The sequence below is a fragment of the Chionomys nivalis genome, chromosome 17, assembly GCF_950005125.1.
Source record: "Chionomys nivalis chromosome 17, mChiNiv1.1, whole genome shotgun sequence".
Taxonomy (NCBI): Eukaryota; Metazoa; Chordata; class Mammalia; order Rodentia; family Cricetidae; genus Chionomys; species Chionomys nivalis.
Window position 1 is genome coordinate 33,579,370 of NC_080102.1, and position 140,757 is coordinate 33,720,126.

Genomic DNA, 140,757 nt, shown 5'->3' on the forward strand with positions numbered 1-140,757 from the left:
CAGAGTAAGAAGCCATTGTCCAGGTGAGAGGCATCTCAGAGGCAGGGATACATGGCCCCAGGGAGTAGTGGAAGATGGAAGGCTGCTTCCCAGCACTGGAGGAAGGAGAGATCACAGGACAAGGTTTGGGAGAGTCAGGGATGATGGAGCTGCACCCTGAGGCCACGGTGAAGCTGAAAAGCATCAAGGACAAAAGGGAAATTGTGTGGGCATGGATGGCAAGGGAAGAAAGCCAGGGCAGGCTCCGTGGAGGGTTTCATAGCAGCGGCACTGAGCATGAGAGACAATAGAGTGTTGTTCTGAGGCACAGACAGGAAAGAACTCCAGCCTTTGCTGTCTGTACACAGCCATTCAGACATCATTCAATGCAATGTCAGGATAATGACAATACCCCCAGACTCCAAGTCCTCCGAGGGCGAGAGCATTGTGGAGGTGACAAGAGGAGAAAAGGGCAGACATGAGAGACTGGGGGTGGATCCCTGTAAGACTGGGGGGAAAGCAGACAGAACAACTGAACAGCAGAGATGAGTGTGCACACAGACTAGCCTTGGAAGAGCCTTGGGTTTGGTGGCCATCTTCCTCTTAAGGGGAACATGAGGTGTTAACACAGGTGAAAAAATGAAGACGGAGAAACAGACAAGAACATGAATGAGCCTTACGGGTAGCCAAGCTACAAACAGAAGGCTATACATTACTAAACTCCCAAGAGAAAACATGATAAACCCACAGGGAAGGAAAGAGGGGAGGAAGTAAAATCACACAGCAGGATTGCAAAGTCGAGTCCCACAGCAGACTCACAGGGAAGTGGACTAACTTCACCCAAGGAAAATGACTTATAATATCCAGCAACGTGTGGTCTACTTGTATTTATTTGTTTATTTTGAGACGGTGTCCCTTGTAGCCCAGGCCGGCTTCAAGAATAACCTTAACTTTTATTCTGTTTCCCAAGTTCTGTGTGTGTGTGTGTAAAGATGTGCAGCTATGTACCTGTGACAGCCCACATATGGAGGTCAGAAGACAACCTCAAGTGTTTCTCCTCACCCTCAACCTTATCTGACTCGGGGCCTTTGCTGTTTTGCATACACCAGGCCAGCTGGCCCCAAACTTCCTCCTGCCGCTGCTTCCCATCCTGCTGGAGGACCACTGGGATTATAGAGAAATCTACAGCAGCCTGCTTCGTGTTGGGTCTGGGGTGTGAACCCAGGTGTGTGAGGCAGGCGCTTTACCCTTGTTCCCACCTCCCTCCTGCTTTCTATGGTGCTGGGAACCAAACTCAGGGCCTGCGCACAGTAAACAAACACTCTTCCAACGAAGCCACATCTCCAGCCCTGAGAACACTTTTAAAATGGAACAGAAAGGAAATGGCCTTACATCTTTTTAAATTATTTTTAAAGATTTAGCTATTGGTTTTTAGAGACAGGGTTTTATTGTATAAGAGCCTTTACTGTCATAAAACTTGCTCTGTAGTCCAGGCTGGCCTTAGACTCACAGAGATCTGCCTGCCTCTGCCTCCCAAGTATTGGGATTAAAGGTGTGCACCACCACCATCCAGTGATTTATTTATTTTGTATGTATGAGTGTTTTGTTCACATGTATATATGTGTACCGTGTGCATGCCTGGTGCATATGGAGGTCAGAAGAGGGGCTCATGCCCCCTTGAGCTGGAGTGTGGGTGCCAGGAACTAAACCCAGGACCTCGGGAAGAGCAGCAGTGCTTTTTACTGGTGAGCCATCTCTCCAGCCCCCTTAGTTAATTCTGATCAATTAGATTAGAGAGTTGTTGGAGTCCGACTTAGAAAATGGCCATGGTGGCTCACATATTTAATCACAGCACTCGAGAGGCAGAGGCAGATGGATCTCTGTGTGAGTTCTGGGCCAGCTTGATCTATATAATGAGTTCTAGGTCAGCCAGAGTTACATAATGAGACTCTGACTCAAAAGAAATAAATAAAAAGGTAAACAAAGAAAAGTAATAAGGTTGGAGAGATGGAACGCTCAATCAAATCACCTGCATTGTGAGCGTGAGCTGGGATCCTCAGCACCCATAGAGAAAGCCAGGTGTGGTACTGTGCAGCTATGATTCCAGCTCTGGAAGGCAGGGACAGAAGGATCCTAGGATGGGAGAAGGGCTTGCTGGGCAATCAGAGAAAGACAGGGGTTGGGGGCAACAGGGGTGGAGAGAGAGAGAGAACAGATATCCAAGGAAGCCTGAAGTTGACCTCTGACCTTCAAGGGTACCTATACATCCCTGTTCACCCAGACACATCACACATGCATAAGAGAGAGGGGGAGAGAGAGAAAGAGGGGAGGCTCATACTTTGGCTACAGGCAAGAAAGGCTATCACAGACTCTGGGTCCCGACACACCCATGCTCTGCAGAGAGCACAGATTGAAACCCCAAGGAATTCCAGCCAGGCAGCTCCCTGGAGACAGCTCCCAGCAACAGGCTGACAGTGATGAGTGGCCATGGGGTCCTGCGATGAACTAAGGAGCTTTGTTTCAAAGCCGTGACTTTAAAAGAGCTCCTTGCCCCAGCCTCCTCCTCTGCTCTGGGAGCCTTCATGGTGCTCATCCTGAGGGTACAGGATGCCCTCCTAACCAACCTCATCTTCTTCAGGGACTGTTTTGTGGTTAAGTAGTTAAGTAGTTAAGGGGTCATAAAGGGAAGGAGAGGTGTCCTACTGCTGATAAAAGAGAGTACTCAGCTCCGCCCTCTCCTTCCCAGTCTCTGGGAAAAGCAAAAGGCTACAACTCAGCTGCAAAGTAGAGCCACGCTCATCACCTGAGCTTTGGGGAAATCACATGACTTCCCAGATACTGATGGACCAACACGTGCCACAGGCACAGCACACAGGCTGCTGCCTCTGCGCATTTATCAGGGCCACAAGGACATTCAGTCACAACAGGTCAATACCAACTAGGGGAGGGGCACACATTTAATCCTAGCAGATTTCTGTGAGTTTGAGGCCAGTCTGCTTTACATGGTGTGTTCCTAGGCCAGGCACAACTGCATAGGGAGGCCCTCACACACACAGACACAGATTCACCCACCCACCCACCCACACACACACACAACAGTACCATTAACTGACCTCCAACAAAAGGCAACAGCCGAGTTACATTAATATTTCCAACCTCTACCAAGGAAAGCTGCAGAGCAATGGCTGTTGCTGTGTTCACACATCCTGTCTTCCCTCATCAGCAGGAATGCCAGCCTGAGTGTGGGCACACACTTCCCATGGTAAGCTGAAGAAATACAACTAGGTGTGAGTCAAAGCGTTGCTTGCTGCCCACTACCCTCAGACTCCTTCTGGCCAGCCCATTAGCTAAGCCACGAGCCCAGCAGCGGCCAGCGCTTTAACTGTGGCAGGAGGAGAGCAACTCAGTGAGGGAGAGAACAACAGAACAGAAGCCCAGCTTCTGGGGCACTCCAGGGGCAGCCCCACTTCCTTGCACACCTGCTTTGGAGGCTTGACTTCCTTCTATTTAAGCTCTAACGCTGAGGGGTCTCTTGGTAGCATCAATTTAGCCAAGGCCCCACTTGACATATCACACACTAGACACCATCAGGGCAGTGGTGGTGCACGCTTTTAATCCCAGCATTTAGGAGGCAGAGGCAGATAGACGAATCTCTGTGAGTTCAAGGCCAGCCTGATCTATACAGTAAGTTCTAGTTTTTAGCCAGGGCTACATAGCGAGATCCTGTTTCCATTAAAAAAAAAAAAAGTAACTAGACACCATCTTACAAATAACTCTTGCATTATCACGGGAATTATAAAGCAAACTTTTTATTTATTTTTGAGAGTCTCAATAAAGAAAATTTTTAAATAATGAGGATCAAATAATGAAAATATCACATATATTTTGCGAGGTGCAGGTAAAGTCTTTTGAATTAAGGTGGTGATTTAGAAACACATTATCGGGAAACAAGAGAAATGTTAAGTAATTAGAGCGATGTTAAGAACTGATAACTGACAAAAGTGGCACAGAGAAACCAAAGAAATGAGATGTAGAATCCAGAGATGAAGGACTGGAGGGATGAATCAGAGGAGCAAAGCACACACTGCTCTTGCAGGTGACCTGAGTTCTTCTACGTGAAGCAACTCTCAATCACTCTAGACCCAGGGGAACCGAGACCTCGGGCCTCTGCAGGCCCTGCCATCATGTGCACATCACACACCCATGAGAAGACACACACACATACACACTCACACACACACAATTAAAAAATAAGATAAATCTTATAAGGAAACATGAAGGTGCCTGGAGGGATGGCTCAGACATGAAGAGCACTGGCTGCCCTTGCACAGGACCTGGGCTCAATTCCTAGCACCCACATGGTGGCTAAAACTCTATAACTCCAGTCCCAGAGGATCCAATACCCTCTTCTGGCCTCTATGGGTACCAGGCACACAAATGACACACAGACATATATGCAGGTAGAATAACCATACACGGAAACTTAACACAGAGAGACGGATCCATGTGTGGTTTTTGCTGAGAAAAAGAGAAACACAAGCAATGGAGAGCTAAGACGTAGATGGCATATAGTACTACACCCTCTTGTCTATACAACACAAGGATGGGGAGCTAAGACGTAGACGGCATATAGTACTACACCCTATGTCTATACAACACACGTGATGGAGAGCTATGACCTAGACGGCATATAGTACTACACCCTCTTGTCCATACAACACACGTGATGGAGAGCTATGACCTAGACAGCATATAGTACTATACCCTCTTGTCTATACCAACACAAGGATGGGGAGCTATGACCTAGACGGCATATAGTACTATACCCTCTTGACATACAGAAAAGAGAGGGAGAGTAGTGCGCTCAGGGCTTATAAAAACGGCTCTCTGCTAAGTCAACAAATCTGCCATCCTAGGCCGATGCCAGGCTTTGCAAGCTTTTAACCCAGACTGCTTCAATGTCACTTCTTTGAGCCTCCAGTGAGAACTCGTGACCCAGACGGGATAGGGTATGACTGTATGAGATTTCAACCTGCTATTCAGAACATTGTTCAATTTCAAACCTATAAGATTTTTGTTTCTGGAATGTTCCACTTAATATTTTCAGTCTACAGTAGAATATAAGCGACCAAAACTCTGTATTCATTTCTTCAATTTTTATTTATTTGTTTTTATTTTAGTTGTATGAGTGTTTTGCTTGCATGTAAGTGCTCCGCATGCATTCGACGCCCAGGAGGCCAGAAGAACAAGTTGGATCTCCTGGAACTGTAGCTACAGGTCTTGGGAACCACCACGTGAGTCCCGGGAACTGAACTCTGGTCCCCTGGAAGCAGAGCCAGTGCTCTTAACTGCTGAGCCGTCTCTCCAGCCCCTATAGTTTTTGGTTCTGTATGCGGTTCAGTTTTCCCCTAGAAAACCTTCAAAGAAATAACAAAATACTCGGCCTCTTATCCATCTGTTCCAACAGAGCTCAGCGTGCCAACAGCAGCTATGCCTCCACTCTTTTTTTCAGAGAGAATTTACAGATTTGGTCTTAGCACGTTCGCGGCTCTTTTTCTTGACCTAATCCTAAGTACTTCAGTCACTTGGGGACCTTCAGTCTCCTTTCCATGAGCCATTTTGGTTCTTGGAAGGATTAACCAGGTGCCTCCCTAATCCACCAGAGAAAGCCTGCAGAGACTTAGCCATGGGTGTGCTTGCCGCCTGCTCTGGTTTGATCTTGATTCAGGGCTAGGATACAACAGGCCGCTGTCACTCAACACATTTGGGCCTGGGAATGAGACACGGCTTTCTCTTCCAAGTTTATGCCACTGACGTTATATACTGACGCCCTTCTGGTTTCAGCACCCAACCAGCCCATTCTCGCCCGAGGGCCCTTGCTCTTTCTCGTTCTCCTTCCCCCGCTCCTGCTCTCCATACATCATGCAAGTCATCCTTTTACAGTGTACCGCTCCATGGTTTTTGTACAATCACAAGGTTGTGCAATGATACCACTATCTAATTTCAAAACATTTCCATTGCCCAAAAAGAAACCCTATACCTTTGTTTTTTAAAATGGGTCTTGCTGAGCTGCCCTGGCCGGCTTCACCTGAGCCTCCTACTTCAGTCACCAGAGGCTATAAATGGGGCCACTGTGCCCAACACCTGCATACCTTTGAACAGTAATTCTCTACCCCCCAAAACCAGAGATCTATGTCCTGTCCTCACAGCTCAGCTCTGCCTTCTCTGAACATTCCATATTAATGGCATCATATACACACAGCTGTTTATGTTTGGTTTCTGTTTGGTTGGTTGGTTGGATGGGTGGGTGGCTAGTTTTTTGAAGCAGGGTCTCATGTAACCCAGGCCGGCCTCAAACTCATTATATAGTCAAGAATAACCCTGGACTCTTTATCTTCCTGCCTCCACCTCCAAGTGCTGGGATCACAGGCATGTTCCACCAAGCTTAGCACTCTTGAGTGTGTGTGCGTGTGCGTGTGTGCATGTGTGCATGTGTGTGTGGTGCTGGAGGATGAACCCCAGGGCTTTTCATAGTCTAGGTAAGTGCTCTAACATCAAGCTACATCCCAGCCCTCCTTTTTTACGAGTTATTTTCTTATTAGTTGCCATGGGATTTACAATTAGCATTTTAACTGATAACAATTTACTTCAGATTATTATTTGAGTGCACTTAAACCACATACAGAATTTCACTCATATGCAGCTGATGTTTCCACCTCTTTGGTGTTATTAGTGTCACGAATCCTACGCACCTTGTATTGCCATCAATATAGCTTTATAATTACTGTTTATGCAATTGCCTTTTAAATGAAATAGGCAGTAGACACCTTGACCCCGGCTAGGCAGAACATCATGTTTATGCAAAGATATGATTCTGAAGATAAAGAGTCAGAGCTTCCAGGCATGGTGGCTTATTCCTGTAAGCCCGGCACTCGGGAGATAGGGGCATGACAAGCAGAAAGAAGTCCAAGATCATCTTGGCCTACATACCAGTTTTTGCATCCAACCTAGGATGCATGGGAGTTCATTTTAGAACACCAAGCATTTACCACAAGTCTGAGGACATGAGTTCAATCACCAGAACCCACACAAAAGCAGAAGTGAGGACCCAGCTCCACAAAGCTGAACTCTGACCTCACACACATGGAATGGTTCATGTGTACCTCCCCCCAATAATAACTAACGTTCTTTGTTTGGTTCAGTTTTTTATTTGTTTTGTTTTGGGGTTTTGGAGAAAGGGTTTTTCTGTGTAGCTTTGGAGCTTGTCCTGGAACTTGCTCTGTAGACCAGGCTGGCCTCGAATTCACAGAGATCCGCCTGCCTCTGCCTCCTGAGTGCTGGGATGAAAGGCCAGCGTAGCCAGCCACGGCCACCACTACCGCTATTGCCACCCAGCTATAATGAGCATTTTTAAATAGCAAAAGCAAACAGAAAAGAATGAACTATTTTATTTATGTCTTTGCTTGCTTTGCTTTGTTTATTTTGTATTTTGCTTGCTTTGTTTCTAAGATAAGGTCTCACCTGGCCACTCAGGCTGACCTGACCTGGATGAAACTCACTCTGTCCACCAGGCTGGCCTGGAACTCACAAAGCTCTGCTTACCTCTGCCTCCCCAGTACTGGGATTAAAGATGTGTGCCACACGTCCAACCTGTTTTCTTAAATCAAGTAGGGAAACGGGGGTTATAATAAAAAAGAAAAGCCTCACACGTTTTGGTGTCTTTTTTAAGATTTATTTTTCATTTGTATGGGTGGGTGGGTGGGTGCACACCCATGTACTTCTGTGAACACCATGCGTGCGTAGGTGCCTTCAGGGGCCAGAAGAGTGAAAAGCAGATGTTGGATTCCTTGGAGCTGGAGTTACAGGTGGGACACCAGGCATGGATGCTGGGAACCAAACCCAGGTCTTCCAGTAGAGCAGCAAGTACTCTTAGCCATTGGACTCTGGCCCTACCCGAGATATTTACTTAAATACTTTACTGGGAAGTGTGTAAGTCAACATAAAAGACAGCTCTCTATTGCTTCAAGTGGATTTGAATGATTTTCTAATATCCTTCCACTTCAGCCTGAAAGATTCCTTTCAGCATCTCTTACAGCTCAGACACAAACCCTGAAGAGCTGCTCTAGTCAGGGCAGCATTGCTGTGAAGAAACACAACACAGCCTCGCTGGGGAGGGAAGGGTTTGTTTGGCTTACACGTCCATGCCATAGTCTCTCATCAAAGGAAGACAGGGCAGAAACTCAAATAGGGCTGGAACCTGGAGACAGGAGCTGATGCAGAGACCGTGGAAGAGAGCTGCGTACTGGTGTGTTCCCCCCCCCCCCCCGACTTGCTCAGCCTGCTTTCCCATAGAAACCAGGACCCGCCGGCCCAGGGATGGCACCACCCACAATGGGCTGGGCCTCCTTCCCCCATCAGTAACTAATTAAGAAAATGCCCTACAGGCTTGCCTACAGCCCAATCGTACAAAGCAGTGGTCCTCAACCTGTGGGTCCAGACCCCTTTCAGGGTCAAATGACCCTTTCACAAGGCTCACAGAAGACCATCAAAAAAAACAAAAACAAAACAAAAAAAAACCCCTGATATTTGCATTATGATTCAGAACAGTAGCAAAATTACAGTTTTGAGAAGCACTGGAAATAATTTTACAGTTGAGGGTCACCACAGCATGGGGAACTCTAGTAAAGGTCACAGCATTAGGAAGGCTGAGAACCGCTGATATAGGGGTATTTTTCTCACCTGATGCCCCCTCCTTTCAGATGACCCAGCTTGTGTCAAATTGACATAAAACTAGCCAGCATGTATATCGTCAAGCAACTCTTCATTTTTGTTGTCTAAGAATCACTGAAATTTTTCTTTGTTTCTTGAAAGATAGCTTTTGCTGGGGACAGAATTCTTGGCTGCCTTTTGTTGTTGTTGTTGTTTATTTTTCCTTCCCATATTTTGAGAATGTTACCTCATGCTGCCTCTCTGGCCAGTCTGGTGTCTGATGGGAAACCAGCTGCTCACCTCACGATGCTCCCCGCATTGGAATTGTTTCCAGCTGGCTGCCTTCAAGACCGAGAATCTCATCTTCATCCACGTGATTAAGATGTATTGCTGACGATTATCTTGGTTGCCACGGTCTTTGAATGTATCCTATTTGGAGTCAGTGTTCTCAGATGTGTGGATTAACACCGTCTATCAGATGTGAGGCTTTTCTGTCTGTTGCTTTGTCCGGTGCCCTTCCCATCACTGTCCTCCTGCGGCCCCCACTGTGAACACGGTGTGTGTACAGGTGTAGCACAGGTCTGGGAGGCTCCGTTCACTCACATTGTTTTCTTTTCCCTCATACAGAGTATTTCAGTATTTTTCCTGCCAATTCCACACTACAAGTTTTCCTAAAGGGTGGAGCAGGGGATCCCCATAACTGAGGGCCCCCAATCAACCTAAAATGGGACTCAAAGGGAACGTCATTAAACGACCATTAGGTTATGGGCCCAAGCATACAGCAGAGGCGCTCCCACAGCTCAGCAGCTTGCCTTTGTAATGAGAACATAAGGAAATGATCTCCTACCAGGTATGCTCGCAGCAAGGGATGGGGCAGGGGATGGCATTTATATGAAGGTTTAAGAACCCAACTCGGGACAGGGCTGATTCTTTCACTGCCCTGGACCATGGCTTGGATAATTTTGTTAGTGCCTAGGAATGTTCAAGGCCCAGGCTTGACCCCAAATCTGCAAAAAAAAAAAAAAAAAAAAACCCACCACCACCACCAAAAGCCTGCAGCTGCCCTTTCCTGGAAGGTTCAAGACACTGTGATTTTCAGTCAGGACACAAAGAGGTGGAAGGTGGGGACAGGGACAAGGGAAAGGGTTTATTTCGCCTTTATTTCCACAACACAGTTCATCATCAGAGAAAATCAGGGCAGGAATTTAAGTAGGCTGGGAATCTGGAGTCAGGAACTGATACAGAGGCCATGGAGGAGTGTTGTTTAGGCTTACCCCTCATGCTCAGCCTGATCCTAATAACACCCAGGACCATCAGCCAATTGGTGGCACCACCTACAATGGGCTGGGCCCTCCCACATCAATCGTCAATCAAGAAAATGCCCTACAGGCTTACCTACAAGTCAGTTCTATGGAGGCATTTTTCTCATTCAAGAGTCCTTCTACCCATATGATCCTAGCTTATGTCAAGCTGACATAAAAACTGGCCAGAACACTAAGTAATTACATAGTAAGACCATGTCCCAAAATGTGCATGTTTGCGGTGTGCACAGATGTGTGTATGTGTGTTCCCACGTATGTGGGTACATGTGCACGTGTGGAGGCCAGACACTGACGGCGGGTATCTTCCTCACTGTCTACCTTATATACCTGATACACTTACATCTCTCCCCAGAACTCACAGATATGGCTAGTCAATCTAGACGGCTTCTTCTGAGCATGCCCATGTCTATCTCCCAGGCAACTAGGATTACAGGTGAGTGGATACACCGTCCTGGTGTTTAGACAGGTGCTGGGAGTCCAAACGCAAGGCACAATGCTCATGCAGCAAGTGCTTTGCCATCTTTTGGGCCATCTCCCCAGGCCCCAAACTCGATATTTAAGATAATAGGGTGCAGTGGTTTTAACCATGAGACTATGCTGACCAAAGGCTTCTCACGGCTGGCACTTGCTATAGTTGAGCACGGCCTCTTTGCAAGTGCCTAGCAAATCAACACAGACTCTCTTTGTGCCCTCCTTCCTGGGCCATAAGGTCAGGCGATATCCGGCCTGCTTCCTTGCTATCTTACCAATAGTTTTGCATAACATGGATCCCCTCCCTCTAACCGCTGAAGACAGGCGCCTGACAATGAGCCCTGGTGTTTGACATCGGCGGCGTTGGTTGTTGAAGAGCCACATGTGTGGCACCGATCTCTACCATACTGGCACAGGCTTGGCTGCGCCACACTTGCCAACAACCCCAGTAATGTCGTTTCCTTTCTGTCGCGGTTATAAAATACTCTGACAAAAAGCATCCTAGGAGAGGGCAGCTTTATTTTTAGTTCATGGTTCCAGGTCACAATCCATTACCCTGAGCAAGTCAAGATGGAGGAGCTGGAAGCAGGTAGCCCCCTTATATTCACAGCCAAAAGCAGAGAGAAATGAACACGTGTGTGCTTGTTAGCGCTCATACCCCTATACTTTGTATAGTTCAGGATCCCCTGCCTAAGGAATAGTGCCGCTCACAGTGGGCTGCGCCTTCCCACACCAAGTATGAATCTAGACAACTGTGCATAGACATATTCACAGGCCAACCAGATAGAGACAACCCCTCATTGAGCCTTTCTTCCCCAGTGAGTCCATACTGTGTCAAGTTCACAGACCTAACCATCACGCCGGCATCCCGGAGACTGAAGAGTTACCTTCTCACTCATGCTGCCTGCAGGGGTTGGCTGAGGCTCAGCTCTGCCATCTTTACCCCAGGACCTAGCCAACCATCTAGAACATCGTGGTTCTTCCTGGCTGAATGTGGGGTGGGGGGACTTAAGCCATGACATATTCTGGCACTAAACGCCACTTCCTTTGTATCTCACTGGCTAATACTGGTTACACAGCCTAGTGGACCACAAGACAGCAAGGCAATGGTCCCTCTGCTATGGGTCTGGAAATGCAGGGGCATTGTTGAGCAGTTCCCTCACCTCATGCCAAGTCAACGGTCAATTATTGGTCTGGTGAAGTGTGCTTAAGTAGGAGGGATAAGACGTGGTGTGGACAATGGTTCTGCTTACGTGACACGGTACCATGTTGTTGAATTCTACCATATTTCTGCCAAGTGAAAAGTACTCTCTCTACACCACAAGTTTGGTTGTTTGGGTGGTCTTTTGAGTTCCGAATATCAGGCCCCAGCCAGAGTCCCTTCAAGAGAGTTCTCCTCACTGGAATGTCAGTAAAACGTGTGCATCTCTCCGTACACGTCTTAGCAGAATTTCCATAGCGACATTTTATTTCTATATTTCCACAGATCGATAAAATAATTTTAATAACACCATGTGGGAAAAGCCCTCTGTTTCCTTCCAAAAACAATGAATGCATTGTCAGAATAGCACAGGGCAGCTTTGCATAGCCAGAGGGCAAGAAAGGAGCGCTTGGTGAGCAGGGCAGAGGCTGAGGCTAGGCGCTCAGAGGCAGCACAGGCAATTCTACGGTTCACGTTCAAGCGTTTTCCTGGGCTAAGCCACATGAATTCCCTCATCTGAAATATTCTCAACAGATGACGGCAGAGGGCAGCGGTTCTCAGCATGTGGGACGGCCCTTTCACAGGGGTCCCCTAAGACCATCAGAAAACACAGGGATTTACATTACAATTCATAACAGTAACAAAATTGTAGCTATAAAGTAGCAACGACATAATTTTAGGGTTGGGGGGGTCACCACACGATACGAAAGGGTTGCGGCGTTAAGGAAGGCTGAGAGCCAATGGCCTAGGGAAATGTCTGACCCTCAAGAGGCAGGGTCTGACGCTAGAATTCAGGCGTGAGAAGAATGTTGAGCAGCAAGGCACCAGCCCTGCTTTGAGTGTGGTCTACACTGCAGGCTGCCATCTCTCGCCGCCGGTGTTCTCCCACTTCCTGTTCAGTCTTGCTACGACATGTGAATCTGGCCTGCAGGTTCACGGGCTGAGACTTGGAGGCACCCACGGATGGGCTGAGACTTGGAGGCTCCCACGATGCTGCCGGGATTTGGTTTTCGCCCATCTTCTCTCTCCATCTGGTCCCCACCCCCACCGTGTCCAAAGAGACTGGAACCAAAACAAAATAAATAATCCTTTCTTTTATATGTTTTATAAAGTAGCCAGGATCTACTTTTAAAAAAAAAATCTCCAGTGTGGGAGAGAAAGCTCAGTGATTAAGGGCACTGACTGCTCCCCCAAAGGACCTGGGCTTGATCCTCAGCATCCAGACAGAGGCTCACCCACTGTAACTGTTATAGGACTCAACAACCCTCCTCCTGTCGCCACAGGCGCCAGAGGCACATGGATGCACAGACGTACGTTCAAGCAAAACACTCAGACACACAAAATAAAAATAAATCTAAAAAAATCATTTTAAAAGAGGTGTCTTTGTGGCAGTGGGGCACTGTGGCACATGCCTTTAATTCCAGCATTAGGGAAGCAGAGGCAGGTGAGTTCAAGACCAGTCTTGCCTCCATAGTGAGATCCTGTCTTAAAAAAGAAAAATCTTCAATTTGAAGAACTCATATTCAGTGAGTTTCCTAAATCTTTTCTGCTCTTGGCCACAGCTTTGGAGAGCGTGAATCTATATCTGAGGCGGGTAAGTTTCTGTTTGCTGTCCCCAGACAGCGATGTCTCTTCAGAGGCCCTGGTCAGCTGTGTGCTCAAATGTCAGGGGCATGGGTTGTTTGAGATGATGTCAGTCTGCCCAGGCCTTTGGTCTGGTAGGGGCTGAGGTGGCTGCTCTCAGATCCCCCACAATACCCTCTTTCTTCTACTGCAACAGGAATAAACGCTGATTTTGTTGAAACAAGGCCCTTTGCTGCCATCTGCTGGAAGAATCTCAAAACAGCCTATTGCTGCTTTGTTAAAACACACACATGAACTTAATGAACTAAGTGAACCGACAGCGCCTCTTAGAAGTGGCTCTGCAGCCCAGTGCTCCTTGCTGGAGTGGAGTGGCCTTGAAAGTAAGATCGCGGTGAAATTTGAAGGGCCCTAACATAGTTCCTGATCTGCCCCACGCAGTCCAGTCCTCAAGAAGGGCCAGGCCGTGCCTCAGCTGGGGAAAATGAGGGTAAAGCCAGGGGCACAGACTGCAGCCCTGGTCATCCACTGTCCCTCACGGTCCTACAGCCCAGCATCTTCTGCCCAAGTCTGTAAGAGCAGCCCAGAGAGGGGAAGAAGGGCCTAGGGTCTTTAATTACTCCCGTCTATCATTATTCTTTGACTATATCTGGCTCTGGCTCATAGCCCTTTAAACGGGGGCCCCATTACCATCCCTACAGCAAATACCCACTCTTGATGGTGTGCCACCCTCCTGGACATCCTACTGACTTTTGTCGTGGTGGGACAGGGTTCAGACTTTCCCTGACAGCCTTTGGAATGTGTGAGAATCAGGGCTGGTGAATTCAGCAGGCAGGGTTCCTACAGCAGCAGGGATCATCCATTGTGTCTGAAATATATGGCTGATATTTCCTATCTGTCCCCTTCTCCCAGAGAGAAATATCCAGTCAGAGCACTTGGCTCCCTAGAGGCCCAGTTCGTGAAGGGAAAATGGAGTATGAACCAGGCACGAGGGCACGTGCCTATAATCCCAGCATCTGGAAAGTTGCTGTCGCAGAAGGATCAAGTTCAAGGTCAGCCTGGGCTACACGGTGAGTCCGAGTCTAGCTCGTACGCACTAAAACCCTTCTCAGAGAGAAAGAAGAAAATAAAAGGCGGATAAATGATTCATTCTCTTCCTGTCTGTCAGCCTGTAGATTCAGGTTGGCTTCCAAGAGCGCCTGAAGATGAGCGCTTGTCTTTGTACCTCAGAGATTTAAGCAGTCAGCTTGAGGAGTGTTCAAGTCCCATCTTGCAGATGCCTTCCACACTGTAAAGCTTCCATTCTGAGAGACGACAGGAATAAGCAACCCCATCCTCCTGAGGAGAGGGCCATGAAAACTAGGCCTTTAATTCCAGAACTCCAGATGCAGAGGCAGGCAGATCTCTGTAAGTTCAAAGTCAGCCTGGTCTACATAGTGAGTTCCAGGACAGTCAGGGCTATAAGGGGAGAGAGACCCTGACTCAAAAAAAAAAAAAAGGTAGAAACTAGCTGTTAATTGACACTCCAATGAGGCCCTAGACATAGAATTAGGGAGCTCCCTGAGTCACACTGGGTCCTTTCCCCTCCAAGAGATGGGGGATGACACATGGAGGCTGAGAGGCCTTGCTACCTCAGAAACTTCCCTAGTGGGCAGCCTGACACCTCCCATCCTACCCTGGCTGGCCAGCCTCTGCCCACTCTTCTTCATCCATCTGGGGCCTACAAATGCGGATGTCTGTGGAGAAACATGGTTCCGGTAAGGCTTCCAGAGCCGTGGGATGGCCGGCCAGGGTTCAACAAGGCACCATCAAAGTCAGGCCATCCATGAGGAGCCTGAGGAGGGACTGTGAGCTTGCTTGACTGCATGTGAACAAGCAGGGCTGTAGCGACATGCTAGGCCAATCCTCCAAGGGCAGGGCGGGTGCTGAGCAGGCATTAGAAGCTTCCTTCTACCCACAGGAGACATGGAGGGTAATAGGCCTCAGAGCAGGACAGAAGGCTCAGTCGTACACCAGCAGACTGTCCCTGAACCATGGTCACTTGCCTAGCCCGGAGCACAGTACATCTATCTGCAGCACTAAATGTCACCTCCTTCACAGCCCAGCAGAAGCCCTGGAGCCACAGCCTGAGGAAGACAGGCCTCCCGAACTTCAGGCACCATGCTCCCAGGTTGGGGCTAGTCGTTTGGGCGATCAAGTTTGAAATATTAAGTTGTCACCCGAGGCCTTTATATAACCAGGAAAATAAAGAGCAGATAAAACACCCTTGGAAAGAGAGAAAAGAGAAAGGTGCCCCACCCTGGCAGGGATGGGCATTTCCCACTCCGTTTGCCTGATGTAACAATTGCAAGTGCTGGCAGGTCTGGGACGCCACCCGCCCCAGCGCCTGCCTTCCCTGCCCACGGCTTTATAATGCCGCCTTTGTTTGGGCTCCGCGAGCGGCTTCCTGGCCCGACAGGCATATTGTCCTTTCGCTCCCATCAAGGTTACTTTCATATTTCTCGCAGGAACATTTGACAAAGTCCAGAGTCAAACAGAAACTTTCTGTCCCTGAAAAATAAGTGCACAAACCTTCGAGTGCTCACCCCAGATCCCGGCTTCTGATCAGAGGTTCGGCTCTACGCTGTCTCTCATCAGAATGGCTGCCTAGCCCTGTGGGAACAGCTCTCCTGCTGGAAGCCACCGGGCTGCGGGCTGCGGGCTGTAGGCTGCAGGCTGCACAGGCAATAGAAGCCGTTCCAGCTTTACTCCACATCCCAGGAATGCGGCAAGTGCGGGCACATCTCACGTACGTCTGTAAGGCTTCTTGAGAGGAGATACGGCTGTGCCAAACCCAGCTCCCACGGGCTGTTTTAAAATACGGGTTTGTTGTGGGTTTTCCTCAGTAAGTTTTGTCTCAACAAAACTTGCAACAAATGAATATCAAATAGTATAAGCCATACTTAGTAAAGATCAAATACACATTTTCTCGGTGTTAGCCACAGGAACAATGACATTTACAGAAGCGTTTCCATCCTGCCCACCTTCCACCTTAAAAAAAAAGCCAACCTTTTAGTCTCTACAGTTTTTAGCACTAGATTCTCAAAATACGTATGTAATCTAATGCAATCTATATCAAAATGTATAAATATGTATAAAATTCTTTGTCCCATTAAAATAAGGTATATTTAATGTATAAATTAATATGCAATGATCATGTCACATGTTTTCCTTTCTCTTTTAAAAATTTTAAAAGAATTTATTTTTATTCTGCACACAGCATTCTGTCTGCATGGATGCCTGCAGGTCTGAAGAGGGCGCCAGATCTCATTCAAGATGGCTGTGAGCCACCAGGCGGTTGCTGGGCATTGAACTCAGGACCTCTGGAAGAGGACCAGTACGCTTAACCTCTGAACCATTTCTCCAGTCCCCTTTTTAATTTCTTTAAATTTATTTATTTATATTAATTATTTATTTATTTTGGGGTTTTTCGAGACAGGGTTTCTCTGTGGCTTTGGAGCCTGTCCTGGAACTAGCTCTTGTAGACCAGGCTGGTCTCGAACTCACAGAGATCCACCTGCCTCTGCCTCCCAAGTGCTGGGATTAAAGGCGTGCGCCACCATTGCCCGGCAAATTTATTTATTTTTTTATTTTTATTTTGGTTGCTGCTGTTGCTATTATTTTCAAAGTTTCATGTGTCTTAGGCTGGTCTCAAACTCCTTGTGTAGCTGAGGATGACCTTGAATGTCCTTTTCTATTTCTGATTCCACCTTCAAGTGTTAGGACTACGGGAGTCTTCCACCACGCTTGCTTTGTACCTTGCAAACCCTACATGTTAGGCAAGTCCTCTACCAACTGAGCTACACCTCCAGAATGGTGAATTTTCTTTTTCTTTTTTGGGGGGTTGGTGGGGAGGTTCAAGACAGGGTCTCACTATGTACCTTTGACTCTCCTGGAACTCACTATGTAAACCAAGCTGGTTTCAAATCAAAGAGTTCTGCCAGCTTTGGCCTCCCAGGTGGTGGCATTAAAGGCATGTGCCACCATGCCCCGCACCCATGAGCTCTCTTAAAAGACAACAAAACTCTAATATCTTGACGATGTCGCAGAAGAGACTCACGTAAAGATATCGGCGACCAAACTCGGCTAATTTACATCTACTTGTTTCGCAACAGTGATGTTTGAGCAACGGTGACAATTCGAATACATTTGTTTTACTAAAATTAAGCTCCAGGGGATGCCTAAGAGCTTTGCAAATATTCTTTCCTGCGCTAGAGAGCGAGCCCAGGGCTTTGCACACGTCAGGTAATCTCTTGACCACTGAGCCACATCCCTAATCTTTCTTTCATTTTTAGGGGACAGAAGGATATTGGTCTTGAACTTGAGATCTTTTTGCCTCGACCTCTCAAGTAACTGAGATTATAGGCCTGTGCCACCAGTTCTCAATTAAATATTCTTTTCCTTCATATTTATTTATGGGTGTACCTATGGATGAGCGCACACAGGCCACACCTGCAAACAGATCCATATCTCTCGCCCTGCATAAAACTCAAGTCCAAGTGGATCAAAAACCTCAACATAAATCCAGTTACACTGAATCTGATAGAAGAGAAAGTGGGAAACAGCCTTGAAGGCACTGGCACAGAAAACAACCTCCTGAATAAAACACCAGTATTACAGACACGGAGATGGAAAATTACCAAAGGAGACCTCATGAAACTGAAAAGCTTCTGTAAGGCAAAGGGCACCGTAAATAAGACAAAATGGCAGCCTACAGAATGGGAAAAGTTTTTCACCAACCCCACATCTGACAGAGGGCTGATCTCCAAAATATAAAAAGAACTCAAGTAACTAGACATCAAAATACCAAATAATCCAATTTAAAAATGGGGGCATGTATCTATACAGAGAATTCTCAACAAAAGATTCTGCAGTAACCAAGATATTCAACATCCTTAGCCATCAGGGAAATGCAAATCAAAACAACTCTGAGATTCTGTCTTATACCAATCAGACTGGCTAAAATAAAAAACACTAACGACAGCTCATGCTGGCAAGGATGTGAAGCAAGGGGAACACTCCTCCACTGCTGGTGGAGTGCAAACTTTTACAGCCACTTTGGAAATCAGTATGGCGGTTTCTCAGAAAATTGGGAATCAATCTACCTCAAGACCCAGGTAGCCACTCTTGGGCGTATACCCAAAGGATGCTCAATCCTACCACAAGGACACTTGCTCAGCTATGTTCATAGCAGCTTTATTTGTAATAGCCAGAACCTGGAAACAGCTAGATGCCTCTCAACCAAAGAATGAATAAAGAAAATGTGGTACATTTACACAACAGAGTACTACTCAGCTTTAAAAAACAATGACATCAGTGAGTTTGGAAGCAAATGAAAAAAACATCCTGAGTGAGGTAATCCAGACACAGAAAGATAAATTTGGCATGGACTCACTCATAAGTGGATATTAGCTGTAAAGTAAAGGATAGCCATGCTATAATCCACAGCCCCAGAGGGATTGGATTACAAGGAGGCCCAAAACAGGAACGCATGGATTTCCCTGGTAAGGGGAAATAGAAAAGATCCCCTGGGTAGACTGGGGCAGGTGGGGACGGGAACACAAGGGATCAGGTTGAAGGGTAGATGAAGAGGGAGAATAATGAAAGAGACATCTTGATAGGGGGATTTCAGAATCAGGTAGAAAGCTAATCTAAGGGAAACTGTGATGAATCAACAAGGATGAGCGCAGCCAAGACTCCTAGCAATTGTGGATCAGCAGCCTGGACTGGTCATCTGTAGTCAGACTGGTAACTACCCCGACTGTCATCAGAGAGTCTTTCTCCAGTAACTAATGGAAACAGATTTAGAGATCCAGAGCCAAGCACTGGGCAGAGTCCGGGGAATTCTGTTGCGGAGGGGGAGGAAGGATTGTTATGAGCCAGGGCAGTCAGGATCATCACCAGGGAACCCACAGAAGCAACTGGCCTGCTCACGGGAGCTCACAGACTATGGACCCATGACTAGCCTGCATGGGACAGGCCTAGGCCTTCTGCGCATGTGAGTTGTGTAGCTTGGTCTGCTTGTGGGACTCCTGGCAGCGGGAATGGGGCCTGTCCCTAACACTTTGGTTGGCTTTTCAGAGCCTGTTCCAAATGTTGGGTTGTTTGTCCAGCCTTAATATAAGAAGAGGAGCTTAGTCCTACCTCAAATTGATAAGCCATGCTTTGTTGGCACCCAACGGAGGCCTGCCACTTTCTGAACAGAGGTGGAGAGGGGGTGGATTGAGGAGGGCGACAGAGGGGAGGTGGGGGAGGAAATGGGAGGAGGAGGAGAGGAAGCTGTGGTCGGAATATAAAGTAAATGAAAATTTAATTAATAAAAAAATAAAATTTAGGGGTTGGAGAGATGGCTCAGCGGTTAAGAGCATTGCTTGCTCTGCCAAAGGTCCTGAGTTCAATTCCCAGCAACCACATGGTGGCTCACAGCCATCTGTAATGAGGTCTGGTGCCCTCTTCTGGCCTTCAGGCATACACACAGACAGAATATTGTATACATAATAAATAAATATTAAAAAAAAATAAAAAAAAATAAAATTTAAAAATTTATTTCAAGCAATTCCTAAATAGTGTTTTGTCACATCTTATAAAGACTATTTGCTTTTGTTTGTTTGCTTGTTTTTTTGAGACAGCGTTTCTCTGCAGCTTTGGTGCCTGTTCTGGAACTAGCTCTTGTAGACCAGGCTGGCCTCGAACTCAGAGATCTGCCTGCCTCTGCCTCCCGAGTGCTGGGATTAAAGGTGTGCGCCACCACTACCCAGCTTAAAGGCTATTTGCAGACACACTAAGTGTTTACAGAATCATCACCAAAATCACCAAGTGGATTTGAAGCTTCCATTTTTGTGTTTTCTGACTACCTAGTAGGTCGTCAAGTATGGAGCTAAAAGAGCACAAGGACAACGCGCAGCATCTGGGGGAATGAACTGTGCAAAGAACGTGAGGTCTCTAAAACACAGGGTGGTTTTTTGTTTGGTCGGTTTTGTTCTGTTTTGTTGTTAGCTGTTGTTTTGGATCTAAAAGTTTCCTTAAATTTCAAAGCCAATTTAAAACTAAGGAGTAAGTAAGTTTTTAAGATTCTGTGAGCAAAGATGGTTAAACTGCAGAGTAGTTTCCTAAACGAGAGGTCATCAAGCTGCCTCAAGTGAAAAGCCAGTGACCCAACAGTTTGGGCCTCCAGAAGATCACGCAGTGGAAGGCAACGTCCCTCCAAGTCCCAGTTGTGGGGTCTCACTCTGTGATCATTTAAAATCCAAATTCCACTCTAAAAACCATGAACCTGGAGTGTGGGTTGAGGCTGAGTGAACCCCACTCTCAGTGGTGGCATTTGTTGGTATTTTTTTTAAATAGTTTTTGAGAAGGGGACAGTGTCACCCTGTAGCCCAGGCTGGCCCCACACCAGTGGGCAGAGATCCTTCTACATTACCTTCCCAAGGGGTGGGGTTACAAGAGTGAGCCACCATTCCCACCCTTAAGTCTGCAGAAAGCCTATACACAAAGTCCATTCTCATAGTAGAAACGCCACCTGCAAGCAGCGGGGCACAGCCGAGTCCCACAGCCAGGCAGCATATCACACACCACCCTGCAGGTGTCCCCTGAGCACCCAACCATCTCCAGTCTTCCTTCTTTGGAGGCTCCCCTGTTGTCTCTTTGGGTTCCTTGAAACACGACGGCGGCACGTGCTGAATTAACAGTTTTGCTCTCCAGATGCAAAGTCTACTCACAGGCCCTCCTTGGTCTCGTAGCACGGCCTTGAGCCATTCATTCTGGTCCCACAGCCACACAGCGTATCACACACCACCCATTCTTGAGAAAGCATGAAGGCGTGGCTCATTTTCATACTCATATTTGAAGCCTTGTAAGTTCGTTCTCCAAGAGAGCTTTGACAACTTCAACCCACCTCCCAGCTTTCTGCTTCTCTGTATCCCCCCCGAAAGGGAGAGATTCTTGGGTATCATCTCTTGAGTTTCTGTGCTGCCTCCCCTGCCTCACTTCACCCAGGCTGCCTGGCACATTCCTGATAGTACCAAACTCATTTCCAAAGTTACAGTCAAATGTTATCTCCAAACGTATTCCAGGGAGAAGGGTCCTGGGGTTCACTGGCTAACTACAGATCTGATGACTCTGTGACTTTTGGCCACTGCCCATTTCAAGAGCCAGAAGGAAGCATCTTCGTGGCTGCTTCAGGCCAAACAAGAGAATGAAGAAATGGTGGTAGCCACGGGTTCCTGGGCCTCCCTAGGGTCCTTAAACATGCCGTGACACACACAGATCAAAAGCTATGCTCAAAGTGCCTCTAAACCTTCTGTTTCCCTTCAATAACTACCGACTGGCCCCCAGGGCCTATCATAGACTTGTTCACTTTTTCCATAATCTCAATATAAATGGAACCAAGCAGAACTTATGCTGTCTATGTGTGTACATGTGTGAGGACGCATGTTTGTGTCTGTGTTTTTTGTTTTTTTGTGTTTTTTACTTTAGATGGGGTTCTCCTTGTCCTGGAGCTTGCTGGATTGGTCTAGATCGGCTGGTTAGTGAGCCCTGGGATGTCTGTCTCCATCTCCCCAGGCTGGGATTAGAAGAGAACACTACCATGCCCTTCTCTGATGCTGGTCCTCATGCCTTCTCAGCAGACATGGTGCCAACAGAGCCATCACTCCAGCCCATTCTGTCCCTGTCTGGCTAGTAGACTGGTAGTAGACTGGTTACAGGATGCAGTCTGGGTGGAACAGCAATGGCTGTCAATCCAAATGTGTTGTCTCACTGAATGTCGACTTCTGTTGGATTTAGCTACACGTTTTATATTCACGGAAGGACTTAAAAGTACGTCCCCAATCTGTGGCTTCTTTTTATTTTTCTTGGCATACATTTTTTTTTTACTTTTTAAAAAAAAAGAAAACAAACTATCTTTTTTCATTTTTCATACCAATCCCAGTTCCCCCTCCCTCCCCTCCTCCCATCCTCTCCATCTGTCCCCCACCCCCATCCAGTCCTCAGAGAGGGTAAGGCACATTGCTTTGGGGAAGGTCCATGGCCCTCCCTACTATATCTAGGTTGAGCAAGATATCCATCCAAAGAGTATAGGTTCCAGAAAAAGCCAGTAATGCAGTAGGGATAAATCCTGGTGCCACTGCCAGTGGCCCCGTAGTCCGCCCCATCCATACAACTGTCACCTACATTCAGGGGGACTAGTTTGTTTCTATGCTAGTTCCTTCCCTGTCTGGCTGAAGTTGGTGAGGTAAACTGTTTTAGTGTGTGCACCCATCATGGTCTTGACCTCTTTGCTCATATTCTCACTCCTCCCACTCTTCAACTAAACTTTGGGAGCTGGTAAAGAACATTAAGTGTCTAATTTTGATGAAGTTTGATTTAGCAGGATTTCCTCCCCCGGTGGACTACTTACTCCCTCAATGTCACATCTCAAGAATCTTTGCCTAGCTCAAAAGCAGAGATCTTCTGTCTTCCTTCACATGCTTTGGTCTTAGGTTATGATTATGATCCAGTCCGAGATCCTCTGTGTGTTGCACAAAACTTATTTTTTTTTTTTGCATCTACATAGCCAGCCACCACAGCATCGTCTGTTGAAACGGCCACTGTCACTCCTTTGTAGCTTTATTCAGAAGGTAACAGAAGTGACGCAGTCTGTCCCGTCTGCCTCATGTGAGAGCCGGCCCGTCTATCTCCATTGCTATAGATTTATATGACTCTTCAGTTCAGGTACAAGGCCTCTAAGTTTATTTTCTTCAAGGTTTCTTTGGGTTTTTTTAATCCATTTGATTTTAAAATCAGCTTTTAAATTTTAAATTTAAAATCTATCCACTCCCCTTCCTTTAAAACAATCAAATGTTCAAGGATTCGGACTGGTTTGCATGGAACTAAAAGCTCAATTTGAACGAAATACCTTTTTAAAGGATATAAAGATGTGATTGTGTGTGCGAGCAATTGGTGTGCACACAATCTGACAGTAACTTTTGGGGCCGGTTCTCTTCTCCCACCTCGTTTTTGAGACTGTGGTCATCCATTCCAGTTGTTTCTCCATTTATTTTAGTATATTCTGTACATTACTCTCTAAGTACTATGTTAACCACATCTAACTTTTGATTTATTTTTATTGTAATTCAGTGTGAAATACTCTTCAGTTTCCCTTTTGATTTCTTCTTTGGCCCAAGAGTGACACAGAAACATGATATTTAGCTTCTGAATACGTGAAGATTTTCCAGATATTTTCTAGTCATCTCTAATTTAATTTATTATTTGTTTGTTGTTTTGTTTTGCTCCTTTTGAGACAGGGTCTCACAATGCAGCTCTGGCTGTCCTGGAACTCACTACATAGACCAAACTGGCCAGAAACTCAGAGATCTACGTGCCTCTGCTTCTGGCTTCTAAGTGCTGTATTAAAGGCATGAGCCATCACACCTGGAAATTTATTGGTTTTTGAGACAGGGTCTCACTATGTAGCTCTGGTGGTCCTGGAACTCACGATGTAGACTAAGCTAGTCTCAGAGCTCATAGAGATCTGTGCGAGCCTCTGCCTGAGCTGGGATTAAAGGCGTTTGCCACTACACCCGGCCACTCATTTCTAATTTAATTGCAATGTATCAAATAACATTATTTCTTCTTCATTTTTATGTGTGTATGTGGGGGGTATGTGTATGTATATATGTGTGTATGTGTGTGGACACACACGTGTATGGGGTGCACATGTGTGCACATGTGAGGAGGCTTCGAGTTGACATCTGGAACCGTTCTCCACTGCTCTTCCACTTTACACGCTGAGACAGCATTTCTCTGTCAAAGTTAGAGCTCGCCAGTATAGCTAGTCTTGCAAGCCAGTTTGCTCTGGGGATCTCCTGTCTCCAGCTTTCAAGGTTAGAATTTACGATGGGCCACTACAACAATCTGGTATTTACATTTGTTCTCGTGATCCAAACTCAGGTTTTCAAGCTTGCAGAGCAAGCTCTTTAATTCAACAATCCATCTCCCTGGCATCAACAAGACATATTTTTGTGGCCTGCATCTTTTAAAGTTGCTGAGCCTTATTTTATAGCTTGGACTCTGGCCTGGCTTAGGAGGTGTTCTGTGAGCTTTCAGGTAGTCTATTCTGCAGTCACTATAAACCCAGAACAAGAATCCACAGCAAGCCGGGCGGTGGTGGTGCACGCCTTTCATCCCAGCACTTGGGAGGCACAGACATGTGGATCTCTGTGAGTTCCAGACCAGCCAGGTCTGTTACAACAGAGAAACCCTGCCTCGGGAAAAAGAAGGAAAAAAAAATCCACAGCAAACACTGAAGACTTTGACATCCCTCCTGGGTTTTGGCTTTTAAGATAGGGTTGCACTATTAGGAACTCTCTATGGAGACCCACTGCCTTTGACTCCCAAGTGCTGGGATTAAAGAGATACACTTATAACTCTGTGTATCGGTAATTGAAGGGTGTGGAAACCTTCCACTGAGCTGTGTTCTATTTCCTCTTACAGTTATATTGCTTTTGGCTTATGTCTGGCTTCCTGAAGCATTGTTTTAAATGAAAAAAAAAAAAGGTTTCATTTGGTTTCCTGGCTGATGATTAAGCTCCAAGCGATCCACCTGCCTCCACTTCTCGATGATAGGTGACACACTTAACCACACCTGTTTATGTGGGCGCCAGAGATTTGAGCCTGGATTCTCTTGCTTTCCTAGGAAGTGCTCTTACCCCTGTACCATCTTCCCATCTCCCCTAGCATTTTATATTTGGTTGGTTTTTGAGACAGGTGTTCTATGTGCTTTCTGCAGTCACTATAAACCCAGAGCGAGAACCCTGCAGCTCAGGCTGACCTCACTCTGTGGTGGTTTGGTTCTGAGTGCCTGATCCTCCTGCCGCTACTTCCCAGGTACTGCGATTGCAGATGTGGGCTACAGTAGCCGGTGTGCTTATATTTACTGTAACATCCACTGTCTGTGTGACGTCGATCCTACCATACCAGGAGTGAGCTGATTCATAGGATGAATGCCAGGGGCAGAAGGAGGCGTAGGGGAGGAGAGGGCAGAAGGACACTAGGGTTGGTATCTTAGACACTCTGCAACAGGACAAGGGAATCCCTCTGGAGAGAAAGCTCAATTCTCCTGGAGCAGTAGAGCCAGGGGCTAGAAAATAAAATCCAGGCTGATAAAAGGGTAAGCAGAATTTTATACACACATATATGTGTTGTGTGTGTAAATTTATTTTATACACACACACACATATATATATATTCATATTTACTAATACACTATAAGTATATACATATAGCGTATTAGTAAATATGAAGCTCACTCTGCCCACCTTGCTTCAAGGCAGGGTCTCTCCTGTGTCTGCAGCTGTGATGTGTTATCACCATTAGCTTCAGGCTGATTCACGTCTCCACCTCTGATCTCCCTGTAGGAGTGCTGTGATTAGATGCACACCGGGGCATTGGGGTTTTTATGGGTGTGGGGAATCGAATTCAGGCCATCAGACTCACACACATGGCCTCTCCCCAGGTCCTACTGCTTCTTAAACCCTTGGTTTCTGCTTCTGCTTTTCCGACTTGTTCTCAATGTGTGCTTTCATGTGTGTGATCGTCCTGGATTCAGGGATTGTACTAGAACGCCTGGGTTTTATCTGAGAAGCCTGTGAAGCCTGAGTTGGGAGACCTCCAGATCACGTGACACAGACTTACGCTGAGTACTGCACCAAAACCAGTACAGGACTGTGGGGATTAACCTCTCCGAATGGGGTGTTCCAGACTGTCACAGGGTGGGCCAAGTGACAGGTCATCACCCGGATGAGATGAGCCACTATGCCTTCCGTACACGGCAGCCTAGCTACCACGTGGGTTTTCCTGGCTGTGAGGTCAGGCCTCAGCCTCATGTCTCTATTCTGACCAGGACACATTTGCTGGGCTCAGAGCCTGGGAACACAGCCTCCACCCTCCCACGGATACACAGATGGTCTAGGACCAAAGGACAAGGCGAGACCCAAAGGAAGGTTGGAATTGCTTTTATTGAGGGGCGGACACCGCAGGGCCCCGCCCATGGTCAGGTTAGTGTTCTGCCTGGCATCTCCACCTGCCACCAGCTCAAGGTTAGTGAAACATGCAAAAGCTCACTCAGAGGGTGGAGGCAGGGGCAGGCGCCACCAAGGCCAGGGGCTGGCTGGACAGGAAGAGAGGGCGGCATTGGCCAGGTGCTTACAGCACAGATGGGCCAGCCGGTGTCTCTGGGCCATGGAGGGGCCAGGACTCCCTGGGACAGAGGTGGGCAGCAGCACCCAGAGAAGGTTTCCACAGGTTGAGGAATCACTGGACCTCTGGGGTAGGAGAACCCTTCAGCCTGCCCAGCCAGAAAGTCTGTCTCCTACCCTGTGTCTGGGTCTTTAGGGCCTGGGTACAAGAAGGACACAGAAGGCACTTACAAGGGGAGCTGAGGCCGGGAGGCTGAAGCAGAGGCTCAGGTCTCGGGGTGGGGGATAAGTATGGGTGGGTGAGCTACAAAGCATAGTAGCTCCAATGGCAGCTGCAGGAGCCAGGCGGGAGGCTGGGGCCACGTCCAGGCCTTATCTTCCCATGGGGAAGGGGCTTCTCTGGGCAGGCTGGAAGAGATGGCTGACCTGTGACCTCTCCTTCGCCAGCAAGACCCACTGAATAGGCAGGTAATTCAGACACACACTGGGGAGAGGCAGCTGGCTCGGGACAGAGGCCTCAAGAGGCCTGAGAACTGTCTGCTCATAGGATCGTCCCCGGCTTCCCCAGCAGCTAGGACCAGCAGGTGGACATCCAGTGGGGTGGGCTTAGAGGTCTAGGGGCCTTTCCCAGATAGAATCCTCCCAGGAGAGACAGGAGTGGTAGGCTGAGTGTCCAGCTCTGGATTCTCCAAGGCACCTAGCTGTGGTGAGTGGCAGGTAGAAAGGATTAGAGAGACCCAAAGAGAGTGAAGTGGTCACTGGGCCTGGGCCAGTCCCATTTCCCGAGACACAGGCTGTCTGGACATCAGATATATATACATATATATTAATGTGTTAGTCTGGTCTTTTTGGTTAAACTTTAGGCACCGCTTGGGAGGAAGACACCTTTACATGTTAAAGACCCCAGCACCTCCACAGGGAGCCTGGTCACATGCAGAGCTGGAGGGCAGGGTGCAGGCAAGGGGTCAGGCCACGGCAGACTCAGGACCCCCTAGAGAGGCTGAAGGCCCTGATGCATAGCGGCGGCCATAACTGGAGGAAGAGTAAGAGGAAGAAGAGAAGGTCATGGAGAAACCGGAGCCAGTGGCATCAAAGCTGCCGCGGCGGGAACCGGCCCGGGAGCCGGTGCGGGAACCAGTGCGTGAGCCCGTGGTGGAGCCAGAGCCGCTGACGCTGTAGGGGCTATAGTAGCCCTTGCTGGACTGTGCCGCAGCTTCCAGCAGCCTCAGCCCTGTGCCCTCCTCCACCATGCTGCGGTCCAGAGCATCCTTGTAGGAGATCTTGAGCTTAGTCTTGGGGCACGTGAGGTACTTGGAGTAGGCACTGACATCACGCAGCTTCTGGGCAGTGCGGGCATCCACCGTGCCACGTTGCAGGGCCTCATCGAGGGGCACGCGGCCAGGGGTGTCAGGCTCAATCAGACCACCTGTTAGGTACTGCACTTCCAGGAAGCGCTGGCCAGCCTCGTAGTACAGCCAGCCCTTCTTCAGGGCCTGGGCAGCTGACATCTTGGTCTTGGTGCGTGGGTCCTCAAACCCACAGAAGGCCTTCTGGGCCAGATTGATGCGGTCTACCATGATCTTGTCCACAAGGCCCTTGTTGACAGCCTCGGTGACTGGGAAGCGCTCACCAGTGCTGGGGTCAATGATGCCCCCAGTGCAGGCCTGTGCCTCCAGCAGCCGCTGACCGGTGATGTTGTCGACCAGGTTGCGGTGCATGGCCTCCGTGATGGACACCTTCTCCAGAGTCTCTGTGTCCAGGATGCCGGCCACTGGGCCAGTCTCCTCGGTAGGATCAGACCAGGAGGCTAACTGGGTCCTAGAGACAGCAGGGCTGATGGGATAGGAGGAAGATGAGCCCACAGATGAGGAGCGGGAGCGGAAGCCACCAGCATTGCCGGAGAGCATGTCAGCAAACTCAGTGATGGAAAGTGTACCAGCACGGTACTGGTCCAGTGCTGAGCGGTCAATGAAGTTCTTGGTGATGGCATCATCGATGTCATACTGTCGGCCCGAGCGTCGGTCAATGATCATAGATTTGACCACGCCGTCTGAGGAGGAAATGGTGATTTCTTCCCATTCGCATTCCTGCTCTGAGAGTTCCAGGTATGTCTGGTGGTCAATGAGGCCTTTGCGATAGGCCTCATACACTGACATCTCCTTGCCTGTCTCAGGGTCCACGATCACCACACGGCGCTTGCGCACTGAAGACTTGGAGGACGTCTTCCGCTCGCGCTTCTTCTCCTTCAGTGGCAGGAGACACAGGCCAGTCTGGGGGTCAGTGATACAGCGCTCCATCAGCTGCAGGTAGGTGAGGTTCTCCTCCGTGTTGGGGTCAAAGAAACCCTTGGTGTCATCTGAGGGATCGGTCAGGATCTCATTCATCTCCTCATCGAAGAGGCCACGCTTATAGGCCACCTCCACAGGTAGCCGGTGGCTCTCCTCGGGGTCAATGATGCCACCGGTGGCAATCTGAGCCTCTAGCAGACGGATGCCATGGTCCTTCAGGATGAGGCCCTTCTTCATGGCCTGGAAGAGGGAGATAAGTTTTCCAGAGTAGGGATCCTTGTAGCCAGTGACAGCACGCTCAGCTGACAGCAGCTTGTCTTTGAACTCGGGACCCACAATGCCCATACGCACAGCCTCCTCCACGGTCAACTTGAGTCCCTTGATAGGGTCAATGACATAGCCAGTGGCTGCCTGTGCTTCCAGGAGCTCAAAGGCTGTACCCGGGCGAATAATGCCCTTCTTCATGGCCTGGTACACTGAGAGCCGCTCCTTGGTAGCATCAACAAAGACTCCAGCAATGCAGCTGGTACCCTCAAGGAACTTCTGCAGGTTCTTGGTGACCTCCTCAATGGAGGTCAGGCCTTCTTGCAGCTGTAGCGCTGTGGCCTCGTCCATGACCTGGGACCGCACCAGCTCCTCCACGGTGATCTGCTTGCGCAGGCCACGGAAGGTCAGCTTGCGGGCATCAGAGAGTGGCAGGAGCATCTGGCCACTGCTGTCATCACGGCGGCACCGCTTGAGCAGCTGTGTGTAGCTGAGGCGCTCATCTGTGGAGGGATCCACATAGCTGCGCACCTCACTGGGCTCCGACAGCTGGTCATGCGTGTCCTTATTGAGGTAGCCACGTTGGTAAGCCACCTCCAGAGGGAGGTGGAAACCCAGGCGGGGGTCCACAATGCCTCCGGTGGCTAGCTGGGCATCCAGCAGCCTCAAAGCCTCCTCAGCAGGGATCAGCTCCTTCTTCATGGCCTGGAAGAGTGAGATGGTCTGTTCGGTATAGGGGTCACGGTAGCCAGTAACGGCCCGCTCTGCGGAGAGCAGCCGATCATGCAGCTCTGGGCCTACCAGACCCTTCCGCACGGCCTCATCCACAGTCAGCCGCTCACCCTTCACAGGGTCCAGCAGGAAGCCCGTGGCTGCCTGTGCTTCCAGTAACAAGCGGGCCACCTCAGCATTCAGCAGCCCCTTCTTAAGGGCCTGGTAGATGGTTAGGGTCTGCCTGGAGCCAGGCAGGTAGACTCCGGCCACGGAGCCTGTGCCATAAAGGTAGCGCCAGGCAGATTCCATCTCTAGAACCTCACGGAGGCTCTTGGTGCCCTCCCGGAAGAGGTTGTAGGTCTCGAGGGAGATGATCCGGGCCTCGTACAGGTCTTCGGCAGTGAGGCGGCGGCGCACGTAGTCGTAGGAGGCAAGGTTCTGCTGGCGGATGATCTCAGTCTTCTCGATGATTTCAATGATGATGATGATCATACGCTCCTTGGTCACTCGGCCAGCCTGAAAGTCAGCCATGAGCCGGGTTCGCTGATCCTCCGGGATCATGTCGGACTGCATCACCTCCCACAGGGACATGGAGGAGCCACCGTGGCTGCCACCACCAGGGATGTCAATCTGTGTCTCCTCGAACGCTCTCCTAGTCTCCTCCTCCGTATACACCTGTGTGGTCTCCACCACCTCGGTCTTCTCGGCCCCTCTGAGTGGCAGGAGGCACAGGCCTGTCTCGGGGTCCTCCACACAGCGCTTCAGCAGCTGCAGGTAGGTGAGGTTCTCATGCGTGTTGGGGTCGAAGAAGCCCTTGGTGTCGTCACTTGGATCTGCCAGCACACGGTTCATCTCCTCATCCAAGTAGCCACGCTGGTAGGCCACGTCCACGGGCAGGCGGTGGCTGTGCACAGGGTCAATGATGCCACCCGTGGCGATCTGAGCCTCCAGCAGGCGGATGGCATGTTCCCTGAGGACCAAGCCCTTCTTCATAGCCTGGAACAGTGAGATGGTGGTGCCTGAGTAGGGATCCTTATAGCCAGTGACCGCCTTCTCAGCCGACAGTAGCTTCTCATGGAGCTCAGGGCCCACGACTCCGGCCTTGACAGCCTCATGGACGTACAGACGTTGGTTCCGCACAGGGTCCACTAGAAAGCCAGTGGCTGCCTGGGCCTCCAGCAGGAGTGTGGCTGTGCCGGCTGTGAGGAGACCACGGCGCATAGCCTCATAGATGGTGACTTTCTCCTTCGAGTCCTCCAGGTAGATGCCAGCCAGGCAGCCGCTGCCTTGCAGCAGGGTCCGCACGGAGTCCACCTCGGACAGATCTTTGACTGTCGTCTTGCCATCCCTGAGCTGGTCAAACTGAGCTCTGTTGAGGATCTTGGCAGCCAGGAGCTCACTGGCTGGCACAGGGGCACGGAGGCCACTGAAGGACAATCGCTCCTGCCGCTGGGTCTCCACCTCCTCCACAATAGTGATAAGAATTTTGATGACCTTCTCAACGGTGACCTTGCCTGTGCGGAACTGCCGGAGCAGCTCCTGACGCTGCTCCTCGGTGAAGTACTCAGAGCTTATGAGTTCCCACACTGTCATTGTCCTGCCCTTGAAGCTGCCCACGGGAACCTCAACTGTGGCCTTCTCCAGTGTCTCACGGGCCTGGAGCTCAGAGTAGACCTCCTCCTGCCGGGCCCGTACAGCCTTCTCTGAGAGCGGCAGCAGGCTCAACCCGGTCAGCTGGTCAGACCGGCACCTCTGCTGGAGCTGGCTGTAGGTTACTGGCTCCCGGGTACTGGGGTCAAGGTAGACTCTAGCATCGTCCCTGGGTGACAGCAGGGTCTTGTTGGTCTCTTTGTCCAGGTAGCCCCGGGTGTAGGCAACATCCAGGGGCACACGATGGCTCTTGCTGGGGTCTACAATGCCACCAGTGGATAACTGGGCATCTAGCAGGCGCAGTCCCTGTTCCCGGGGGATGAGACCCTTCTTCAGGGCCTGGAACAGTGAGACACTCTGTCCTGAGTAGGGATCCCTATAGCCTGTCACAGCCTTCTCAGCCGACAAGAGCTTCTCATGCAGCTCAGGACCCACTAGGCCGGCGCGCACTGCCTCATCCACAGTCAGCCGGGCACTAGTGGCAGGGTCGATGATGTGCCCAGTGCCAGCCTGGGCCTCCAGCAAGGCCACAGCCACATCTGGCTGCAGCAAGTCTTTCTTCAAGGCCTCGTAGATGCTTAGCTTCTGCCCTGCTTCTTCCAGCCACACACCGGCAATGACATTGGTACCCCGCAGGGCCCGCCTCACACTGTCTGCCTCGGCCACCTCCCGCACAGAACGCTCACCCCGTTGCAGCTGCTGGTAGAGTTCTTGGTTGATGACCCCACTGTCCAGGAGCTCCGCAGCAGGCACGAGGGCACGGAGCCCCTCGAAGCAGAGCTGACTCTTCCGCTCGTGTTCCTCCACCACCGTGATGACAATCTTGATGATCTTCTCCACTGTGATGCGGCCCGTGCGGAACTGCCTTAGCAGGTCGCGCCGCTGCTCCGCGGTAAAGTACTCGGAGTTGATGATCTCCCAGATGGTCACAGTCTTACCCTGGAACTTGCCAAACGGTGCAGACACAGTGGCCTTCTCAAAGACGTCACGGGCCTCTGTATCAGTGTACACCAGCTCGCCACCTTTGGCGGCCTTATCTGTGAGTGGCAGGAGGCGCAGGCCTGTCTCGGGGTCCTCCACACAGCGCTCCAGCAGCTGCAGGTAGGTGAGGTTCTCATGCGTGTTGGGGTCGAAGAAGCCCTTGGTGTCGTCATTCGGGTCAGCCAAGATGCGGTTCATCTCTTCATCGAAGTAGCCACGCTGGTAGGCCACGTCCACAGGCACGCGATGGCTGTGTACAGGGTCGATGATGCCACCCGTGGCGATCTGAGCCTCCAGCAGGCGGATGCCATGGTCCCTGACGATGAGGTCCTTCTTCATGGCCTGAAAGAGGGAGATCTGCTCACCCGTGTAGGGGTCCTTGTAGCCGGTGACAGCACGCTCAGCCGACAGGAGCTTGTGGTGCAGTTCAGGACCCACAACCCCCTCCTTCACAGCCTCATTGACAGTCAGCCGCCGGTTCCGCACAGGGTCCAGCAGGAAGCCTGAAGCCGCCTGGGCCTCCAGAAGGATAAGAGCTGTTCCAGGGCTAAGCAGCTGCCTCTGTAGGGCTGTGTAGACACTCAGTTTCTCATTGGTGGGCTTCAGCAGCAGTCCTGCAATGCTGCTGCGACCCCTCAAGTATTGGCGCACATCTTCCCGCTGCATGAGCTCAGTCACTGTGGTGTGGCCCTGCGCCAACCGCTGCAGTTCCTCCATGCTGAGAATGCCTGCTTCCTGTAGCTGCTGAGCTGGCACCTTCTGACGTAATCCCTCGAAGGTGTGCTCAGGTTCCACCTCCACGGATGGGCCGTCGAGGGCATCGCGGCCATTGGGCAGGGCTTTTGCGGCAGCAGCCTGAGTGGCGGCGATCTCCTCAGAGTGTGCCAGTGCAGCTCGGTGTTCTTCCTCCAGGCGCTGCAGCCGCTCGCGCAGCCTCTGGTTCTCCTCAGCCAGCAGCTTTTCCTGCTGCTGCCGCTGCTGCTCCAAATGTTGCAGCTCCTCTTGCTTACGCCGCACACCCTCCTCTGCCTCGCGCTGCCGCCTCCTGGCTTCCTCCATGCTGGCCATCAACTCCTGTTTCTCCTGCTCCATCTGCTGCTGCTGCCGCTGCTGCTCCTCACGGAGCTGTTTTGCTTTTGCCACCTCATCCTGGAAAAGCTGTTCCAGCTTGGCCTTCTCCTCCTCGATGAAGCGTTCCCGTTGCAGCAGGCTATCCTTCTCAGAGAGAAAGCTCTTCTGCAGGGCCTGTGTCTCCTGCAGTATCTGCTCCTGCTGCACCGTCTGCATCTGTTGGGGGCGGGAAAAGGGTCAGCTCTCAGGGAAGATGGAGACCCAGAAGCACTCACCACCAAGGGTAGACCCTCCCTGCCACCCAGCCCGCCCTTCCGCCTGTGAGGAGGGAGGGCGGTACCTCCTCAGACTTGAGCTGCAGCAACTTGGCCTCTTGCTTGAGCTTTTCCTTCTCACGCTCCAGCTCAGCAATGGCCTCCCTCAGACGCTCGGCATCATGATCACTCTGCTGTCGCTGGATCTCCAGCGTCTGCACCAATGTCACCTTCTCCTGTGTAGCTAGCTCAGTGCGGTGCAGCTTTTCACCGATCTCTTCAGCCTGCTTCCGGAAGCGCTGGGCATCCTCCTCTGCCCGGGCCTGAGCTCGGCTCATCTCAGCCATGCGCAGCTTGAGGCGCTCAGCCTCTGCACTCATTTCCAGCTGCCGCTGCCGTTCTGCCTCCAGAGTCCTTTGGAAACCCTGCGTCTCCTCTACCAACTGCTGCGCCATCTGCTCCTTGTCCTCCTGCAGCCGCCGGGCCTGCTCCTGCGCAAGCTCCTTCTGCTGCTGTAGCAGCTCAGCCTCAGCCTTCAGCCTTGTGGCTTCCTGCACTGCCTGCATCTTTTCCTTGAGCATCTTCTCTGCCAGGGCCCGCTGCTGCGCCAGGTCCTCCTCCGCTAGCTGCCGCAGCCGTGCTGCCTCCTGGGCAGCCACGCTCAGCCGCGCGGCCTCCTCCGCTACCTGTTTCATCTTCTCAGCCTCCTCCTCCAGGAAGCGCTGGGTGTTGTCCTTGTCGCGCAGGATGAGTGCCCGGTTTTCAGCTTCAATGCGAGCCTTGAGCTTGCCCAGCTCCTCCATCTGCACGCGGACAGAGAAGAGCTCCTCTTCTACCTGGCTCCGCTGGCGGGCTGCCTCTGTTACCTCAGCCTTTAGCCGCTGCAGCTCCTCATCCAGGATGCTCTTCTGGTGGTCCGTTTCCTCTAGCTGCAGTCTTAGAGTCGTCAGCTCCTGCTCGACCTGGGCCTTCTGCCGCAGGGTCTGCTCCGCAAACTTCTTATGTTTCTCCATCTCTGCGTCAGCTGCTTGCTTCTGTTTCAATGCCGCCTGCTCTGCCTGAGCCCGACGTGCTGCCTCCTGCTCAGCTTCCTTGCGCAGCTTCTCTGCGGCTGCCTGTGCCTGAGCCCGTGCCTGTGCCTGCTCCTCGGCTGACTGTTTCAGCCGCTCTGCCTCTTCTACTTGTTTCCGTGACTGTGCGGCCTCCCGTTCTGCCTGCTCCCGGGCCTCCTCTGCCTCCTCAGCAGCTCGCCGGGCTGCCTCGGCCTCACTGCGCAGCCGTTCCAGCATGTTCTGCTCTTGCTGAAGTGTCTGCTGCAGCTCCTCTTCTCGCTGTTGCACCACAAAGGCATGCGCCTTCTCCTCTGCCTGCAGTCGTTTCTGGGCAGCCTCCTGGGCCAGCTGCAGTTGCCTTGCTGACTCCTGCTCTGCTCGTTCTCGCTGGCGCCGGGCTTCTTCCACCTTGGCCTTGAGCCGCTCGACTTCCTCCAGTGCAACCTTGCGCTGGCGTGCAGCTTCCTCCTCAGCTGCCAGGCTTTTCTGCACACGTTCCTCAGCCTCCCGGCGCTTCTGCTCCTCCTCAGCTGCCAACTGCCGCTGCCTAGCTGCCTCCTGCTCTGCCTGCTCCTTGCTGCGCATTGTGTCCTCAGCATTGCTACGAATGCGCCCTAGCTCCAGCTCCAGCTCTGCCTTGCCAGCGGTAGCTTTCTCAAAGCTCACCTTCAGTGCCATGATCTCCTCTTCCACTTGTCGCCGCTGCCGCAGCGTGTCCTCCACCAACCCCTTTTGCCTCTCTAGCTCACTCTCTGATGCCTTGCGCAGCTGGGCCAAGCGCTCCTCTATGTCAGCCTTGTGCTGCGCAGCCTGCTCCTCCAGACGCCGCCGCTGGAAGGCCTCATCTTCAGCCAGGCGCCGCAGGCGCTCATTCTCAGCCTCCTTCTCTTTGAGGGCAATCTCTGCCTCGGTCTTGAGCCTAGTGGCCTCACTGATGGCAGCCAGCTTCTCAGTAAGCACTCGCTCTGCCTCAGCCCGCTGGCGAGTTGCATCCTCCTCGGCCAGCTGCCTCTGCCGCTTGGCCTCCTCAGCCAGGGCACGCAGACGAGCAGCCTCCTCGGCCAGCTCTCGAAACCTGTCCGCCTCGGCCTCTAGCCTCTGCTTAGACTTCTCATTGGTGGAACGAGACTCTTCCTCGGCTCGTGCCTTGCTGGCCAGCAGCACCTCCATCTCCGCTCGCACCTTGGCCAACTCGGCCTCCAGTTCCTGGCGCTTCTGCGTGGCTGCGGTTGCTTCCCGCTGTAGCCGGGCCAGCTCCTCTTCTAGCAGCTGCCGCTGCTGTTCACCCTGCTCTGTCTCAGCCCGCAGGCGGATCAGCTCCTGCTCTGCAGCCAGGCGCTGCTGTGCAGTGCCCTCCGCCAGCTGTCGCTGCTTCTCCAGCTCCTGTTCGGCCAGCTCTCGCTGCCGCACCGCCTGTTCCTCTGCCTTGCCACGTCGCCGTGCTTCACGCTCTGCCTCTTCTTTCTGCTTCTCTGCATCGGCCTGTGCCAGGCTCTTCTGCTGGGCCACCTCTTCCGCCTGTAGCCGCAGCCTCAGCGCTTCATTGGCCTTCAGCTGCCAGCGCTCCAGTTCCCGCTCAGCCTCCTCCCGGGCTCGTTCGGCCTCAGCTTGTTGCTGTGCCCGCCGCTCGGCCTCCTCCCGCAGCTGTGTCACGGTCACATGCTCCTCCTGCAGGGTGCGCTCCAGCTGTGCTGTCTTCTCTGCAAAGGATGCACGCTTGCTCTGCAGTTCTGCCTCTGCACTGCGCTGTGCCGTCTCCAGAGCCACCTGCACTTGACGTGCCCTCTCTGCCTCAGCTTGGCGCAGTCGCCGTTCAGCCTCCTCAGCTTGCAGTCTCAGTTCCTCCAGGGCCTGCAGGGCCCGCTGCTTCTCTCGAGCCGCCTCGGCTTCAGCCTTCACACGCAGGGCCAGCTCTGCCTCTGCTTGCCTTTTACGCTGGCTCTCATCTTGCACCTGCCTTCGCAAGCGCTCAGCTTCCTCCTGAGCCTGCCGTTTCTGTGCTTCGGCCTCCTCGGCTCGTGCACGCAGAGCCTGTAGCTCACCCTCTGCCCCCCCACGTTGGCGTTCAGTTGTCTCCAGCTGCAGGCGCACTACACGGATCTCTTCCTCAATGCGCATCCGGCTGCGTTCTGCAGCCTCCACCTGTTGGGCCTTGGCCTGGATCTCTGCCTCTGAGCTCTGCCGAAGATGCTGCAGCTCCTCTTGGATGCTGCGCTTCTGCTGCTGTGCGTCCACCGCTGCCTCCTCACGTCGCGCCACCTCCTCCTTCATGCGCCGCTGCAGTTCTTGTGCTTCCAGCTCCGCCTGTGCCTTAGCCTTGGCATGTGCCTCAGCTAGCTGTCGCTGCTTCTCCAGCGCAGCCTCTACCTCAGCCAGTCGCTCTCGTTCCTCTGCCCGCTGTTGCTCAGCCAGCCTCTGCGGCAGCAGCAGAGAGAGGAAGAGCATGAGTGTAGGGAGGGTGCCAGGCGCTCACATTACATGGAAGGTACCACCACAGTTCACTTGGACAGCACGATTTGGGGGGAAGAGGGAGGACAGAGGTTCCAACCCAGCCAAGGAGACAGCGTGCACCCGCCCAGGGTACTTGGGCAGCGAGCATAGCGGCCCCACCATGCTCACCAGCCTGGGGAAGGAGGCCCAGGCATCCTCCCCTCTTCCCGCAGACAGGCGACGGAGACAGATGGACAGGGAGAGAGAAAGAGAGCAAAGCAGGAGGCTTGCAGAGCCTGCAAGCCATACCCACCATACCACAGTCCTGCCTGAATCCTAGCAGACCCTCTCAGGACTGGTTCCCACAAAAGGACCCTCTCCCTTTACAGGGAGCGGGCCTGTTCCCAAAGCCCAGTGGGGCGGGGGCATGGTGAGGCAGCCAAAGTAGGGACAGCCGTGCAGACCAGATCCAGCACAGAAGGCCTTTTAAGCCGGCAAACCAGGAGCAAAGAGTAGGTAGGGCTATAAGCAGGCCCACAAGGCTACCTGGGACGTAGGGAACTAGACAGATGGCACCATGCCCGGCCAAGTTATTCTGAGACGCCCTTCTCCAAACCCCACAACACCATACACCAACTCTTCCTAGGGCAAGAGCCCCAGTGACATCAACACAGAGTCCCCAGGAAGAGCATGTATGTGAGCCAGAAGGATGCATGTAAAACAAAAAGAAAGGGCGCACTAGCCACCAGGCGAGAGCAGAGCCGAGCCAGATCAAGTAGGGGCCATAAGGAAGGGCGACCTGGGGAGCCGTGCTGGGATGGGGTACTGGGCAGCACTGGGCATGGGGCTTGGAGTGAACTGTAACAAGTGGTCTCAGACAGGTGCCTAGGGACTGCATTTGCAGTCAGAAAAAGGGACTTCCCCTACCCTGCCCACACAGCCCGAGGCATACATACCTCTTCCTCTTCCATGCGGCGCAGCGTCTCACTGATGAACTTGATGTACTGACTTGTGAGTGTGGTCAGCTCACTGTAGCGTGTACGCAGATCCACATACTAAGAGAGAGAACGCCCATCAATATCTGAGAGCCCCCTGAGCCCCCGGTAGCCCCCTGCTCAGCTGAGGCCTGGCCCACCTCCATCCTACCTCTTGGATGACACTCTCTGATCCAGACTGAACCTTGGGCTTCTTGGCTGGGGAGGCCACGGGCTCAAGCTGCGCCTTGTAGGTGACCAGCTGGAGTTCATAGTCCTATAGACACACAAGGCAGTCAGCTGCCAGCTCTACAGTCTGGTTGCCCAGGCTGTCTCACAAGCTTTCTCTGGCGTAGTCCAGGCTTGAGAGGGCCCCAGGTTTGAGTTTTGGAGCTGGCAGCGGGGAGGCCTCACCTTGATTGCGTTGATGTACTGCTTGGCGAACCTCTGGCACTCCTCCACCTTCTCGCCGTGCTGCTCGATCTCCTCCAGCAGGGCCTGAGGGAGGGAGGGAGGGAGGGGTTAGCGTCGAGCTACAGGCTGCACCCTGCCACATGCCATGCCTATCGGGGCCTACCTTCTCCTGGCGCAGTTGTTCTCGGGCAGCCTGGCTGTTAGGTATTGGCACGGCCTGGATCTGTTCTTGCCGCTTCTTGGCATCCTGCAGCCAGGAGCTCAGGGGGTCTGCGCTCTCACGGTAGTAGCGAAGCTGGCGACCCAGCTGTTCAAGCTCCCGCTGTCGCACATCAGTCTGGGCTAGTACAGCCTGCCAGCGCTCCAGCAACTGAGTGACACGCTCTCTCCAACGTTCCACTTCCACATCCCGTTCGCCATGCTGCTGCTGTAGCCGTTCACCAACTTCCTGTGCCCCCCGCAACTCATCTCTTAGGGTGTCGAATACAGGCTGCTGTGCTTCCGCCTGGGCCCGCAGTTTCTATTGGGTAAGGAAGGGCGGGTATCACTTATTTTAACACAGACTCCTATTGACCCTGTCCCCAGGGAAGCACAAGCTCCCAAATGCTACCTTCAGTGAGGCCTTGGTGGCTTCAAGCTCTTGGAGCGTGGCAGGCACAGCCTGGGCCTCCTTGAGCTGCTCCTCATGGGCTTTAAGCACCTCCTCGGCCCCCTGGGTACTGCGAATTACCAAGCTGATGGTCTTAAGTCTAGGTAGGAGAGAACAAGACTCAGTCAGGAAATAGACGAGCTCAAGCAACACACCCTAGATGAAGGAACTGGAGCCACTAGGTACCTCCTGCTATGCCCATACCCTACCTGGCCAGACAGAGCAGTGGTCACATAAGCTAGGAGACCTGGAGGGAGGATGCTCCAGCTGGGAGCAGCAGATTCTACAGTCCTGGAGCAGGTGATAGCACCTGCAGCACAGTCCTCAACCTCCAGCTCAAGACTGGCTGAGCACACAGAGCCGATCCTAATCTAACACTGTATTAACACTTGTTAATGAGGAGTGGATGCAGGGCCTGGCGAGATGGCTCAGTGGTTAAGAGACTGACTGCTCTTCCAGAGGACCGGGGTTCAATTCTCAGCACCCATGTGATAGCTTACACCTTTCTGTAATTCCAGTTCCAGGGGATCTGAAACCCTCATATAGGTATACATGCAGGTAAAATACCAATGCACATAAAATAAAAATAAATTATCTAAAAATAAAAGTAAAGGCTGGATGCACTATGTAATACAGGAAGCAATGCATGCTGGAAGTAAATGCTGAGAGCACAAGGCTTCTGAAAGCCAGGCCCTATGGATGTGCCCACTGTGCCTCTGAATCAAAATATGCTGAAAAAAAAAAACTGAAAAAAAAAAAAGCACAGAAACTCTGCAGCTAGGAACAGGAGGATAGGCAGAAGGGGCTGGGCTCCGGAAAGGCTCTCGTGCCAGCAAGAGCTCAAGCAAGGAACGATCCTGAAAGGATGAAGTCAAGAGGCCTGGGGAGCATCTTGCTGCCCTGCCCCTCTAATGTCTCAAGCATTGCTCCAGTCTTAATGATGCTCCTCTTAGGTCTCCATGTTTCTGCACCAAGCTCATCCATCGCTCAAACTCACAGATGCCCTCCATGTAGCAGATTGGTCCTTCCTCATGAGCCCACCAGCCTGGCCACACCTCATGGCATCTCTCCCTTTCTCCTCCCTCCTTCCTTCTCTCCTTCCCTCTCCCTTCTACTCACAACGTGGGGCAATCTCTGCTCCAACCCATCCTCTCCCCTCACTCTTCACTGAGCTGGCTCCCACACCTTTATTCCACACCTCACATCCCATCATCAACAAGATCCACGGCTATGATCTTCAGACTGCATCGGGCTCTGAGCATTCCTTACCACCTCAAGCTTCTGTGTGGGTCCAAACCCACACCCACCACCCACAGCCAGACTGTCCAACGGCCCTCGCTGCCGCTTTACACCCCCACCCTCATCTTCCCTCTGCTCAGAACGTGTCTGCAGTCACTGCCCTCACTGGAGGAGGCCATCCGGACCCCAAAACCTGCACAGAGATACTTACTTCTCCAAGTAGATGGCAGATAAGCTTCGGACCTGTTCCAGCTTGCCCAGGGTCAATTCCAACTCCGAGCGCAGGGTGGGAGCAGCAGGTGACGGCTCTGGCAAGGCTAGAACTTTCTCAGCCTCAGCAGAGAGGCGGGCGACTCCCTTGCCCAGCCCCTCCACCTCAGCCTGGGCTTTCTGCAGAGAGACCAGATAGGAGCACACTGACCGGCAGAGCCTAACAACCAGCTTCCCTTGAGGGTGAGAGAGGTTGCGGGGGGTAGGGGGGGAGGAGGAAGTGAGATATAAATGGGGACTGCGCCTGCCTGTTGCTCAGCAATGCGCTGGGCACACTCCCGTGCAGGTTCTTTGTCCAGTGGTAGCCGCAGACGGTGCACGGTCCGGGTCTCACAGGCCTCCAGTTGTAGCCGAATGTCCTTGAGCTCCGAGATGCATCGCTGACAGCGAGACTCCTCTTGCTCGCCTGGGGAAGCAACCAAGTTAGTCAGAAATGACCTGCCTACAGCCCACCTCCCTGCCTCCCCACAAGGCTTTGCCCATCACATACCCTGCTCCAGGCTTTGTAGTAGCTGCTGGTAGTGGCGGCTACAAGATCCATACTCGCGTTCTGCCACCAGCCGGTCCTCGGGCCCGAAGCCGCCAGCATCCTGGCTGTCTCGAAGGAAGGCCTGGTAGTGCGACTCCAGGCTGCGCAGAGCTTGGCGCTGCTCCTCCGGCTTCAGTGTACGAAACTGGAGGTGGCACACGTCGTTGGGAATGGTGCCAGGACAAATGGTGCCCACAAAATACTATCATCCATCCTCCCTGGTACCCGTGGCCAGTGTGCAGTCCTACCGTGACGAGTGACCAGGACCGGATGAGCTGTATGTCCCGATTGAGGCTCTGCCATGCCAGAAGGCTCTTCATGTCCACATGCAGCTGGTGCCAGAGTCTGACCAGGGCCTGATACTGGGCCTCCAGTCTAGGAGGCAAGGACCATGTTCAGGAGCGTCCAGAACCCTCCTCACGGCAAACAACCTGCCTACAGCCATGAACCCTGAGGTTACCCACCTAGTGACAGTTTCTTGGGCCTCCTGGTTCGGTGGTGGAACAAGAAAGCACACTGAAGGCACAGCAGCCTCACTATTGGAACTGCTGAGTACCTTCCAGTGGGATGGCTGGGCAGGACCCACCAGCTGGCATTGGTCACCCTTGTGCACAGTCACCTGGGATAGTCAGAGTAGTAAAGAATGTAAGCAAAGTAAACTATGCCCTGGCCAACCCATCCCATCTGGGCACAGCCTAGCCCAGCTCTTACCTCCACCTGCTTGTAGTCACACACAGCCAGCAGAGGCACGTGGCCCCGCACAGGGTAGGCAGGGTTACGTGGCTTCAACTGCACAATGGCCTTGGCCCGCTTGGCCAGGCCTGAGAGGTGCCCCTTGTACTCATTCAGCTGCTCCTTCTCGTCCTGTAGGGAGGGGAGGCTCGGGGTTAATCCATCTCACTTCAGATGCAGAGATACCTGGCCCAGAAAGCAGCAGACACCCCCAGTACCCTGTCTGGGGAGACTTTTGATGCTAGGAATGAGGGCACTTAAGGCAGTTAAGAGGGTACAGGCTTCCACAGGTTGATTCCACTGACCTCCTTCCTTCCAACCAAGACTAGGTACCCCACCCCTACCCTACCCAAGGCCACTCCTGCATCCTCTAAAGAAGGAAGCCGGTCTACTTACAAACCAGCCCCTGCAATGATCTCAGCCCTGCTCTCTCCCCTTCTAACTGTAAAAGAAGGTCATCCTCCTCCCCCATCTAACCTGAAGGGAGCGGAGGAAGAAGAAACCTCACCAAGTTCTCCCATCCTCTCAGGTAAGTACTGTAGCTGGTCCAGTCTCTGCAGATCATAGAACCAGCTTCCTACTCTCCCCTCTGCCTCTAGGACTCCCTATCCAGAGTACTGAGACTATTGGAGATACCCCCAACCATGCCCTAGTGTATATGGGCACCATGGCCAGCTGCCCAGCTGCCCTCCACAGCACTGCAGCTATGCCTGCTCCAATCATCGATGCCTATCCACCACAGGGCTGCTAACAGCTCCACTCAGGTAGAGGGGAGTGGTTCACGCCAGCCCACCAGCCTGGCACCCATCTTTCTGTTTGCTGCACAGCCACACCCCTGTGTGTCTCCTTGGCCTTGCTGGCCTTCCACCCCATCCACAGGTACCCACAGAGCCCACATTCCATCCAGTCTGCCTTTCTGTTTCTTGTTCACATCTGCCTCACCTGGGCATCCTGCAGCAGGTCCTCCAGCCTGGTGACGGTGATGGAGCGGTCACAGGTGTACTTCCTGCGCAATGTCTCCTGTAGTTTCTGCAGCTGTTCCTCAGCCTCCCGTACGTCTGAAAAGAACTGGGGCAGGAGGAAGGAAGGGTCACACAAGGCTGACAAGCCCAAACCCCAGGCAAGCAAAGGCCAAGAAGCCAGGGACGAGGGATGAGGTGCTGGAACCCTCCAAGGAGGACTGGCAGTCAGGGCTACACATATGTCAGGGGCTATAGGGGCTCTTCCAGGGCACTGCAGCCGAGCCACAGGAGACAGAGGCGCTCTGGTCCTCACCTGGAAGTAGGCTGTGTTCTCTTTCAAGTGTGCTTCAATGCAGCAACACAGCTGTAGCATCCAGCTCCACTGGGTCTGCAAGGCAGCCTGGAAGGACTGTAGACGACACGGTCCTTAGACCCCACCCCCACGCCATCAGTTCCATCACCCCCACCGAAGCTCATAAGCCCTGCAGCCATGCCCCCACCTCCACTGTGGGCCGGGCAGGATGGTCCTCCCGCAGCAGCCGGTCCCCAGTATTCTGGATCTCCTTGATTTTCTTTTCCTTCATTTCTAGTTCACGCATCAGGGCCTGACAAAAAAAGGAAAGGGTCTCAGGGAAATTTCAGGAAGGCTGTAAATGTAAGGTGTCCCACGCCCGTCTCCACAGAGACCTGAAGCTGAACCATGGGAGACAATAGGGATGTGAGTGGGGAGGGAGAGGGTGGACACAGCGGTACTGTGAAGAAAAAGCCGCCTCACCGAGTAACTCTCCTTCTTGGCAGCCATGTTGGTGTTGCGGTCACTCCAGTCAAAGCCCACTTCCTCCTCTTCCTTCTCATTCAGCCACATCAGCTCCTTGGTAGCTGCCGCCACAAACCCGTGCAGGCTCTCCAGGGACCGGAGGCGGGCCTTGGAGGAGTTCTTTAAGTAGGAAGGAATGAGTCAGCTGACTGCTGCTGCCCACCCCTCCCAGCCACCTGCAGTCCCCCCACTCACCAGCAGCTTTGCATACTGCAGGTCCAGGCGACCCAGGCAGTCTCGGTAGGCACCCCTGGTGGCAGGGGAGAGCTGGCTCTGCAAAAGAGAGGAGCGTAAGGTCTGCAGTGGCCCGGGCCTGGCCCACAACCATCGCCTACCCCAAGTGTCCCGCTTACCTCATCATTCCGTGCCCGCTCGATCTTGGCCCGGAATTCCTCAATAGACTGATGCATGCCTCGGTGGCTGCCCAGCTGGGCCTCTACACTAGGCAAGTCCACGCCCCACTCAGCACTGTCTATTCGACGCTGGTTCTCCTCGACCCACGCCAGCAGATCTTGCAGGTAGCGCAGTGTAGAGTCCTCTAGATCTGGGCGCCTCTGTGTACTCTGCAGGGTCACTTGGGTCACAGGGGCAGCCACTCCTGCCTTCAGCCGGAGGTTGTACTCAGTGCGGATGGCTACCAGGCGCTCGTGCAGACGATACACCCTGAGAAGGCACGGGAGTTGGCAAGGGGGTCAGGTGGGTCTCAGGCCGCCTAACCCACCCTTCCTAGGTACAGCACGTACCTCCGGTACATCTGTTCGCCCTGTGGGTGCCGCCCATCTTTAAGGGTCTGCACATCATTGAAGAGCAGCCGAATCATGCCATCAGCCTTGTCCAGGTCTCGCTCCACCTCTCCCGCCCGCTGAGCCGCCTTGCCTGAGGCCAGCAGCCGAATGTCCTGCAAGATGGTCCTGTGTGACTTGGTCTGGCTGACTCTCCTACTCACTGCCTAAGGTTCTCAACCAAGGCTGCCCCTTCACCCACTTCTCCAGCCGAAGATCAAGGTCCTGTCTGGCTCGTAGCCAGATCCCCATTCTTTCCTCTCCCTCCTGGCAATCCCCCGTTTCTTCCTATTATGGTTCTAGACAAATCCCTATCAGTTCTTCTCTGGGAAATCAGGATCCACCCAAAAGATTCCCCACTAGGCCCAGGGACAGAGACTGGCACAGCTCTGTCCGTGGAATCCCCCTGCCTCACCTCTATCATCTACTACACAACAGCTCCCACCCAGGCCCACACAGCTTGGGCCCTCTGGGCCCCATGGCACTTATCCAGCAATGAGGCTGGGGTCTCCCCACTTCCTATTTCCTGAAAAGGGAGAGGATGAAGGAAAGAGGGCTATACTGGAATGAGTCAAGGAGGCTGAGTCCTGCCTAGTGGCCAGAGGCCAGTTCTGCTCTCAAAAGGAGGTCAGAGTTGGCAGCAAACCAGAAGGGCCTGGTTTTCCCGCCCTAGTGCCACACCCTGCGCCTGTAGCCCAGCAGGCCACAGCCCTGGCTGCAGAGTAAGCAACTCAGGGCTCCTCCCATCTCCCTCAGGCCTGGAGGGGTGCCCACTCTACCCTTTCCCTGCCACCCCGCCCCCTCGCCCCCTCCTCCTCTCCCCCTCACCGACTGCAGCAGGGAGTCGGCCTGGTTCAGCTGCTCCTCACACAACCCAGCCTCCATCTGCAGTTTGCTCACGATGCGCTGAAGACACTCCAGCCTATGAACCAGACGACCCCAGAGGCCCACAGTGAGCCACTGGGCCCACCACACTCTGGGGCCAGAGAGTGGCTCCCCTCTGCTCTGGCCTCACTGCCTGCCTGGGGTGTACTGCCCTACTGGCCCTGAGTAAGGGAGCTTGGTTGGGTTTCCCAGCCTAAGGGGGGGGGATTTCCTCCTCAGGCAATGACTCACCCTGGGGTGGCTCCCCTGCCACCGCAGGGCCCCACCCGTGCCTGCTGCCTCCCACACTGCCCGCCACACTCCACATGGCCCACCTCTCAAACTCGCTCCGGAGTTGCTTCTCCCTCTCCAGAATGGCCACATGCAGCTTGCCCCATTCCTTTTCCACGTCTAGCGGGTGGTAGCCGGGAGGAATCTTGAGCTGGCCTGCTTGTACTGCCCCCTGTGAACAGGGACAAGCTCAGGCCTGAACCGGTCATAAGGCCTCCTGGATGCTCATCTCTACCCCCGGCTAGGCTAGCCTACAAGCCAGGAGACACCCCGCTCACTTCCCTCAGGCACACCTCACTTTACCTCCAAGGACTGATAGATGCCTTTGGACCGGTTCTTGTCTGCCTCCTTGGCAGGAAGCTCAGTCTCCTTGAACTTCAGAAACTGGCACCACAGAATCTGTGGAAATGAGGGGTGTCAGCAGCTACACCAAGACAACCAAAGGACACCAGCCCCAGAAGGCGGGCCCACCTCGATCTCCTCGAAGCTGGAGGGGAACTTGCGTTCCTCAAAGGCAGCAGTATGGTGTCGGATCCACTGCAGAAGCAGCAACACAAGCTCCCGGTACTCCTGCCAGCGAAGCTGCAGCTCCTGCAGGCAAGGGAGTGGACAAGCGGGCATCAGGGTCTTGGGTTCTGGGCTGAGGCCCACCTTTCACCCATTGTGGGCTACACTCACATTGGCCCTCACTCCATCCTGTGCGCCGGGCACGCGGGGCATGGCGTCATACAGGGATGAAACATAGGTGATGATAGACTTCTCATCAGGCTGAGGGACATCCACATCTGCAGGGGAAGGCTGGTTCAGTGGGGCCCGAGCCGCAAGGGTGAAGATGGGGAAAGCCAGTGAGTGGTTCATACCTTCTGGGTCCAGGAGCCTCGTAACTCCCAGGTCCCGCTCTGCCACGGAGAAGGCCTGGTCTAGGTTCTCCAGGTTGGTCTGACGATACACTTTATTCATATCAATGAGCATGGGTCTGCGGACAAGTGGGAAGGGGCGGGGACAAGGCTACATAGACACATTCCTTCAGACATCCCAGCAAACAGAGCCCCGCTCCATACCCTCTTAAAGCCACACCACCTGCTTCACTAACAGCTCCGATCTACAATGGGGAAGATGTTTGGGGTTGGTGGGTTGTTGTTTTGAGGCAGGTCTCACTGTGTAACCCTGGCTGACTGGTCTGTAACTCATACGTAGAGCAGATTCACAGAACCACCTGTCTCCGTGTCTGCCGCCAGAGTGCTGGCATTAAAGGCATGAACCACCACACCCAACAACGGGACCCAAGAAGTCTCTGCTGGGCACTAGTGCAGGAGCAGTATGCTGGCTAGATATCATCAACTTGGGTTCCTACAGTCTCCCTGCCCAGCAAGTTCCATCAGAGAGTCCATGTGGACATGACCAGACCGGAAGAACAGAGGTGTTTGGGAAAGGCCCTGGTGGAGACAGCAGGGCCCTGCTCCAGGCACCTCCCAGAGGAGGTTGCAGAAATTCAATGCACCCTGCAGGCACCAGGTTCCAACAGTGGAAGACAACTCCTCCGGCTGCCTCTCTGCCCTGACTTGTTTGGAAGTCACCAGCTTGAAGTGCTCCCAAACCTCCAGCCTTCCTCTGTTCCCTGGGAGCACATACTTGTGCCGGTGGATGATAGCATTGAAGAGACGGCCATCACGCCAACTGGTGGTGAAGTTGTCACAACGCAGGCCTTGGTAGCCCTCTACCATCCGCTGTGACCACAGCAGCAGCTTTTCCTTCGCGGTCATGTCCTCCGACTGCCCGCTCACCTGAATGTCTGAGATCTGCCACACACAGCAGACAGAGGCAGGAATTCAGTCCTGGCCATCTGGCCCGCCTCACCACCCACACCACCGGATGCTTTGACTGCCCGCATGGAAGCAGAGCAGCTCAGCATGCAATTGCAACACCCCGGGCTCCCAGGCTACCCGGGCACATTGGGGTTCCTGGGGTTAAAGTCTACCACATTTATCTCAAGACCAGGCCACTCCAACAGGCAGCTTCCACAGAAGACAATGGAGTAATGTCTACTGTCAAATGATTGATACTTTGGGGCTCCCCTTAGCTGGGGGAGGCTGGAGTATACTCTGAACCCCCAGAGGCTAGCAAGCAACACAGATGAAGGGTAATGGACACAAGAAGAGCAACCCTCAAAGTTGGTCCAGCTGTTGAGGGTGAAGGGGCAGGTCAAGGCACCTCTCTAGTTGCAGGCCCAGGTGGAGGGAGTAGTGTCTGGAAACTAGATATGATGTGTGGGGCTGGCATCCTGACCCTAAGTCCAATGGCGGGTCAGGGTCTAGCAGCCTGCCTGTTGTCAGTATGCATGCCACCCTGTCCCTAGCTGTCTGTTTGCTGCCCAACCCATGTGACTCAGCTACCATGCCAGCCTGGCTTTTAGGACCAAGATCTTAGATTTGTGGCTTCCTGTGAGGCCAGCACAGGCAATAGATGAGTCACCCAGGGTATCCCTGCAGCTCCAGAAACTTCTCTAGGCAGCCAGCAGAAAATGCATTCCTCTACAAGGAGGTTCTACCAGCCCTATCTAGCCAGGGCCCGAGGGCACAGAATAGGCAGATCTTGGCGAGAGAGGATTACACCCTGGAACCACAGAGCTAGCAAGCATATGCTCAGACTGGCAGGAAGGCTCAAAGGCACCACCTCCTGGGCCACACCCTAGCCAGAAATAGGGCCAGCCAACTCGCCATGGAACCCACCAAATTCCTAGGGGAAGGTGGATGGTAGGCGGATAGCCACCTACCTGGAAGTGCAGGATGATGGTCCAGATCAGGCCCAGGGTCAGCTTGGGGTTGCCGTCAGCAATGTCATCATTTCTGATGTTCACTAACTTCACCTGAGAACAAATGGTTCAGTCACAACCCACAGCAGAGCAAGGTGGCTGGGTTTGGGGTTTATGACCTAGAGCCTGGGGCCAGGTAGAAAGAGGTTTACTTACCTGGCGATGTCGGAGATAGTCCAGGGCAATCTGAACATTCTGCAGCTTGTGGAATCGCATCCTCCCCTTCTCTCGGGGCTGAGAGGAGGCAAGACACAGTTACAGTCCACAGGGCAACAGTCACGTCAAGGCCCCCCACCCTTCAGCCACCCCCAAAGCAGCAGCAGCCCCTCCATCATCCCAGGTTCACCCTCCTCAGCTGGATGACCACCAGTCCAGGGGCAGGCTCGGAAAGCCAGCAACCCCAGCTGTGGGAAGGAAGGAAGGGAGTGGGGAGGAGACAATAGCCAGGAAGCCACAGGCGGAGGGCAGTGGCATTGAAGGGGGTCCTCAGTGGTGCCCACTGTAGCTTCTGGTGAGTCTCTGGCCCAGCCCCGGGCAGGCAGCAGGGAGGGCAGCAGGCAGCTTGACACACAGCCATCAGCCCGCCCAGGAGCCAGATGTGGGCCAGGCTGGAGTGGCCGCCATCCCCAGGTGAGTTGGGTGGGCTCCACGGTCTTGGGAAGCCCAGGTGCCGCCATGCCAGCAGGCACAACCACTCACCAGGCGCAAACTCCTGATTACGTCCCGCTCCCTCGGCTGCCCAGCCAGAGCAGGGCAAAGGGTAAAGGGCAGAGGTCAAGATTCAGAGTCCAAGCAGCAGAGAAACCAAAGCAGAGCAGAGCATGAGGTTACTGTGTTAGAGCTCAAAGGCAGAGAACAGCGGGGGGGCCATGGCCATTCACTGGCCTGGCCTTTGGTTGTAATGCCAACACCCTGGCCAGGGGGAGCCATTGGGGTTGGAGGAGGCTGGAGAAGGTGAGAGACCAAGCTGGACACTGAGTGGGCAGTAGGAAAAGGCCCCAAGGAAGGCAGGCAGGCAGGGACACACATACCAGGCTGTCCCCTGAGAGGACTTCCAGCAGGGAAATGAGGTTGTGGCCATCACGGAGGTCTTCATACAGGTCACTGATGTGCCTCTGAGCCTGTGGAAACAGCAGGGACCAAGATGGTCACAGATGAGAATCCCCATAGCCACTCGGGCACTGGGCACTGCACTGGGTGTAAAGAAGCAGGGGCGTGGAGCACACCCCTGCCCCATGCAGGCACCTACCTCTGCCCTCCAGTGCTACAGCAGAGACCATGAGAGACGAGAAAGGAGGAAGAAAGAGACAGGAGTGAGTGTGGGAGGAAAGGACAGAAAATAACAGGTTTCAGAGATGAAAGGGGAGCTTAGGAAGTGTGAGAACACCCTGGGGGGGGTGTGGGCTGGGGAACCCTCCCAACTCACAAGCAGACACCACTAACCTTGATAAGGTGTTTGTTGACCCACTTGGTGAAGGTTTTCTTCTGCACGCGGTCCCGTTCATCTGGAGGAGACAAAATCCGTTTACCTCGAGCCTGGGAGAAGCCTAGAAAGGCCCCCAGAGGTGAGCATCGCGCAGACACAGCGGCCTGCTGGGCCAAATCTTGCCTGACGAGGTTCCACCAGGACAACCCCACACCTTTCCCAGATCAGAAAGGCTCAGGTCCCCCAAGAAACCTCCCCATACAGACACCAGAGATCAAGGCAGCCAGGTCTACCCTGCCCTAGTCCACAAAAGGGACCGGTCCTAGCAGGGTGGTGCTGTTCAAAACTTCCTTTGTTTCTGAAAGAGAGGAGGTCTAGAGCCACTGTGCCCAGAGCCCACAGCATACAAGTCCCAGCCTGCCCCACCCCACATGCCGCCTCCCAAGCTGAGCAAGAGCAAGAGTATGGGACCAGCATGGCTTTTGGAGGGAAAGTCAAGTGTCCCTGACAGGAAAGCAAGCCTTCCCAGAGATACAGAGAGCCCTAGACACCCTGGTCCCTGGCTTAAAGCTCAAGGACCAATCACTGATGGGCATGGATCACTGGCCCCCATCTTGGAGCCTGTGCCTGAAATCCATACCCTTGTAACAAGGCCCTACCACCCCCAATCTGTGCCAAGGCTTCCTGATACAGGAAGGACCCTTCCTGTCACCAAGGCCCTGCCCAGAAGGAATGCCAGCTACCTTTCTTGCCCTCGGAGGCCCTGAGTACAGCCAGGTAGAGGTTGTCCTCTGAGCTGGTTCTCTTGCTACCCAGGCCCTCGGGCTCAGGCACACGGAGCCGGTGCTGAGACATGGTGCTGCCCCCGCCCCTTCGTCACCCTGCGCTCCGTATAGGCAGCCTCGTGTGGCACACAGGCTGCTGAAGGCTGCCGCAAGCTGCTCTGGACACTAACTCAATGGAGGCTCAGCTCAGACTGGAGTCCTGGCGGCCACTCCCTTGCCTGCTGTACTCCCAGCAAGGCCGTCCCACCCCAGGAGCCTAACCCCGCCTTGCCCGCCCCCCAGAGGGGAGTGTCCCTGCGGGAAAGGAGGAAGGCAGCCCCTCCCCCATGGCCACACCCTCAGCCCACCAGAAACAGGAAACCCGGGTTTCCTCACCCACCCTACCCACAGCAGTAGAACCTGGGTACAGAGATGGGGGAGGGAGGGCTGGCCCCAGGATCACAAGGGAGCACATACTATCCCATGGCCATCCAGAAGGATCTTGTATTACACGCGGTGAGCAGAGGCTCCTGCCATTCATGGGTGTTATTGTGTAGATATAGCAGGTTATTTCCCTGTAGAGTGACTGCAGAAGAAACTCCTAGGGTGGGGACCACCTGCCTGTCTACTTCTGGAAATTCCCCTAAAGCATACCTCCTCAAGCCTGCACTGAGCAGGGACTATGCCCTATCCAAGTAGCCCCCACAACTGCTAGGTTTCCAGACCCTATGGAAGGACTTCCTGGCTTTGGCAGCGTCTCCCACAGGATCCCAGCAGTCCAGCCCAAGCCAGCCCAGCCAGGCAAAGCACACCTCAGGCAAGAACAGCTCATAGCTCAGCGGTGACTCATCCCAGCAGGGTAGACCAGCCCAAGCTGCAGGGACACCTCCCCAAGCTGCAGGGACACCTCCCCAGTTGGGGTGGGAGAAAGGGCTTCTGGGGCAGCAGGCAGCACACCAAGGGGATACAGCCAGTGAGTCAGACCTGGGGAGGGGGCCTGGGTGCTGTGACTCACTAGAAAAGAAGCTGTACCTTGGTGCAGGATGGGGCTTTTTGCAGCAGGGTATGGCAGGCAGATAACAGCTGTTACGTGCTGTAAAGGTGGAGGACCCGGGCAAAGGGCACAGGGGCACCTGTGACTAGACCTGTCTATTGTAGCCTCTGGCTCCCTTGGGTCAGGAGATGGAGCCACCTATGGCTAGCAACTGGAACTGTCCAACCTACCCGACCCACTCTAGGAAAAATGTACCACCCAAACCACAAGAATTTTCCAGCCCAGGCATCAGCCTTGATGTGATCCAGCTGTGAGTTGCTAAGAACCAGCCCCCTTCCCAGTGTCGAAGGCCTCACCATTCCAGGAAAGGCTTGCCCTATGCTGCCCTTGCTGCTGCCCTTATGGCCACAAGAGGGCATCAAAACTCTGTAGGGCGGAGTAGGAGCCAGTGCCTGAGTTAGGCCTGCGATTAACCCAGCGCACGAGGCTCTGCGAGTGTCATGCACTACCCCTCCCATGAGGGTTCACTTCGGCCCCCAACACAAGACCATCTACCTCTTTCTCCTCTAGCCTGACAACCACCACAACCCACCAGAGATGATTCCTCCCACTCCAGAGGTCTTCTGAACCTCAAATCTGACTCTACACTGGTCAGTGCTCTGGAAGCTTCTCAGAGACCAGGCCAGCAACCTCCCAGTCAGAAAGCTAACCCTTCAGAGAAGTGGAGGTGTGCTGGAGCTGGAGAGAGGGCTCCGTGGCTAAGAGCACTGGCTGCGCTTCCAAAGGTTCTGAATTCAATTCCCAGCTACCACATGGTGGCTCACAGCCATCTCTAAGGGGGTCTGGTGCCCTCTTCTCTCTGATGGTTGTGTATATATAAATAACCGGAGCGGTGGCTGCGCTGCAGATGTGAACCGTCACTCTGCTGAGAGCTCAGGCTCCTGGAAAGGGGACAGCAGTCGATCGCAGGAACCCAAGGAACCACTAGGACATGGGGGTGGAGTGGGGAGGGGAGGGGAGGGAACAGCAGGATCTGACATCTAAGATATACACTGACCCTAACCCAACCTCCAGCCAAACTGCTTTTCCAGCGTCTTCGTCTTTGCCACTATGATGTCCCCAGGATGCTGCCTGGAAAGTGGATTCCGTTCCAGGTAGCAGTTTCCACCTGCCAAGTGACCTCTGAAGCACCCTTTCCCTGAACATCAGTCTATTTCTAGGGGCCTCAGAGCTCACGCTTACCCTCACCTCTCCAGCTCTGCCTTGCCCCTTGCGGGAAATGTCCCCTTCCCTGCTCATCCTACGCAGACTCTCAAACTCACAGGTTCCCAAGATGCCCAGCTCCCACCTGACCAGAAACCAGCCATGCCCTCAAATGCTACTGCACACCTCATGGGGCTCTCCCCACGAGCTATCCAATCAGCCCCAGGGACACCCCTCACTCCCATACTGTATTGCACATGTGTAAAAAGCAGCTGACCCTCAGCAGCAAGTCAGTCTCCTAAGTATGGTCCTACAAAGAATGTCTTTTCCTGCTTCCAGCGAAGTGGTAACAAAATAGCAAAAGAATCCCTCCCCACCTAAGACGCTCACACACAGACACACGATGCACACGCACACTGGAAGAGAACCTCGAAGGCCATCCACAGCACAAGTGGGACGGCCCAGAGCCCCACCCTCAACGCAAGCTCCGCTCGGGGGATCTTCCCAACAGCTAAAGCACGGGACCCGGAAAACCCTCTGGCCCGCCCACTTACCATCCCCCTCCTCCAGAGGAAAACCTATCCCTGAGCGAGACAACCCCGCCTTCCTCCCCAGGTGTTTCCGGACCTTGGAGGCGGGGCTGTACCTGGGCCAAGTACCACCCCCTTCACAAACTCAGGACCTGCCCACCAACCTGAGCGGCCGCACCCACCTACGCAACACAGTTGCCCGTAGAGGTAGCCCCGGCGGACCTGCTCGCAGCCTCCATCCAGCCAGCAGGGAGGCTCCAGCAGGACCTCCCTCTGCGAAGTGAAGACGCCCTTCGCCGCCCACGCCCACGTCCCTGCCATGGCCAGGAACCCCGGGTGCCCCGGATTGCTCAAAGAGACACGAGAGCCGTGCTCCCTGCTTGTGTTCAAGGCTGAAGGCCCTGGCTTGGCTTTCCACGTTCGCCCCCGCCCACCGGACGCAATGCCCAGACCCGGAGAACCTGCCCCTGCTGCAAGCGCCCCGCCCCGCCCAGTGTGGGCCAGGAAGCCGCGCCCCAACCCATAGGGAGCTCGCCGGAACTCGAGGGAACAGGGGTGCAGGTACCCTCTAGGTCAAAAGAGTCTGGGAACTCTCCTCCCCTGCCCATGGTTAACTCTCAGGCGCATGGCCACTGTGGGAGTGTCACTCCTAGCAGGGTGTGCAAGTGTCACCCGCTCCAAGAGGCCGGATCAACTGAGGCGACGGGCAGAGTACAGAACTTCGGGCGACCACGCCCACACCTTGCATTACAAAGCATCAAGTGAACCAAGAGGGGACACAGGGACCCCCTTCCCTCTTGTGGTGACAAGAAACAAAACTGAATTAGCTCAGGGAGGAGGGCCCAGCGTCCTCAGAGGGGAAGAAGCCCTTGGACCTGAGCCTGTGCATTCTGTTGGATGCCACTGTTTACAGCTGATTCACTGGCTTCTGGGAACCCTAGAGCCACGTCTGGAAAACCCGTTCTAAGATCCACGTCCTGGCGATCTTCCACTGGACGCTAAGACCTAGCAGGCCCGCTAGGGGGCAAGAGACCATAAACGCAATCCCATCAGTCCTGGCCTGAGGTGCATCTCAAGAGGGCAGTCCCTCTCTGGCCTGAAGCCCTGGTGCAGAACTGCCAATCCCCAGGGACTGTCCCAGGCTCCATTCACTTCAGCCCCACCCCATTCTGCGGTGAGCATGGCCACCTCGGACCATAGCCCAAGAGCTGGTGACTTTGAGGAGAGGGCAGAACAGAACCTAACTGCTTGCCCCACAACTGGTCCTGAGTCCTATGCCATGTTGGAGGACACTCAGACAAACTGCCTTTGTGTAATTCAGCCTACACTCTGTGGGCAGGAAGGCCACTAGGCAGGCATTGTGTCCTGCCCAGATCAGCCTGTGAACCTGTCACTCTGGTTTCTCGCTGCTGTGGCAAAGAAGAGTGGCCTTTCTTTAAAAGGCAGGCATTCCCACAGGCCTGCGCCTTCAAACCAGAGCTCACCCCCAGCCTCTTTCCATTCACCTACCCAGGACCTGCTGCAGGTTAGACAGCCTCAAAACTCCCCCCCCCACACACACACAGCACACCCCAGGAAGTGGAAGGATCTTCAATGCAGAGTGGGCACAGGGTAGGCAACCTGCTTTCACAAACACGGGTATTTCACTCAGGAGCAGGAAGAGGAGGGTTCAGAGAAGGCAAGGGGGCGGGAGGAAGGCGGACCCTCCACCCCCTGCCCCGCCCCAGTCTCCTAGCAGGGGCAGTGGCCCCATGACAGTGGCAGAGGCAAGGGTGCTTACCTTGCTCATCCTGTGCCTGCCGATGCCCTTTGCGCCAGTGCCATACGGCAGCCAAAGTGACAACATGCCCCACGACTACCAGGGAGGGAAACAGGCTGCCCGACGGCTCCATGGCTGCCACACTGAATGGGCAGAGCCGTCCTCACCAGGGACCAGCTGCTGCGAAGTCAGACAACACCTCCCTGCATGGAGGGTGGGCGAAAGAGTCCCCCAGGACCAAAGCCCAGCCTGCCTGCTGCTGACCTGCCTTCCGAGGCAGCCCTACTGTACGTACTATCTGCACTCAGCCGGGGGACAATGTACAGTCCCCTCGGCGGCACCAAATGCGCTCTTACTCAGCCTCCTCCCAGCCTCCTCCCTCCCGCGGCTCTTGGCCGCTCCCCACCCGCACTCCCCACAGGGCCCAGCTCAGCTGTCTCTACGCAGAGCCACAGACGCTCAAGGTTAACCGGAGCCTTAACTCTTGCCTACCCGCAGCCACACCCGCCAGGAGGAGGGGCCTGTAGCTCTTCTCCCCGGGCCTCAGCCCCCCAGCCTAGCCTGGGCAGACTCAACACTGATCCTCTCTCCCAAGTCAAGCCTAACCAGCACTCCTCGTCCCCATCAGGAGGAGGACCCAAACTCTTAGTCTACTTCCAAGGGTGCCCTCTGGGAACAGCCACCAAGCACAGAGGGTGAATGGATGTCAGTACCCAGTCCCTCACTGCCCTTCCCCAGGCCTACAGCTGACCCCCACCATGCTGAAAGACGGGTGGGCTCCTCACAAGCCCCAAGCTCCCATGTGCGATCTTGGACAGGGTCTGAGGGAGAGGCCAGTGAGGCTAGGCAGCCGGGTGTATACAGAGGGAGACAGAGGCCATGGCCTCCAGCCTAGCGGGGTTCCCAAAAGCTCTGAAGGGTTGCCCCACCTACCGGGCACGATCTTCATTGGGGACAGCGACAGGAGCCCACGGGGCGAACAGGGAGCGGGCAAGGAGCGGGCAAGGGGCGTGGGGAGGGTCACAGGCCCCTCTGAGGCAGAAGCCTGCAGCGGCAGTGCTGAGGCTGGAGGAGGGCAGAGCTTTCCAGCCCTGTCAGCAGAAGTTGGGGGAGGGGAGAGGAGCTATGGGCAGGGGGCCCAGGGGGATATAAATATCCAAGGAGGGCAAGCAACGCCCGTCACTTGTCCAGACTTAGTACATGACGTATGGAGCCCAGGCTCACTGGAGTCCCATCTGGCTCGGTGGCCCCACAACACGTAGCTCCCCCACCTCATTGCCCTCCCCTCCCCAGCACCCCCATGGATGATACTATAATAAGGAGGTCCCTGGCACCAGGATCTACCATGGATGGAGGCAGAAGTGGACTCAGGCTCATGTTCCCTTGGGAGAGGGTGCTGCCCATGCCCTGCCCAATTTATAGGGTGCTCTTGGGAAATGCCACATGGGCCAAAGAGGCACAGCCCCTTTCCTCCCAGAGAGCTCTGTGCTCCAAGTCACTCAACACAACACCTGGCCCCAGGGCAATCAGGACTGCTCCTCCAAGGTCACACTAGAAGCCAGGCAGCCCAAAACTGGGGCCTAAGTCAAGGGAACATTCACTCACCTGCCCCCATCAGGCTGCACCTCCCACCCCAGGCCTCTCCTTCTGGTACCCCTCAGAGTCCCAGCACTGGAGGTCTGTGGAGACACAGTGTCCCCACAGGTCAGCAAGCAGGCTCAGAATACATCCGCCATATGCAATACTGACCTGGACCCCAGTGCTTCCTGAGAAACAAGCAGCATGTGTGCATGCTTCTGTTTGCAGGGGAGACACACTGGGCCCTGACTGACAGACAGCAGAGGAACTAGTCTGTCCTCCATTCTGTAACGCTTCCTGTGTCGAGCACCGCTCTACTATAATCTTGAGGACAGCCTATAAAGTCTTGGGCAATGAGAACACTATTCAGATGAGGAAACTGAGGCACGGTAACAGTGCTGAGCTGGCCTGAGGTTCCACAAGGTCAAGTGACTCTCCGTCAACACAGCACAGCCAGCCGTGGACTCTGACTGCTGAGGTGGGCCCCCTGCTCACACTGGGCGATGAGTGCATGAGAAGGCCGGGCTACCACAGCCTCCTGCTCCTCTGCACCACATGCCAGAAACTCATTTCTGCAAAAACCTACCCTGTGGTGGCCAGCTCTGGGCAGCCAGGGACTGGACTGACTGGGGCTGGGGTAGGACCCCTGGAAGTCCCAAGGGCAGGCCTCTAAAGAGACCCCTGCTGGCCAGTAGTGAGCAGGGACAGAGAGAGGCAGGCGGGGTTCTGCTGGAGCTCAGAAGCCTCCGCAGAGCCTGTGTCTCCACAGCCTCAGTGACAGCCCCCAAAGATAGCCCCTGGCTCTGGGCAGCCCCTCTTCCACTCAGCCTGCCCTGGGCACCCTGCCCCATATTCCACACACCCTGGGCTAGCCGTGAGGAGCCATGCCATCCCTAAGTCATACCTGAGGTCATGAGAACTACCAGTAGGGGATACCACCCCACCCCTACTCTACCCAGGGACCTGCCCCCTGCCATGGAGAGCCCAACCTCAGCTAGAGACTTTGATCCCTCACTGTCTATCCTCTACCCGAGCCTCCACTACTGCTGTCCCCTACCTTGGCCCAGCTGGATCAGCTCCTCCATGCTGTACCTATCCATAGCTGCTGTTCTTGGAGCCAGCAGAGAGGAAGGGAAGGCAGGAAGGAGGGGAGGGGTGGGAAGCAAAGCGAGGGCTTGCTCATGCCCCGGCCTCCACACCCAGCAATAGGCTCCTCCTCATGGCTGACTAAAGGGTCCCCATAGTCAGTCAGACCAACAGAGCCCAAGCATGGGGACCGGTACTAGTGGGTAGCCTAGGCAGACCAACCGAGGAATACAGACTAAAGACCTGCCTTTGTCCCTAAACTTTGGGGTCCCAGTTCACTAGTCTTCCCTACTGGTTTTGCCAGGCAAAGTTCAATTCACCCCATGGCCTCTAATTCCCTCTATATCCTCTCCCTCTGCCAGTTGAGCCTTGCCGCCCCACCCACCCACATTTCAATCATTCATATGCTAAGAGGCATATTCCATGTAGATGTGAGGGATGCAGAGCCCTGTATACATGCACACACACCATTTTGATGGTGTTAGGGGTCACACTCAGTACCCACCACTTTGCGCAAGCTGAATTTCTCCACTCAACTTTTTTCTTTTCTTTTTTTTTTTTTTTTTTTTTTGGTTTTTCGAGACAGGGTTTCTCTGTGGCTTTGGAGCCTGTCCTGGAACTAGCTCTGTAGACCAGGCTGGCCTCGAACTCACAGAGATCCGCCTGCCTCTGCCTCCCAAGTGCTGGGATTAAAGGCGTGCGCCACCATCGCCCGGCTCAACTTTTTTCTTTTAGCTACATACATATAGTGTGTGTGTGTGTGTGTGCGCGCGCACGCGCAGCACAGCAAGAATGCAGAGATCAGAGGATAACTATGAGGAGCCAGTTCCCTTCCTCCACCTTGTAGGTCCAGGGATCAAATTCGGGCCATCAGACTTATCAGCAAGCATCTTTATTTGCTGAACCATCTTTCTGGCCCCTCTCCACTCCTCCTTGACATTCACATTCCCTCAGACCCCCAAATCTGGTCCTTTCCCTTGCCCAAATCCCCCACAACTAGCTCAGTCCCCTAGTCTGAGCAGATATGACATCTCGTAACCGTCCCCATTTCCTTCCACCAGCTGTCTATAACCAGGGAAATGCAAACCTGGTGTGTCCACAACCTGTAAAAACCTCCCAGAGTTCTTCAGATTCTTTCCTGCATCCTGGTACCAACTAGCACCTGCCAAGAGTCACAGCCCATCTGAGCAGGGGCTACGAGGCTGTGAGGAAGGCAAGGCAGCAGCCCATGCATGCCACACCCAGTGGAGGATCACAGGGAAGAGCTGGGTGCATCAGCCACGTGGAGGCATGCAAAGAGAGGAATTGGTTTAGCTCTCCGATTGCTCCTAAAGTCACCCCCCACCACCACAGTCTCCTCACCTAGTATGGGGGTGGGGGCTGGGGCGCAGGGGCTTCATGTGAAACTACAAGATAGTGACACTCTCCACATGAATGTGCTCATGAGAGATGGGGGGGGCACTCCCAGTTCACCTTGCCCTGTCTCTGGCTCCCTGACCAGGGCTATATGGACAGACGTAGGGCCATCTAACTGAGGCCACGCTGGTGACCATAGACTTCTACATGACCCACTGAAGGGGCCGTGCTTTAGAAAGTGACAGCCTTTGTGGCTCACTGCTTGTTCATTTTTAACCCTAAGAAGCCAGTGGTTTTAGATGGCATCAGATCTGCCCCAGCCTGTACGCGGAGCTATAATGCCTCTGCCACCAGACACACCCAGCACCTAAGGCCCCAAGCTCAGTCCTGAGGGTGTGGGGAGAATCCGCCCGGGGCCCTGACTCAGTCTGAAGCTGGACCTTATTTCCTGTTGGAAACTCTGAATTGCCACACGCGGTTGTGGCTGGGAAGACTGAGTCACCTCCATCAGAGATGGGGAGGGAGAGTTGCCCTCCTCTTTGCCCACTACAGCCACACCCAAAACCCCCTCCTAGTCCTGCTGCCAGCTGCTGGCCCAGTCCACACAAGGACAAGGAAGCAAGGCAAGAAAAGCAGGGGAAGGCTCCCCTCCCACTCACCACACCCAAAAGGAAAGAGCTGAGACATAGCCATGGTTACAGCAAAGCTGGAGAGGCCACCAACATGCCTAAGGCCATGGAGAGAGCCCAGAGGCCATTCTCAGCCTTCAGCTTCCCTGGCCCTTCCAGGTACTCTCATTCCTCCAACAAGCCAAAGAAGTCTAACCCTGAAAGGCCAGAACCGAGGCTTCTGCCCAGGCAGCTGTGCCCAATGTAAGGTCCACCCCTCACTCTAGATTCCCTGTTCCACTCCTGGAGAACAAGCTCCTCCCCACACCCTAAAGAGGGAGGTGGACGCCAGGCTGTTCTGGTACCTGCCTATATTACATGAATAATGCTGGAGGTTCTGTGATGCCCTCAGCGGGCACAAAGGACAATGTGTCTCAGGAGAGCCTGCACAAGCACGTAAGCCCATCCATGTCCTGATGGCAGAAGGGCGTAAGGACGGAAAGAGTGGTTTCTGGTAGTTCCTGGCTAATGGGGTCTTGTCCCATCCTCTAAGATCTGGTTCCCAAATGGAAAACAAACAAACAAACAAACAAATAAAACCCTCACCTAGACCACAGGCTAAGCTAGCACCCCATGCTCTGGCCCCTGGCCTCCTAGGCAATGCTCCTCTGCCCTTCCCACCTCACCTAGAGCCACTCTACCACCAGACCATGGCCATCTCCAAGCAGGAGACCCAGTCATGGAACCCTCTGTACTAGTCATATAATGCAGACTGTGAGCCACTCGGCCATAGAAGACAGACTCAAGCCTCAATGGACAAGTGGTTTGCCTGGGTCAGTCCCATGCCAGTGGCTCTTCTACACACCCCACTTCTGAAAAGAGGGACCTCCAAAGGCCACCGGGGCGGAGAGAGGAGTAGGTGGGGGCGAGGGCAAGGACAGTGCTGGAGAGGGGTACAAGCAGGGCTATGCCAACAGCTGGTCCTGCCAGTCTTAGGGCCTGCAGGCCCCGCCCCCACCAGGATTTGCCTGGAGGCGTTCAAGCCACGTGGGTTCAATGGCTAGAATATCCAGTACCCTCAGGCAGAAAGGGCGCCACCTGCTGATAGGAACAGAGCCCATACACACAACCTGTGCTGCCCACCACAGCCCACCAGACTTAAGCCCAGCCACTAAAAACACCCACAGTCCCTTCCCACCCTTCTCGGCCTGGAGCCAGAATGCAGCTGACCTGTGGCTGGGGCAGGCTCCGGGCCTGGCCTGGCCAGGGTCCCCACGGTGGTGGCAGACACCATAGGGGTTTCAGGTGCCCCCTCCTCAGGCTCCTTCCTGCGATAGACCTTCCGCTCCTCACGGACAGGGTCCTCAGCTGGCAGAGGACCCCGCTTTGGTGGGCAGCTCAGGGGACCTTGTACAGCCTGCACATGAGGGGAGCGACGACGTGCAGGCATCACCATGGCGACAGGGCGGCGCACACGCTGCAGAGAGGCAGGCACGATCTCTGGTGGCAGGTGTAGGTACTGGCGCAGGTGGTCAATGCCCTCGTTGGTCAGGTACCAGTAGAAGTGACGCCACGCAAAGGTCTCCCGCACCAGGCCCCGAGCTCGCAGTGAGGCCATGGCACGCATGACCTGTAGATTGGTGACGCCAGGCACATGGGGATGCAGGCTGCGGGGCCGCCGATCCTTCTTGGCCACCATAACCCCCTCACGAAAGAGCACCTCATAGATGGCCCGGAGCTGGTCCAACGGCATGAGCATGCCTGCCACCATGGCTGTTGGATGCCTGCTGGTCAGCACAGTGTGAGGGCAGCAAGTGGGGCACAGCCAGAAGGCTGACGAGGCTCCTTTGGCAAAGGATGTGGCAGGGGCCACTGGCAAGTAGGCAAGCAGGCTCCGGTTCTAAGCACAAGGGCGCAGGCTCAGGGGCAGTGTGGCTCCAGCGCCTGGCTCTGTGAATTCCTGCCGGCAAGGCTGCCTGTCTGAGCCTCCCGCCTGCCCGCCCTCCAGGACGCCTAGGCCAGCCCCCTCTGACTCAGCAGCAGGGCCGGCCCCTCCCACAACTGACAGGGCCCCTTGAAGAGTGGGGGGCACCAATAAACTGCTCCTCCCTTCCCGGGCCACATATAGCTCCAATGTTAGAAATTACATCAGTTTCTAAAATACTTCTTCAAGGTTCACAGACTGTGAAGGACAAGGTGGGGTCTAACATGGATCAAGAATTATCCCCAAAAGATGACAGAATGGACAGAAAAAGGAGAGCAGAGAGCAGGAGGGTCCTCATTGTAAGAACAGCTCCCCCAGATTGTGATCTCGGGAACCATCAGTTCACAACTATCTGAAAGGAGGGGCTGCCTGAATTGGAAAGATGGAAGAGTCCAAAGGAAGAAGATTAGGGCCTGGAGAGGAATTTGGGGTTTGCGGGGAGACACCGGGGCAGAGACCTGAAGAAGAGCAGGGGCAGCAGCCAGAACACACAGACAGCTGGCTCTAGGTGCCACTGCTGCTGTCATCGGAAAAAGAAAGGGACAGTGCCCCTATCTCCAAATGCCCACAGAAGTTAACACTCCCATGCCAGGCCAGGAACAAAGCCACTTTTCCAGCCCAGGAGCTCTGCAGAGAGCTCAGGGCGGAGTGATCTGGGCGAGGCCTCCACCCACCCACACCTCCAGCGCAGCTGTTGGAGACCAGGGACTCCCAGCTGCCGCAGGAAATCAAAGTCACCATGTCCCTGATGCCCCAGGCTTGGTGGCCCTACCATCTAAAAATTCCCTACCCCCCGAGCAGCCTGAGTGTCCACTTGTGGCCAGAGAGGCAGGTGCTGGGGAGAGGACACGAGGACACCATTAGGGACCGACGTGAAAGGAAGAGGAACTATCACATGCCTGAAGGACTGCCTGGCACAGCTGTCAATACTGCCGGGTCCTCATAACCGAGGGTCCAGCATGGTTAGAGTCTGTGTCGGATGCCACCCAATACCCCAACTCTCCATTTTGTGCCCCCACCAAACCCACATGCCATTAAGGCTCTCCCTAAGCGGACACACCCATTCCCACCAAGCACAGCAAACCCAGGAACTGATTATAAATAGGGCGGGGGTGGGGGATCCTGCGGTGGGAGGTGCTGGCCAGCGGCAGGCAGGCAGCCAACAAAGCAGTGCGTGGGGCGGGTTTATGGGCTGTCACCATGGCGCCCCAGCAGACTCCAAACATACAGACACAGGGCTGGTAGCGGGTGGAAACTCTGAAGGCTCAGCCAACAAGTTCCCAAAGCCCTCCCTGAGGCCAACTCAGCCAGCTCACTGCGGCAGGGCTCTCCCTGTACCACGCCCCTAGCCTGGTCAAGGCAGGAAGGGGGCCAGGCCCTCATAGCCCAGCCCTGGGAGGGCGGGGCAGCACTAACTAAGTCAGGTCTGCAAGACCGAGAGTATATAGCCTAGCCGCTACACATCCCATCCCTGCAGGACCTAAGGATTCTCCACACCAGTGTTTTAGCTTTAGGAACAATGCAAACAGTTCAAACAAGTTCCTACTTGCTTGGTCTGTCTCCAGACCTCTCCTCACTACCCTATACTTAACCCATTCCCACTCAACATTCCCCCCATCTTCCTGACATCATTTCTTAACCTAATTCCATCTAATCTCCAACCCCACACCCCCCAAGCCAATACATATCTCACCACCATCGCCAAAGGATCTCCAGTCACATCTAAAGTCCTCTGAGCCCTTGGATCTGAAGTCTCTTCTGTCTAGACCCACGTGGGTGCTCTTCCAGTGGCTAACTCCCCCGCCACCATCCCCATCCCACCCCTAGGCAGGAGAGGGCAGTAGTTCCCAGCACCAGAGCAATGGCTTAGGGAATCTCTCCTCCCTCCCGCCAGTCCGAGCACCTGCAGGCCTGAGATCGCAGGGAGGAGCCTAGAACACATGTCCTCCCACATCTGATCCCACGTGCACAGGCATACACACAACCCTGGTCTGGGTCTGCTTGTCTCCAGGGTCCCTGGGCTTAGGAGAACTCCCTGTGCCCTGCCCTATCTTACGGAAACACCGAGAAGCTGCTGATTCAGCACTGAAAGAGACCAGCCACACTAACTGGCCAGCCCCTTTAGGTTTCCAGAGCAACCAGACAGTGCCCTTGGGCAGTCCCCTAGCCCCCCAACCCTGGACAAAAGAGCCACAGTGTGGCCTTTCCCAGGGCCAGCCCGTCTGGCGCCTAGTGCCTTGGGCATGAAGGTCCCTACAGGCCTACACTGCCCGCTCAAACCCCAATCTGTGAGGCATCTGGCCAAGGCGGGGAGTGCAGGCTGATTGCTCAGGGGCCAAGCTTGCTCGCACCCTCCCACTGGTACTGCTGCTGCACTCAGCCCTGCCCAATCCAGTACTCACTGCAGGGCTGCGGGGCTGCTGCAGGAGCTCCTCTCACCCAGTCCTAGGAGGAAACCTGGAAGAGCAGAGCCTAGGTTCCTCCATCTGCAGCTCAGCACCTTTCAATGCTACCAGGAAGACAGCTGACCCTGACGCTCACCCGTGGGATGTTGCACCCAGACAGAGGTCACTGAGTGTCCGAAAGCCAGGTTCCTCAAGACTGTACCTTTGAGGGAGCTGATCTCATGCTGGATGGCTCTGGAGGGGTCCATGTCTTCACTTAGGGACTGAGGACGGTGTGCTGCAGCCACTGTGTGCAGGACTGCACCGCACGCACCGCACTGTCCAAGGCCAGCACTGCAGCTTGGAGGAGGAGCTAGGAGGTGTGGGGCAGGGCTTGCTAGTCAGGGGCGGGGCTTCTGCTGATCAATGCTCAGGACACTTCTGACAAAAGCGCATGCTCCAGGCCATGCACCACACTGCCCCTCCCCTTCTACACAGCCAGCATGAGCTTCCTAACCAATAAAGTCCAGCCGGACTACCCAGACAACAGACAACAGCCAAGTATGTGTGCAAGCCAGCTCCACAGTCCAGGGCCCCTGCTACCTGAGAATCCTATGAATGGCCTGCAGATTGCACCTGCACAGGGCCTGTCCCTCACATTGAAGCCTCAGTCACCTATTCACTTCTTACAGGGGACACACAGTCTGGACCTCCAGCTTTGTCCCATATGGAGGGCAACCAGCAGCATGCCTTCCCTAGGTCCTGTCCCATTCAATCTCTTCAAGTGTGACACTTGGTCACTGCACCATCCTAGGTTCAAGATGCTTCCATGTCCCAGCCCTTCCTCTCCAGTCAGACTGTTTTTGCCATGCCCTACCTGTCCAGCTGTGGTATCGGCCACCAGCATCCCATTCTCCATCAACCTCAGTCAACTTTGGGGTCACTATCCCTCACAGCCCACTCCCCAAAGTTTTCTGACTCTGCCCTTCAGTATGTCCCCTTGTTACCACTTTTACGGCCACCCAGAATGACATGGAATTCGTAACAGGGTCCAGTCCTCTGGTCCTGTACCACTACCAAGAAGCAGGCCACAGCCGATCTGCTCCAACCAGCACAGAGGTCAGCAGCACACTGTTGGTAACTGCCTGCATCCTAGACAGGATGTCCATGCCAGCAGGAGATCAGTTCTACCTCCTTCTGTGTCCCACAAAAAGTCACCAGAGAACGTGTGGACCCCTGGTCCTCTGTGCTGGGTAAACAATGAGGGACAGAGGTGACTCCACAGGATGTTTCCAGCCTCCCTCAGTCTCCAGGCACACTCAAGCCTATACTCTGGGTCCTCTCCCAAGACCCTCTGTTGGTTTCTCAGATTCAGAGTACCCATCTTTTTGCAGACAGGCCTACAGCATGGGTCAAGTCAGAGCCAGGGAGGCCATGAAAACGGCACAGGAATAATGCTGGCAACACCCACAGACATAGACTAAGAATCCAGGTATCGGTTTCATATGGCTCTTGAACCCCTCAGCCCCCATTCTTGCCATCTTGGGGACTCAGTCAGTCGACTAGTTTCCAGACGTGGGGAAATAAGTAAATAATTAAAACATGATTTTTGCCTTGCACACGCCTTTAATCCCAGCACTCAGGAGGCAGAGACAGGCAGATTTCTGTGAGTTCAAGGCCAGCCTGGCCTACAAAGAGAGTTCCAAGACAGCCAGGGCAACACAGACCACAGAGAGAAACCCTGACTTCAAGAAAAAAAAGATCCCCACAATTTTCTAAATACTCCCACTTAAATTTCTACTTTTTACTAAGTTGTACCTGGACAAGCTGTGTGTCTGTGTGTCTGTCTGTGCATGCACACGTGTGTGTGGAGGGTGTGCAGACTAGAGGCAAATTCAGGTCGCTGTCCACCTTGTTTTGAACCTGGGTCTTCTGCAAGAACAAGTGTTCTTTTATTTTGTAATTGATATTTATTTAGGTCTACATTTTTCTCTGCTCCCCTCCCTGCCTCTCCCCTCTCTCCTTCAATCCTCCGCCAAGGTCCCCATGCTCCCAATTTACTCAGGCGATCTTGTCTTTTTCTACTTTCTACTTCCCATGTAGATTAGATCTATGTAAGTCTCTCTTAGTGTCCACATTGTTGTCTAAGTTCTCTGGAATTGTGGTTTGTAGGCTGGCTTTCTTTGCTTTATGTTTAAAAACCACCTATGAATGAGTTCATGTGATAATTGTCTTTTTTGTGTCTGGGTTATCTCACTCAAAATAATGTTTTCTAGCTCCTTCCATTTTCCTGCAAAATTCAAGCTGCCATTATTTTTTTCGGCTGTGTAGTAAATGTACTACATTTTTCTTATCCATTCTTCAATTGAGGGGCATTCAAGTTGTTTCCAGGTTCTGGCTATGACAAACAAAGCTGCTATGAATACAGTTGAGCACATGTCCTTGTGGCATGATTGAGCATCCATTGTTTTTATACCAAAAAGTGGTATTACTGGGTCTTGAGGAAGGTTGTTAAGAACAAGTGTTCTTAACTGCTGAGCCATCCCTCCAGCCCCAAGAACTGGCAAATATCAAGGCTGAAAATGGAGAAAGGCCTGGGGGAAAGAGAGATGTCCTTGGGGAGGAAGCAGGATGGTGGCACAAAATCAAAATGCCTGTTTCTCCATCTTTGTTTGACGAGAAGCAACTTCTGGTCCCTCGCCACAGTGCTCAGCTTTTCCCCCACCTCACTGCCCACACCATGATTCTAGGCCCCTGGCAATCAACTGTGGATTAGAGACACATTTTACTGACAAAGCAGTAAGACATTCACTGCAGCAGCTGGGCTCACCAGCATGGGACACAGCAGAAAGCCACAACCTCCAACTTGTCCTGGCTATCTTCAGAGGACAGGCAGTCTGGCCATGCACCACTCCCATGGTGACTAAAGGTCCAATCATGTCATCTGCCCTAGGGACACACATCCTGAACAAAGACACGTCCTCTTGAAGCTTTCTGACAATACCAAGAAAGGAAGAAACACCCTAAGAACTCCAGGATCTGGATCAAGCCAGATCCTCTCCTCCACACATTGAGCAACCCTTTCTCACACATGCCCTGTGACCCTAGCGAGCTCTTCCACATACCCAAACCAAAGGCGAAGCCCTGGTCCAATCCTGCGTCCACCCGCCCTACACATCAGGCGAGTCACCCCTTGGGGCCCTGGGCCTTCACAAGCTGGTTTCAGACTGGTGTTCCCCTCAAGGCGCCCCTCTTCAAACCTGTCTGTCCACAATGGCAGCCTTCCTGTTGGGGCTCACTGACTGTGGATTACATTAGTGGGGAGTGGCCCAGCTGATCCTGCACAGGGTGACCTGTGACATCTGTAGATGATGTCAGTAAATACCTTTGGCCCCAGAAGACCATGCCTCTGCAGAAAGGCTTCTCTCTCTATTTCACGGTACCCCACCCCTCCCTTGTTCACCCCTTACCCCTTAAGCTGTCACCACAGCAAACATGGACCTAACGAAGAAGGGAAATCTTGGAGTTCAAGAAAGATATATTTCTGAAGAACTCTACTACTGCTTACTTTACTACTGAATTGAGGAAAATAATCTGGGCGAGGGCTTGGCTCAGGGGTTAAGAGTACTTACTGCTCTTGCAGAAGTCCTGGATTTGGTTCCCAGTACCCACAGGGCAGCTGGCCACCATCAGTAACTCCAGTGAGATCCATTGCCTTTCCTGGCTCCCACAGGCACTGTATGCATATGGTGCACATACATTGGTGTAAAATAAGATTTTAAACAATTAAACAAGGCCGGGCGGTGGTGGCCACGCCTTTAATCCCAGCACTCGGGAGGCAGAGACAGGCGGATCTCTGTGAGTTCGAGACCAGCCTGGTCTACAAGAGCTAGTTCCAGGACAGGCTCCAAAACCACAGAGAAACCCTGTCTCAAAAAACCAAAAAAAAAAAAAAAAAAAAAACAAAACAATTAAACAAAAGAACGAGGCTGGAGAGATAGCTCATCAATGAATAACATTGGTTGCTCTTCCAGAGAACCCAAGCTGGATTCCCAGTGCCATGCAGTTGCTCCTACCATCTGGAAACCCCATTTCCAGAAGACACCCTTTTCTGGTCTCTTCAGGCATCAGGTACACAAGTGGTGCACAGACATACATGCAGAAAAAACGCCCATACACACACACACCAAAAACACAAAACAAAACAAAAAAACAGTTTTGTTCTGTTTTGTTTTTGTTTTTCGAGATGGGGTTTCTCTGTGTAGCCCTGGCTGTCCTGGAGCTTGCTCTGTAGGCCAGGCTGGCCTCAAACTCACAGAGATCCGCCTGTCTCTGCCTCCTGAGTGCTAGGATTAAAGATATATGCCACCACGGCGTGGCAAAACAAAATTAAAAATTTTTAATTTTTTTAAAAGCCCACATATCTCTAAAGCACTGTCAGCTCATCTGTCTCCTGGCTTGCTTCTGTTGAGAGTGGATGTGCTGGCGACAGAAGCCAGGGCCTCACGCACGCTGGCCAACAGCTCTACCACAAGGAGAGAGACAAGTGTGGCTGTCACCCTAGCATCAGGACCCAGCAAAATTTCCTGTACCATCTATTGCTCCTCTTACCACCCAAACAAACTCAACCTATCACTGGCCAAAGCAAGTCAGAGTTCACTGGACTGCTGGCTTTAAATACGTTTTCAAAATACCCAAGAATCTGGTGCCATGACTCATGCCTATATAATCCTGGCAACCAGGGGGTCACAGGTTAAGGTCATACACAGCTACATCTTGAGTTTGAGGCAGCCTGGGTTATGTGAGATTCTGTCTCAAAAACGAAAAAGAAAAGAACCCAAGATATCTAACTATGTCTCCCTGTGTATCTTTGACTGCCAGGAAATCACAGAGATCCACCTGCCTCAGCCACCACATCCAGCTAAGTCTGAGTCAATAGGCCCCATACAGACCGCAGCTGCCCAACTTCTCAGATACTTTGCTCGGGACGTTGACTTAGGCGCAAACACTAACTGTGGTTCTCGTCAACCCAGCTACTGGCGCAGGAGAAGACTCACTAACATGTCCCTCGCCTGCTCATCTATGTAATGGTAAGGACGTATTATATCTGTGAAGCTGCAACACTGGGTATTGGAGAGGTTCACTCTCCCTGGTACTCCTAGGAAGAATCGATTGCAATATCTGCAAACATCTTAGACATTATTTTAAAATTTGTTTATTTTTGTAACTATGAAACACTTTCTGAATTTGAGTATCATATGTGTGCAGGAGTCATGTTAATATTCTCTGTACGGTTCCAGCTTCAGTATATGTGCTGCCTGAACAAGCCGCTAAAACTTGTTTGGACAGAGGGCTGGGAATACAGCTCAATGGCGGAGCATCTGCCCAGCACACACAGATCCTGGCTGGATTCTATTCTCAGCACTGGAGGTTGAAAGGGGAGGAGGGTGTTTAAAAAACAAAAGCAAAAACAAAAACAATGTTGAACAGTCAGAAGTTCAAGGTCATCCCCAGTTACCCGGAGAGTTTGAGGCCAGCCTGGGCTAGAGCCACTGTCACAGCACAAGAAAAAAAGAAAAAGAAAAAAGAAAGTGGCAGGGGGGAGGATGTCACATAACCATTAAAAGTAGAGAATTAACACCCTTCCTCCCATCCTGTCCCTTCACGATCCCAAACACAGCGTAAATTACAATCTTTTCCTGCTTGTTCCTCCAGTTTCCTTATGGAAAATAACCAAGTAAATACCAAAATGGTCTTGATTTTCCTCCTTCTAATATAAAAGCTGACATCCGACGGACATGCTTCAACCCTGGCTCTTCCATCAACCCCATCATCACCCTTGCTCCCTAAATGGGCACACAGGAGGGCAGCTCCTCTTTCCTGCTGGTATGTCTATTATTTCTGATAAACACTTCCCCTCAATCGTTTGCCATTTTCTCATCAAGTCTCAGAACTCAAGACTTTGGGATTTTTATCAATATGATAATTGCAATTTGGTGTAAATAAAGTCTAAATTTTGAAAATCGGAAGTTTTAACATTTACTTATTGGTTTATCATATATGTGTGCAGCAGCGCAATGGAAGGCAGAGGATAACGTGGGGAAGTCAGTTCTCTCCTCCTACCACGTGGGTCCTGGGGACAAACTCAGGTCATCACCTTTACCATCAGAACCATTCCACCTATAGCAGTATATATATATATAACTAATAATAACCTCAAAGTTCTAGGAGAAGGAAATGTTTACTCAGATGTGTCCACTGCTATGGTTTGAATGTGATTGGTCCCCACCAAAATTCATCTGAGACTTAACTCCTCAAGATAAAGGGATTGAAGCAGCAAACCTTAAGAGAAATAATTAGCTGTTTAAGAAGGATTAATGCTGTCTCACAGGGGTGCTGTCTCTCAAGGGACGAGATTAGTGCCTGCCAGAGCAGACTGCTCTCAAGGAGCCTGGACCTTCCAGGATCTCTCCTCTGTGGCCATCAGCTCTCCCACGAGGTCATTTACTCTATTGCAGCCTCATGAGGGGCCAAGATGGAGCCGTCTGATTATACAGACTGTCACCCTCCAACACCTCAAGCTAATATATAAATATCCAGTCTAGCCAGGCATTGGGAGACAGAGGCAGGCGGATCTCTGAGTTTGAGGCCAGCCTGGTCTACAAGAGTTAGTTCCAGGACACCAGGTCAGGTTCTAAAGTTATAGAGAAATCTCGAAAAAAAAAAAAAAGTTACAAAGGTCAGCCAGGAGTATACCAGTCAGGTATAGTAGCTCATGTCTTTAATACCAGCTCTTGGGAGACAGAGGCAGGCAGATCTCTGTGAATTCAAGGCCAGCCTGGTCTACACAATGAGTTCCAGGATAGCCAGAGTTACACAGAGAGACCCCTGTCTCAAAAAAAAAAAAAAAAAAAGAAAAGAAAAGAAAAGAAAAGAAAGAAAGAGAAAAAGAAAAAGAAAAAAGTTACAAAGGTCAGTGCTGGAGAGATGGCTCAGCAGTTAAAGGCAATTGTTGCTCTTGCATAGAACCCAAATTCAGGTCCCAGAACCCTCATGGTTGCTCACCTGTGACTCCAGTTCTAGGAGGTACATATACATATGTGCAAATAAAACACTCATAAACATAAAATAATCTGGGGGAGGATCTTTTTTAAAAAGCAAAGAAAAGCCAGGAGTCAGAGGCAGGTAGATCTCTGAGTTTTAGGCTACCTTGGTCTACAAAGTTCCAGGAGAGCTAGGGCTACATAGAGAAACCATGTCTCAAAACACAAGAGATGATAGATAGATAGATAGATAGATAGATAGATAGATAGATAGATAGATAGATAGATAGATGATAGAGAGATATAGAGAGAGAGATATACATAGATAGCAAAATAGACAGACAGACAAATAAAACAGCTGCTAAGATTCATTGGGTACCTTCTTTAGATAATGCCCTAGTTGACTGGGTTGCAGAGATGATTCAGTGGTTAAACACATTCACTGATCTTCCAGAGAATTCATGTTCTATTCCCAGGACCCACATGGTAGCTCCCAACCATCTGTAACCCCAGTTCAAGAGGAGCTGACATCTTCTTCTGGCCTCCAAAGGCACCAGGCACACAAGTAATGCATAGATATACATACATTTGGGCAAAACAAGAATGTTAAAAAAGCAAAACAAGCCAGGCGGTGGTGGCGCATGCCTTTAATCCCAGCACTCGGGAGGCAGAGGCAGGCGGATCTCTGTGAGTTCGAGGCCAGCTGGTCTACAAAGGGAGTTCCAGGACAGGCTCCAAAGATACAGAGAAACCCTGTCTCGAAAAACCAAAAAAAAAAAAAAAAAAAAAAAGCAAAACAAAACAAAATTAAAAACCAGGTAAAAAGAACCCAATTGCTAGAGAACTTATTACAAAAGTCTAAAATACTTCATAACACTACATCATAAAGTCACGAGTAAAGCACAGTAACAAACATGGGGCAGGCGTGTTTAAAAAAAAAAAAACACAAAGAAAACATACCTAAATTTTACATCAATCAAACACTAGAGAACAATCTGAAGTGGGAATGAAACAGCAGACCCCCAACACATACATCTACATCCCAAAAATTAATAACTGTGAACTGACTTGGAGACAGATCTAACTAAAACCCAAAACTGAGGTCATCTTGGATTATCCAGGTGGTCCTAGGTCTAAGGACAGTGTCCTCAGGAGACACGGGGAGAAAAAACAGAGAGGCAGAGGCTGGAAGTATGATCCAAGGGAGGGCAGGATTTTCCCAAGTGCCTCCAGAGGAAGCTCCCACCAACGCTTGGATGTTGACTTCTGGCCTGCTATGGTACAAAATGACCAAGGAAATTAATGCAGATATTATTTCAAGGTAAGGGGTGCTGTGTCACAGATATCTGAAAATGTGGAAATGGAGGCAAGGCAAAGTGGTGCATATCTTTGAACCCAGCACTTAGGAAGCAGAGGCAAGGATATCTCTGAGTTTGAAGCCAGCCCAGTCTACATAACTAGATCCAGGTCAGCAAGAGACCCTGTCTCAACAACAGCAACAAAACAAAAAACAAAACCTGTTAAAATTAGGTAACGGACAGAAACTGGAGAATTTTGAGGCATGTGAGAGAAAAAGCTTAGGACTGCCTTGCCTGGTTGCTGCTGGAAACATGGAGGACGAGAGAGGGTGTAGTACCCATGGTATGGCCCCATCCCAGCTATTCTGAAGGCTTGAGCCAAGGAGTTTCAAGCTATCCTGGGCAATACAGTGAAACCAACATTTAAGAGAAAGGGGAAGAGGGTAATCGGAAGCTTAAAGACGTTGCTGTGAAACCATGTGAGTTGGAAGAGTGCCTGCCCAGCATGCACAAAACCCAGGGTTTGACCCCAACATCTCATAAACTAGGCACCGTGGCAGTGGTGGTACATGACTGCAGTCCACCACTGGGGAATTGGAGGCAGGGGAATCAAAAGTACAAAGTCATCTCTGGCTACATGGTGAGCTGAAGTTAGGTCTGAGATACAGGAGACCCCTCCTCAAAAAAATATGAAAAGAAAAATGTGGAGGCTTGAATGAGAATGGCCCCTAAAGGCTCACATGCTTGTATGCTTACTCCCCAGTTAGTGGAACTGTTTGGGAAGGATTAGAGGGTGTGGCCTCATTGGAGTGTTAAGTCACTAGGGTTGGGTTTTGAGGTTTCTGAAGGCCACAATAGGCCCAATCTAAGCACTTAGCTACTGATCCAGTGACATGCCTGCCTGTCACCATGCTCCCTGTCATAATGGTCATAGACTGTAACCCTCTGAAACTGTAAGCAAGCCCTAAGTTGCCTTGGTTGTGGTGTCTATACACAGTAATAGAACAGTAACTATGACAGAAAAGAAAGAAAAGAAGGGAGGAAAGGAGGGAGGAAGGAAGGAAGAGGCAGATAGATTTCTATGGGTTCAAGGCCATGCTGATCTATATAGAAATACCAGGCCTGCAAGGGATACATAGTAAGATCCTGTCAAGGGGCTGAGAGATGGCTCAAAGGGTAAGAGCGCTGGCTGCTCTTCCAGAGGTCCCGAGTTCAATTCCCAGCAACCACATGGTGGCTCACAATCATCTGTGAGACCTGGTGCCTTCCTTGCCAGCAATACATCATATGCTTAATAAATAAATAAATAAATAAATAAATAAATAAATAAATAAATAAATAAATCTTTAAAAAAAGATCCTGTCAAGAAGAAGGAGAAAGAGGCAGGTAGACCTTTGAGTTCAAAGCTAGCCTGTTCTATAGAGCCAGGTCCAGGAAAACCAAGGCTATACAGAAAAACACTGTCTAAACAAACAAACAAGAAAGAAAGAAAGAAAGAAAGAAAGAAAGAAAGAAAGAAAGAAGAGGAGGAGGAGGAGGAGAAGGAAGAATAAGTAAATGAGAAAAACATATTCTCAGATACTCGAAGTGAGATTATCCTTGTCTTGAAGGAGCCAAACTTGACCGGATTATGTTCTACTTCTGGGTGCAGAATTTGCGAACAAGAATTTTTTAGCTGAAACAATTTCCAAGCAGCTATAGTCCAACTTCTTCTTGTAGCTCATCTTAAAAGTCAGGAAGAGCCGGGCGGTGGTGGCGCACGCCTTTAATCCCAGCACTCGGGAGGCAGAGGCAGGCGGATCTCTGTGAGTTCGAGACCAGCCTGGTCTACAAGAGCTAGTTCCAGGACAGGCTCCAAAACCACAGAGAAACCCTGTCTCGAAAAAAAAAAAAAAAAAAAAAAAAAGAAGTAAAAAAGTCAGGAAGAAAAAGAAATTGAGGAAGGAACTGTTAAGCAAAAAGAAACCAGCATTGGTGATTTGAGAAATTAATAGACTACTCAGTTTGCAAAAAGATGCCAACATTGGGAGCGTAACTGGACAGGATGCTCTGGAAAGAAAGCCACATGTGTGACTAGATAGCTTTTTGCCTACGTGTGACTCATGAGTCCATTCAACTACCTCTGCAGAGTCAGGAGGAGAGAGATTATCTAGAAAAGCCCTGGGGCTGGCACTCTTGGTTAGTGGCCTGGCTCTCTGTGACACAGAGGGAGGAAGACACAGATTTATGAAAATGCTGTGCCATAGCAACCCTGCCAGCCTGGACTAAAGGGACAAAGACAGAAGGAAACAGAAGGGCTAGACTTCCAAGATGCTATGAGCAGGAACAGGGTGGTAGACCTAGTCAGAGCAAGCGTGTCTCTGCTCAGAGAAAGGCAGCAGCTGGGCGGTGATGGCGCACGCCTTTAATCCCAGCACTCGGGAGGCAGAGGCAGAAGAATCTCCGAGTTTGAGGCCAACCTGATTTACAGAGCAAGTTCCAGGACAGCCAGAGCTCACAGAGAAACCCTGCCTTGAAAAACCAAAAGAAAAACAAAAGAAAGAAAAGGAAAGAAGGAAAGGAAGGAAGAAGGAAGGAAGGAAGGAAGGAAGGAAGGAAGGAAGGAAGGAAGGAAGGAAGGAAGGAAGGAAGGAAGGAAGGAAGGAAAATGGCCTCCTTTTTCTTCCTGGATCAGGGTCTCCTTTACCTTGGGAAAACAATAAATGTCCCTTTCAATAGCCAACTGGCCTAACTTAGAGGACCCTCCCACGGCCCAAGCCCTACAGAGAGGTCAGGCATGAAGAGCCCTAAAGGCCGGTATCCCAAGCCCTAAAGGCCTGTATCCCAAGGGAGCACTGTCATCTTCCACCAGCTTCCACTCCCCACCAGCCTCCCACACATCCGTTGGTGCCAGGAAACTGACTGTACTCCTAAAAAGAATCTGGCTGAGGTCCCCGTAGTCCCTCGTCCATTGCTCCCAGGAATTCTTTCCGATTCTGTTTGCTCTCCGGACTTTGTGCTCAAACTGGATGTGGTGGCACAGGCTTTTATTTCAAGCACTAGGGAGGCAAAGACAGGCAGGCCAGCCTAATCTACATAAAGGAATTCCAGGCTAGCCAAGGTTACATAGAGACCTTGTATCGAAAACAAAACAAAACAAAACACACACACACACACACACACACACACACACCTCATGGCCAGGCAGCCCTCTCCTCCTACCCTAGTGTTCTGCATTCTTCCAGTCCCTAGGCTTGGAGGGTCTTAGGGAGCAGGTCTGTCCCCATCCATGCCCAATACAGTGTTCCTCAGCCACATCCCTATCTCAGAGCCAGCTGTAGATGCCCAATGCCAACCCACCATTTTACTTTCTCTAGCATGGGCGGGACACCTCCACCCAGTCGCTCTCTATCTCCACTGCCACCTCAGCAGCTTCTCAGAGAACGAAGGAGTCATGGCAGAAGTTGGGGTGCTATGGGGTCCAGCTCAGAGTCCACCTGTCCCACCCAGAAACTGGGGGGTGGGTGGAGCTTGGCTCAGGGATGCAGAGATACAGAAGTCATGGACCCTGTTCTCAGGAAGCTGAGTTCGATGGGAGAAAAGACATTTAAGATACTCCTTGTTGCCTGTGAACACACATCCAGATCCTGAAGCCTCTTCTATATTTCAGGGACCCCCAAAATTCCAGACAAGTTAAAGGCACAAAATAAATAGGTGTATGTAGTTTTATTTTCGCTTTTATTTTCTTCCTGTGTGTGTATGCATGTGCACATGTGTGTATGTGTGTGTATGTGCACATGCGCGTGTGTGTGTGTCGCTGTATGTATGTACACATGTGTGCAGGTGCACAGGTGCCAGAAGAGGACACTGGGTTTTGCTGGAGCTGTAGCTACAGGCTAATACTGTGAGCCTCCTCAGATGTGGGTGCTGCAAACCAAACTTGGCTCCTCTAGAAAAGTAGTAAGGGCTCTTGACAATGAGTCATGCCTCCAAGCCCATGGCTTTGTTTTTTAATAAAAGAAAGCCATTCAAACCACAGTATAAAATCCAAAGGTCACAGAATGAAGCTGGCAAATTTGTAAGACGGTTCTGGCCAGGAACTGTGCTGCACATAGCTTCAGTTGAGGCCGATCATTTGGGCACAGGAGTTTGAGACCAACCTGGAAAACTTAGCAAGACTCCTCTCAAGTAATAATCACTATTATTATTATTATTATTATTATTATTATTATTATTATTATTATTTGGGTTTTGTGAGACAGGGTTTCTTGTGTCGCCCCGGCCATCCTGGAACTCACTCTGTAGACCAGCTGGTCTCGAACTCACAGAAATCTGCTTGCTTCTGCTTCCCCAGTCCTGGGATTAAAGGTATGTGCCACCACTCCAGGCTCAATAATAATTATTTTTATTATTAAATAGTCAAAACCAATTTGCCCAAAATTGCTATCAACAAACTCAAATAAAGATAGACAGACAGATAGCTGAGAGGCAGAGGTAGATGGATCTCTGAGTTTGAAGCAGCTTGGTCTACAGAGTGAGTTCCAAGACAGCCAGGGCTACACAGAAACCCTGTTTCCAAAATCCAAAAAAGAAAAAAGACATTGATGATGTCAGATTCAGCAGCTGGAATACAAAGGAGTCAAAAATGTTGTCTCATGATCTGAGTGATCACAAGGCAACCTTGAAATTGAAGCTATATGTGTAGAATTTGTACATTTTTCTATAGAAAGGCTATAATTCGATAAAACCTTCACATGCTTACAGAATAACCAGAGAACATTAAATTTACATAATGTTTAAAAATATCAACATTTAAAGAGCACTCACAAATGAAAAAGAAGTTTTAAAAAATGGAGCGCTAGCTCAGTCAGTAAAATGGTTGTCACGCAGGCATGAGGAACTGAGTTAGAATCCTAGCAACCATGTTAAAAGCCAGGTGTGGGGCTGGAGAGATGGCTCCGTCGTTAAGAGCACTTGCTATTCTTCCAGAGGTCCTGGGTTCAATTCCCAACACCTATATGGCGGCTTACAGCCATCTGTAACTCTAGTTTCTGGGGATCTGATAGCTCCTGGAGAGCTGACTCTTCTCTTGCCTCCATAGGCACACACATGGTGCACAGACGTGTACAGGAAAATACTCGTACACATAAAGAAAAAAAGAAAAAAGCCAGGTGTAGAAGCAAACATTTATAATCCAGATCTGGGGAAGCAGAGAGAGACAGACTCGTGGGAGTCCCTGGCCTGCCAGCCTCTCCTCCTTATTCCAGGCTAGTGAGAGACCCTGTCTCCAGATAGCAACAATAAAGGACATCGATCAGGAAAGAGGCTGTTCTCTGACCTCCACATACATGCACACATATGTGTACTCACACACACCTTAGCACATGCACACGCAGCCAGACAAAGGAACAACTCATGTCAAAATTATCAACACTTTTAAACAGGCAACTCAAAAAAAAAAAGGAAGGAAAGGAAGAAAGAAGGAAAAGAAGAAAGAAAACGAGCCAATGACCATGAGATGGTTTAGCAGTAAAGGTATTTGCCACCAAGCCTGACAACCCAAGTTCAATCCCCAGAGCCTACAAGGTGGACACAGCAGAGAACAGAACGTTGTCCCCTGACTTCCACAGCACACTGTAGCGTATGGTGATAGCTACCTGTTTCCCCACCTCTCCCTCCCCACCCGCCACAACACACACCCACCCCCAAAATAAGCAAAACATAATTTAGAAATGTGAATAAATGCTAACTCCGTGAAACAGATGCTGGTCTTTATTAATAATCAAATAATACAGAGTATATCAGAGTAGAATTTCCTTTTTTCAGGGGGGTTGTTTCAAGACAGGGTTTCTCTGTGTAGCCCTGGCTGTCCTGGAACTCAGAGATCCGCCTGCCTCGGCCTCCCGGGTCCTGGGTTTAAGGGCGTGAGCCACCACTGGCCAAGCTCAAATTAGAATTTTCTCACCAAGACTCTAAAAAGTTTTGTGTCACATCTGAAGGATTCATCTCAACTGGAGGACAATCTAGAAATCCAACATTTTAAATTTTTATGTGTGTGTTTGTGTGCTTACACACATGTGAGTGTGCACATGTGTTCCAGGAGTGCTTGTGGAAGCCAGAGACCAGCTTTCAGAATTTGTTCTCCTCTTCCTCCATGGGCACTGGGGATGGAATTCAGTTATCAAGCCCACACAGCAAGTGTTTTTTAACTACTGAGCCAGCTCACTGGCCCTAGAAATACAACCTTTTTATTTATTTTATTTTATTTATTTATTTATTTATTTTTTTTTTTTGGTTTTTCGAGACAGGGTTTCTCTGTGGTTTTGGAGCCTGTCCTGGAACTAGCTCTTGTAGACCAGGCTGGTCTCGAACTCACAGAGATCCGCCTGCCTCTGCCTCCCGAGTGCTGGGATTAAAGGCGTGCGCCACCACCGCCCGGCTTATTTTATTTTTTAAGATTTTTTTAGGTCAGGCGGTGGTGGCGCACGCCTTTAATCCCAGCACTAGGGAGGCAGAGGCAGGAGGATCTCTGAGAGTTCAAGGCCAGCCTGGTCTACAGAGTGAGTTCTCTGGATGCACAGAGAAACCCTGTCTTGAAAAACCATAAAAAATATTTATTTTTACTACATTTTTATTTATGTGTATTTATATGTATATTTATATTTGTGTGTGTGTGTGTGTGTATATACCACATGAGTGCAGGTGCCTGCGGAAGCCAGAAGAGGATATAGGACCCCCTGGAGCTGAATACTAGAAATAAGGCAACAAGAGAGAGTTCTGGGACTAGAACTCAGGTCTTATGGGAGAGGAATAAGCGCTCTTAACTGCCACGTTACCTCTCCAGCCCCTATAACCTTTTTAAAATAAGTCCAATGTCCATCTGAAAGGATCAAGTAAATAAACAGTGATGCTTCCAAGTAACGGAGTATTTTGTAATCATTTAAAAACATGAGACAGAGCCAGGCGGTGGTGGTGCACGCCTTTAATCCCAGCACTCGGGAGGCAGAGGCAGGTGGATCTCTGTGAGTTCGAGACCAGCTTGGTCTACAGAGTGAGTTCCAGGACAGGCTCCAAAAGCTACTGAGAAACCCTGTCTCGAAACAAAACAAAAAAACATGAGACAGTTAATAGCATTCAATGGGGAAAGAATCTCTGTGATAGAGTATGCTGGGACAAGAGGATGTTCAGACGCAAATGTGGACATCTACTTCACGTCAAGCACAAAATGAACTCAAAACAGACCAAAGATCTCAACATAAGAGCTAAGAATAGGGGCTAGAGATACAGATCGGCCGTGAAGAACACGGGCTCCTCTTTCGGATGATGCGGGTTCAGTTCCTAGTACCTACAAGGCAGCTCACAACCATCTGTAACTCCAGTCCTGGGGCATCTGACACCCTCTTCTGTCTTCTACAGGCACTGTACACACACGGTATACATGCAAGCAGGTACTATACCCAGAAATTTAATGCAATTTTTTAAATATTTATTTATTTATTATGTATACAATATTCTGTCTGTGTGTATGCCTGCAGGCCAGAAGAGGGCACCAGACCCCATTACAGATGGTTGTGAGCCACCATGTGGTTGCTGGGAATTGAACTCAGGACCTTTGGAAGAGCAGGCAATGCTCTTAACCACTGAGCCATCTCTCCAGCCCCCTAATGCAATTTTTTTAATGAGCTAAAAATATATACCTAGAAGTGTAGCTCAGTGGTGATCATTCAGCTTTCATGTATGAAGCCCTGGGTTCATAAAGAAGAAGGAAAAAAACACAGGCACACATCTTTGTAGTTTTGGTTTAAGCAATGGTTTCTTTTTAAAAAAATGATTTATTTGATATGACATGTGAACAAAATAAATAAATCAGCATATAATAATGAAAACTTAATATCCTTTGTAAGCTGGGGAGATGACTCAGCAGGTAAAGCACTTACCACCACGGCTGGAGGCCTGGGTTCAGTCCCTGATACCCAGGCGGAAGGGAAGAAGTGGATGCCACAAACTGTCCTTTAACCTCCACACGCTCACCATGTGCTCGCCCCACCCAATAATGAGGCTAGTGTCAATTTTTTAAATTAAAAGTATTTTTTTTAAAACTTAAGTATTTCAAAATATACTTCAAGACATTAGAAAGGCAGCTAGCATACTGAAGGTCCTAGGGTCCATTCACCACTCCACAAAAGGAAAAAAAATAAAGAAGAAAATTTATAGATGGAGAAGAGAGAGAAGGGGGGAGTTAAAGGGAGTGAAGAAATTAGAAACTTCACACAGCGATATTGGGAAAGTAGAATACTTCAGCTACGATGGAAAACCGTCTGGCAGGTCCTCAAATGGTAAAATATAGAATTACCTCATGACCTAGCAACTCCACTCCTAGTCATCTACCCAAGAGAAAGGTACAAGTTCACACATACACGTGGATGCAAATGCTAATAGTACCATTAGTCATAATAATTCAAACATTTATCATCTGATAAATACACAAACGAACATTGCTATAGTCATAAAATGAAACTTTCTACCAGGTGGCATATGTCTGCGAACTCAACACCCACGAGGCAAAAGAAAGAGTATTGCAAATTCAAGAGCAGTCCGGGCTATGCTCCTGTCACAAAAAAGAGGGTCGGAATAAAAGTGAGGTGGACAAAATACTGGTATGTGTAGAATAAGGCAGGCTCAAATTGTTGGAGTCCATTTAGATGAAATATTCCATCCAGAGTTCATAAGGGTTGAAAGCAGATCAGTGACAACAAAAATGTCCTGGAATTGACTGTGGTGGATGTATGACTCCATCAATATTCTTAAAAAGATTATTAAATTGTACACTTTTGTTTTTGGTTTTTTAAAAACAGGGTTTCTCTGTATAGCCCTGGAACTCGTTCTGTACACCAGGCTGGCCTCGAACTCACAGAGATCTGCCTGCCTCTGCCTCCCAAGTTGCTGGGATTAAAAGCAAGTGCCGCCACCACTTTAATTGTACACTTTAAACAAGTGAATCGTGTTATGGAGTGTGAAGTACATCCGAGCAATAATAAGCATGAGGTCAATAGAATGGGGGCTGGAAAGAAACAGCCAGTGGCTCCAGAGGTTATCAGCTCCAGAGGTCATCATAGTCTGAAAGTGAGGGAGTAGTTCCCCTCCCCCCACCTTTTACTACTTTCTTTAAGGTAGTTCCATTCTGTCCGACTGTTTTTTAAGCATGCTTTGCTTTCCACAGTAAAGAGACTGTAAGTCCTCTCCGAAGAGCCCCAGACGACTGCCAGCTGAGCTCCACTGCAGACGATCCCTGCTCAGTCACCATTCACCCATGTAAACACCCTGCAAAGGCTAGCTGGGGCGGGGGTGCTGGTGCCAGGGACACAAATAACAGAGCTCATAGTCCAGTGTGGAAAAGGACAGGAACGCGGGAGCGGGTACGAACCATAACAGTACCAGGTAGGCCGCAGTCTTTGAAGGAGTTTGAGCCGCCCCAGACAGGTCTTGCTGTAGACAGACTGACACAGCTCCCAGCCCTCTTCTAGTCCACTGTTTCCCCAGCCCATGTGTGAGTCTCCGCGTAGACGCTTCTTGACGATTCCCAACCCCCAGACCTCACCCACTCATCAATAGTACTCACTCCTGCCTTGTTTCTTATACCCTTTGCCCAGATGACCTGGCAGTCTGGTCAGCACTCCCAAGCCCCACCCTGCCAACCATGCCTCCTATTGCTATATGGCTCCCGTGATTGATAGGATAGCCTTGAAGGTGGCCCTGATTCATGCTTTGGGGGAGTCAGGTGTTTTCCTCTTTACCAAACATCCCATCTCTATACACCTAAATAATCTCATCCCCCTTAAAAACCTTCCCAGCCTTCCTCATGGCCACAAGCTCCCATAGCACAGCAGTGTAGCACAGCTCTACGCGGGAACCAGGGGTCAGGATGCCTCTCACAGGTGGACCAAATGGCAGTAAGTTCATCAGTCCACCGCACCATAACAAGGGTGGTTCCCTCCTGGTTGGGCACCCAGAGCTCTCCAGCCACAAGCCCCAGCACGTTTCAGCTCTGCAGGACTCTCCAAGGATAGAAGGCAGGGTCGATCAGGGAGACAGAAGAGGCTCAAGTAGACCGGAAGTTTGGAAAGTTCTTAGGAAAAGCATTGCCCTGTGGGCAAGGCAGGGAATTTCCAAAGAAGAGCAGCCAGAAATGACTCCAGGGAAGAGGTCTGGGAGGTTGTAAATAGGAGTGAAGGTCAGTAGGATGAGTCAAAAGGAGAAGCTAGCATCTCTTTAAAAGGCTAGAACCTTTCCTCAGCTCAGATGTGTGAGGTGGAACTTCCGAGGGCAGGTAAGTTTCCCCTGCCTCCCGTAGAAAAGGTCAGCGGTGAGCTGGACTTAGAAGAGAGGCATAATCACCTTCAAGGCCCTTGCTGACTAATATTAGGTACCAGGTCTTCTGCCTAGCTTGCCAGGGACATGTCCTTGCAATCCAGGAACCTCAGTAGCCCGATGGGGCAGGTCCCAACGAGATTACTAGGGTCAGACCTCAAAAAGAAGCAAGATAGCTGGGCGGTGGTGGTGCACGCCTTTAATCCCAGCACTCAGGAGGCAGAGGCAGGAGGATCTCTGTGAGTTTGAGGCAAACCTGGTCTACAGAGCTAGTTCCAGGACATGCTCCAAAGCTACAAGAGAAACCCTGTCTTGGAGAGAGAGAGAGAGAGAGAGAGAGAGAGAGAGAGAGAGAGAGGGAGGGAGGGAGGGAGGGAGGGAGGGAGGGAGGGAGGGAGGGAGGGAGGGAAGGAGGGAGGGAGGGAGAGAGAAAGAGAGTTCCAGCCCTCAACTATCCCTTGTATGAGTCAGAGTCAAGGAGACTGGTGTCTTGGCATGCCTCAGAAGCATTCTTGATTCTCAATCACCGCTCCAGGAGCCCCCAGCACCTGCTATCCTGCTTAGCGACTCAGCTACTTTGAGGCTGGTGAGACACACATGCATAGGCAGCTGCACTGTCACGTGACAATTCCACCCCAGGCAGCACGCCTGTGCCCACTGTCTTCTCACCAGCCAAGGCCAGGCCAGGAGACAGACGAGGGCCCAGTACCGCCCAGTGAGCCCAATAGGAACTTTGCCGCCAGTGGAACTAAGCTAGGGAAGGCCACAGAGCTCGGTCCCAGGAACCTTGGGAAACCCCCACCTCAGGAAGAAGAGGTCAGGACGGCTTTAGTAGGATGCTTACACAGGCTTTGGCAACCGACCCTATTGCCCAGCAACCCAACCAGACAAAGGTTTGAGAGGGCGCTACTCTACATAATCAATACTCGTTTACACAGTACTGCCCTTGGGGTTACCAGGAAGATTGTGGCCCAGGTAGATTGCTATTTCCTTGCCCTGCATCTTTCCAGGTAGACCCTCTAGGGTTGAACATCAGGCCGGTACTCCCAGTGATTCTCTAGGGGTCCAGTGGTCAGGCTCAAGGGCCTCCTATCCAAGGAACCTCACCACCCGAACCATATGTGCAAACTGGCCAGCCACAGAACTAGCAGGTGCCCATACAACACACCCACTGTGGCCACAGCACTGTGAAACCTACCCTGCCTGGGTGAGGTGTGGGCTGGAGCGGCACCACAGGTTCCAGGCAAAGCAGTGGCAGGACTTCTCTCCCTGAGCTGCCCTTGGGGGCAGAGCCAGAAAAACCAGCCATGTGGAGCTGGAACCTGCTTTGCTGGGCTCTGCCTGGGGCCTCCATATGAACCTTTCCAGGGGCACATACCCAGACCGCTAAGTCTTGGAGAGCTGGGAGGTACAGAGGGACCCAGAACTTAAAAGACCCCAACTCAGAGCCAGACATGTGGGCCTTGAGTGGCTGACAGTCTCAGAGCAGGTCCGAGGCTCCAGGAGCGCATGGAGCAGGTAAGAAGGACTGCCAAAGCCACCGATTGAGCTGGTAGGACACTGTAAAGTCCCTCTAGACAAGAAGAAGGGGCTATTTCCAGAGGACAAAGTCAGGGTGCAATGGAGTTCCCTGCCAAGGGAGGGTGTGGCTCAGTCCTGGCCAGTTTGGGGTGGTGAGGAGAGGCAGCAGCTATGCCATTCACTGCCAGGCAACAACAGCCATCCCCACCCCACAAAGGCAGTTGCCTCAGAGGGGAGGCAGGGGATGGCGTAGCCTTGACCCACGTGTCTGTTGGCCAAAGACACCGGACACTGGTTTAGACTGGCGGACCCTGACAAGCCCGGCTTCATAGACACACACACACACCCGCACACCCGCCCCCACCAGGGCCCACCCCACCCACCCGTGCTTCGAGATGTCCTATTAAGGTCATAGACGCGGGGGTTCAGTGGAGCGCATCCATCCCTTCCCTGGGCCCCAAAGGCTACAGGGGGCGAACGAGGCTGTTGAAACTTGCGGCGACTGATTGGACTCTGTTGGGACAACGGTTGGGGACAGCAGCTGGGGACACGGTCGGCTGTCAGGCTGGCTAACCTGACCTAAAGGGGCCCGCGTGCTCAGAGGGAGGAACAGGGGCCAGAGGCTCCATACCTTTGTACTTCTCCCGCACCTCCTCGTATGCCTGGATGAAGTCCTGTTCGTCGGGTGGTGGGCCAGATGTCAGCAGATCGGCCATGCCGGCGGGAGCAGAACGCAACGGGCCGCTGCGCAAGGCCAGCCCTGGCAGCCGCTCTGCCCCCGCCGCCTCCGCGCGCACGGCTTAAAGAGGCCTCCCCCGCCCCGCCCCGCACCCAGGATGCCCCACGGGCGGGGCGGGGCCGGCCAGCCGGGGACCTGGCCAGTAGCTGTACCCGCTGCCCGGCTCCCCTTCACGGGAATCCGAGCCTTGATCTCACACAGATCCAGTTGCAAACACTTCCTGCCCACTCAGGAACCAGATGCGGCGGACTGACAGGCTAGCCCTCCTCACCCAGAAGTCGGCCCTAGGTGACCATTTCCCTAGGTCAGCCGCGACTTCTCCAACTCCTTAGCCCCTGACAACTTCACCTGGCCACCTGGGTGAGGCCCTTCCTGCCTGGCTCCCTCCTTTCGCGGTCACAACTCTCCTCCGTCCTAACAGTGGAGACAGAGTTGGCATCTCCGAAATTTAAGAAGCCCTTAGGACACAGGAAACAGGAAACGGTCTCACATATGAGAAACAGAGTACACAATTTACAAAAGAAAATACCTAAGTAGTTTTTTTTTTAAAAAAAAAGTTCCCTTCTATCCATCCGTCTGACACAGACCTGTTCCCCAGCATCGACACACCCTCCTTTTCCAACGGACACCGCACTGTTCCTAGAAACCTTAAACACTGCACATACCACGAACAGAAGTCTGCTTCTAGAAATCAGTCCTTAGAAAATTACCAGAGAAGTGAAAGACGGTAACAGGTGGGACTGTCTACTGCATGAAGGACTGAACACAGAAACCAGCCAATCAGCAAAAGGGGCTACTAGGGTCCCCCATCTCTACCCATATGCCTGTCTTTAAGGGTCTGAGGTGGAGAAGGGTATTCATGAATCCAAGTGGGAAAATAACCCCTTTTATAAACTCCTTATGGCAGTGTGTGTGTGTGCGTGCGTGCGTGTGTTTGTGTGCATGCGCATGCGTGTGTGTGTGTGTGTGTGTGTGTGCGCGTGCGGATCATGAATAGTCCTCGAGGCAGGGTGGGGAGCATGTCCGTTATCTGTTCCTCCCCATCTCCACAAGCTGCTGCTATGTTTCCATCAACCAAGTTCCTGGATGTTGCACCACCTCTGCACTTAGCCCCTGACCCTTCCCACCTCCTGCAAGGTCCCTTTCTGCATTTCAAAGGCCTCATCATCCCTTAGGGGGCCTGCTGGTGGAATGGGGTCAGCACTCCCTTTCCTAGGACATCCCACCCAATGGCCTCCAGCCTTAGGTGACCCATTTCCCAAAGGAACAGGCTGACTTCCAGCTAACTACCCTCCAACTGCCCGCTGCTTCCCATAGTGCCTTTCACCAAGACCTTTGCCATCCTCAGTCTGGCCAGCTCTGGAAATGCACAGCTGGATCCCAGCCCTTAGTTCTAGGACTCTCACAGATCCAACCTCTTCTGCTTTTAGGCGGCGATGTGTTCCCAACCCTAAGATGGCAGTCAAGACTAGGAGAAGCAGTTTGACCTTAAGAGCCCAAGAAATTATTCCCATTGGAAATGGGCATCCTGACCCTTTTCCATGAGATCACAGATGAGCAGCTGCAGCAGGAAGCCAGATCTCAAGACCTCCAACCTTTTGCGGCTACCCACGTAGAACCAGCAGGTGGAGCTATGCTGCCTGTCCGTGCCAGGACAGGATAAACCGGCCCTCATAGCTGACTGTCCCCGGCCTCTCACCCAGGCCAACATCTATCTACACGCAGCACATATAAGACGCTCAACACCTGTGCTAGTGAGGGCAAGCAGACCAGACCCTTCCCCATTACCTGCGATGCGGATGACTGCCCGCTCTGCAGGATCCAAGACGCTCCCATTGCCCACAGAACCACCTCCACTTCGCCGGCTTCGCTGTGTTTTCCCAAGGTTCCAGGGCAGTGTGTCCCCGGGGCTGGGTGAGCCACTGCTTCCATTGGAACTACCTTCAGGGACTGCCACCGGCCGTACCTCGGAGTCCTCCCCTGACATGGCCTCCTGGAGGAAGAGTAAGAGGGATTTACAATCTCACCTGCGGGGGAAGTTGATACAGTACATCGACCCACCACCTCCTTAACCTAAACATTGACACCAAACTCCTCCTAGGCCCTATCTTGCCCATATACTGACCCTCCGGTGCTCAGCCCAGAATTGACAAGCTCTCCCCAATTACCGTCTATCCTCACCTCCTTCAGCACGCACACTGGACATCATTCCTGTCTCTTAGCTACCCAAACGCTGACTATTCCCCTCCCCATTCCCAACACAGGACACTGACTCCACCCTCCACCTGTCAAACCGGAGGGGAAGAGGGCAGTACCATCAAGTACACATTGATAGGACCCTGTCACTGTGACAACTAGAGCTATCCCCTGTGTTTCAATCTTGGATTCCGTCTCCTCTGATCCTTGGATTCCGTCTCCTCTGATCCTCCTATAGACTGGCAATGAGGCCATCAACAAACACTGCCTGTGTCCCTAATGTCCCACTCTTCAGAAAAGGACCCCAACCCCAGTCTGCGGTCACTACCTTCTACCTCCAGCCTCAGCCTTTAGGATTCCCCATCACTCAACCCCACCTCCAGTCCGCACAGTCCCACCTCTATTGATGTGATCTCTGCAGCAAGGGCCTATAAATAGCTGGAGCTGCAGCGGCGTGGGTTGCGGGAACTCGGATGCGGCAAGGCCGGGAGGAGCCCAGCAGCCGCTCTAGCAACCCACCACCAGCTTACTGCAGGAGCAGTCAAAGCGCACGCATACCCACGCGTGCACACTCCCCAGCTCCTTGCCCCAAGAGCACTGGCGTGCGAAGAGGTGAATGGGGCTCTGTCTAAGCGGGGGTGGCGTAGCGTGGGGGCACAATGTGGGCTCTGTGCCTCCGCCCTCAGGCCAAGGGCTGGGAAAGAGTCAACCGTCCTCGAGCTAGTGCCTCTCCCGACTCCGCTCCACCGCGGGGCCCCTTGGTGGGTTGCCTCTGCTCCAGCCCCCAGCTGAGCCTGCCTTCACCGCTGCCTTTTCTACCCACACTCAAGCACCTCCCGTCCAGTTCCGCAATTTCCTGATCCCAGGGAGGTGTTGTTCTCTGCATAGAGCGAGAGGGGCTGCGAGGCAGCACCTAGTTCCGGGTGGTCTGAGACCATTCCACTCCCCCCACCCGCTCCCCAAACTCCCGGACAGCTCGAGCCTCTCCATACCCTCCCAGTTCTACGCTTCTGGTGGTTCCGCTTGCCTCCTCTCAGCCGCTGCAGCCAGACTCCTGGGGCCAGGAGAACCGCGGAGGCAGCGCAGGCGGGGCGTACCCAGAGCCCCGCCCCGGTCCCACCGAGAGCTGCGCTGCCTGGGCACCTCCGAGAACAAGCAAACGTTTTACGCGTGACCCGGCTACGTGCCAGGAGTCCTGGTCCGGGGGATGGCAGAACCAGAGCCCACGATATGATTAGATCATGCGGAACCCACCAAGTGCGCACACCTTGGCGGACGGTGCGCGAGGAGAGCAAGATGCTGCTAGCGAGCGTGAGGTCGTAGGAGTGCACCGCGTCCAAACGCCTAGGTCCAGGGCCCACCGCCGCCCCCACCCCTCCGTGAACAGCTGACCTGGCCCCTAGCCACGTGAGTGGCCCCCACGCCCCAAACAGAGGTCGGATTCGGAGTTCCAGCCAGTCTTTATATCTAACTGGTTTTCAAGTACAGGTTTATTCAAAGACAGAGCTGGACTAGGGCGCGGTCCAATCAAGACGGGCGTGCCTGGCAGTGCACCCTCCTGCCGTGTTCTGCTGACCCCTGGCGGTCGTGCAGGCCAAGGAACCGGTTAGGTCTGCCCTCCCTAGTCCACTGTAATCTTGGCTTTCCAGTCAGAGGCAAGAACACCCCCCAGGGGAAGCTCTGTCGCTTAGGGAACCAGACGCTAGCTTCTTAGGTCAAATGTCCACGAAAGAGATTTAAGAGACCAAGGGAGTTATCAGGGGGTACTCCGGAGTATGTTCTTGCAGGTGATTAGATGAGTAGGCAGAGCTTGAGTGTCGTGAAAGATGACAAAGATATTGGGTTGTTGGAGGCAGTCCACGGCGCTGTCGTAGCGAAGGACCTGATCAGAGGCCCTCAAAGGAGGCGCCTTCAGACCGCGGGAGCCCTGTCCATAGTCACCGGTCAGCACCCGTGCCACAAACACAGCCTTGTGGCCTTCACTGTTGGGAGGTGAGTAGCGATCCAGTACCGACATGGAGGCACGCTTGGCGAAGTACACGCCCTGTCCATAGAGTGTGCCTACAGGACAAGACAGGTGAGCCAGCAAGGTGAGGGTCAGCAGAGTCAGCATGGCCGTGTCCCTGCCCTGCACAGGCCTTACCGTTTCGGCCACAAAAGCTGCGGTTGAAACCGTGGGCACAGATGTCAAGCACTGCAGACTCCGATGTGCCGTGGTAGAGGACCTGCTCCACCGGGCGTTGCTGGCAGCATTGCATCAGGCGTTCCCGATGCAGCTGGTACTGTTGCTGCAGCAGTGGGTGTGACACACGTTCCACCTGCCAAATGCATGGTAGTTGGAGGTGAAGTTATTTGGTATCTATCCCTAAAGTGGCCAGAAAAGAGCCGAACTCAGCAATCACCAGCTCTCTGGGGGAAGGAAGAATTTAGGATTTGAACAAAAACTTGAAGCCTCCCATCATACTCTGTCCAGAGGAATACACTAACCACTTCTATGGGACAAAGTGGTATTGGAAAGTTGACTTCCAGGAAAGCCCCTCCAGGGAGCCCTGCGGGTGGGTAGACCCCACCCACTCACTTAGGACCAGCAATCAGGTTCAGCAGTCAAAATCCCAGACAGGAGCCTATATTGCCTCTCAGTGCTGTTAAGATTGAAACAGTAGCCAGGTGGTGGTAGCCCATGCTTTTCATCCTAGCACTTGGAAGGCAGTAGCAAGAAGATCTCTCTGAGTTTGAGGCCAGCCTGGCCTACAGAGTGAGTTCCAGGACAGCCAGGACTACATAGAGAAACCCTGTCTTGAAAAAGAAAGAAAGAGCCGGGCGGTGGTGGTGAACGCCTTTAATCCCAGCACTCGGGAGGCAGAGACAGGCAGATCTCTGTGAGTTCGAGGCCAGCCTGGTCTACAAGAGCTAGTTCCAGGACAGGAACCAAAAGCTACGGAGAAACCCTGTCTTGAAAAATCAAAAAGAAAAAAAAAAAACTCAGACAGTAGAGGAGGCCTCAGCTAACCAAGTCAACTCAGGGATTCACAGCGCTTTTAAAGAAATTCTAATTAGGCTTTGGAAGAAGAACGCAGACTAGCTCATCATCCATGAAACAAAACTAGCCTCTCTGAAAGAAGTCTGCACATCAGAAACAGGACGTTTAGGACGGGGTTGCAAGGCTGGGGATGCAGTGCCAGAGCAGAGTGCTTGCTTAGCCAGCAGGTTGGATCCCCGGGATAAAAAGGAAAGGGGGGACGGGAAGGAGGAGGAATGGAGGGTGGGAGAAGAGGAGGAGGAGGAGGAGAAAGGGGCTCCAGAGCCAACTCTGTGAATGCGCTAGATAATGAAATGGTTAAAGCTAAAGATTCAACTACACGGTACTCCAGATGGATTTAAGGAACTGGTTCTGGGAAGAGCTGAAAGGAGAAAGGAACCGTGAGAGGGCAGGCAAGAGCATGAAACAGCAGGAGGTCTAAGCTCTGCCTCAAAAGAACTCCATAAGCCGAGAGATGCAGGTGGTGCACCCGGGGACACAGTGGAAGATGATTCCCTGAGCTGGAGGCCATGTCACCAGATGGAGAGAACCGTGAAATGCCAAGGACACTGGGAAAGACATGCCCTCGGCACCTAACAGAAAACCATAGTGTTTGAAGTAAAGAAAACTTTGCAAGAATATACATACACACCAAGGTCAGTATACAAATACAAATGGAAAAAAAAATCCCACACTGGGTTTCTCAACACTAATATTGGACGTTAGTAAATCATCCAGCATGGGGCTGGAGAGATAGCTCAGTTGTTACGAGTGTATAATGCTCTTGCAAAGGACCCAAGTTTGATTCCCAGCACCCATGTCAGATGGCTCATAGTTTCAGCTCCAGAGGGATCACCTGCACTCATGTACACATCATCGCCCACTCTCGTATACCTCCACCACACAACACAATTCTTTATAATCTTTCAAAAATAAATCTGGCTGAGAGATGGCTCAGTGGTTAAGAGCACTGACTGCTCTTCCAGAGGTCCTGAGTTCAATTCTCAGCAACCACATGGTGACTCACAATCATCTTCATCTATAATAGGATATGATGCCCTCTTCTGGCATTATACATGCAGAGCACGCATACATAAAATATAAATAAATTTAAAAAAGAAAGCAATTGTACTAACTTTGAGGAGGGTGGATATGAGCCAACAGGTAAAGGCCCTTGCCATGTGAGCCTAGAACCTGAATTCAGGCCCCAGAACCCACTTGCATAAAGATGGAAGGAGAGCAATGTCTTCAAATATCTGAGAAAAAAATATTTTGAATCTAAATACTATATCCCAATCAGGATAATAATGAAGACAAATAAGGACATATTAGCAAATAAAAGACCATGGAAAGTTTACATCTATATCAAATTAGAGCCAAGTGTGGTGGCTTATGCCTTTAATTCAAATACTCGGTTTATCAAGACTGGGTTTCTCTTTATAGCCTTGGCTGTCCTAAAACTCGCTCTGTAGATTCTCGCTCAGAGATTCGCCTGCCTCTGCCTCCCAACTGCTGGTATTAAAGGAGTGCACCATCAAAGCCTGGCTAAAATTTGTTTGTTTATTTCTGTACATGTGTTTGTACATTCACTCAGGAGCCAAAAGGCATCCGTGGTCTCCTCGAGTTGGAGTGACAGGCAGTGATGAGCTGCCTAACACGCGTGCGGAAACCCAAGCTACAGCTCTCTGAAAGTGCAGCAAGCATCCCAACCACTGCGTCATCTCTCCAGCCTCCACACTGCTTTTATTTTTTCCTTAAAAAAATAGATTAGCCGGGCGGTGGTGGTGCACGCCTTTAATCCCAGCACTCGGGAGGCAGAGGCAGGTGAATCTCTGTGAGTTCGAGACCAGCCTGGTCTACAAGAGCTAGTTCCAGGACAGGCTCCAAAACCACAGAGAAACCCTGTCTCGAAAAACCAAAAAAAAAAAAAAAAAAGAAAAAAAGAAAAAAAGAAAAAAATAGATTATTTTTGGGGCTGGAGAGAGGGCTCTGTAGTCAAAAGCACTGGTTGGTCTTCTAAAGAACATGGGTTCAGTATCCATCACCCACACGGTGCTTTCTTCCGGTATCCCTGGGTACCAGGCACACACATGGTGCAGACACAGATGCAGGCAAAACACTCGTGTACATAAAATAAGATAAATAAAAATTTAAAAAATATGTGCTATAAATATGTTGTGTTAATGTGTGTGTTTTACCTGAATGTATGTCTGTGCACGACATGCATGCCTAATGCCAGCAGAATTTGGAAGAGGGCACCAGGTTCCCTGGAAATGGAGCTACTGATGGTTCTGAGCCACCATGTGGTTGCTAAGAACCCAGATCCTGCAGACTTGTTAGTTAGTTTGTTTTGTTTTCTTAGTTTTTTGAGACAGGATTTCTTTGTGTAGCTCTGGATGTCCTTGAACTCATTCTGTAGACCAGGCTGGCCTCAAACTCATGGAAATCTGCCTACCTCTGACTTCCGTGTGCTGGCACTATAAGTGTGTGCCGCTACTGCCTGACTGGCTCCCACATTTTAACAAATCTGGTTACATTTACCTGGTTGTGATGCAAGGATAGGTATTTTTTTTCATTATCAACATAGAGCCAAGGCATGCAGACTACAATATGTTTATGCACCCTAACTACATAGCATAAACACTGTAAATGACTGAATTACTAGATGGGGCAAAGAAGAAATAAGAGCCATTCTATTCTCCTTTGTATAGCTAGACAAGCAAAAAAAGTATCTCTAATAACAGGGGGGAAAAAAACATAGCCGGGCGGTGGTGGCGCATGCCTTTAATCCCAGCACTCGGAAGGCAGAGGCAGGCGGATCTCTGTGAGTTAGAGACCAGCCTGGTCTACAAGAGCTAGTTCCAGGACAGGCTCCAAAACCACAGAGAAACCCTGTCTCGAAAAACAAAACAAACAAACAAAAAAAACAACAACAACAAAAAAAAAACCTGTGCCATTATAAGTTATAAACCCTTAAAAATCAAGTAAATCATCTATATGAATACAGAAGTTGCCAGCCCTACCCATAAATTTTCAGCACCAAGACTGGAGAGCACCTTGCCCAGTATTACCACAAGGTGGCAGCTCGTCTGTCCTTTCTAATGGTTGACCGCTGTCCCCCTCTGGCCTCATCTGTGAGTACATTCAGTCTTCCCGGCGAGAAATCTGTGGTTCGTCGCACAATCTCTTCTGGCTCACTCTCCATCTCCTTAACGCATTTCCAGAGTGGTCCCTCTCGTTACTGCCTGCATACTCTCTGTTCCCCCATCACGTGCAGCGAACCAGCCTAGCAGTCCCTCCCCCTCACTCCTTCACTTAGTTCCTTATTTGTGTTTTTGAGGCAGAGTCTCACAATATAATTCTCACTGGACTGGAACTTGCTTGGTAGACCAGGATGGCCTTAAACTCACAGAGATCCCCCTGCCTCTGTTCTTCTTTTCTCACCTGCTTGGACAGTACCTAGTCTTGGGGCTTCATTCTGGTCCCCTACTACGTGGTACTAGCTTATTTCTTGTCCATGCTCGTAGCTGCCAAATTGAGCAAGGAGCAGCCACAATTTTTAAATGTATACAATACATATATCTATGTATTTTTCTTCCACTAACCTATATCCCCAGCCCCACAAAAAAAAATGTATATTGTTTTATTTACACATAAAGAAGGTAAGACTAGCTCTTTGCCAGAACAGGCCTCTCTGTCAGAGACAGAACACCCATAACTACCACAACCGACCAGGAAGAGTGATCCTCATATTGGCCACCAGATGGTATCGCCACTCCACGCTCAGACAAAGGAACTGTGACAAAGTCATCTAGTTCTCCATCTAGCCCTGGTAGAAAGCATCACTCAGGGAGGCCTGGCAGATCCCTAATCCCTGTGCCCTTCTGGGTATCTTCCTCAGGCTCTAAATGTTCTCTGGGATAAGAAAGGGTACTTATCTATCATTAGGAAGCAGAGACACCCTGAGTGAAGTCCCGAGTGAACGTACGTTGGTGACATGAGCCAGTCATGTCAAGGACCGCAGAACCTTGGCAAAGCCTTCTTCTGGTCCAAATGTAGGTACTGATGGTGTGTGCAGAAAATGTCCATCATAGCTTTCTCCCCTGGGATATGTGCTGCCTGAAGACTGTTCCCAACAGAGACTGCTCCTTGCCCAGCTGTATGCAATAACTTAATTCCTCCTCCTGCTCAACTCCATAAAATAAAGACAACCAGTGTCTGCAGTGCTGCAATTTCCCCATCTAAGAGCCCAGAGCCCATCCCAGCTTTCTATGTGTCTGTGTGTTTGTCTTTTCTTCATTCCCTCAATGCCCTCAGTCCCTGGAGCCATGCATGGATGCAGCCAGCCATTCTATCAGCCTTCAGCATATCCACTTTGAGCAGCTTTGGTCAGCTGACCCTAGCACACAGAAGAGTGTACACACAAGGCCAGCAGCAAAGGACATTAACTCACTCACTCGAACAATTCTGATCCTGCTGTGGGAAGCATCCAAGGAGTCATAAAAGGCCTGCACCACATCCTGGAACTCCTTGGAATTCTCCTCCAGGGCCTCCAGCCTGCCCAAAGGTTCTTTCAGGCTCTGCTCTGACACTGACACACGGGAAGAAAGCGCATTAGGCTCATATCTCGAGCACTAGCCCAGAAGCTAATCCGTTCCACCCTCCCCAAGTCCAAGGTACAGACTCACAGTTGTTTGATGCCTCCAAGGGAAAGGTCGAATTCTGGTCGTAGGGTCCAATAAGCAGAGCAGCCAAATGGCGAGCTGCGCGGGCAGGCTGAACCCCAAAGCCACGGATGATGACGCGGTCGCCATGCAGGGTAACACTCACATCATGGCACCTCTCCAGGCGAGCCCCGAGCTCGGAGGGCAGCACACGGCCCTGAAGACTCACTGTCTCCTCCCGAAGGTGCACCTCCAAGGCAGCCGACAATGCCCGATCCAATTCATTCATATCCTGCTCGAAGGAAGTGTGCACCACCAGCTGCGCCCTGCCTCCACTGCCCTCACCCAGGGGCTCGTCTGCTTCTAACAGGGAGAGGGCCATGGCTCGCCTTAGTGCGCTGGCCTCCTGCTGCTCAACCACTTGGCCTTGAGACTCCAAGGACCGGTGGATAGCCAGCTGCAGGGTGGCCTCTTCTTCTAACTGTCCAGGTGTCCCAGTGCTGAGGGCCACAGGCTCTTTCCTAGCCTCAAGTGTGGACTTTTCCACCCCCTGCTCAAGGGTGGTCTCCTCTGGCTGCTCTCCAGGTTTCTCCCTCCGCCTCTCCATAGGTAGCCAGTTCTCCCCATGAAGGCCTTCCAGGGTAGCCAGCAGCTCTTTGACTTCCTCTAAGGGCAGAAAGAGGCCACTGGGTCAGGAGTCAAGTCCAGCCAAGGGGCTGATAATAAACAATAGGATGAGTCGTGATGGCTAAAAGATAGAGATTGTATCTGTGGGTATGGAGTATACCACAAAATGGTCAGTAAACCAGAAATAGGGCAGAGAAAGGAGAGGATGGTCAAGAAAAGGCCACAGGACATCGTAGGGCCCTTGGAAAGCCCTCCAGTATCTAAGAGAGCATGCCCTACCCAGTCTCATGGTCTCCTGATGGCTGTCTGTACTGTGACCATAGAGGTCTTGGAGGGCCTCAGTGGGATCCATCTGTGGGAGAAGGATGTCAGAGTCAAAGCAGAGGAGGTATCTAGGTCTGGGCTGTGAGAAAAAGGACAGAACTCCATCTTACCCTTCCAGGATCTAGGTCCAGGGTGGCGCTGGCCAGATGTTCTGTCCCAAAGACACACTGGAACTGAGCCTCCAATTCGTGAAGAAGGTACTGCCCCTCCACAGCCAGCAGGAACCGGGCACTGCCTGGGTGCTTCATGTTCAGAGTGTGGCAGCTAATGCTGCCCAGCAGACTCTGCAGCAACTCTTGGGCAGCCTGGCATGGGGCCCTAGGTCCACAAAGCTGAGAGACCGTAAGAGGACAGCCTACAGGTTAGAGTACAGGAAAGACACCTGGACCTAAGAGAAGAGGCAAAGTGAGGAGATTCTGAGGGTCACTTACCCGAAAGCCAGTCACATCTACTCCTTCAAGCGGGAAAAGGGCAACATCTTCCAGGCTGGCAAGAAGGTCCTCATGATACAGCTGCAGGAAGCGCACAGCCCCTGGATCCAGTGACATTACTATCTCCACCGGTCCCTCTTCCCTCTGCTGCTCCTCATACCCAGGGCTCTCCAGCTCACTCTCTGGAGACTCTGTGGCCATTAGTCCCTCCTGCTCTGGTGAGCCAGTGGCCACTTCCCCCAGGCCCTCCGACCTCTGAACTCCCATAGAGTATGAGGCCAATGATCCTCCGTGCCCTGAGAGCCCTATAAAGCCTCCTACTGGACCTACTGGGCTTTCAGACCCCATGATCTCCTCGCTTGTGAAACCAGCCTGCTCTGGAGATCCCATAGCTCCCGGGTTTATAGGCTCCTCTTGCTCCAGAGACCTCACAGGCCCTGAATCAACTGGCATGGCTTGTCCTGGAGCCCCCACAGGACCTGTCCTTAGAGAGGCTCCTAATTGTCCTGGTGCCTCCCCAGAGCCCACAGTCATAGCCAGGGTCTCGGCCAGCCCTCCAGGATCTAAGAGAGCATGCTCAGTGGCTCCAGATTCCTGCACGCTTGGGTGATCCCCTCCACTGGCGCAGTCAGCGAGCTCCTCTGGCTCCAATACATCGTAATGGGGGACAACGCTCAACTCAGAGCCCTGGAGCCAGTGTTTCCGCTCCAGCACCCGTTCAGCCACTGGAGGAGGAGAGAAGACAGCCCATTAGGTTTCTAGCAGGTTTCCCCTTAGTGTAGTTTCATTGCCTCACTCACCTTGCCATTGCTGAAAGTTGACGACAGTGCCCAGTTGCCTGGGCAGGCTGCGCAGGCCCTCCAAGGGTCCCCCACCACTGCGACGCTCATTCTCCAGGTAGAGCTCCAGTAGCAATGGGTCCACTGGGGTGGGGCTGTCCACCACGCGTACTGCTCGGGTCTGGGGCACCCATGCCAAGGATACTGTGACCCCATTCAGAGGCAGATTCCGGGCCTGCTCCTCCAGGGCACAGACGTCTGTGAGCAGTATGGAAGTAGGCTCAGGCACCTTCCTTAACTTTCAGAAGCTATGCCCCAACCCTGCCTGCCTCTCTTACCTGCCTCAGAAAGGGGCATGGATAACTGGACCAGAGCACAATCCTGCCGAGGACTGGCCAGCGCATGGCAAGCCTGCGCTGGGTGCCCCATGGCACGCAGCAGGGCCTGAACATGTTGCTCCAGGGTCAGAGGTGACGTCCCCGGCGGCAGTTGGTGCAGAAGCACACGTTCAGGGGCCCGTGGGGGCGCTGGCCTCAGGCTCAGCCTCGCACCAGCTAGCTGGTGCTCTGCCCGGGTTAAGACCCTCTTCGCGTCTGTAAGCAGAGGCAAGGTGTCAGAGACCTCAGAGTTCAGGGCACCTAGACAGCCCCTGGACTCAGCCTCCTCACCTGCGGGATCTTGAAAGATGAGGATGCCCCCACAGCCCAGTCTCTGCCAGCTCAACAGAGGCCCTCCACCTGAGCGACGGGAGTTCTCAAAGTAGAGGGTGAGCAGCTCATCGGGCACATCAGGGGACAGTCCCCGGAGCTCCACGGCTGCCCCAGCCTCCACCTCTGCCATCAGAATCCTGGGATGCGACACGTGGGAAGGGAAGAGGCCCGCTCCACCGGTTCGGTTCTCTCTCCCTAGCTGTTCCTCAACAGCTTCATTATTTACATTCTCCCTGTGGGTCAGTCAGGCCTGAAGTCCTTGCCAGGCAGAAGGCCTGAGATAGAAAAGCAAAAGTGAAACCAAGTGGAGGAAGAAGGAGGAGCTAAGCCAGTGGCTGCAGCTCAGGCACTTCCTGTCCTGGTGAAGCCTTAGCCTCAGTCCACAAAGAACTTCTAAGGGCCCTTCTGCAGCACGTCCATTAGCCACTGGCCAGCAGAGTAGAACACATCTCCTAGACTTTCTCCACTTTCTTGGCTTCCCTTTGTGACTAATCACCCTGCCCACCGGATACCTGGGTTGCTGTCTGCCCCTCATGGTACACCCCCCTAAGAGTCTCCAGGCTTCTTCTGTTCTCTGTGTCCTAGACCTGAGCAGCACTGATTCTGTAGGCAGGGCCCTGTCTGTGGCTGGCTCTAAGAAACCTTCCCAAACAGGTCTTTCATACCCAGAGGGTAACCAGCCTTGCTTCTAAGTGCTGGAGGTGAGCAATTCTGCCCTTGGCCCCCTAAAAGTACATACCCTGAGACAAGCAAAAGCCCTTGCTGCCGAGCCTGTCAAACTGAGTTCTGATTCCTGGGTCCCACAAGATGGAGGGAGAGGGCTGATTCTTGCAAATTGTCTGACTTCCACATGTGCCACAGCATAGCGTGCGCGCACACACACACACACACACACACACACCATATATACATATATATGCACTACATATATATATGTATACACACAAAAAATAAGTATTTTAAAAATGTAAAGCTCACATCACAGCACAGCTCCTTTCCTGTGCCCTTGAGCCCACATCTGCCTAGTCCTTCCGTCTGCATCATCTTGACCATCACCATTCCCCCAGATGTGGCCACTAGGCTGACAGCCTTTCAGTCACGGATCCTTACCACAGAAGGGGAGCTGGAGGTACAGACAGGATCCAGAGGGCCAGGCCTCCCACCAAAGACATGCCTTTTTTGTTTATTTTTGAAACAGGTTATCCGTTTGTAGCCCAGACTGTCAGGAACTCACTATGCAGGACAGGTTGGTCTTGAACTAGTGATTCTCTGTCTCACTCTCCTGAAAGCTGGAGCTGTGGGCATTACAACCATGCCCAGATCTGGGGCTGTGCCTTTATAATTCACTCTCCTACCCCCACCAGCCGTGCCCACTCTCATATCCCGTGTGCTCTATCGCCTCCAAAGCTGTGACTACTGCTACTCTCTCCCCACTCCTTCCAGTCACGCCAGCCCCAGCTCTGCCGTTCTTCCGGAGGATCATGGTTTTGCCCAATCTATGCATCGAACCTGTAGTCCTTGAGTCTCCACTACCTCCCTCTCCCCACAATTAAGACCTCCAGAACTTCTCAAAGGACCATGCGACCCTCTCTTCTTCTCTGCCACTCCCTCTGTGGTTCCCCATGAAACTGGCAGGAACTGATGACAGCTACAAACCCCAAGGCCAAAGACAGTAAAAACTAAAGTCCGATTGGCCCCAGTTCCCGTTCCTCTAATTCCTTCCCGTACCTGGACACGCTGATACTTAGTGGGTTCTGACCTCCCTACCCTCAACTCTTACCAAAACAGTACCCGTGGGCCAGTTTTCCTCTGTGTGACCTAGCCTTCCCCCATAGAGCCAAGTGGCCATCCTTTCTCCATGATTTCCGTTACCCAGCTTTTAGAGGCAGATAAAATTTGGAGCTAAAAACTCAAAGGACCTCTGAGTGGTTCAGGCTCCTTCTGCGTCCCTAGAGTCAGTTTTGTGTTTGTCATTTTATTTCCCTCAGAGGTCCTGCAAATTATATGAGATTCTATTTCTACAAAAGCCTGTCCCGCCTACTCTGTGCTCTCTTATTATGGGTCCTCACCATCTCCCAGCACACTGTAGATAAATGCCAGCTACAGAAGGCCTGTCAGGCAACAGCTCATATTACTGCCATTGTTACCTCTTCAGGAATGTCTGGGAACTGGATGGTAAAATGATGTCTCGTGTGCTGGTTACTGTTAACTGCCAACTTGATCCAATCTAGAAAGATCTGGGAAGAAAGGTTTAGAGTGGAATTATCCAGAATGGGTTGGCCAGTGGGTATGTCTGTGAGAAATTTTCTTGTTAATTGAAGGTAAAACAACCACCATTTCTCTGAACTGTATAAGAAAGTTAACCGAGAGCAAGCACGCAAGTAGCATAGTTTTCTGCTCTTGGCTGTACACATGAAGAGACTTGCAGCTTCCGTTCCTGCGTTGACTTGGGCAAAATGATGGGTTGCGACCTACAATTGTGAGCCTGATGAGCCATTCCTCCCCTGTGCCACTGTCTGTCCGGGTGTTCACGGCGACAGAACACAACTAGAATTTGTCATCAACAACGGTGAGCGTGTTTATCTGGAGGATGTGAAAAAGCACAGGGCTTATCCTCACTAGATCCAGCTGTTAGCGGTCTCTGGACACAGGCGAGAACTTGTTCCCAACCTCACCGAAAAGCCTCAGGAAGACCAGAAAATAAGAACCAAAGAAGCATAAAATGTCCTAAGCCACAGAGAACCAGGGGGCCACCTAGTGGGATTTTTTTTTATCAGCACCTCAGCCTTCTGATACGTTTTTTTAATTTATTTTATTTATTATATATAGTGTTCTGTCTACATGTTTGCCTGAATGCCAGAAGAGGGCACCAGATCTCATTAAAGAAGATTATGAGGCACCATGTGGTTACTGGAAGTTGAACTCATGACCTCTGGAAGAGTAGTCAATGTTTTTAACCTCTGAGCCATCTCTCCAGCCCCTGGATAAGTTTATTATTTTTGGGTTTTTTTTTTCAAGACTGGGTTTTTCTGTGTAGCCCTGGCTGTCCTGCAGCTCACTCCATAGACCAGGCTGGCCTCAAACTCACAGAGATCCTCTGCCTCTGTCTCCAGAGAGCCGGGTTTACAGGCATGTGCCACCACCTCCTGGCCTGACAAGCTCCTTTTGAGGATATGAGACAGGTGACCAGAGGCTGAGTATGGAAAGAAAGGAACAATTAAATGATTATGTCTCTTAGTCTGGAATAGGCGTGGAATGAAAGGGAAAGTGAATTCTGTGTTTTAAAGCAAATAATGGTCTGGGCGTAGTGAATCATGCCTGTAATGGAAGGCTGAGGCAGGAGGATTGCCACAAGTTTGAGGCCAGCCTGTTACATAGTGAGTTCCAAGCCAGCTGTGGTTACAGAGACCTTGTCTCAAAACAGCAAAGCCAAGAAGGGATCTCCAGAGTCCTTGGAAGCTTCAGTAAATCCTGCGTTTAGGAATTAACTCCCTGAACCACAGGGCCACATGAGCCATAGCAGAACCATGCCTCCAGAAGTCGTTAGCCCCCACGCCAGACTCCAACCCCGGTCAGAGAGCGCAGGGTGCAGGACTCTGACCTGGGACGACTACGGACAACAGTAAACTGCTAGTCAGGCTGGGCACAGCAGTTTAGGTGGGCGTAAATGCACCCTGGCCGATCACAACATCCGCCCTATCACAAGGCCCCCCCGCCCCGCCCCGTCATAAGGCCCCCGCCCCGCCCCGTCATAAGGCCCCGCCCAGTCACAAGGCCCGCCCAGTCACAAGGCCCCGCCCCATCACAAGGCCCGCCCAGTCACAAGGCTCCTCTGCGTCTCCCCAGCCGCAGGCGCAGGCCCAAGCAATCCGGCCGCCCAGCGGGTGCAGGTGCGGACGCACCGGCCAGCACCGCGCGCGACTGCGCAGCGGGCACCGTAAGCACCGGCCTCTGGCTCCCCGGCAGCGGTGAGTCCCCCAACCAAACCCAAGAGCTTGTCACCGCCGCAGCCCCCTGCCAGTCGGCCATCCCCTCCCTTCGTTGTTACTGAGTGCGGCCGCCTCGGGTCAGTTGGTTCGGCCAGGACTCGCTGCCCGCTCGCCCAGACTGGTGGCATCATTGGGGGTGGGGAGCTACGGCGGCCCTGAGCAGGAGGGAGGGGGTGGCATTCTGCAGCCGCCCAGACTCGAGGGCCAGCGACCCCCCAACCCAGCGGGAGGGCCCATCGGCCCTCCGGACGCGTTCTGTGGCCACCGCCCCCTCCCCCGTCGTCCCCATTCCCCGCTTTGTTCCCTTGAACGCCCTCTGGTCGCTTCCATCCCCCACACACCCCCGCACCCCGCTGTTCCTGGCGTACCCTACTAGCAGACACCTTAGCAGCCAATACAGGCCTGCACTGAGCCCCAGGAGCTAGGGACATTCGGCCCTGTGCTTAGGAGGAGGGTCAGGGTTCCGGCTGGTCACAGATGGCCTGGGGATTTCCTGGGATAGAAATAGCCGCTTGCGTTGGCCCCTTCAAGCTGCTTAATAGGCGGGATAGGAGAGGGAGGGCTAGGGCACACCCCCACGCCTCTCTAGCCACTGCGCCGCACCCCAGACCCTTAGTTGCTGAGTTCTAACCCGAAAGACTCGCAGCGGTCAGAAGGCATCTTCCAAGCTCCAAGCCCAGGCTGACAGCCATCACTCTTTCTCCCATCCCCCACCCCTAGATCGGTCTAGAGCAGCCCCTTCCAAAGGGTCCACACCGGTCTCCCCGAGCCCCACCCAACGCTCCCCGCCTCCTTGTTCTGAGGCTTCCTAAAGCCTCGTACAAAGGTCATGGTCCAGCTTTTCTTTTTTCTTCCTGGGTTTTGAGCAGGTGGGGCTGTTAGTGGTTCCAGTCTCCCAGAGGTAACTGTTCCTTTTTTCTCCTCTAGGGGCAGCCACAGAACCCGAGGCCATGTCCCATGAAAAGAGTTTCTTGGTATCTGGGGACAGCTATCCTCCCCCAAACCCTGGATATCCTGTGGGGCCCCAACCCCCTATGCCTCCCTATGTTCAGCCTCCCTACCCTGGGGCCCCATACCCACAGCCTCCATTCCAGGCCTCTCCCTATGGTCAGCCAGGGTATCCCCATGGGCCCATCCCCTACCCACAAGGTGGCTACCCTCAGGGACCCTACCCTCAAGGAGGCTACCCACAGGGGCCATACCCACAGAGCCCCTTCCCCCCTAACCCCTATGGACAGCCACCACCCTTCCAGGACCCTGCCTGTAAGTGTAGGGAAAGGTGGGGCAGGGGCGGGGACTCAGCTACCCTCGTGGGACACTGACCCAGCCTCTGTGCCCCTAGCACCGCAGCATGGGAACTATCAGGGAGAAGGACCTCCATCCTACTATGACAACCAGGACTTCCCCGCTGTCAACTGGGACAAGAACATTCGGCAGGCCTTCATCAGAAAGGTTGCGCCTGGCCGGTGTGTGGGCTGGGAGGCGGCACGGGGAGGCCGCTGAGGTGGGGCTCTGACTTGCTCCCTCCCCAGGTGTTTCTGGTGCTGACCCTGCAGCTGTCTGTGACCCTGTCGACCGTGGCCGTTTTCACTTTTGTTGGGGAGGTGAAGGGCTTTGTCCGAGAGAATGTCTGGACCTATTATGTCTCCTACGCCATCTTCTTCATCTCCCTCATTGTCCTCAGCTGTTGTGGGGACTTCCGCCGAAAGCATCCCTGGAATCTTGTTGCTCTGGTAACTCCCACACCTGAGCCCAGTACCCCTAGGCCTGTGGAACCAGAAAGGGAGGTGCACAGGGGTTGGACCAGGAGCCTCTCCACACACCCACCGCCCCTGTGGCCCTCTTCTGCAGTCAATCCTGACCGTCAGCTTGTCCTACATGGTGGGCATGATAGCCAGCTTTTACAACACGGAGGCAGTCATCATGGCAGTGGGCATCACCACGGCTGTCTGCTTCACGGTGGTCATCTTCTCCATGCAGGTAAGGGGCACCTGAGACAGGACTGTAGCCTCGGGGGCCCTCCACACCCACAGTCTCTCACCTCCTGCCCTCCCTTCTAGACCCGCTATGACTTTACCTCGTGCATGGGTGTGCTCCTGGTAAGTGTGGTGGTGCTCTTCATCTTTGCGATACTCTGCATCTTCATCCGGAACCGCATCCTGGAGATTGTGTATGCCTCGCTGGGCGCTCTGCTCTTCACCTGCGTAAGTGGGGGTGCTGGGAGGCCTTCGCGGGGCTACTGAGTGAGTAACTATGCGGTTTAATACCAACTGTGTCTTTAACCCCTAGTTCCTGGCAGTGGACACTCAACTGCTCCTGGGGAACAAGCAGCTCTCCCTGAGCCCAGAGGAGTATGTGTTTGCTGCTCTGAACCTGTACACGGACATCATCAACATCTTCCTATACATTCTCACCATCATTGGCCGTGCCAAGGAGTAGTAGAAGCCCAGCTCAGGCGGCATGGTTGGCTGAGACCCATGCCCCTGGCATGATAACGCCGTCTGTGCTTCCCTCTCTCTGATTCCCCAGGCACAGCCTGGAGCAGAGGGAGCCCCCCTCACCCTCGTGTATGTACACTGCAAATACTTAACATGCGGACCCTGTGTGGCCACAGCATGGCCCTTTTTAGCCCTCTTGCCCTTACCAAGGGGTGACAGGGCTGCATTTCTGTGCCACCTTCTGTCCACTCATTGTTGCATGAGCCCTGTCTGCCAGTCCATCCTAGGGTATGGGATCAACACCAGGTCCCAGGGGAGAAGGATCACTCTAAGAGGTGAGGGTGCACGTCTTTCCTCCTGTCCCAGCTCCCCTGGCATAGAGCACCCCCGTACCCTCCGCACCTTGCCTTCTGAGGGCCATGCAGGGTGGGGTTTCATTCTTGTGCTGAGCCCTGGGAGCAGAAAGGATGGCATGTTTCAGGGAGGAGCCCTTCTCTCAAGTTGCCATCATTAAAATCCAATAAAGGGTACCTCTCCTCTCTGCTTCTCCTTGTCTCTCTTCTCTCTGCTGCTTCTTTCTATGGAGGGGCTTCAGCACTGCCCCGCCCTGACTAGTGATAAGTTTGGGACAGGCACTGACCATGGAGGGTGATGACAGGACCTAACCGTTGATACGTCACTCTTCCTCCTCATTTTAAGGTGTACTGGAATCTGAGCTGAGGACAGGGTTCCCGAGGCGTGCAGGATAGTGCCAGGTCACACAGTTTGGAGTGCTGGCTGTGCATGCCACTCTGCTGTCTGAGGATGGCACACTGCAGCAGCGGCTCTGTGAGCACTGATGTCTCTGTCCCGGCACCAGCAGCGTAGGTCACTCCTTGGCCTCTGGTACCATGGCACTGCCTTTTGGTGCCGGTTCCTCAGGCCTGCCTGTTCTTCCCTCCCTTGCTCTTCTTGCCATTTCATCTTTGGAGCTCTCATCCATGCATCTATCCAAGTCCCTGGAATCTGGCTATACACAAGCAGAATGAGCCCTCTCTCCCCACAGAAGGCTCCCTGACACCTAGCTGTCAACTCAGTCCAAGCCCCTGGCCTCCTGAAACCCCAAGGTTGGGGCAGCCTTGATCCTTCTAAATACCTTCCCTAGGAGTCTGCATCCTGATTGGAACGAGAGCCAGCCTGGGTCAGTGCTTCCTGGTAGTGTATGGATGTGCTTACTTAACTGGCATTATTCCTCGTGTATGTGGGGACTGGTACTCCACATGCCACCCAGGGCCCACAGGTACCTCGGCCGTGGCCTATGCCAAGCCTCAAGCACCCTCCCCAAAACAAGAGGCTTCTGTATTATCTCCTCAGGCCAGAAGTGGCTATCCTCTCTTCTCTTCTGTCTCATTCTTCCCCCACCCAGCCTCCTCAGCTTCATCTAGACCTTATGTCTACAAACCACACTGCTAGATGTGAGCCGCGGATCCCACAGCCCACCTACCTAAGACCCCTCTACCTGGTTCCGTCAGGGTGAAGCCAGTATTCCTCATCCTGGCATCCAGGCTCTGCCAACTGCCACTGGCTCTCCCAGCTGCCTTGCTACTCTTACTGCTAGCCCTGACCTCAGACAAACTGAACTTTCTCCTCGATGGGCAGTTTTTATAGCCCTTCTGCTGGGGGTGGAGACGTTGCTGCTAAGAACCTGACCTGAAGTCTGCCTTCCTTTAACTGTTAACCTTAGTCATTTTGTACACGCCAAAGTGACAAAACTACTTCTGCCATTCCTTCGAGCAGATCCAGTTCCTCATCTAGAGCACCGTGGCAAGTCCTGTAAACATGTTGACTAGAGGGAACCAGCGAAAGCCCTGGGGTTAACGGCTGAGAACTTGCCCAGTAAGAACTTGCTTAGCGTGTGCAAGGGCTGGGATCCCCAGCACCGCAATAACAAAGCCCCACCCTTGATACCAGCTCACAGATCCAGAGAAAGAGACCATTCACATTGTTAAAACATCCAGCAAGATGAGAGTAGCCCAGGGATCATCACAAAGCAGAGTGAGTAAGGGCAGTGTTGCCTCAAAATCCCCGGAAAACTTAGTTGGGGAAGGAGCTTCCTGGGAACAGCTAGGGCCTGGGGGTAAAGGCCAAACGCAGGGCCTTGAAAGTATCTTATAGTTGAGGGGTACTCGCTGGGAAGTGATGGCAAACGCCTTTAATCTCAGGTATTGTGAGGTGTGGTTATGAGGCCAGGTCTACAAACAACTTCCAGACTCTTTGTCTCAGACCCCGCCCCACAGAGAGAGAGGGGAGGGGCTCAGCAAAAGCTACTGCGTTTTTAGAAAGCACAAGGGAGCTGTTGAGATACCTTAGAAACTATGAGCAAATAGTGCCTCAAACATATGGGGCTGAGTGTAAGGGCCAGAAGAGCAGAGGTTTCTACCCACAGGGAAATGAAAGTAAAACAGAACCGAGCTCCTGATGCTGACCTACACACTTGAGTAAGCAGAAGTGTTCATATTGGGCTGTAAAGATGGCTCAGTGGGGAAAAGGCTTGCTATGCATAGTACATACCCCAGGACCCGAGTAAAGTTGGGCATGGTAGCATTCATCTGTATTTCTAGTGCTCCTACACTGAGATAGGAAACAGAGACAAGAGAATCTGTAGAAGCTTGCGGGCCAGCTAGCCTGGAGTGCGGAGCAGCTAACGAAGAGACCCTGTCTCAAAGGGGAAGATAAAGACTGACACCCAGGTTTGTCCCTTGACCTACATACACACAACATGGCATGGACATGCTTGCACATAAACACACATAGCACATGAAATATTTTTCAGAAAGCTCTCAAGTTGGTACATGTAGTTAAGTGGAATTGTAACTGTGAGATCACCATGGTGATGGTCAAGTGAAAGAGAAGCATTTTCCAACACCTGGGATCTGGCCTGTCCTATCTGCAAGGTTTCAGTGCTGCTAGGAGCTGTGCTGGCACTCCCAGATAGAGACTAGGAGCTGGTCTGGCCCTCACAGATAGAGGCCTTGATGTTCTGTTTAAACAATTTCACAAAACACTGGCAGCAGACCAAGCCACTCTGTCACCATAATGGGTCAAGAAAAACCAAGACCCCTCTTATTTAAACACAGGAAAAACACAGGCATTATTGTTCAAGCTATAAGAAGGACCAAGCTGTGCTCTTCTCTGTGTCTCCAAGAACTGCTCATGCCTCCATAGAGAGTAATCCTACTTGATCAGTCCATAGATGTGCCCAAGGGGGTTATATGGAAAAGCATGACAGGGCTAACTGTACTAGGGCCAAAGGAAGTAACTAACCTTCAACCAAAAATACTTAATTTCATAAGTAATAATTAAATCTTCTTGTTTTTAAGATTAAACAACACCAGCATTTGTGGGGGAAAAATGTTCATCTCTTCATCCTATGCCTGACCCTCAGAGCAACATTATCACTGGTACCAGTTGCAAAACACAGTGAGGGCTTAGCTCTAAACTCCAGCTCCTTGAGGCCAGCTCAGGTCCCCCATGCACTGCCTCTGGCCCACCAGGGCTACTGCTCTACATCTCTAGGTTGGAAGCACCTTCAGAGCAGGAGACTGTGGTCTGAGTTTTATACATAACCCAGCATGTAGTATAGAACCTGGCACACCACAGTGTCAACCATGGATCGAACGAGTAAGTTAACACAGCATTAGCCTGCCTCGGAACAAGTGACCGACCGTCAGCATCAGTGGGTAGTGTCTCAGGAGTGAGGGGAGTAAAACCAAAGGCCATGGTGAGCTGCACAGAGTCACGTGTGTAGAAAGCACATGGAGGAAGGAGAGGACGCGTGGGAGTGGAACGGATTGAGCAAGGGAGTCAAAGTTGAGGTAACCTACCTTAGTCCGGAAGCCCAAATGTCTGAAGTATATTGTGCAAGCAGCAATGGCTCTGAAATGGTTTGAGCAGAGGCAGGAAAACTGGTGAGGACCAAGTAGTGATGTGGGCGAGGAGGTCTGGCACTCAGGGACAGGAGATTAGAAGTAAAGAGACTTGGTGGAAATAAGGCATCAGCCCTGCAGGCTCCCAAATTGGCTCCTTCTCTACTAGAGTCCAGAGGCTACTTTCCCAGGTCCCTGGTGCCTGTGCCACAGGTGCTGCAGGTTTCACAGGACATTGGAGACCTTGCTGAATGGCCCAAATGCACAGAGCCTTCCCCAAGACCAACTTCTCAACCCCCATCTCTTCTCCTTGAAGGCATCTACCCTCTGGATTTGCTTCATCAGCCACATCTCTGCCCTCAAGGCTCTTGGGCATCTATTCTCTCTCATCCCGCTCTGGTTAGCTGCTCACTCTCACCCAGCAACTTCCTGGTCCTGAGATAACTCTAATATCAGGGCCAAACCCACTCCTTGATCCCAACTGTCACCAGGACTTCGGGGGATTTAAGTTCTGTCTTTTGAATGTCTCTGAGCTGGCCCTTCTCTCATGTTATGTGATTGTCACCACGGCAGCCTCCAGTCTATCCTTACACAGCTGGGAAATCTTTCTGAAGAATGACCAGATAGTTATTACCCACTTAAATCCCTTCAGCGCCCTCACAGATAGGGAGAATAAATTTACCTGAGCCCAACTCCCATTCCAAATGCTGTAAAATGCTGTAGCCATGTAAACATGTACGGTGCAGCAGGAATGCACAAAGCACATGCAAAGAGAGACTCTCAGCTTGGAGGGAACAGGTGCATCTGTGTGATTATCAGGAGTTGCCTGAGTTGACCAGAATCCCACTTGGGACTCTCAGGGGAAAAAAGCCCTAGTAAGATGTAGGATCTTATCTAGAAACCTGGAGGGTTCCTGCTAGAAGCAGGTGTGAAGCCAAAACCACAACCCAGGCTCTGCCCATCTCTGCTCCAATGGTTACTGGAAATCAGTTCTCACCCTGTGTCTGGCAGTGGGTAAAGTGAATCCCTTCTAAAAGAAGATAACGCCTAGAACACATTATCTGTAATTTCATTAAAGTTACTAAGTATTTAAAAATATAAGATTGTCTAACAATCAAGAGGGAAAGTCAAACAAAGAAACAGACCTCGAGGTGATTTCATTTCAGAAATGGAGAGAAAAAAACAAGGTCTTTGGTTCAGACATGATTATTAAGGAAAAATACAAGTGGAAGCAGAAGAAAGTAGAACAAATATGAAAAATTCCACCAAGAATTAGATTATATAACAATAATAAGAATCAGGTGAGTGTGGTGGCCCACGCCTTTAATCCCAGCACTCAGGCAGCAGAAGTAAGTGGATCTATGTGAGCTTGTGTCCAGCCTGGTTACACAGAGAAACCCCTTCTCGAAAAACAAAACAAGTAAAAAACATTAACAAGAACCAAATTTAGCTTTAAATTTTTTTAAGGTACAGTCTCAGCGGGGTGGGACAACAGGCTCAGAGGCTAAGAGTATTTGTTGCTCTTGCAGAGGACCTGTGTTCAGTTCCCAGCAGCCCCCACAACAGCTCACACCCATCAGTAACTCCAACTCCAGGAAATCAATGCCCTCCTCTGGTACCCACAAGCACCAGGATTGCAGAATACACATATGCATACAGTCAGACAAAACACTCATACACATACAATAAAATTTTTTAAAGAAACCAAAAAAGGGCTTGGAGTACAGGGCAATAGTAAAACTCTTCCCTAGCATGTTTCAGGCCCTAAGTGTGAGACCCTGTACACACAAAGTAAAAACTGAGAAAACAGAAACTAATGATTTGGCGAGAACGTGGAGAAACTGGAATCCTTGTGTACAGATTGTAAAACCTAAAAATGGTACAGTGGGGTGGTGGTGCCACACACCTTTGATCTCAGCACTCGGGGAGGCAGAGGCAGGCAGATCTCTGTGAGTTCAAGACCAGCCTAGTCTATAGAGCTGATTCCAGGACAGCTAGAGTTGTTGCACAGAGAAACCCTGTCTCAAAAAACCAAACGAACAAAAAAAAGGTACAGTTCTGGAGAAAACAGGATAGCAATTTCTAGAATAACTAAAACCAGGATGACCATATGACCTAGTTACAGAATATAACAACAAAGTTTCAAGTGGTAAGAACCTAGCACAACTGGGAGCTATTTTATGTGTTAAATAGTAAAGGAATAGATAAACGGTACTAAAATTATAACACTTACCATGGAAAAAGACCTGAAGTTTCCTTGAGGAAGTGGGCTTTTGTGAAGTGAGTTACCTGAAGTTGGGTGGAAAGATCAAACCAGGTGTGGAAGTCTCAGCAGGCCGAGGCACCTGGTAGACGCCCAGATGTGGAAGTCTCAGCAGGCCGAGGCACCTGGTAGACGCCCAGGTGTGGAAGTCTCAGCAGGCCGAGGCACCTGGTAGATGCCCAGGTGTGGAAGTCTCAGCAGGCCGAGGCACCTGGTAGATGCCCAGGTGTGGAAGTCTCAGCAGGCCGAGGCATCTGGTAATCGCCCAGAGTGTGTCTGTTCTGTGTGTCCCTCTGGGGCTGTGGTTTGTTCACAAGATGCTTTCTGTTGTCACAATTTTTTAAAGGATTTATTTTTATTTTATGCATATAAATGTTGCACCTGCATGTGTGTGTGTGTGTACACCACATGTGTGTGGTGCCCATGAAGGCCAGAAGAGGGTGTCAGATCCTCTGGAACTGGAGTTACACACTGTTGTAAGCTAGCATGCAGATGCTGAACTGGGGTTCCACAAAAGCAGACAGGGCTCTTAAGTGCTCAGCTGTTGCTACAGTCCTTCACATAATGTTTCTGATGGGAAAACTGAAACACAAAATTTACTTCAAGCTCCATTTGTTCCCAAATAAATCAATAGGGCTGCAACTGGTTTGCATTTCAGTGCATAACAGCAACATTGTTTACAGACTTATTCCTTTAATCAGATTTTCCAAAAACTCAACAGTCCCCGCTGTACCAGACAAGGACACTAGTATTCATCCTTGCCCTGAAAGTGTAGCAAAACTGCTCCAAGGAACCAACAGACAGACCAGAAAACCCTGATCTGAGTGGTAAGGAGGGCAGCTACCCTTAGCGGGAGGGGCCAAGAAGGGACCAGAGCACAATTTGGGAACTGATTGGTTAAAACAGATATCCATCATTACCTACCAAAGAGCTTAAAGTCTTTGTCAGAGTCCCAAGCTCCTCCCAGAGTTCTAGGCAGTGGTTCTGGGAAGGTCTTTTTGACCTTGCTGAAACCCAGCTGGGATTCATTGCCAGACCAGGCTGGCCCAAGAGTCCTGCAAGAAGCCAGGCTTCTTCAGGGCAACATCTGCCTCTGGGACCTGGCTGAAGTCCAGCTAGGGACACATGACCTGGAAAGGCTGCCTCCAGCCTAAGATCATGGGCAGAGCAGGCTGGCAGTGCCCACAGGGTGAAGAGCAGGCTGGCAGTACCCACAGGGTGCAGAGCAGGCTGGGCAGTATCCACAGGATGCAGAGCAGGCTGGGCAGTACCCACAGGGTGCAGAGCAGGCTGGGCAGTACCCACAGGGTGGGCTTCGACCCTGTGCCAGTACTCACTGGCCTGGATCGGAATAAACCAGCATGGATTCTGCATTTTCAGAGCATCTCAGCAGTCCTGCCCCACCACCCCAGGGAGGCTGGTGAAGAAGCTGAGTCTCAAGAGTCCATATTCATTACTGGGGCTTATTTATACTCACCATTTTTAGCTGGGCTTTAGATAGTCAAGTATAGGTGCTATGAATTCTACTCTCAGAGAGGGAACCAGTTTGAGGTAACCTCACACTCCCAGATCTACATGGCCAAGAAAATGCTGGGCTGTATGGGCACCACTCCTCAGACTATCTCTCTCTTTATCAGTGTTCTGTTGCTGTGAGGGGACACTGAGATCGCTGCAACTCTTAAAACATTTAATCGGGACTGGCCTACAGTTTCAGAGCTCTAGTCCATTATCTTCATGGTGGAGAACATAGCAGCATTCAGGCTAACATGGTACTGGAGAAGAAGCTGAGAGTTCTACATTCAGATTCTCTGACAGCAGGAAGAGAGCCGCTGGGCCTGGCTTAGGCTTTTGAAAACCTCAAAGCCCACCCCAATGATGTTTCCTCCAACAAGGCCACACCTCCTAATCCTTTTCAAGTAGTGGCACTCCTTGATGACTAAGCATTCAAATATAAGAGCCTATGGGCAGTCACCTGCCAATCCCTTCTGTGTTTACAGAGGTTCCTGGTGAAAGCTGCATTTGAAGGATTCGTTACAAAACTGGGCTGAGCTGAGAGTTGGGGGTAGGGTCAGTTCCCTCAGGAGCAGCTTATCCCAAAAGCACCCTGTCTAGGCATCATAGGTTCAGAGAGGTGTGTTTGAGATACCAGACCCAGCCTAATGTCCCAGAGTTGGGGAGGAGCAAACTTGGGGGAGGAAAGATCGTGTGATTTGGGGAGGACACACTACCCCGGTCAAAGGAACAGGGTGAGGAGCAGTGAGAACATTCAGGGAAGGAACTAGCACCCAAAGATGAAATTTCGAGAGGCCTGGACTTCACTCTGGAGCTAGGAGCAAAGACAGTGCTTAGGCAAGGAAGTGTCCCTTTGATACTCCATGGACTCACCAAAAACCTTCAGAAGGGACAGTAATTAATTCAAGACCCAACCAAGTGACTCTTGTGCACCCCGATGCCTCCAGTCGTAGAGTGCTCCAAATTCTCTGGCCCTTACGCCTGTGTGTAAAATACAAAGTTCTTATCTCAGCCCACAGACACGTAATTCGCTTCCCGGAATTGCATTCCCTCTTCCTGAGGCTACTCTGACTTTGTCTCACCAGTATCCTTGAAGATCTCAACAACATGCCAACCCCAGGGCCTTGCACGGTTACTCCCTTAGTTTGAAATGTTTTGGTCTATTTTTAAATGTTATTTGTTTATATGTATACTGTCTGAGTAGCCGTCTGTCCTGGGCTCCCTTTTTCTGGATTCCTCTCTACTTGTGAAACATCATCCCACCTGCCACATATACACAGTTATCCTGAAAAGTTTCTGTACCCCGACAGCCTCCCCGCCGATGCAGCAATCCAAATCAGACCAAATCAAACCGAATTAGAAAAAGCCCAGGTTTAATGGATACAACGTTCCCAGATGATTTTCCCAGCCTCCCAGAGAAGAAACGGAAAATAGAGACCAGAAAGTCATGCGTCTGTTTTCTGGTGGGCAGTTTAAGTACCTGTGGGAGTGTCTTGAGCTTCTCTGGGGGAGAGGTCATCATTTGGTGGGCTTTTGGAGATGAGGCAGGGTTTGGGGAAGGAAGGGATGAGGAGGAGGATTGAGGTAGAGCTTTTACCAGACTATTCCAGACTCTGGGTATATGGATGCCAGGGGCTGGGATGGAACTTCCACCAGAACAATCCCTGCAATTCCTTATTTCTTTCTCCTCCTCCTCCTCCCCCTCCTCCTCCTCCTCCTCCTTCTTTTTGTTTTGTTTTTCAAGACAAGGTTTCTCTGTGGAGCTTTGAGGCCTGACCTGGATCCGCCTGCCTCTGCCTCCCGAGTGCTGAGATTAAAGGCGTGCGCCACCACCGCCCGGCTAGTTCCCCTTGTTCTGACCATCATCCTTCCCTCTGTTAGAAGGCTGCCTCCGTGCAGCAGCAGGGGCTCTGCTGTGCTCACTGTACTGCAGAAGATGGTTCTCGAAGCCTGCTGTGGAGAATCACCTAAAGACCATCCTCTCGATAGCTACAGAACAGCCTACTGCCTGCTTTAGAGGAATACGCTGTGGCGTGGACAAGGTCACATCGGTCACAGTTACTCAGCCATAAGTAGCTTTTAGATCTCAGGCCATGGACTGGAGAGAAGGCTCCATGGGTAAGAAAGCTTGCCATGCAAGCTTGGGGACCTGAGTTCAAATTCTGAGATTCCACACAGAAAGCAGGCCATGGTTCCACACAGCTCTGTTTGGAGCAGAGCCAGGAGGATCACTGGAGCGCGCAGGGTCAGTGAGTGTCTTGCTAGGGTTTCTATGGCTGCAATAAAGCACTACGAACAAAAAGGCAACTTGGAGAGGAAACAGTTTGTCTTAGCTCGTACCTCGTAGTCCACATCCAGGGAAGTCAGGGCAGGAACTCAACACAGGAACCTGTGGTAAGTATTTTGAAAATCTCCAGTTGTGGGTTTCTCCATCAATGCAATAAGCTGAATTAATAAGACCAGGTTTTAAAAAAATAATAATAATAATTTTTATTTCATGTGCATTTGCGTTTTGGCTGTATGTATGTCTGTGTGCAGGTGGCAGTCCCACTGAAACTGGAGTCATGAGACAGTTACGAGCTGCCATGTGGGTGCTGGGAATTGAACCCAGAGTCCCCTGGAAGAGCAGACAGTGTTCTTAACCACTGAGCCATCTCTCCAGCCCCCAAGATCAGGTTCTTATACCTGGGTGACTCTTGGAAAAGTAGGAGAGAAATCACGTGGCAGATCTGGATCTTAAACACCCTGTAGCCATGATCTTGAGCATCTCAGGGGGAGGAGCCGCCCTTTGGTTTCTGAGGGGCAGGGCTTAGAGAGGGAGGAGTGGGTACTGAGGCAGAGCTTCCACCTAAACATCCTGGATCTAGGAATTGATGCAGAAGCCATGAAGGAGTGCTGTTTACTGGCTTGATCTTCAGGACTTGCTCAGACTGCTTTGTTATACTCCCCTGGGACATCTACCCTGGGGTGGCACCTCCCACATAGATCAGTAAAATGTACCCCAGGACTGCCCACTAGCAAATCAGGTAGGAGTATTTTCTCAACTAATGCTCTCTTTTCCCAAGTGATTCTAGCTTGTGTTAAGTTACCATAAAAACTAGGTAACACGGTGAGACACCCTGTCTCAAGTGACTAAGGGAAAGAGATAGAGAAGGACACCCAAAATCTTACTCTGTTCTTCATCCTTCTCTCTTCTCTACATGAGCACACGTACACACACACACACATGAGTTAAATAGAAAAGACATCAGGCCTGTCTAACGTCTGTGCTCTTCTGTCTCTCCTGCCCAGACAGACAGGGAATGTTCAAACACCCCCATCAGCTTCCGGTGTGGCTCCCTAATCTGTTCCTGCAATACAAACAGAATCAGAGGGAGAACGAGGCTTCACAGGCCTGGCCGCTCACTGATGTATCCTCCAGGACACACCATGGGCCTGGCAGCTGGCAGGTTCCAGATCTACAGTTTAATGAGAAAATGTGTTTACAGCAGAGAGTGCTTCCTGCTTCCCCCCATTACCTTATCTAGTGCGCCCAAGGACAGCAAGAGAAAGGACATTATTATCCCTACACTGCCGTGAAGAGATGGAGGCCTGGAGAGGTTGGGGACCTGCCCAGATCCACAGCACACAGACAGGAATCGCATGCAGCTCCGAGCACTGACGCTGAAGGGAGAGGAACGGGTCTGATGGGATCCGACCGATTTAGAGAAGCAGTACACAGGCTGAGCTGTGAAGGAGTAGTTACAGAAAGACGGAGGAGGACAGCGTGGGTCTGAGACTGGTGCCCTGGAGTTTGCTATGGACCGACAGTTCATGTACCCTCAAAATTCATATGTTGAAATCCAAGCCCCCAAAGTAATGATATAGGGAGGTGATTAAGTCTTGAGACACAGACCTAATGTAAGGACTATGTCTTTATAAAGAGACACTAAAGCTGGGCTTGGTGGCACACACTTACCACGCCGGCACTCAGGAGGCTGAGGCAGGAGGATTGCTTTGGGTTTGTTGCCATTCACTATGACTACATAGTGAGTTCCAAGACAGCCAGGGCTACAGGAAAAGGCACTGCTGTTAAAAAATAAAAAAGAGAAGAACATTTAGTTAAAGCTTTGTTTATTCTGCCAGTCGACACACGGTCCACCCCAGCAGCTGCTGCCATGCTTGCATGCCAGTCTCTCCTCTAGCTTGCCAACCTCCAGCCAAAGAGGGTAAGTAAAGAAGTCTCTGGAGCACGGCTCGTACAGAGCACATCCCCTGTTGTAAAGCCCTCAGGAAACAACCGGTTACAAAGCCACTGGCGCCGAGCCCACTTTTGGGAGGCAGAGGCAGAGGGATCTCTGGGAGTCTGAGGCCAGCCCGATGCACACAGTGAGTTCCAGCCAGGACTTCAGAGAGAAACCCTGTCCTAGGAAAATAAAATAAAATAAAACAACAACAAGTGAAGCTACTAACAAGAATGTGTCCTAGAGAGGTGAAGAACCCGCTTCGTTACAGACCTGGTACCGTGGCACTCCATGCTGGAAGTCCCCTGAATATCTGAGCTGCCAGCTTCCCTGTCAGTATCTCATGTAGGAAACTGGTCAGGACTTCAAAAGAGACCTATGCTTTCCAGAGCGTGGCTACTGATGTTTTGCAGGTGGCAAGTGAGGCTGTTCCGGCTGGCGTTTTTTAAAATAACCAACCTGAACAGTATCCATGCCAATGTAAAGCAATTATGCCATAAGAGCTCCACCCAGGTAGCACACCACGTATGTAGAGAATGTGGTGCAGAGTCCAGTAAGGCGGGGAATGGTGGCACATGCCTGTAATCCTAGGACTTGGGAGATGGAGGAGGAAGAGCAGGAGTTAAAAGTCTTCCTTGGTTTCACAGTAAACTGGGACTAGTCTGGGGCTGCATGAGAGCCTGTGTCAAACAAACAAGCAAAGGCTGGGGAGAAAGTGCTCTAAGTCAAGAAAGTGTGTTGTGAAATATTATCTTAACTGAGCAAAGATGTGTTACATTTGCTTATGCTGCAGAATATTACTTTAACTGTGTAAAGGTGTGTTACGTTTGTTTATGCTGCATTTGTCTAATGATGTAAAGATGTGCTGCATTTGTTTCACCTTGCCTGCCTAAGACACCAGATTGATCTAATAAAGAGCTGAACGGCCAATAGTTAGGCAGAGAAAGGATAGGCCAGACTGGTGGGCAGAGAGAATAAGTAGGTCAAAAAAATCTAGGCTCTTTAGGAAGGAGAAGACTGGGCGGTGGTGGTGCAAGCCTTAAATCCCATCACTCAGGAGGCAGAGGCAGGTGGATCTCTGTGAGTTTGAGGCCAACCTGGACTACAGAGCAAGTTCCAGGACAGGATCCAAAGCTACAGAGAAACCCTGTCTCGAAAAGAAAGAGAGAGAGAGAGAGAAAGAGAGAGAGAGAGAGAGAGAGAGAGAGAGAGAGAGAGAGAGAGAGAGAGAGAGAGAGAGAAATCAGAGGAGAAGAGAGGCAAGAACAAGGAAAAAGACAGGGACATGCCTGGGGCAAGAAGTCAGGCAGCCACCAACCAGACAGCCAGACATTAGAAACAGTGAAAGCAGACATACAGAAAGAAAGAAGGGTTTTTAAAAAAGCCCCAAGCCCAAGGCAAAAGGTAGATGAAGAGAAACAGATTAATTTAAGTTAAAAGAGCTACTCAGAAATGAGCCTAAGCTAGGCCGAGCATTCATAACTAATATTAAGTCTCTGAGTCATGATTTGGGAGCTGGTTGGTGGCCCAAAAGAAAAGGCCTGGTACAAAAGTGTTTGCTTTGCAGGCATAAGAACCTGAGTTGAATCCCGAAAACACAGGGTTTTTTTTTTTGTTTGGTTGGTTTGGTTTGGTTTGGTTTTTGGTTTTTCAAGACAGGGTTTCTCTGTAGCTTTGGAGCCTGTCCTGGTACTAGCTCTTGTAGACCAGACTGGCCTTGAGTTCACAGAGATCTGCCTACCTCTGCCTCCTGAGTGCTGGAGTTAAATGTGTGTGCCACCACATGCCAAAAAAACCCTGATTTTTTAAAAAAGAAACCAGACATGGTGGCACAAATTTACAATCCCAGAGCTGAAAAGGTTGGCATAGGCAGATCCCCAGGACTTTCCGGTCAGTTCTGCCCTGCCTACTTGGCAAATTCCAGGCCAGTGTGAGGCTTTGCTCCCCTCCCAGTGGAGACGCCGCCTGAAGAATCCCACCCAGGTACTGTATCCCAAGGCTTGGGCTGGGACATCTGACTAGGGCAGCGAGGGAATAAAGGACAGAAGCATAGACACATGCCAGAAAAACTGGGTTCAGATGGGCTGTGTGTGCATAGCATCTGCAACCTAGAACCTCAGTGAGTTTATTGTTACATACTCCACAGAGAGGAGGAGCTAAATAGTCTGGCAGTGAAGGAACAGAACAAACTCCATTTTGAAAAAGAACTTCATTTCAGACAGGACCTAACTAGGGGGTGAATGCAGCCCAGCAAAGTCATAAACATACCCAAGAAACTCTGCCTGTCCTGGTCAAAGTGACCCACCAGAGTGCCCAAACATCTGTTTGCTTTAAATGTCCTCGTAGGTACAGATTATCACTGTTTTGACTGTTTTGAAACCCCCTATACCCCAATACTTTTATTTATTTATTTATTTATTTATTTATTTATTTATTTATTTAAGATTTCTGCCTCCTCCCCGCCACCGCCTCCCATTTCCCTCCCTCTCCCCCAGTCAAGTCCCCCTCCCTCATCAGCCCGAAGAGCAGTCAGGGTTCCCTGCCCTGTGGGAAGTCCAAGGACCTCCCACCTCCTTCCAGGTCTAGTAAGGTGAGCATCCAAACAGCCTAGGCTCCCACAAAGCCAGTACGTGCAGTAGGATCAAAACCCTGTGCCATTGTTCTTGACTTCTCAGCAGTCCTCATTGTCCGCTATGTTCAGCGAGTCCGGTTTTATCCCATGCTTTTTCAGACCCAACCCCAGTACTTTTACCCAATCCCGAAACTGTGCCACCCTCCTTGCAGTTTTCCCCTTTAAAAATCCCCTCACCCTTGGGCTGGAGAGATGGCTCAGCCGTTAAAGACTAGGCTCACAACCAAAAGTATAAAATCCCCTCACCCTGGCTGGATGGCGGTGGCGCACACCTTTAATCCCAGCATTCAGGAGGCAGAGGCAGGTGGATCTCTGTGAGTTCGAGGCCAGCCTGGTCTACAAGAGCTAGTTCCAGGACAGGCTCCAAAGCTACAGAGAAACCCTGTCTTGAAAAAAAAAAATCCCCTAACCGTGAAGCCTCGAATAACACACTGTGGTGGTGTGTTGAATTAGGTCCAAGTTAGCTAACTTGTAATCAGTAAACCCCAGTGTGTTTGCATGGAATGCAGGCTCTGTGTTGGTCTTTGGGGGCCCATGACCTGGGCACAACAGTAGGAGGTCTCTGTGGGTGAGCCAGTAGTCTCAGGCTGTAAACGTCCAGAAGGAGGAAGCCGCAGTTGCTAATTTTGTACACTGCCAGCACTCACACTCTGAGCAGACGCAAGGCTTGGTCTATTCTAAGAGACCCCTCCTGGAGGCTCCCTACCAGGAGTCTGAGGCATTGGGTGTGGTCACGAGGTCCTGCCCGTGTCAACAATACACCTTCACTTGGGCTTCCTCCACTCCTCACACATTCATTCAAGCCTTCCTTGCCTCCCCACACCTAATGTGCCCTAGGTCTCCATAGACACACCACATGAAAACACACACATGTACACATGCATGTCATTATACACACAGGTGCATACACACTTGAACACTTACATGTATACAAACACACACACACAATTTTTTCTAGACAATCCAGTATTTGGATATTTATTTATTTATTTATTTATTTATTTATTTATTTATGTTGGAGGCAGAATCTAACCATGTAACCATGGCTGACATGAACTCCCTATACAGACCAGGTTAGTCTTGAACTCCTAGAGATTTGCATGCCTTTGCCTCCCAAGTACTGGGATTAAATGCATGTTGCCATCATGCCTGTTGGAATTTCCTCCTGCTCACTCTGTAGACCAGGCTGGTCTCAAACTCCCAGAGGTCCACCTGTCTCTGCCTCCTAAGCGCTGGGATTAAAGATGTGCTCCACCACACCCAACTAGCATCTGGGTTTTTTAAACATAAAGTTCCTATTGATTGCAGAGAGAGAGAGAGAGGGACTTTTTAGTTCTTTAGGATAGTGTTCTCTTAGGGAAAAAAAAGAATAACAATTTATTCATACTTTTTTTAGCCCCTTCTATGCGCCAACAAGGCCTTTGCTGGGCTCTGGAACACAAAGTAGGGGACAGTGTGATTCTTTTCTTCTGGGATGTCTTTCTAAACCTCTCTTCTGGCAGAGCCTGGTTCTGATGGGGCTATTAGGGTACCCCCTGTTGGCAGCTGTACAGAGAAAAGCTGCAGTGGAAGAGGGTGCCAGGGGTGAAACTTGGAGCGGGCCAGAGATTAGGGGTGGTGCTCGCAGCAAGCCCTGACCCAGACAGCTGAGAAGATGCTGAAGAGTAGAGAACCGCATGAGCCCCAGCGCTCTCTCCCGGCTCCTGAGGCACTCTGCCTCATCAACGCCCCAGCTGGGCCTGGCATGCGTGTAGCACTCAATAACTGTCACCCTATAACCCCTTCATCATCTGCAGCGTAAGATAAGGGTACCTACGACATTTAGGAGCAGAGCAGCAAAGACCAACTGAAAGCAAAGCATGGTGGGGCATGGCTTTGATCCTAGCACTGGGGAGACAGAGGTGGGTGGATGTCTGTGAGCTGGCGGTCAGCCTGGTTTACAGATTGAGTTCCAGGTCAGCCAAAGCTTCAAAGAGAGACCCTGTTTCAAAAAACAACACTACCAAAACCGAAACGTGGAGGCAGTGGGCAAACTGAACAGAGAAGAACAGGTGAATCCAGGAATGACTGTCATCCATGGGATGCGAACACAGGCTGGCAGACCGCAGATTTAAAAGCAACTACTTCAGGATCCAAGTGGTCACGTGGCCAGCATTGCTAGTGTTGTGTTGACAGTGTGCAGTATATGGCAGCTTCCCAGGGGAGGCCTCTCAGCATGTCATGGTCCATCCATGGGGGGGGGGAGGGGGGGCGGGGAGCCAAAGGTGAGAGGGGTATGGACAGGCTCCAAGACAGACTCCAGGTCATTAGCAACTTTGTGTTTTGAAAGAAAGAGAAAAAAGAAAGAAAAACGGTTTAACAAGCTTGCTGAAGCTGCAAAAATTCCAAGCCAAGGCAGGGGAGCAGAGCTCCCTGAAGGATCGCCAAGCTGGAACGCTGAACTGAATCTAACAAGGCAAATTTCAATGGGGACAAACTGTGCAAACCCAGTGACCGGAAACCAGAGTGAGGGGATCTGACTCAGCGTTCAAGAAGGGACAACTCTAAGATTTGTTCCCAGGGAGCTCCTAAGAAGCCTGCGAGGAACGAAATATTTGAGTGGATGTTGGAAGATTCCTGCAGGATCTCCAGCTGTCTGCGGCCAACAACCCCGACCTGTTTGCAGATGGCACTGCCCAGGAGCACAGCCAGGCTAGACCAAAGATAGCACAGGGACAATCATCATCCCTGCTCCGCAGACCTCACTTCCTGAATACAAGAGCCAAGTGGATGGAAGTAGATTTTAGATAAATCCTACTCTCCAGACTTCCAACCTGACCAATATGGATACCAAAGGACACTTTGTAAACACTGCAGAATAAAACTGATGATCAGAACAATGCAATGAGGGGCTGGGGAGATGGCTCAGGGGTAAGAGCACTGACTGCTCTTCCGGAGGACCAGGGTTCAATTCCCAGCACCCACACGGCAGCTCGCAACTGTCTGTAGTTCCAGTTCCAGGGGATTCAACACCCTCAAACAGATATACATGCAGGCAAAACACCAATGCACATACAATAAAAATAAGTAAATAGAAAAGAGAAAAGTGTAATGAAGAGGATAAGAACAGAAAGAGCAGGGCAGGGCTGGAGAGAGAACTCAGCTCTTGCAGAGCATCTGAGTTTGCATTCCAGTGCAACTGCTTGGGACTCCAGCTCCAGGTGAGCTGCCACCAATGTCTGCGGGCACCAACTTTGCCTGCACTCACATGTGCACACAGGTGTACACATGCACATGCACACACATGCATAATTTTTAAAAATCTTTTTTAAAAAGAATAAATTGGTGGTGATGACACTCGCCTTCAATCCCAGCACTCGGGAGACAGAGGCAGGCGGGTCTCTGTGAGTTCGAGGCTAGTTTGGTCTACATAGAGAGTTTCCTGCCTTGAGCCTCCTCCCCCCAAAAAGAATAGAAAAAGCAGGTAGGCATAAGTAGAAAACAAAGTGGAGGAAATAGCTCCATGCCCTGGGAAAGTCTGGGTGTCCTTTGAGGACAATTCCCTCCCTGCATCTCAGCTCCAGCTCCGCTGAGAGGCTAGAGGCTAAGAGCCAAGGGCCACAGTCGATCCCGACACACAGCAGCAAAGACGAGGAAGTCAGCTCTACCCAGGCTCCTTCACGCAGCCAAACCCTGAGGAAAGCTACGTGTACTCCCTTCTCTTTGCCCTTCCCGCTCCCTTGCCAGACTCATGAATCTGAAGTGAGGCAAACAGCTCCACCCAAGCAAGCAGCCTTAGTTAGTTAGTTCTGGCTTCCGAGCAAGCAGCCTTCCACGTACTGGCTTCCGTGTCAGAACTAACGCACTTTCCCGTCTTGTCTCATCTGACCTCCCGGAAGCCTTAGATAACATTGCTGCTCCGCGGCCTTGAAATGTCCCCTTGTGAGGTGGTTTATCCATCCATCCCTGCCTCCTTGAGTATTCCACCCTTCTGTCTTTTGCAGACTTGCCCTAGTTCTTTGAGGCACAGTGGGCCGCCCATTCATTACCAATTCCTCGCTGAGCTCATCCTCTCACACGCCTGCGCTCGCCACTCCAGAAGCTGACGACTCTAGAATCTAGCTTTCCAGCCCATGCAGCATGTTCTACTCTGAGATTCAAAACAGAGACTCCACCTCACTTAACACATCCTTAGGATCTTGTAGCCCATCTACACTCAACCTGGAATTTCCTCTCTAAACTTGACCTTCCTCTCTGTTGGGTTGGTATAACCAGTGACTATTCCACCACCCATGCCAGAAACTCTAAGTCCATCCCTTGCCACCATCCCTAAGCCTACTCTCTTTGATACTTCTAACCGTCTCCCAGCCCTGACCACTTACTTTACCCCCACCTCCAAGCTACCCTCATTGCTAGTTTGGATGGCTGCCGTGACCTCCTTCCTGCACCCACCCAGCTATTCTTTCCCCTTCGGTGCCTTCCACACTCCCCTTTTGAAAGCCCTTCCAAGTCCACATCAGTCCATCATGGCATGGGCCCTCTAGCCTTCTCTAGCACACATAAGCCGTCTCTTCTCATCCATAGGTCCGCCTTCCTCATAGGCCATACACCTGTGGCCTCTGCATGGGCTGTCCCTTCTACTAGAAATCTCCTGTGGCCTCTGCATGGGCTGTCCCTTCTACTAGAAATCTCCTGTGGCCTCTGCATGGGCTGTCCCTTCTACTAGAAATCTCCTGTGGCCTCTGCATGGGCTGTCCCTTCTACTAGAAATCTCCTGTGGCTCTGCATGGGCTGTCCCTTCTACTAGAAATCTCCTGTGGCCTCTGCATGGGCTGTCCCTTCTACTAGAAATCTCCTGTGGCCTCTGCATGGGCTGTCCCTTCTACTAGAAATCTCTTCTCAGATTTGCTATTCATTAGTCCAACTGTCGCTTCCTCAGGGAAGGCTGCCCTGATCCAATCGTACCTAACCCACCCACGACACCACCTCCTAGCATTTATCACAGGGATAACTCAACATTTTCATGAGTTCCTTATGATCCTTCAGTTCATAGTGGCTGCTTATAACTGGCACTGTATACAACGCCTGCCCAGATGGAGGAAAGAGGCACAGGGACAGACAGAAGTAGGGATGGTCTTTGCCTTCCAGTTGTTTTTTTTTTTTTTTTTTTTTTTTTTAATGATGCAGTTTTTGGCTAGCGAGTCCATCAGCTGACTGGATGAGGCCCACCGCTAGGATTGGAGGTGATCTCCTTAAAGCGAACAGTTTGTAAATGTTAGCCATACCTACAAAACACCTTGACAGCGATGTCTCTACCAGCTTCTGACCGAAGACACGGGCACCACACCCAAACCGAAGCATCAAATGTAACCGTCACAGATGACACCAACTCAAAGACAAGACCATGATGAGCTTATTGTCACACGCCGGAGGGACGTCCAGCAGACGTCGTCTATAAATTTAGAAGGAATAGCGAAGAGAACTCATCCGTGGTCCTCAGGCCCTCTTGTCCTTGAGGCCAGAGTGACTCAGGATTACAGCATGGAGTGTCAGAGGCAGGGGGCAGGCCCCCCATTGTGAGGTCCGGATGGAATACTCAGCTCATGCTCATCCCAGCCCTAGCTCATCTCCTCTTCCCCATCTTTACTCTCTACCAGAGTCTGCCCACTGGAACCTGGAACGGAACTGGACTTTACCCTCCTTTTCCTGACCTAACCCATAGAGAGGTTTGGGAGAAGATGATCACAGAGTCAGTGGAGGTCCTGAGGATCAGCCTCCATTGACTTCCAAGATTAGGTCCATGGAGTTCTCTACAAAAAGCACGAAGAGAAAGGAGTGCCAAGAGGACTCAGTCTCTTGAGACCTGTTGAGGAAGACTGTCTTGGGTTCTTGCTTAAAAGTCCTAGCAGAGGAGTGTGGCTACTTGTATATCTTTGACAGAAAACTGGTTCTCCCCTGAGAAAAAGTTGGCTTCTACCAAGTGGACAGCTTCTGGAGGGCACACGTGGAGCAGTGAGGGAGGAATGAGATACTCACCTAGCCAGCCACGTCAGCCATGTCAACCTGGCGATGATGAAGTAACAGAACGTACTGCCAGACTGCGAGCCACGTTAGCCACGTCAACCCTGGCAATCATGGAGTAACAGAGGGTACTGCTGGACCTCCAGCCACGTCAGCCACGTCAACCTGGCGACCATGAAGTAACAGAACGTACTGCCAGACTGCGAGCCACGTCAGCCACGTCAACCCTGGCAATCATGGAGTAACAGAGGGTACTGCTGGACCTCCAGCCACATCAGCCACGTCAACCCTGGTGATCATGGAGTAACAGAGCGTACTGCTGGGCCACCATCACGTCTTATTTTAGATTCTTGAAAGAACGAAACTCAGGAAGATTTAAGGACCTGAGAAACAGAAACCTGGGTGCAAAAGAAGCACCATGACAGATGGGAGTGAGGGGACCCGTGTCAGGAATGGAAACCCTTAAGCTGTGGGGAGCCTCTGCTTGGATAAAAGAGACCCTGGGCCAAGAGCCAGGGAAGGAATGGAGCACTTGTGGCCGGAAGAAATTATGGGCCCATGTCCCGGCATCCAAGACAGAGATTCCTCAGGAGCTAGCTGACAGACGAAACCCAAGCAAGCCCTATATCTAAAGGAAAGGGCACTCTGCCTAGGAAGGCAGAATAATGAGCATTCATCAACAAATAGTCAACAAGGCTGGGCGGTGGTGGCGCACACCTTTAATCCCAGCACTCGGGGAGGCAGAGGCAGGCGGATCTCTGTGAGTTCAAGACCAGCCTGGTCTACAAAAGTTAGTTCCAGGACAGGCTTCAAAACTATAGCAAAACTCTGTCTCGACAAACCAACCAAACAAACAAAAACCAATAGTCAACAAATGCCTGTACCAAGATGCGCCCCCTGAGGTGTTCTGAGCACTCTCGGGAAGTACAGCATTGGCACTGCGTGTCCAGCAGAAAGCAGTGAAGGCTCATCTCCCAGGCACAAGGTAAGTGACATGACACAGGACGCATCTGCCAGGGAAGCCGGGGCCAGCAATTAGCTTGAAGCAAAGAAACCTTGCAAAAGAGGCAAACTTGAGATCAAAATTGCCCAGACCTTGCCAGGATATTGCAGGCTGAAGGAAGGCAAGGCTCAGGTCTGGAGGCACAGAGAGCTGAACCTGTTAAAGTAGAGGGCAAGGAGGAGGGTATAGTCTCTGACCTCATAATACCCAGTGCCCACTGGGCTAGCTTTGCAGACTCTGATGCCCTTTTCCAACCCGGGCAAGGCCCGGGGCCCTGGGCAACCTCCAAGTGCAGTGCCCTCCTTTGGGCCGCACCCTCTCTACTGCCCTGGGGCATGTCTCTACTTACAAATTATGAGGGGCTTCGGCATCAGATAGAGAGGTTGGTGCGGGAAAACGAGGAACTGAAGAAGCTGGTACGGCTCATTCGGGAGAATCACGAGCTTAAGTCTGCGATCAAGACTCAGGCAGGTGGCCTCGGCATCAACGGGTTCACCAGCGGGCTTGGTGAGGCAGCCACAGGCCCTTCCCAACACCAGGGTAACTATAAGAGGCCTGGGTAGAAGGACAGTGGGGAGGGGAGGGGAGGGGAGGGGAGGGCTGTGCGGAGGGAGGAAGAGCTAGTGTTCCAGGGTCTAAGGAAATTGGGGAGGGAGGGTTTAGATAGTAGCAAGCACAAAGGACTTCAGCCTCAGCAGATGGAGGCTGGATGAATGCATAGGACCCCAGGAAGAAAGGACAAAGCCAGGCCCCATTTCCTGCTCACCTGATCGGAATTCTTCACCACATTCTTCCTCTCAACCTAACTTCCAAGCAGCATTATAGACTGAAAACTGCCCAGCTCTGGGACCCAAATGTTCTTCCCTATGGAGTCCAATATGCTACTGACCTCTTCCTCTACAGCCCCATCTTCTCTTGCCTTCAACTTTCCCCAACCCTCACCATCAGCCCACAATCTTTTTCTGTATTTCTCTCCAGTTAGAGATAGTCAGAAGGAGACTCATATCCAGAAGCTGAGGAGAGAAACCAGGCCTGAAAGTTGAGATTTGGGATTTCTTAGTGCGTGATGGAAGCTGTGGGGCTAGACTTATCCAGAGCAGGGCGAGAGAGGAGCAAGCTAAGAAGTAACGAGTATTCACGGAAATGCAGTCAAACCAATGACCCATGCTAAGCCCAGGTATAGGGATGGGGCTAGAGGGAGGTGGCGTTCAGACACCAAGAGATGACAGAGGTCACTGAGCCAAGAATATTAACAGGAAGGAAAGGCTGAAAGAATGGAAAGTTGTGAGCAAAGAGTGGTCAGCATTGAGGATACTAGGGGGAGAACTTATAGGGGTAACAAGCTCCCAGGATGCCCTATAGACGCCATGGCTGATACAGGTTGCCAAGGAAACACTGGTAGTTATTCTATCCATCTCCCTCCCTACACAGTCCTTCCTAGGCTTTGTGATTTTCTGCCCATGATTTTCTGTGTGTGCTTACAGTTTACCACCCCCCCACACACACACCGTGCGCGTCCCATGGTGACCTGCTCTCTGCCACAGGCCTTCATCTTACCACCCCTGCTTCCTCTGGTCATGGTCAGGCATGAAGCCCCTCTCGTCGGGGGAAGCAGGGTCTTGCTCCGCCTGTTTGGACCTCTACAGCCTGGCAATGGATGCCAACAAGGCTGTTCTGGAAAGGTTATGAGTAACATCCTAAGTGCCACCCAAGTGCCTTCTCCACCTCTGCACGGCATTTGCGAATAATAACCCTGTGCTGAGTCTCTCTTCCTGAGCTCCCAAGCCAAGTTAGTTATCCACATCCTGACTCAGGTTAATCGCTGAGACTCCCAGGCTCAGGCTTCAAGCCCTGCCCCTCCACCCTCAGCCAATCCACCTACAGCACCCAACTACAAGGGAAGCTAGCTTCAGAGGATCCTGAAGGCCTAATTAATCCCTGGAAATAGTCTCACCAGGGGGTGGGGATGTAGCGCAGGTGGTGGAATGCCTACTGAGCATGCCTGGAGCCCTGGGTTTGCTCCCAGCCCGGAACTAGGTATGATGACACAGGCCAGTAACTGGAAAACCAGAAGCTGAAAGTCATTCTCAGTTACATAATGATGTCAAGGCCAGCCTGGATTACACATGACACTGTCTCAGAAAGAAAGTTCTGGTATAGAGCTCAGACCTTCATACTAAAAGGCTGAAGTCCTTTGGACTGTACTCAATTCCCTTAGGTCTTCCTCCCCAGCCCCTTACCCCCTGGGCTTCTTACCATCGAGCCTGGCTGTAATAGACACTCTTTATTTCCCTGGTAGTGGTCACAAGCACACACGCACCTCCAGTTTTAAATGTCCTGTCACTTATGACTGAGATAACAGGCAAAATGACAAAAGTATGCATAGAGGAGGTACAAAGATTTTAAGAAGTTCCACAGTCTAAGAAGCTGGATTCAGGCTTCCTATTTCAAGCCTTGGGTTTTATTGCTTTCTAAAGTCATCTTTTAAACATGTCTTTGTGTATGGGTTTGTATGTGAGGACATGCATGCACATGCCATGGCACATGTGTGGAGGTCAGAGACAACTGCAGGCGTTGGTTCTCATCTTTCATCTTCTTTGAGTCAGGGTTCCTCTTATTTCTGCCACTATAGTGTATACTCTAGGCCACCCAGGCCATGAGCCCATGGGGGAATTCTCCAGTTTCTGCCTCTGATCTCATCATGGGAATCTGTACAGTAGACATATGTCCACCATGTCCAGCTTTTACTCAGGTTCTGGTGATCCAAATTGTGTCTTCATGCTTGTATTAAGTGCTTTTATCTATGAAGCCAACTCCCTGGCCCTTGTGATCTGGGGACAGAATCTTGTGATCTGGGGACAGAATCTTGCTATATAGTCTAGGCTAGTCTTGAACTCAATATGCAGCCCAGGTTGGCCTCAAAGTGGTTATCTCCCTACTTCGGCCTCTAGAGTGCTGGTACTACAGCGCATACAACCATGCCTGGGTGTTGTTTTTCCAGCCTTCGGCCTCTAGAGTGCTGGTACTACAGCGCATACAACCATGCCTGGGTGTTGTTTTTCCAGCCTTCGGCCTCTAGAGTGCTGGTACTACAGCGCATACAACCATGCCTGGGTGTTGTTTTTCCAGCAGCACCGAGACTGAACTTTAATCTACTGTTATATTAGTCAGCAAATGTGGCTCCATGGTTGCTGGCCTCCTTCTCTGGCTGCAGCCCAATCACTCAGACTGTGACCTGGTGGGAATTCTGTCCCCACAGGCATTAGCTTTATTGCTGCCATCTAATATAGCTTTTAATTAAATCTCTATCCTTCTGTTTATCAATGAGACTCGGGAGCCCAAGGCTGGGGTGAAAACTTGCTAGCTCAGAGAAGTTGAGTAGCAATTAACTGACCTTCTCCCTTTGCCTGGTATCTCTGAAAAAAAAATCCTTCTACTCTGCCAAAACAAAAGAACCTATGCTATATATACTAAGCCCCTCCCTACTACTACCTGTACATCTTACAGACACCCTGTGACTCTCTTAATGGGTTCACAGTGTGATTAAATATCCCACAACACTTGGGGCTGGAGAAATGTCTCAATAGTTAAGAGCATTGCACTCTTGCAGAGGACCTGAGTTTGATTCCCAGAGCTCACAGATAGATCTTTATGGAGGAGTTCAAACAGCTGGTGATGAAGGCAGAAAGCAACATTCTAGGAGAAAGTGCAGTGTGGACAAAGACCTGCTCCTAGTGTTACAGGAGTGAGAAGAGGCTGAACGTGATGTGTGTAAGAGAATGTGTGAGAGAATGCACATAAGTCTGTGAAGTGATGAGTGGGTATGGAGTACATGGTGTTGGCGTGTGTAACTGAAGTACATCAAGTACACGCATAGGCATGCGAGAACGTATGGAGCACGTACGCTTTGAGGGTATGTCGTGTGTGAGTAGTTATTTCCATATGACTGTTGGAATAAGTGAGTTTCTGTGTTATGCATGAACGTGTGTGGTGTGGGAGTTTGCATTTATGCTACATCCCTGATTGTGTGTGTTGTTCGTGTGTGTATGGCACTGTTTGTGGATGCTCTTGCTAGGGGCCAGTGAGAAGTGAACAGTCAGCTAGAGAGTTCAGTAAGGGTCAGATCACAACTGACTGGGGATAGTAAATGACATGCTAAGGACTTGTTCCCTAAAGCAATGAGCAGAAACAGGAAGTAACCTTAGCTGTGCCCAGAACAACTGCAGGGGGAAGCACGAGCGAGGCGAGGCGGGGAGAGGGGTTACCAAGAAGCTTTCAGGCACTCAGATGGGAAACCACAGCAGGAACTGCAAGTGGACAGGAATCCATCAATTTTAGTTAATCCTAACTGTCAAATGTAAGAGGTGATAAGTAGTCAGCAGTGATGGCTCACTCCTTTAACCCCAGCACTCGGGAGGTAGAGGCAGGCGGATCTCTGAGTTCAAGGCCAGCCTGGTCTACAGAGTGAGTTCCAGGACAGCCAGGACTGTTACACAGGAGAAACCCTGTCTTGAAAAAAGCGAAGATAAATAAAATAATGAGCTGATAATGGAGCACCCTATGTCTGACTGAAGGGACTCAGCGGCTGGCTGACGGTGCCGCTTCCTGTGCAGTTTGCCATCATCAGGCCCAGTCAAGGATCCTTTAGTGACCTCAGTGACTCCGCCCACTGCCCTCTCTCCTTGCTTGTGACAACAACCTATTTCTCTTCCTTTTTTAATTCCTGGCTTTTGGTAGAGAGTTTTGTGTAGACCAGGTTAACTTTGAGTTCCTGATCCCCCTGCCTCTGCCTCTGCCTCCCAGTACTGGTATAACAGGACTGGGCTACCACACATGGTTTCTACAGTCTAATTCTGTGAATGGGCTCCTCCATGAGGTCAGGCTCTGGACTCTACAGTCTAACTCTGTGAATGGGCTCCTCCGTGAGGTCAGGCTCTGGACTCTACAGTCTAACTCTGTGAATGGCCTCCTCCATGAGGTCAGGCTCTTTATTTGCACTCATGAACGCAAGCTTTAATTTCTCTTCCTAGGACCACCTTGTTCCTTTAAGCTCTGGCCCAGGGCTCTGTTACAACCAAATTTAGGAGAAACACAGAAGGAAAGATAGCTGGGGAGAGATGAACAGATCTTGAACACATGGGTTGTAGGTACTCAAAATCATGTATCCCAGGCCCACTGCAGTGTAGAACCAAGGCCAAATGGTGAAAGAATGGGTGTTGGATGGATGAGGCTCGGACCAAGGGGTCATCAGTTCTACCACAGGGACCACATCCCAGGCCAGCACTCCAGCAAGTACAATAATCCTAAATTTAAATTTACTATTCTGGGTCATTACAAAGGTTTGTCAGAGTGAGAAAGAACAGCATTATCTAAGAGTTGGTTTGAATAATAGTTTTCAGCCTCTCTGACACAAAGTGTGTGGGCTTCCATTTGTGCTCCTGCCCACAGCCCTGTGAATGTTAGAGGTGAGCCTGGATAAAGAAAACAGGCAAAGAGTTGAAATTTGGATAAACTGTAAGGTAGCCACAGAGAGGGCTCTGGAGAGAGTGGCAACATGATTCCTGAATCTCAGAGGAGGAGGTGAGGGCTAGATAGAAAAAGATTTGAAAGTCATTGATAACTGAGCTACTAGAGGGGGGTTAAGAACATCTGGGAGGCTGGGCAGAGGTGGCGCACCCCTTTAATACCAGCACTCGGGAGGCAAAGGCAGGCAGATCTCTGTGAGTTAGAGACCAGCCTGGTCTACAAGAGCTAGTTCCAGAACAGGCTCCAAAGCTACAGAGAAACCCTGTCTCAAAAAACCAAACAAACGAAAAGTACCTGGTGGGGAGAGTGCGCGCGCAGTGGGAAGAGGCTGAGTGGCAAGTGCCGAGTAAGAACAGGTAGAGAAGTTGGCAGAGGAGCATCCCAAGGCGCAAAGGAAATGGCAAACGTTTAATGTCTTAGAGGCCAAGGGACAATTGCAAAGGAAATGACACCAGCAAGGGAAAGGCTTGCCCAGCAATTGAGCAAGAAAAGTGCCCAACATTTCACAGCCTTTACTGAACAGTGACATCGTATCCATGGCTTTAATAAAAGTGATTTCAGCCTCACTGAGAAAGGCTGACCAGAGTGAGGTGGAGCATGAAATAAGGAGATGGCAAGAGGTGGGGTGCCTCTGTGGGAAAAGGGGCTTGCTGCCAAGCCTGACGACCTGAGTTCAATCCCCAGCTCCCACACTGTGAAAGGAGAGAACTGACTCCCACAAGTTTGACTTCCAAACCCATGCTGTAGTGTGAGTGTATGCATGTGTACACACACGTAAGTGTAAAAACACTTTAAAAAGAAACTGGAAAGAAGAGATGGCCATGGTGTCTTAGTTTGAGAAGCTTGACTTTGAGATTTCATTACTTTTCTCGTTGCTGTGGCAAGATCAACCCGAGGAAAGGGCCAATCAAGTTCCGTTTACAGCCTGAGAGTATGAGCGTGTGAGTAGTCCGTCACTTGTATCTGCACAGCAAGAAGAACGCTGATGCTTTTGGTTCCGTCTGGGATAGTGCGACCCGCAGCCAAGTCGGGGTTTATATACTCAGTTAATCACCTTTGCAAAGGCCTCACAGACAAACCGAAAGCTAGGTTGTCTTTTGTTGTCTGTTTTGTGTTGTATTGAGACAGTTACTCGTGTATTCCAAGCCGGCGTCAGATTTGCTGTCTAGCTGAGGATGGTTTAACTTCTGACACCCTGCCCCCACTTCCCAAGTGCTAGGGTTACTGATATGAGACACCATGTCCTCTAGAATGCCCTAGGTGTTTCTTAATCCGATCAAGTTGGCCACAGAAATTAACCTCACAGAGGGTGTGGGAGCTGGGTAGACGGCAGTGCGGTAGCTGGGCAGGCGGTGCGGTAGCTGGGCAGGCAGTGCGGTAGCTGGGCAGGCGGTGCGGTAGCTGGGCAGGCGGTGCGGTAGCTGGGCAGGCGGTGCGGGAGCTGGGCAGGCGGTGCGGTAGCTGGGCAGGCGGTGCGGTAGCTGGGCAGGCGGTGCGGTAGCTGGGCAGGCGGTGCGGGAGCTGGGCAGGCGGTGCGGGAGCTGGGCAGGCGGTGCGGGAGCTGGGCAGGCAGTGCGGTAGCTGGGCAGGCGGTGCGGTAGCTGGGCAGGCGGTGCAGGAGCTGGAGAGAGACAAGAGTCCAGAGTTTAGTCCTGCTAGCGTCAGGAGTGTCCATCACATGAGCCCTGAGATGACAACGACCTGAATTTGTTTACATTCGGAAGGAACTAGGGGAGACTGAAACTGCCCAGAGTGAAAAGGGACCTCCCTGGGAAGTGTCTTCAGCTAAAGGGAAGGAGGGGGAGGATGATTAGCATGAAGCTGGGTGCAGGGACTCAATTTCCTCTGCAAAAGATTTTCAAGAGCAAAGCTAGAGTCAGGCATGGCGGTACACACCTTTAATCCCAGCACTCTGGAGGCAGAGGCAAGAGGGTCTCTGTAGACTCTCAAACTACAGAGTGACTGCCAAGCCAGCCAAGACTGCACAGTAAGACGCTGTCTCAAGAACAAGGGTGGGGAAGAGGAGGCCTGAAATAAAGGCCTGAGTAGGAACTGAGAAGGGAACCTGAAGATTCCGTTTGACCACATAGTGAGCTAAATGGTACCAGCCATCTGTAAGACCTCCTGGGGCATAAACCTTACACCTCTTCTTGCGGTATTCTGTAACCCCGAGGGCAGGCCCGTATTCCATTGTGGTGGGTTAGAAGCAAAAGTGGAGTCTCGGGATAGACTGTACTGGCTGGGAGAAGGGGTCGACCAGGAAGACTACTAGAAAGAAAACAGCTTTCCCAGGAAGATAGCTGCCAAGAGCTTACAGACCTTAGCTCAGCCATAGGGAACAGAAATAGGACCAAGACAGCATTCAGACTGAGGGCCCTCTTGATACTGAGAACTCCAGAATTTGCTCAGATGCTTACACTGGGAAATCACTGGGAGACAGAGACAAACGGGTGCAGGGCTGTGGGAGTAGCAGAGGAGAACAAAAAAATTAGAGCTGAAGCTACATGTCCAAGACTCGAAAACAGGGACTGATAGTGGCCCCTTTTTCCCAGAGGTCAGATCTAGCTTCTCCACACAGAAGAAAAGACACAGGGCCTAGCATGATGGTACCGGCCCATTCCCAACACAAAAGACAGGGAGGTCGGAAGATCACAAATGCTAGACCAGATTGGGCTACACAGCAAGATTTGCTTTCAAAGAGACAGAAGCCAAAAAAAAAAAAAAAAAAGTGACAGGTGTTCAGAGTGGTATAGGCTGGGAAGGACAAACAATGGCCAGCATGGGACAGACGACAGCACAGAATGGCTAAGAAGTCTGTGCTGTTACTGTCACCCAGCACTGCTCCCCACGACTTCATGTTCTTCCTCTGCCTTCCCGAGCTTACCTTTGTGCCAGCTGCCTCAGCTGCCTGCGCTGTGGATGCTTCCTCCAGCAGGGGGCAGCCGAACACCGCCCCCACCTTTTTTTTTTCACCCAGGAGAGAACCTACAGAGTGCCACCACTTGGCACCACCACCCAACCAACCACTTCCTTCACCATCTCAGAACTTTAACCTAGTCACGAGACCTGTCTCTGCCCTGAGACGCATTTTTAGGAGTCTGTTCTGGGATCACAAACCAGTCCCTCCTCACTCTGCTCTCTCAGTACTTAGACGTCCCGCACAAAACACATATGACCCCTGACCCAGGACCCGACTCTAGAGACCCTCCTGTCCTCAAGACTTCTACCCTTTAAGACTCTCCCTAAAGACCTTTCTCCCTCAGGACTATGCCTCAGAATCCTCCTCTAGGAATAACCTCCCCCTCAGGACTCTCCTCTCACTCATGAGACTCTCCTTTTCTTGACCCTCCTCCCCTCAGGTCTCTTCTCCCCCCAGGCGTCTCTTCCCCTCATGTCCCTCCTTGCCTGAGGTCCCTCTTCCCCTTAAGATTCTCCTCCCCCATCTTGAAAAATAAAAGATAGATAGATGATAGATAGATAGATAGATAGATAGATGATAGATAGATAGATAGATAGATGATAGATAGATAGATAGATAGATAGATAGATAGATAGATAGATAGATAGATAGATAGATAGATAGCTGATCGACAGAGGTAGCTATTTCACTAACCATTCAGTTCATCCCTTTAAAGTACACAATTTAATAACTTTAAGTATATTCATATATATGTACAAACACCAGCACAAACATTTTAGAACACTCTCATCCCTAAAAAGCAACTTGGGTCCCCTAGCCGGGGCACACTGCCTTCCATGCCCTTCCTGAGTGCTCACGAATCCACCATCTATTTGGTGAGTTCACCTACTCTAGACATTCTGTAAAAACGGGATCGTGTGTCCCTCTGTGGTGTCCACAGCTGTCTCCTTTCACACAAAAAATGCAGATAATATGCATTGCTAATTCACTTATTTCATCAAAGTCCAGTTTTATTCATTATTTTATTTTTGCCATCTATTGCATCCTTTTCCATTCTTCTCCTTGTTTGAATAGGTATTGATACCTTCTTCTACTTTCTCTGTCAGCTGTTCTTTTAGGAAGTCTACATAGAAAGTGATTATCAAAGAACCCTTGATTTTAGCTCACGTCTTTAGAACCAGTACTCGGGAGGCAAATGTAGGCAGATCTATGTGAATTTAAGGCCAGTCTGGTCCATGTACAAAGTTCCAGGATAGCCAGAACTATATAATGAAATCTTGTCTTAAAAAAAAAAAAAAAAAAAAAGGCGGTGGTGGCACACACCTTTGATCCCAGCATTTGGAGGCAAAGGCAAAGGTAGGTGGAGCTTGAGGCTAGCCTGGTCTATAGAGCGAGTTCCAGGACAGGCTCCAAAGGTACACAGAGAAGCCCTGTCTCGAAAAACCAAAAAGAAAAAGAAATAGAAAAGGAAAAAGAAAGAAAGATAAAAGAAAGAAAGGAAGAAAAGAAAGAAAAGCAATTGTTTAATTGGTCTTACAGATCAAGAGGGTTAGAGTCTCTGAGTCCTTGATGGTGGAGCAAAAGCATGGGCATGGCCGCAGCTGAGAGCTTATATCTCAAACAGCAAACAGGAGCAGAGAGTTCACTGGGAAAAGCTGTGCAAGTCTTTGTCCCCAGTGATGCTTCTCCACCAACAAGGCCATACCCAACCCTCCCAAAACTTACACCAACTGGGAACCAAATGTTCAAATATGTGAGCCTACGGAGGCCATTCTCATTGAAACCACCACAAGGTCTATCCTTCATAGAGGCCCCAAGACCTTATAGACGTCTGACCATGTGTTTATGACCTGGTGTGGTACAGCAGTAATAGGTGCTCAGGTTCTGTGGGGGGCACGGTTCTATTCCGGCCCCTTTCCTATACACTTCTCACGCCCACCTCTGCCGCTTGGCAGCCATTCTGCCCAGCGAGGCTGCCTCTGCTGGGACCTCCTGTTTAGCCACAGAGACAGCCTAGCTTCTGAGTGTTTCTTGGCTGCTTTTGCACTAAAACGACAGGGGCCACATGGTTTGGCCCCTTTCAGAAAGTTCTTGCCAACCGGTGACTCGTGTGAACACAGGCAGAGACTGCCTCCACGGTTATGAGCTCTTCAGACCGTGAGATTGGATTACTAGTTGGTCATACTTTTTACTTCTCTGTACCTTTTTTTCCTGATAATAATAATCATGTACTGCTTTATAGTAATAATAAAATGGAGTTTCTCAAGAGCTGATTGTGTAGCTCAGTAACAGAATATTTACCATACAGCATGACATCCTGAGTTCAATCCCTGGAACCATCAAAAAAAATTTAAGGGCATATTCAGGGATAAAAAAGATGGCTCAGAGGTTAAGATCCCCTACTGCTCTGGCAGAGACGTAAGTTTGGCTCTTACCACTCACATCAAGCAACTGACAACCACCTGTAATTCCAGCTCCGGGGATCTGAAGCCTCTGGCATCCATGGACACCTGTGCGCGCGTGAGCGCACACACGCGCGCACACACACGCGCGCACACGCATACACACTCTCTCTCTCTCACACACACACACTCTCTCTCACACACACACACTCTCTCTCTCTCTCACACACACACACACACTCACACACACATGAAAAAATAAAAATAAAGGGCTGGAGCTATTGCTCAGTGGTTAAGGGCACTGACTGCTCTTCCAGAGGACCCAGCTTCAATTCTCAGAACCCACACAGCATCTAACAGTTGCCTGTGACTCCAAGATCTGACAGCCTCACACAGACACACACACATGCAGGCAAAACACCAATGCACATAAAATAAAAAAATTTTCAAAAAGTATAAAAAAGAATTAAAAAAAAATTTTTTTTGAGACAGGTTTTCTCTGTGTAGCCCTGGCTGTCGTAGAACTCACTCTGTAGACCATCCTGGCGTCGAACTCACAGGCTGATCCCAGAGTGCTGGGATCAAAGGCATGCACCACCACATCCCAGCTGAAAATCTTTTTTTTTTTTTTTTTTTTTTTTTTTTTGGTTTTTCGAGACAGGGTTTCTCTGTGGTTTTGGAGCCTGTCCTGGAACTAGCTCTTGTAGACCAGGCTGGTCTCGAACTCACAGAGATCCGCCTGCCTCTGCCTCCCAAGTGCTGGGATTAAAGGCGTGCGCCACCACCGCCCGGCCTGAAAATCTTTTTAAAGGAATAGATTCTTTTTTTCTCTCTCTCTGCTCCCCTCCCTCCTTCAACCCTCCTCCAAGGACCCCATGCTCCCAATTTACTCAGGAGATCTTATAGTTTTCTACTTTCTACTTCCCATGTAGATTAGATCTATGTAAGTCTCTCTTAGTGTCCACATTATTGTCTAAATTCTCTGGGATTGTGGTTTGTAGGCTGGCTTTCTTTGCTTTATGTTTAAAAACCACCTATGAGTGAGTACGTGTGATAATTTTCTTTCCGTGTCTGGGTTATCTCACTCAAAATAATATTTTCTAGCTCCTTCCATTTTCCTGCAAAATTCAAGCTGTCATTATTTTTTTCTTCTGTGTAGTACTCCATTGTGTAAATGTACCACATTTTTCTTATCCATTCTTCGGTGGAGGGGCATTTAGGTTGTTTCCAGGTTCTGGGTATGACAAACAAAGCTGCTATGAACATAGCTGAACACATGTCTTTGTGGCACGATTGAGCATCCTTTGGATATATACCCAAAAGTGGTATTATTGGGTCTTGAGGAAGGTTGTTTCCTACTTTTCTGAGAAATCGCCACACTGACATCCAAAGGGGTTGTACCAGCTTACATTCCCACCAGCAATGCAGAAGTGTTCCCTTTTCCCCACAACCTCTCCAGCATAAGTTGTCATCAGTGTTTTTGATCTTGGCCACTCTTACAGGTGTAAGATGGAATCTGAGTTGTTTTGATTTGCATTTCTATGATGACTAAGGATATTGAACATTTCCTTAAGTGTTTTTTAGCCATTTTAGATTCCTCTGTTGAGAGTTCTCTGTTTAGGTCTGTACTCCATTTTTTTATTAGATTATGCGATCTTTTGGTGTCCAATTTCTTGAGTTCTTTGTATATTTTGGAGATCAGACCTCTGTCTGATGTGGGGTTAGTGAAGATCTTTTCCCGTTTTGTAGGCTGTCATTTTGTCTTGTTGACCGTGTCTAAAGGAGTAGATTCTAAAGTAGTTTTTTTTTTTTAATGAGTCGGGTGTTTTTAAAGATTTATTTATTTTTATTTTATATGTGTTGCCTACATGTATGTCAATGCCCACAGAATCCAGAAGGAGACATAGTATCCCCTGGAACTGGAGTTACAGGCAGTTATGAGCTGGGAATTGAACCCAGGTCCTCTGGAAGAGCAGTGGTCTTAACCACTAAGCCACCTCTTCAGCCTGGAAAAATCAAAGCTTTTTTTTTTTTTTTTAAATTACATTGCACAGCTACAAAAACTCTCCTGCCTGCTGCCCCTTGTAACAACTATGTCCCCAAGGGATTTCCCTCCCAAAAATTGTCATTAAGGGAAAACAGAAGTCAAGAAGAATAAGATCTCAGTACCACCCCACCCCCGGGAGTGCGAGGATAGCCAGCAATGATTCTGGGCCTCTCTAGCTCATGACTGTGTCCAGCTAGCCATCAGAACCCGCATCCCTGCTTGCCTAGACTATATGTGGCCCTAGGCTACATGAGGCTCTAATGAACACTCTGGCCCTTGGAGGTCCTATCCAGTGGTGCAAGTCTCTCTACAAAGTTGAGATCAGACTCACTCCTCCCAGGCTCAAGCAGAGGGCCAGGTTAGCTGCCTGGGAGGCCAAACACTAGGAGTCGCTGTCCTCTGTGTGTGGGGTGAAGCTCTGTGCTGTGGGTACCGGTGAAGGAGAGACTAGAATGTTCTGTGGCTTGAAGGGCAGTTGGTCTGTTAAGAGCCTAGTAGTTCTGACTGGAGAGTTGGGGCTGAACATCAAGCCTCGGGGACTGAGAGAAAAGAGATCAGACCCACATCCAAGACTCTCTTAAGGTGGCACAGAATGCCCTCTGACATCCCACACATCTCCTCAGGCAAGGACATCATCCAGTCCGCCTAAGGAACAATGCTCCATGAAGGCAGGTCAAACCCACCAACTCGGCAGAGACAGGTGTCTTGGCCAGGTATCCCCACGAGTGCCTCCCACTTCCTTCTAGAGGGGCTTACCTGCTCTCTCTGTATCCACAGGTGTTTTCCTGCCCCCATCCCCAGCAGCAGCAAAGGAGCCAGGCATGGAAGACATGGGAATGGTGGCCCTGACCCCTCTGACTGATGTGCTGAACAGCCCACAGCTCAGTCCTGCAGCAGGCTCCCTTATAAGCCCCCTGGGGGCCCCCATTAACCCCCTGCTCTCTGGCCAAATGCCCCTGGCCCCGAACAGTCAGTTTGCCAGTCTTGTGCCGTGCCCCCTGGGCAGCCACCTGACCAATCCCATTGCAGTTTCCCCAGGGGCCACCTTGACCAATTCTCTGGGCTTACCCACGACAGGACCCTTGAGCGGTCACTTGACCAGTCCCATGACTGTACCCCCTGGGACCACTCTGGCCAGCTCGCTGGGTCTGACTTCAACTGGCTCCCTGACGACCAGCAGTAGGCTGGCAGGCCCACTGGCTGTATCTCAGAGCAGCCCCCTCATGGCTCCCCTGGCAGGCACAGTGGCAGTCTCTCTGAGCAGCCCCTTGCTCCCCCCTACCGCTGCCCCTCTAGGTGTTTCTCAGAACATACTGCCCAACCCCATAAACAACCTAGGGCTGTCAGAGGCCCCAAGGGTGCGGTTGGCAGAGCCAGCCCGAGGAAGTCTCTCAGGAGCCTCAGCCAGTGCAGGACCAGCCACCACCTCCAAAGGTAATTGGTACAGGGTGGGGCAGCAGGGCACCCTGGATAATCCGATTCCTGCTCCCATCCTGCCTCACTCTAACCCCCCCCCTCTCATTTCCACATCACCAGTCACCAGTGAGCACCCCCAGCCGACCCAGGACTCAGAGCCCCTCAACATGATGTTTGTGGGTGCACCCCTCCAGACCTCCACACCCATGAACACCATGGCCACATCCAGTACCACAACAAATTTTTATGCCACCTCGGATACTCGGACCCAGACGGGTGTTCTCCAGGGACAAATGACCCTTGCTTCTCTCCCAAACTCCCCAACAGGCTCTCCTACTTGCACAGTCCCCAACTCTGTCCCGACACCTGCCCCCCAAGGTACTGGAAACTATTCCCCTTCAAGAAATTCCCACTCCAACTCCACCACCAGGGTGCACCAATCTCCTACCCGGCCTGTGCCCAATCCCCATTCTCCCCCACGCAACCCCCACTCCCCGCCCCGCACCTCATCTTCTCCGGCTTCAGTCAATGACACCCGGGGTGCACGCACGGTGGAACAGTCTCGGAAGAGTGTGCTGGAGATGGAGCGGAAGAT

General features: G+C 51.4%; 4 protein-coding genes and 1 non-coding gene across 20 annotated transcripts in view; 2 read left to right on the top strand and 3 right to left on the bottom strand.

Annotated features, from left to right (window-relative positions):
- Positions 1 to 26,287: 26,287 nt before the first annotated feature.
- Positions 26,288 to 88,381, bottom strand: Plec (plectin). Of its 16 annotated transcripts, none has more exons than XM_057791356.1 (35): positions 88,325 to 88,381; positions 86,925 to 87,129; positions 49,960 to 50,021; positions 49,766 to 49,780; positions 49,548 to 49,637; positions 49,216 to 49,251; positions 48,673 to 48,750; positions 48,478 to 48,570; positions 47,337 to 47,503; positions 46,565 to 46,680; positions 46,383 to 46,489; positions 46,176 to 46,295; positions 46,008 to 46,103; positions 45,749 to 45,876; positions 45,378 to 45,471; positions 44,511 to 44,665; positions 44,121 to 44,430; positions 43,963 to 44,040; positions 43,726 to 43,887; positions 43,451 to 43,555; positions 43,264 to 43,359; positions 42,931 to 43,056; positions 41,968 to 42,120; positions 41,721 to 41,875; positions 41,505 to 41,631; positions 41,218 to 41,401; positions 40,976 to 41,133; positions 40,669 to 40,847; positions 39,180 to 39,318; positions 38,733 to 39,089; positions 38,570 to 38,653; positions 38,328 to 38,432; positions 38,138 to 38,236; positions 33,786 to 37,166; positions 26,288 to 33,661 (listed from the first exon to the last, which is right to left on the bottom strand). In XM_057791356.1, the coding sequence occupies exons 2-35, from the start codon at positions 87,121 to 87,123 to the stop codon at positions 27,443 to 27,445; spliced, it is 13,773 nt and encodes a 4,590-aa protein (XP_057647339.1). In that variant the 5' UTR covers positions 87,124 to 87,129; positions 88,325 to 88,381; the 3' UTR covers positions 26,288 to 27,442. The 16 variants fall into 16 exon arrangements, with proteins under 16 accessions (XP_057647339.1, XP_057647340.1, XP_057647341.1 ...); XM_057791357.1 differs by lacking the exon at positions 88,325 to 88,381 and adding an exon at positions 87,731 to 87,851; XM_057791358.1 differs by lacking the exon at positions 88,325 to 88,381 and adding an exon at positions 87,661 to 87,680.
- Positions 69,412 to 69,514, bottom strand: LOC130889260 (U6 spliceosomal RNA). Its single transcript, XR_009058527.1, has one exon. It is a non-coding gene; the product is annotated as a U6 spliceosomal RNA (small nuclear RNA).
- A 428-nt stretch (positions 88,382 to 88,809) lies between the features above and the next one.
- On the bottom strand, positions 88,810 to 102,776 carry Parp10 (poly(ADP-ribose) polymerase family member 10). The gene is made up of 11 exons (XM_057792393.1): positions 102,259 to 102,776; positions 97,845 to 98,161; positions 97,515 to 97,769; positions 97,198 to 97,434; positions 96,398 to 97,122; positions 96,077 to 96,298; positions 95,922 to 95,994; positions 95,040 to 95,681; positions 94,809 to 94,942; positions 89,476 to 89,650; positions 88,810 to 89,393 (listed from the first exon to the last, which is right to left on the bottom strand). The coding sequence occupies exons 2-11, from the start codon at positions 98,014 to 98,016 to the stop codon at positions 89,089 to 89,091; spliced, it is 2,940 nt and encodes a 979-aa protein (XP_057648376.1). The 5' UTR covers positions 98,017 to 98,161; positions 102,259 to 102,776; the 3' UTR covers positions 88,810 to 89,088.
- Positions 101,691 to 104,860, top strand: Grina (glutamate ionotropic receptor NMDA type subunit associated protein 1). The gene is made up of 7 exons (XM_057792394.1): positions 101,691 to 101,854; positions 102,803 to 103,138; positions 103,218 to 103,327; positions 103,408 to 103,608; positions 103,727 to 103,855; positions 103,936 to 104,079; positions 104,165 to 104,860. Exons 2-7 carry the CDS (start codon positions 102,826 to 102,828, stop codon positions 104,312 to 104,314), a joined length of 1,047 nt encoding a protein of 348 aa, XP_057648377.1. The 5' UTR covers positions 101,691 to 101,854; positions 102,803 to 102,825; the 3' UTR covers positions 104,315 to 104,860.
- Positions 104,861 to 126,186: 21,326 nt separating this feature from the next.
- Positions 126,187 to 140,757, top strand: part of Spatc1 (spermatogenesis and centriole associated 1) — a 19,961-nt gene continuing 5,390 nt past the window's right edge. Inside the window, exons 1-4 of the mRNA XM_057792664.1 lie at positions 126,187 to 126,391; positions 139,524 to 139,715; positions 139,824 to 140,180; positions 140,283 to 140,757. The exon at positions 140,283 to 140,757 is cut by the window's right edge and continues 41 nt beyond it. Of these exons, the coding sequence (XP_057648647.1) occupies positions 126,187 to 126,391; positions 139,524 to 139,715; positions 139,824 to 140,180; positions 140,283 to 140,757 (1,229 nt within the window). The remainder of the gene's footprint in view (positions 126,392 to 139,523; positions 139,716 to 139,823; positions 140,181 to 140,282) is intronic.

What these genes read in the sequence shown, in the direction of transcription:
- Plec (XM_057791356.1), bottom strand. Translation starts at nt 87,123, where the DNA reads ATGTCAGGGGAGGACTCCGAGGTACGGCCGGTGGCAGTCCCTGAAGGT. An exon ending in AGAACACAGCCTACTTCCAG is followed by an intron (nt 43,057 to 43,263) that starts GTGAGGACCAGA and finishes CTCCTGCCCCAG; the next exon opens with TTCTTTTCAGACGTACGGGA. An exon ending in TGCAGCTCAAGTCTGAGGAG is followed by an intron (nt 33,662 to 33,785) that starts GTACCGCCCTCC and finishes CGCCCCCAACAG; the next exon opens with ATGCAGACGGTGCAGCAGGA.
- Parp10 (XM_057792393.1), bottom strand. Translation starts at nt 98,016, where the DNA reads ATGGCAGAGGTGGAGGCTGGGGCAGCCGTGGAGCTCCGGGGACTGTCC. An exon ending in CATCTTTCAAGATCCCGCAG is followed by an intron (nt 97,770 to 97,844) that starts GTGAGGAGGCTG and finishes CTCTGCTTACAG; the next exon opens with ACGCGAAGAGGGTCTTAACC. An exon ending in TGGACCTAGATCCTGGAAGG is followed by an intron (nt 95,995 to 96,076) that starts GTAAGATGGAGT and finishes CTTCTCCCACAG; the next exon opens with ATGGATCCCACTGAGGCCCT.
- Grina (XM_057792394.1), top strand. Translation starts at nt 102,826, where the DNA reads ATGTCCCATGAAAAGAGTTTCTTGGTATCTGGGGACAGCTATCCTCCC. An exon ending in ACCCTTCCAGGACCCTGCCT is followed by an intron (nt 103,139 to 103,217) that starts GTAAGTGTAGGG and finishes CTGTGCCCCTAG; the next exon opens with CACCGCAGCATGGGAACTAT. An exon ending in GGCAGGCCTTCATCAGAAAG is followed by an intron (nt 103,328 to 103,407) that starts GTTGCGCCTGGC and finishes CTCCCTCCCCAG; the next exon opens with GTGTTTCTGGTGCTGACCCT.